Source organism: Mytilus trossulus, chromosome 2 (assembly GCF_036588685.1).
Source record: "Mytilus trossulus isolate FHL-02 chromosome 2, PNRI_Mtr1.1.1.hap1, whole genome shotgun sequence".
NCBI lineage: Eukaryota > Metazoa > Mollusca > Bivalvia > Mytilida > Mytilidae > Mytilus > Mytilus trossulus.
In genome coordinates, this window is record NC_086374.1 from 3,249,516 (window position 1) to 3,393,694 (window position 144,179).

At 32.3% G+C, this 144,179-nt stretch overlaps 3 protein-coding genes across 3 annotated transcripts in view; 1 reads left to right on the top strand and 2 right to left on the bottom strand.

Moving 5' to 3' along the window:
* Positions 1-9,901: 9,901 nt before the first annotated feature.
* On the top strand, positions 9,902-66,034 carry LOC134708657 (chitin synthase chs-1-like). The gene is made up of 11 exons (XM_063569304.1): positions 9,902-9,921; positions 10,564-10,766; positions 14,978-15,165; positions 16,877-16,960; positions 24,081-24,288; positions 26,690-26,890; positions 39,715-40,112; positions 40,900-41,064; positions 48,892-49,091; positions 50,003-50,088; positions 65,409-66,034. The coding sequence occupies exons 1-11, from the start codon at positions 9,902-9,904 to the stop codon at positions 66,032-66,034; spliced, it is 2,379 nt and encodes a 792-aa protein (XP_063425374.1).
* Positions 66,035-71,531: 5,497 nt separating this feature from the next.
* Positions 71,532-124,602, bottom strand: LOC134706285 (activating signal cointegrator 1 complex subunit 2 homolog). The gene is made up of 5 exons (XM_063565070.1): positions 124,292-124,602; positions 106,350-106,426; positions 82,689-82,786; positions 75,344-75,469; positions 71,532-73,757 (listed from the first exon to the last, which is right to left on the bottom strand). The coding sequence occupies exons 1-5, from the start codon at positions 124,337-124,339 to the stop codon at positions 73,480-73,482; spliced, it is 627 nt and encodes a 208-aa protein (XP_063421140.1). The 5' UTR covers positions 124,340-124,602; the 3' UTR covers positions 71,532-73,479.
* A 7,269-nt stretch (positions 124,603-131,871) lies between these two features.
* LOC134706287 (stimulated by retinoic acid gene 6 protein-like) overlaps positions 131,872-144,179 on the bottom strand; it is a 23,667-nt gene continuing 11,359 nt past the window's right edge. Inside the window, exons 8-11 of the mRNA XM_063565071.1 lie at positions 138,709-138,826; positions 135,682-135,813; positions 134,151-134,314; positions 131,872-132,217 (exon numbers count right to left, since the gene is read on the bottom strand). Of these exons, the coding sequence (XP_063421141.1) occupies positions 131,901-132,217; positions 134,151-134,314; positions 135,682-135,813; positions 138,709-138,826 (731 nt within the window). The 3' untranslated portion in view covers positions 131,872-131,900. The remainder of the gene's footprint in view (positions 132,218-134,150; positions 134,315-135,681; positions 135,814-138,708; positions 138,827-144,179) is intronic.

Consider the following 144,179-nt stretch of genomic DNA (forward strand, 5'->3'; position numbering starts at 1 on the left):
GTGAACGTTATAACTCCAGGAAATGTTTAAACCGCATAACAATTTTCATCTAGCGCTAGCGTTTGTCAAGCGTATGCCTGTTCGCTACACACACGTAATATATACGCTACAAGTGCGTTGAAAACGCTACAGATATGTTTGAAACACCTGTAAACGCTTATATACGCTTCTTGTACGTCCTAAGCATGCTTAATTTCTAGCGTATTGGCAGCGTACATGTTTTTTTTAACACGCCCGGCATACGTCGGTGCTATACGCTGATGTACGACGCTGTTATTGCGTAGACAAAACGCGCGTATGGCGTGTTAAATTATAGGCCTGGTACCTTTGATATAAACTATTTACACCACTGGGTCGATGCAACTGCTGATGGACGTTTCGTTCCCGAGAATATCACCAGCCCAGTAGTCAGCACTTAGGTGTTGACATGAATATCAATTACATTGTTGTTTATATAAATTAGCTGTTAGCAATACTAAGATTTTCTTATCTCAGGCATAGATTACCTTAGCCGTATTTGGCGCAACATTTTGGACTTTTGAGTCCTCAAGGCTTTTCAACTTAAATACTTGTTTGACTTAATTACTTTTTTGACCTGATAGTCTCTGATGAGTCTTATGTAGACGAAACGCGCGTCTGGCGTATTAAATTATATAAGGAGTATGGTACCTTTGATAACTTTTTATCATGTACCAGATTGAAGTAATGGTCAATTAACTTAAATTTAAATATTTCAGGTGGAAACAGATCAGGAAAAGATAACCAAGAAGCAGAAACAAGTAAAAATATTCGTAAGTAGAAACGAACTGAATTGAATGATATATAAATCGTAACACAAGTAACCGAAATGGTCGGGTTTGGCAAAGTAAAATTCAGTAAATTATTTGATATTAAGCTTAAATTCTGCTCAAAATACGAAATATAACATTTATTTCTTGGTAAGAGAAAAAAATCAGTATTTTGTTTTGCACACATATATTTAATTCATATTAACGAAGTTATACGAATTTTAACTTACAATAATAACAGCAATACGGTAAAATAATGGCTTATAAACTTTACTTGGTGATTTTTTATACAAATTCAAATTCAAATATATTTTATTGCTAATCAAAGCGCCCACAAGGAGCAGAACAATCAACATTAATTACATACAAATGATTGCAAGTGATTCAATATGATTAAGACACAATGTTATATAAAAAAAAAAAAAACCAAACCAAAAAATATTTATTAAGACAAGTACAAGAATACAACAAGCACAGTGTTTAATAATATAAGGGGGGTCACTGAGCATTTCTATATCTATACATTGTGACTTGGATAGAGTGTTGCATTATTGGCACTCATACCATATCTTCTTATCTATATAACTTAATTTTAGCTTTTTCTAGCATCTGAAGTCCTGGATACAATAGGAGTTTTTTTAATGGTATTTGTAGTCCTACCTGCGTTTGATCCTGCAACTGCATCTGTTGTTTACCTGGTTGTAGGTTTGCCATTATTTTTACTCGACTGGCTCGACACAGTTTGTCAAAGCTGTTGTAAAAACTCGTCGTCTGAACAAGATGGAGGAAAATTGGGCGGAAAGTTGAAAAGATGCATGAAGTTCATGAAAAATACAAAAATGAATTGCATGTATTCATCCGCTGGCGTCATATTTTGCATTTTGAGCATTATATTCGTCATTTTTTATATCGGGTTTGACATCACAGTTGCAATATTCAGTATATCAATGTTATTCATTGGAATTCGGTACTACCAAAATTTTACGAAGTATCTACCAGGGAAAAACAACACAGTGAGGCATTATGTGCCTGACATAAAAGACGACAAGACAAACAAAACACAAAGTATCGATCACAATGGGATGACGGTCACATGTTTTTCATTCCTTGCTAAAAGTAGTGTGCTAATTATCTGTCTTTTGGTTACTGTCCACGCTCAACAAGGACTGAGCGCGTTATTTGGCAACGGAGAATCTAACTACAGAAATCCAAATATCGATTTAGAATTGGGCAATGATGAAACGTGTGCAAATTACGTTCCATTTGTTGTAGCAACCATCAATATACTTTCAAGTTTAGTATTTTACAAAACAGCTAAGACTGCTTGTGCTATTTGCTGTCAGATAGTAGGTTTTGGATTTGCGATAATATTTTTAGTTCCTGTTATTAACTTAGTTGCTTTAATAAAACTAATGGAAATTCCGCAGACACTTAAGTTCCAGTCATGTGATATATTCTTTTCGCAATGGCGTATCAACTCGATTTCAGAAGTAGGAAGTGAGTGGTGGCAAATTCCTATTTCTTTTACCATGGCTATTTTGGCTTTTGCATGCCTTTGTAGATTCGTATTTTATACAAATGGTGTACCACAAGGCAAAACAAGCAGGTAATTATCTTTATCATACCTACTATAATACTAGTTGTCAAAATCGTACTGCGTAAATAGAGGAAGAAGATAACTAGGAGGTTATCCAAAACAAATTTGATTTACAAAAAACAAACTAAAAAAAACACAGATAGGCATTCCATGCCTTACGTAAAAGACGAAAAGACAAACAACTCACAATTCCAAAAATTAAAAAAACCCGAACAAGATTTAAATGGCATATTAGCTGTATATGTAATATTCAGAGTATAATTATGTCAGTTTGTGTTTTAAAATCTTGAACTAAGAATTGATAACAAAAATGTGCCAATAAAAAACCAAAATAATTAACAAATCATATTTCTGAAAGGATTCTCATTACCTGTCTACACGGTATGGGTTTTGTTGATATTTGAAGGTCGTACGGCAATCTTTTTGTCTCCGGTAGATAGTTGTCTTATTGGTAATAATGTTTCATCATCTTCTCATTTTTATATTCATTATAGGGCTTAGTTTAAACAATTTTTTATTTTTGAAAAGAGCACAAATGACATATATACAACAGGAATATATGGACTCGAAAAAAACCAAACTATTAGATTGACAAACATTATGATACTATGAAACTGTTTATTAGCGTAGTGGGATTAACCATATGTGGATTCTAAGAAAACTCTTAAAATCTTCGGGATAATTTTAAACCTCGATCTTTTTCTAAAATCAATTCTATCAAAACTTTGATTTTTTAACATTCCTCATGAGAAATTGAAAAATCGTCTGAAAGAAATAATCCACAATGCTTTTCAACATGGTAGTATTCGCTATAACTTATTACTTTGGGATACCATACGACATATTTTTTTATTAGTGAACAGAAAGGTAAAACATACAACATAGAGGAAAAGGGATCAGTATGCTGGATTTTCTAATTGACAACTTATTTGTTGAATTTGGAGACTGTTTCAACAAATTGTCGGCATTTCTATTGGAAGGAACTGTGCGCCTCTCCTTGCTGACCTCTTTTTATTTACACATGAGTGTGAGTTCCCTCAGACGGTTGTCAAAAACAAGAAGATCAAAGATGCCCAGGTCATTTTGTTTCACATTCAGATATATTGATTTTTTCCATTAACAATTCAAACTTTTCTGATTGGGTTCCATCAATATATCTCCCAAAGCCAGAAATTAAAGAAATAATAGACACGGCTCCCTCCTCATCACCAGGGATATGTCAACGAAATTCTCGTCTTTTTTCCAAAAAAAAGTTCATCGGAAAATACCAAGATCTTGTTGATAGATATTCCGTATCAACTTCACAAATAATACACGATGGTCTTGAAGTATACATTCTGGGTACTGACGTTGTTAATCATCTTTATAACGTGTTTTATCACATGGCAGCATCCGGGTGCAGGACTTTCTCTCTTTGTCGATAACGTGATATATTGTAAACAGGTAATTCGACAATTTTAAATACGTCATCAAACAAATTGTAATAACAAATTTAGAAATTAAATAATCGTTTAAGAACAAATTTATAGAATACACATAAACATAAGTAGACAAATACAATTGCGGCGAAGAAACCGACTGATTAATGTAAATGTTGTTTCTTGCAGATTGTTTATGTTTCCATTCTATTGTGGAATTTACATCGACAAGTCAGTAATATTAAACAGAAGAAAGTACGATACAAAAGTATGTATATTTTGCATGAATAACTTTTTATATATTTGAGTCCGTTTATCGGTGCGTTATTCAAATTTAAAATGTCGAAGCTAATAATTTGGTCAGAAAGTCAACTGTTCAATATGTGGAGACTTTTGAGGATATGTTTAGCCTCGTTTATACCGCAAGTATCAAGCAATTCTCATCCTTCAATTCGTCATCTTGCAATTGCGTTTAAAAAACTACTTGAGCGATTAGTATTTTTTCAAAGTCATTGTTTTTAACTTTTTTTTTATTTGAAAACAGACTCGAATAGAAAAACAAAGATTTACAAACTACTTACTTTAGTACACAGATTTCTTACTCATATTAACGATTTTGTTTAACAAGCAATTTTAAAAGAATAATCCTGCTGATAGATATTCTAACAAATCACGTCCTGTTAAGTCCAGGAGGAATAGCTATTGCATAGAACTACAAAGAGATAGAAAAGAAATTCCGAGGAGAAAATTCGTCAAAGCTGAAAATGTCGTCTGAAAAATGGAAATATAGCAAAATTCTGTAGGATACGAATTGGCGACACCAACTTTCCGACCCATTGTGCTAGTTTTGTTTTTTGCTATGGATTTTACACTATACTTAGTTAAGCATCTAAAAAGGTCACAACTTATTGCCAAAAATCCGTGAAAGCATTTCTAAGCACTTAATGATGCTAAAGAATGGTGTAGGAATTATTTTGACATTATTTTGAACATAAGAAATCACTTGCAACACAAATATTAAAAACAAGACTATTATCCTTTTTCCAGGAAGATAACAATATCCAGAGTAAAAAAAATAAAAACACCTCTTCTACTACAGAGCATGTAAGTATTAGCTATAATACAGTTATACTTTACCTAACACATATTTCAGGGCAATTCATGATAAATAGATGTATAAAAATGTATCGTGGCCTTTATCAGTGAATTGGTAAAATTCTTTGTGTGTGTGTGAGTGTTTTAAATGTTGTTACTCTCATTTCTTGCACACTTTTTAGCCCGGGTTGAGTTCAGGAAAACCTTTCAAAGTAAATTCATTAGTAAGTTTTTTTCCCCTGAATTGACAGGATAGTCATGTTGCATGTGTGTGATCTCAATCTTGACACCAGAGAACAACGGTAAAACATTGAATTAAGTATGAAATCAAATATATATATAACACATAATATTAAACTGTAATTATGTATCATAACATTATGTTATGGTACATAATTATAGTTTAAAGAATTCACTTACAGAACGAAGAAAGAAAAAAACCAAAGATATACGCAGCTGCCACTATGTGGCATGAAGAAATGCACGAGATGGTACAACTATTAGTATCAATATTCAGGTCAGTTTATCAAATTAGTGAATCAGAAATGTGACGATTTTCTTTTGTATTTTAACCATTTGGTTTTCATTCTTTTGGATTTTTTGTAACTCATCATACAAAAATTAAAATGATTTGATTTTCCCCAATTTCGATTTGCTAGCATCATTCAGGAGTGTACACATTCCCGCAAATTTGTATATCTGATTGCAGAAAAAAATGAGGACATGCATTTTAAAGATGTGATAAACATGAGGTTTGTACCATTTATTTCAACCTTGCGGTCTTTGCCTGATTATGAAAGAGAGATTGATTTTGAAAGAGAGATTGATTTTGAAAGAGAGATTAATTATAAAAAAGCGATTGATTTTGAAAGAGAGATTGATTTTGAAAGAGCGATTGATTTTGAAAGAGAGATTGATTTTGAAAATGCGATTGATTTTGAAAGTGAGATTGATTTTGAAAGAGCGATTGATTTTGAAAGAGCGATTGATTTTGAAAGAGAAATTGATTTTGAAAGAGCGATTGATTTTGAAAGAGAGATTGATTTTGAAAGAGACATTGATTTTGAAAGAGCGATTGATTTTGAAAGAGCGATTGATTTTGAAAGAGAGATTGATTTTGAAAGAGCGATTGATTATGAAAGAGAGATTGATTATGAAAGAGAGATTGGTTTTGAAAGAGAGATTGATTTTGAAAGAGAGATTGATTTTGAAAGAGCGATTGATTTTGAAAGAGCACGATTGATTTTGAAAGAGAGATTGATTTTGAAAGAGAGAATGATTTGTCATCATTCCTAAATGTCAGTACCAACAATATTTGTTTCTTTCGTAACTTCAGCATGAGCAGATTTTTCAGAATGGCGTGCTGGTGAGATGAAGCCTTCAGTCGAACAAGGTACCATACAGCCTTCAACAATGACCAAAACCAATATCGAATAGTAAGCTATGAATGTCCTGATATGAACAAATTAATGAAAAACTGATCGTCTGATCCATGTACAAAACAATTAAAGACAAAAATAACACAAATATGATTGACAACATTTTAAGAAGGCCCCCCTAACATTGAAAATGGCTTAACTCATCAGATCGACTAACAAAAAAGGTAAGACACAATTATCTAAACACTCAGCACGCATCCAATGGATTTAGTGTAACACCTTTATAAATGTTTGATAAAATAATGGCCGTGGGTAATGCCTAAATATAAATACCGACATAATGTAGGACCGTACGTGTAAATAAGTGGATAACAATATTCATATTAAGGTATTGTTCAATACAAAAAAATCAATATTAGTACATAAAAAAACCCAATATTCTATGTCCTTATTACAATGTTAAATTTACAAACTTTTAGGGTAATTTAACAATAAGATTTTAAGAAGCTTTAAATTTTCAAACAATTTGGTTTCAAGCATCACCGAAAAGATATTGTTGAAATTGTAGCTGTTGCAGAAAAAGATGGTTCCGTTAGAATAGTACAAAAATAAGAACTTTACACCCGAGACAAAATGACATAAAAGATGAAACAATTGATCACTAAACAATGTAAAAAATTTCAAACGAGAAAACTAACTACCTTATTTATGTAAAATAATTTAAAATTATCGGTTAATTTATTGTTCAGTTAAAGATAAATAGTAAAGCTATCAAAGGTACCAGGATTATAACTTAGTACGTCAGACGCTCGTTTCGTCTACATAAGACTCATCAGTGACGCTCAGATCAAAATATTTATAAAGCCAAGCACGTACAAAGTTGAAGAGCATTGAAGATCAAAAATTTCAAAAAGTTGTACTAAATACGGCTCAGGTAATTTATGCCTGGGATAAGAAAATCCTTAGTTTTGTATACAGGAAATTCATAAAAATGACCACACTATTGATATTCATGTCAACACCAAAATGTTGGGCTGGTGAAACTTTTGGGAACGAAACGTTCACCAGCAGTCACGTGGTATCGATCCAGTGGTGTTAACAGTTATCAAAGGAACCAGGGTTATAATTTAGTACGCCAGACGCGTGTTTCGTTTACACAATACTCATCAGTGACGAAATATTTATAAAGCCAAATAATTACAAAGTTGAAGCCAAAGATAATATTTTTGTAAACTCATGAAATATTTACAATTTTGTCCTTCTTCACATGCTACACAAGGCATGCCGCATGCTTTTAAAATGAAATAACATCTCGAGTCGTTTCACCTCTTTTTCGTATCTTTTACGACCTATACGTCATAAATCTGCCGCTTTCGACGCCAAACTGTAACAGCAGATACTTTGACATCAAAGATCAAACGCACAAAAGAATACTTTCGGTTGAAAAATTCGGATGATTGGATACATATTGAATTAGTCAATGATCTTCAAATCCATAGAGGAATATGCGTCCGTTATGACCTTTAAGCCATCCTTGACCTAATACCAATTTAAAATGTCGTAATTATATATATCACATCACACATTTTAGTATATAATACGAAATAGAAGAAACAAATAGACTTCGATCTTGCTAGCTGCATGATGTTTTAATACCAGTGTTCGAAAATTTTATTTATTTTGTTTCGGCTTTTAACTTGATGGTTTTGTTAAATTGTGCTTTTTGTTACTTGTGTCAAATTTATAACGACAACAGTTTTGTACCGCTGTTCGAAAGTAATAATAATACTAAGGTAAACACATCAACTATAAGAGGAAAACAACGAAACAACAGAAACACTAAAGTGCAAAAAAAACCCCCAAAACAACAATGCAAAACACACAGAAACGAAGTATAATACACCAGCTGCCATTTTCCTGACTTGGTACAGGACATTCTAATAACAAATGATGGGTTGAACCTGATTTAGCGGCTAGCCAAACCGTCCGCTTTTATGGCATTATTTAATTTAACACTAAAATGATAACATTACATGGCATGACTACATTACAAATAAATAAATGCAAGAACATTTCGGACAGAGAAATACACAAATAACATTACCATAGGACTGATATGCTAATTGTTATCAAAGGTACCAGCCTTATAATTTTTTATTAAAATACACCATACGTGCGTTTCGTCTACACATGACTCTGTTACTTTACATCAATGAGTGAACAAGACAAATCCCTACCCAATGTCTGCTAGAACATATAAAACAGACACTTTCCAGATTAGATAACTAGAGGAGGAGATTCGAATTAGATATAAACATTAGTGAAGATAATCTGACAAAGCCTTCGAAAAAAAAAGAAAGGTGACGCATAGATCAACAAGTAAACAACATGCTACACAGAAATATTCAGACTGATCAATACAAACATAACCAAATACTTGGAATGATCTAATATACTCCGACAATTGTAACATACTGGTGGTCATCTTCGACCCAAACATTCCATAATGGTCAGCAAACTCATAATGGCGTCCAAAAATCTTACAAAGGAATGACTTCAACTTTATCACTTCGAATTTTCGGTTTAATGGTCTTCTTGTAAGTAGTAACTATCCAAAAAGAAATGATGAATGGAAACGCAGTCCTGAAAAGTTGTACAAACTAAAAGATGTATACCTTATAAGAAGGTGATGCTGGAATGTTGCTAAATAAAAATGGAAAGTACACCAGCTGAAATCATATTATTCCTTGTAAACCAACCACAAACGTTAACATGAAGCAGGACAGACTGACGATGAAAACATTGTCATTTTCTAAATATTAGTCCAAATATGAGGCAGACCTAACTGTATCTACTGTAGCCTGTATTTCAAGTTCTATTGGATGAATGCATGCAGTAATCACTTTACTTTGAATTATTTTGTGAGAGGACATCATCTTTAGATCCTTAAATGATGTTGAAGGATAATCGTAGTTATTATACGACCGCAAAAATAAAAATTTGTTTGGTCGTATATTGGAAACATGTCGTCGTCGTCGTCTGCGTCGTCGTCGTCGTCAGCGTCGTGATTTTGGGGGTTAAGGACCCAACGGTTTAGAAATTAGGGACCCAAAGGGGCCAAAACAATTATTTATCTAGTTTCAGGACAATATGTTGTTTATAAGTATTTCAATTGCTCTGATATTGTACCACAATGTTCATACAATACAGTAGAAGGTTGAGATTTATTCTCAGGGTTATGGGGCAAACAATCTATGAATTAAGGGTAAAAAAGGGTAAAAAACAAGCATTTTGGGAAATGAAATTGAAATTTAAAGAATACTGTTATTTCTATGTTTGATTACTTGATAACCTCCCTTACACTGCTTGTTTTCAAAAGTTTAAAGAAAAAATTTTCAATTGCACAGTATTGTGCAATAGATTTGGTAGATTTTTGACAACATTTATATTTCGATAAGAACCTATATTCTGTCAAAATTTTTATCACAATCCAAATACAGACAGTATCAAGCTTGAAGATTATGACCAAATTTGCCCAACTGTTCAGGGTTCGACCACTGCGGTCGTATAAAGCTGCGCCCTGCGGAGCACCTGTTTTTGTATTACTGCTGTATCATATGAATAATGGATGTTGACAAGAAGAGGTTGATTTTAATATGAAATCCTATTGTTTTTTGTAAAACAAAGTATGGCATTTAAGCATAACCAATATGTTTTAATCAGAAAAAGTAAAATAAAATGAATACCAAACACAGAGGAAAATTCAAAACGGATAGTTTATTATCAAATCAAAAGATCAAAACGCATCAAACGAATGGATAGCAATTGTCATATTCCTGACTTGGTACAGACATTGTTTTATGTAGAACATGATGGAATGGACATACTTCTATGAAAGTCTAACACAATTCAAAGCAAGCTTTTGAATGATGTCAGTCAGTTTTAAAGACTAGCCAACAATATAATCAACGCATATTTAAGACAACACCACATGTAGTATAACCTTCAATTGCTAGTAATTGAAATTTGAAAAAGGGCAATTACTTTTTGCTACTGTGTTGGATATGGCTTAATTCATTTTCAAAACAACATTCGTGTCTTCGTTTACCGTCATATTCAATAAAAGATTACGACCCCCCTCCAAAATGATTAGAAAATAATTTAACATTAGATTGTTCCTAACATTCAATAAAAAATATTCCACATGTTTCACCAAATCAATTATTTTTGGTTTGTTTTAGAAGAAAATGAAAAATAAATTGAACATGTGTGTCTTCTTTTAACAGATTAGACAGACACCATCTCGATGTGTCTGCATTTCTACAAAAAATTCAACAGGAAGCTGGTAAACAGATAAATATAAGTAATGAAACAAATATACCATTGAAATCAATGAAGACAGTATATTTGTCTGATAACAGAAAGTATGAAATTTATAGTATCAAAGATGAAGATTTAACTGACTTAAGTGGAAAATACGACCTTGAAGGTAATGCTGATATATTATGGCGAGCTTTTAAACCCGATCAAATCACAAATTTCTTATCCGGTAACCTGCTTAAATAGAAATATTTTATCATTTTGATTATTAGTCATTCCGAAATCATGAAATAACTTGTTCAAAATAAACAAAAAATCGTAAGGCAGTCTTCGTCTTCTATCTCTGAATTATCCACATCAGATGGGTCGGATTGGTTACTGATAACAATAATAATAATTCAATGAATTAGCAGGCAATACTTTTTATCTTTTTTTTTTCAAATATCAAAAAGAATGAGACAATAGTACACTGGTGCGTCACTCACACTTTCATTGATTTAGGATTTTTTGTTTGTTTTAAACCAAATATTTCATGACTGCGTTCTTCATCTTTTCAATTTCCTTAAACAGTTCACTCGTTAAGCTCTCCTTTCTTGTTTTGTTTTGTTTTCTTTTTCTAATGCATCATTTGTTTCCATATTTTGGCTACTTTTTCTCCCTGTGAAGCCTTAATCCTCAGCATTCTCAACATTAACTAATGATGATAAGGTAAAAGGTATTGGTTTGGAGTTGACTCCAATTATAAGAGTACAAAATAAAGGCTGTGGATTTTCTATAGTTCTTAATCATATACAAGTATATAGGTTGCTACGAAAGACACGTGATTGTTAAATGTGTATAAATGTTGCTCCTGTGTTCAATAATTATTTTATAGGTCCTGAAAATATGTATCGTAGCAAAAATTAAATCACAAAAGTACTGAACTCCTAGAAAAAATCAAAACGGAAAGTCCATAATGGCAAAATCAAAAGTTCAAACTCATCAAACGAATCCTGACATGGTTCATGCATATTCTTATGTAGGATATGGTGGATAAAACCTGGTTTTATAGCTAGCTAAAAACTCGCACTTGTATGACAGTCGCATGAAATTCTATTATATTGACACCGATATGTGAACAAAACAAAAAAAACCATACAGGTGAAAACTGGGATACTTCAGTCAACATTGTGTGTTATAATCTTAATCACTATAAAACAAACAAATATGTAAGCACACAGGCATATAGACAAAGCACCATATTAGCAAACAATGAAAGATAAGAAAAATAAATTTACAGAGCCAATTAAAATGGATATCTCCAAATACAAACTAAACAGTAGAAGTAATATAAATAAAGAAACAATAATTTTCATATTCCCGATGACAATTTAAGGTAAATAAAGGCAACAGCAGTATGCCGCTGTTCGAAATTCAGAAATCAATAGAGAGAAAACAGACCCGGGTCACAAAAATAAAACTGAGGGAAACTCATCAAATGTATGAGAACTACGACACAACAGAAACACAACATTAGTATGTAATACACAGAGAAACGAACCATAACATAACAATAGCTGACTTGGTACAGGGCATTTTAAAATAAAAATGGTGGATTGAACCTGTTGTGGCATGCCAAATCTCCCGCTTTAATTGCGATGTTAATTATAACATTTAACTGACAACATTACATGACAGGACTACAATACAAATACATTGGAGAAAATATATGATAGAGAAACAAATGAATAATCAATTAATCAATAACCTATAAATACGTTCAGATATGATCAGATATGTCAACGTATCAGATACGGACACGCATTGAATGTTTGAGTCATTTGTCAAAATGTAATTTATATGATGCTATAATAAAAAGAATGTATCGCCACAGATTTTGTATAGATTATGCAGGGAAAATCTAATTCTAAAACTACAAAATTTTAAAAGAAGATAGTCTTACAATAGGATTTTATAAAGAAAAAAATGGGGTCACCGCACTCGTTTTCTTGCTACATACAAAATTAACATCACATTATATTTCAAAAGGTGCATTATCTGATTTATCTCTCCTTTTTTGACAAAGTTGAAAAAAAAAAAAAATATATATATAATTTTTTCCTTCTTTTTTTTGTGTAAAATGCATATTTTTTCTTAACATGAATACACATGAATAACATACTCTAGATTTGCACATGAAGATCTAGACCGATTGTTATCTGCTATTTCATGACAACATTCAAGATGGACAACATTCAAGACACCCTAGCTATCTTAATAAATGCCCCACTTTTATTATAGTAATGTATCATTCTAAACATGTTTTGTAACGTAAGAGCAATAACAACAGATTTGTAGTTTAAAACTTTCCTTTTATAGTTGAAAACAAAGATTTCACTCAATAATGTCTATATCATCAACTTTTGCTTCTTCGAAACAAAGAATATCAAATTTATACATTAAACTTTGAAATTCAGGCTAAAATAATCTTTGCTTGTCGTCTATTTGAGGATAAAATTTAAATATTCGAATTCTTGTTCACTCTGTAACGAGTTGGTTAGTATAATGTATACTATTTGTATGAATTGTCACTGTCCTCCGAGCTTGTTGGTCATCCGTAATTTACTATTTTCTGTTATAAGAGGTTTAAGTGAGATCAACTTGTCTGTTATGTTGTCGTCTTTATTTTAGGGGCTTCTTTTTATTGAAATTTCGGTTGTTTAGCAACTTTTACTATATTTGAAAGAAGAGACTTAATTTCCTTCCATTGTTTTTTTTCGAGCTTCCTCACAATAAGGTCACAACGGCTTTTTTCGATTGGTTTCTTTGGGAAATTGTTATGAAACACCGAATTTAGATTCTGTAAGAATTTCGTACTATTTCTTTGTCTTTTAAATTTTGAATCTGCATGCAATACAGGTTGGATTCAAATGTTGTTCTGCCTTAATTTTTTCTCTCCGCCAGCTGTCCGATTAAGTGAGTTTTGTGGAAATCAATCATTATTTCCGTTTTCATTTGTTCGTTAACATATGAAAACATGGTGTTTTAAACAACTGTCAGTTTATGAAGTCCACAACGTTGCTACTTCTTTTGAATCTGTTTTTTTTCTACACTGTTGCCAAATGTTTACGTACTTCTTTCAACTTCGTCCCTGTTTTCATCAAAAGAGTCCATAAACGATAGTTTTGTCATTTGTCAATTTTGATGTTTGTGTCGTGTCTCATATAAATGATATTAAATTTTGAATGCATAACTGGTTGAATATTTGGAATAGATAAGGGGCTAAAATGATAATATCCGGTTGGTGAAGTGAAGTTCGAGGTATCAGTTCAGGTTTTGATTCTCCTGGTCTGACCTTTTTTGCCATCCTTTATACGATTCATGTAGTTACCACACTATTTTGCAAAACACCACTCAATGTTTTCATAACTTCATGTGTGAAAATGGGGTCCCTTATGTATAATTATAAAAGAGACATTGACAAAGTCAGCAACTGAAGGCACTAAGAGACATCAGAAGTTTGATATTAATTGTCGAAATCCGGATATGATGTACAAAAATTAGCACCTCATGTTGTGGATTACCATCTTTGCCGCAAGTTTACTGTTTTCTACTCGGTATTAAGTTATTATAGGGTATTAAGTTAATGTAGAGATCCATTTTGTAATCATAGGTTTGAACGGTGTTTTCAATTTAGACTTGTTTATATCTATTTCGTTTGGGCTTGTATTTTATATTTTCTCCGGTTTATATAATCCGTTCATCCTATTTTGACCCTTTAAAATTCAAAAGTCTATCTAAATTTAATTTAATTAAATGGCCTTCCAAATACTTTTCGATCCCTAATATCACTGAAGAGACATTTATTGTCGAAATCCGGATATGGTGTAAACAATTTAGCACCTCATGTTGTTGTTTACCATGTTTGACGCAAGTTTATTGTTTTTTACTTGGTATATAGAGATCCATTTTGTTACACCTTGTGATCGGTTTTTTGGTAATCGCCAATTGCAGTCAGTAGGGTCTAAGAACATAGTTGTTCGACCTGCTAGTAAAATGCGTTTTGTTAAAATATATTTTTCACTCTTTTGGTCGTTTGAAAAATGTTGTTTGTGCTGTATTTAGACCCTTCTACGACGAAATGTGTTACATGCACACGTATTAAAATTGCTGTTTTTATCCAACGCAATCATAGGTTTGAACGTTGTTATCAATTTAGACTTGTTTATATATATATATATATAAAACAATAAGCCTTCGGCAAAGATGATAAACCACAACATGAGGCGTGAATTTTTTATATCATATCCGGATTTGTTGTGGTTTATTTTCAAAGAATTCACTAGCAGCAAATTTCATTCCAATGTTATAAGTAAAACTACTGTTGATCTATAATTACAGTTCATATTTTTTTTGACGACGCATTTGAGAAGAAAGAAGACAAGAAAACAGCGAAAAAACAAAAACGTGAAAATAATGACAAAGGGACCAAAAGACCAATAAACACTAACCGGGTGGCTGAGGAATACATTTATACTAGAGAAGAATCACCCCTTTCTTCAAAAGGTTTACCAGACGTTAACGATTACGTGAAAACATTTTTAAGGTCAATAGAGGAGGCTCAAATGTAAGTTTAAGCTACATTTAATTACGCAGGAAAACAAAATAATGGCATATTATATGTCTCAATTAATACGATATTCAAGGGCTTACATTTCTTATCATGATTTCCCTGCTAATAGTTGCTGCTCATAAGACAGAAATCAAACCAAGATTTCCAAGTGTTTAAGTTGAAATCCTCCCTACGAATATTTACGAACGCCATCACGAGTTGGTTGACCGTTATGGAATATTTGTTTCTGCTTTCCCTACCGGGTTCTTGCTGCTCAGTCTTTGGGTTGCACTTTGTTAATACAACTGATTCACAAGCAACGCATCTTTTGGTGAGATATATAAAAATTTGTTAACTTTACTGGTTCCAAGTTATTATATCAGTGTTTCATCTCATAGTGATATAACTTAGAAGTGTTACCAGTATAGAAAACATGGCAGCGCCTCTCTTAGAAGTTTTGGTCATATAAATGTTAAAACCATTTGTTCTGGGATATAATAGTTCACTAAATCTCAAAGTAAAAGTAGTACAGATTTAGCCTGAATGGTTATGCCTTTGGGAAATTGCATTGTCTATATTCACATAATTGAAACCTTTAGTTTTCTATGTTGTGTTTTGCATACTGTTGTTAATCTTTTGGCCTTTTTTACGATGACATTGCAAATTTATACCTGACTGCTCAGTTTGAAAGTCCATACGATCTCTCTTTATCAAAGACTTGTAATTAATTTTTTTTAAATTGAACCAACAGGCTATCAATTAGACAATCAAGTTTAAGGCAAAGCATAACAAACAAATAATTCATGTGGAAAATAGCGGCCACCATTCACTTCGAATGATTAGATCTGACAGAATACCGATCGTGAAAATGATTTAATTGACAAGTTGTACCATTGGTGAAAATGAATGCGCAAGTTACTCCAGGTTAAATACTTAAGAGAACGAGGTCCATGATCCCCAAATACGTCATATCACCTTCGAATCATACCCTGGTTTCAGGGGAGTGAAGATTAAACATTTCTAGATCATTAAACAGTTAAGCTCGAACTGGTGCCAAAAAACCGGTCACTCATTGTAGCTATATAGACATGAGATGGTTTCAACAGAACTTGCTGCGGTAACGCTGGAAAGTAAAAATTTTATATGATCCGAAGAAAATACAGAAAAGGATCATAACCCTGTAATCTTGCCAGATCCTGGCATATGTTTTTGACTAATCATTTTATTACAATATAATTAAATTCAAGATAAATGCTGATCTTTAACGAAGAAAAATCAAAAGTTTAATGCATTCCTGGCGGACAAACTAATAACGCATATAGAAATTTCCATTTTTACTCTTCTGGTATCTTAATATCCTGGTAAAAATACAAGCCACTCAATAAAATTAACATTAATATATAATCCTCGAAAATTTGATTCAGCAAGCAAATCCATCGACTTTGTCCTCTCTTTTACGTCCAATAACCATATGGATGCAGCTTTTTCTGGTTGTCCTGAAAAATTAATAAAACAGCATAAATTGTTATTAATTAGCGGGAAACGAGATTTGGATCCGAATGATGCATTAATCAAATCTCTTTCCTTAAATCGATATTCCTTATAAATGAGATTTACCGTAATATTGTCATCATTTAATGTTTTGTTAGGAAATTGTATGATATTAAAAGAACTATTGATAAACCTAGAACTTTACATTACCACTTGACACAAAGCTTGTTATACATCTTAAAGACAAAACAAAGATTCGAGCAAGGAAAAGATGGAGCCAGGTATAATTATATTTAACTTTGGGGATCATAATCTAATACATTTGTATTTTCTTAACTAATAAAATTCAAAATGATAAAGAATTAATTCACATTTTAATGACCACACCCGAAATGTGACTTAAGGCATTAAGACAAATTGAACGATTGTGTACTTTATACAATAAAATATATATACAAATGGAAAAAAGTATTGCAACAACTATATTTTTTAAAACTTGAAAAATCAGCATCTTATTATGGATGGAATATGATAAAATATTTGTAAAATAATATTGAAACCTAGTTTATGATAACATTGGCATTTAAAAGAAAAAATAAAATGTTTTGAAAAAAAAAATGAATTATCTAACCACAATTTTAATAACAAAATAAAGTGTTTTTTTACAAAAAAATGCATTTTACAACTTTAACTGTAGTCGAACTTTACAATGTCTGACATTTAAAAATATATGAAGATGATTGTTCACATCATGGTTGATCGTTATACACCAAAGAATTAGTACTTTGTGCGCAGCCTCCATTCAAACGGATAACCGCCTTTTGACGTCTTCTGATTCCTGCATTAAATTGACGAATTTGTTAGGTAGCAGTAATTATTTCTGATGAAGGGCATTGTTTATTTTATGACGTGTTTGAACTGGGGTGTCCTTCCGCGCACTTTACGCCCAATAATAACCCATATAGGCTCGATATGGTCCAAATCCGGGCTACGATCGGGCCAAGAAAGATGAACAGAAATACATTGGAATAATGGATCTTCCTCCACGATGTTAATTTCCAATTTTGGCGAGCTCTGCACTACATTGGTTACGGACAACTGTGTGTCTGTTCGTAAGCAATGGTCCCCAAAATGGTCTGATCGCACGATAACCAGTAGCAATGAGTCGATCTCGAACAGTTCTTGTTACAGTGAGTTGACTATGGGTGTAACCGTTTACCTGTAGCTATTGTTCAACCAGATTGAAACATTGACAATTCAATAGGGACATTTAAATTGACCAGTTGGTTTGGTAATTTAAATTTACCTTGATGCTTCCTGTACAGTTGTTTATTCACCTAACCAAAACTTTTAGCATGCTTTTTTCCTGAAGTATTATTTTTATCCTGTTACTTCACCTGTTTAATTGTTACTGTTGTAGTATAACTATTTTTTTTATATGGCATCAAGGCTTCAATTTTTATCTTTGTTGAATAACCTAATATGCATTCAATCTTAATTAGTTTTTATGGTATGAATAATGCTAGAATATGACCACTTATATTTGATAACTAGACACAAACTTTTTTCATGTTCTTACATTAACTAAACACTGTGAATTTGATAACAAAAATCCTTTTCTCATGTTTTTGTATTAGAGAATCCTAAAACAGGTAAACAAATTAATATTGTTATAAGTCTTTTTGTTATTGAGACGGGTGTTTTCATTGAAATATGTAATCATTCAAATGCCAAAAAACACAACATCTAGACAGAAAAAAAGATATTTTTTTACTGTCATTCAAAATTTTAAAAGAAGGCAAGCCAGATCAAGACTATATGTTTTCATAAAAAAAAATTAATCGCATGTCATATAATTCACTACATTTCCTCCTGAATGTTTTCATAGCCAAATACCATGAGTGCTTAGATTTCTTGTATATTGTTGAAAAAAAAACTTTTTAATATCTGTTTGGCTTTTTAAAGGGAAATAACTCAAAATAATTGTTTTGACATGTTCCTTGTACAAATTATTAGTGTATATATATTCATATTGAAATATCAAAATCATATTTGAATGAACTATTTTATTTACTCTACATATTGTATATCTCATCCCATCCAGTATTCCATTTTCTTTATCTGAAATAATTCATAACATTTTTCTAATTTTATAAACATGATGAAAGTTTTCGAATATTTGTTCATGCTTTTGACTATATAACTAGATTTTCTCTCTATGTCAATATTCCGTTAAATTTCCCAATATATATATATATTCTTAAAAACAGGTACAGAATTTTGCAATATTTGATTATTTCCATTATCACATTTAAAATGAGTATCCTCACTTTACAAATATTTTGGATAAGTTTATTCATATATTTTCACTATATCACTTGATTTTATTATATCCACAGTGTTGAATTTTTATTTCATTTACATGTATATATTCCAATTAAATAATATTAGATACAGAACTTTACAATGATTATTTCCAATTTCACATTCATATTATCTCAACATAAGGAATATTGTGACGTCTGGCGTACTAAATTATAAACCTGGTACCTTTGATAACTATTGAAATATTTTACTTTTTCGTTTCACTTTATCACTACATTAGACTATATCCACTTTATGAATTTAACATTTTGTTTCGTTTCCATGATAATTCCCACGATATATATTCCATTTTAACAGGTGAATCACTCTTATAATATATCCCAAAATTTATAATGAATGTGTTGAAATTATTTCTCCTTCTTGCATTCAAATTTGATTTGTTATAACCTTTTAGATAACTTATTCCATTTTTTGCAAATTGAATTCCCTTCAGTAAACACAGTATTTTTTCCACAAAAATCCTCTTATATCATTTACAAAGAAAAACACAGCAAATATCATAATCCAAAATGAAAATCTTCAAGGGACATTATAAAGAAATGCACAACACATAATCCATCTGAAAATTGAGATTGAAATCACCTGGATAGCTCTTTCATGTGTCACTGACAAATAGACAATACTATGTATGAGGGTTACAAATTTAAAGAATCATTTATTATTTAAAAACAGTTTTAATTTTCTTACATATTAATATGCAGTTAACAAAATATTTTACTGATTCCGATTTTATGGTAAATTTTAGAAATATTATCAATACTAGGGATTTAAAACAATGAAAACCATAAATAGTTCTACCCTTTCAATTTTTTGATAGAATAATCCTAGGTAAAGAAAAATTTCAGGAAAAAAGCATGCTGAAATTTAGTTAGGTGAATAATTTTTTTTACAGGTAGCATCAAGGTAGATTTAAATCTTACAAAACCAACTGGTCGATTGAAATGTCCCTAATGTATTGTCAATGTTTAAATCTGGTTGAACAATAGCTACAGGTAAACGGTAACACCCATAGTCATCTCATTGTAAAAGGTTAATATATGCCCACCACTCTCTTTTTAGGATTTTATTGTATGCAATGGGTTTCCTTCTGATCAACCTTCATTATGCTTGATTTTCTCTAGCAGATGGTATAGGGGGTCTTCTTGATCTCGGAAGGTCTTTAACACCGTTTACTGCCTGATTTTTATTTTCAAAACGACTTATAGTGGGATGGTGATGACCAACAATACATGCGGTTGTCACAGCGACATCCCTGCTTCTCTCATGCTGAGTATCTGCCTTATTGCTGCAGTTAGGACTTGTGGAGGACCCATTACAAGGTGTCAATCACATAACTTTATAAACTTGGTTATTTAAAGTATTGAGAACAATGAAGATACAAACATTTGTTTTGCTGTTTAATAAAAATTATAATGTCTCAGTGATTTATACCAAATATCTTTTTCTTTTCAAATTTAAACACTGCTATTTATGCGTTGATATTACAAAGATAAACCTGTTCCCATATAATATCGAACCTCTTAAAATTTGTCAGCTTTTATTCTGTTCAAAATTGTATTTTTATTATGAGGATCGGTCTTGGAAATTATAACACGCGTACTCTCGATTTGCTTATATTTTTGAGACTCAGAACATGGCAATAATATATGATTTAAAAAAAAATGTGGGCACATGTAAATGTTTTTCAACAAATCTGATTTTCTAACAAGTCGGATTCACTAAATGTAATTAACAAGTAAGTGATACAAATTAACGTTTAAATAGCTTTTCTAGAGGAATACTCTGCAGATTTATATGTATCTCCATTCGGTCGACAGTATGATATTTAAACGCATATAATTTATAAAAAATATTTGTACTTTACCTTATTCAGACATACATGATATGTCAACCAAGTATGAAGGAAGCATATCTAATTCAGTATCATTTATAAACTCACGAAAAGACCTTGGCTTGGAAAAAAACCAATATGCATAGCCACATTACATTGATACATGTGTGTGATACAGAGTCGCTGACCATTTACACAGGATGAAATGTATCTGTAACGTAACGGTATCCAAATTGCACCTATTAAGAAAAAGTAGCAGCGGAAATCTTACAACATTTCTTAGAGACTAAACAATTTGTATTATTTATTTTATACTATGTACGTCTTTCAACATAGGTAAAACTATTTAGATATACACAAAACGTTCACAGTATTTATCAACAGATAAAGTGTTTACTGAAAAAGCAAAATGTACCGAAACGCAACCATGCGACGTCATCAAAACGTCATCTTTTTAAAATTAGCAAATTCAATATGTTTCAAGTATTCATTTCTTTAAAAATGAAGAGTAATTATGGACAAATATTCAATTGTTCAAAATATTTGAAAAAATTAAACAAAAGCTCTGTTATTCGACTTTTGACGATGCGAATTTAAGCATGGATGCAATTTGGGTATTCCTCCTTTCAGAATTAATGATGGTTCGGAGGTTAGTTCAGACCAATTTTTCTATGATTCCATATGAATTGAAAATCAAATTGGTGTACCTAAATAACAAAAAAGGACACGGCTACAAAATAAACACAAAATGGAAAATTTTGTCTTAATCATAAAAAAAAAAACGTAGTTGAAAAATAGGTGCAATTTGGGTACCGTCACGTTAGAGTTTTTGTGTATTGCATCGTGAAAGAATACAGGTTTGCCGAATGTTTACGTCGTTCTCTTCAAATTCAAAATTGTTGGATTTTATTCAAATTATTTCATTTGGCAATTTTCAATGTTGCATTTCGAAGAAAACACGCATACGTAGTCTCATAACATTAGTTTTATTGACACTCTGCTAGAAATAGGATAGAAATGCTCGACAGAGCCTCACTTTAAACCTTTGGAAAATACATCTTATGTTTTTAAACATTATATTGTTATTTTGATAGAAAATCGATATCATCTAATTTAAAAAAAGATAATACTATTTTTCATTTAAGCTACTTACCGCAAAAACTGAAGTAAATCGATTTATAATTTATCAATATTTCCTCCCGATTGTGTCTATTCAAAAATCACATTTCATTATGTTTTCAAGGCTCCTGGTTCATGGTTTTGAATAAAATGTGTTGAATAATATTTTTATAGAACATCGGAACTCCTTCGGTTGCAAAGAAATATAATGCCCGCGTCACACTGTCCCGATTTTTACGCCGATGGAAACATGGTTATGGATATTTTCAAAATCGGGAGCGATCGTATCCAGATCGGGCTATTCGTAGTGCCATCTTTCACCATCGAAGAACCATCGGCCACTTTTTCTAGCCTTCGGGGACAACTTCGGGAAGGGTTCTAAATTTTTTAACATGTTAAAAAATCCCCGAAGGTGCGGGCGATATTGAGGGTTCGTATTGAGTTCTTATCACCATCCTCACCATCGTAATGTCACCAGGAATGCATCTTTGAACATCGTATTGCCTTCGTGTTTCCATCGTTTCCATCGGGCAGTTTAGACATAACGATGTCTACACGAATGAATCACGAAGCTACCCGAAGGTCTTACTATGGCAACACGACTTCGTGAAGACCTCGTAATCCCGCCGTGTTGCAATCGAATAAAAGTACGAACGCGACAAGATAGAACTACGACGGCAATAAATCCAGCTAAATGTAAGTTAATTTCCGCGCTAAAATACATTTTTAAGTGCACAACGCGATATGCACTGGTCAGTCTAATACGACAGTTAAGAAAGACGTTCACAAAACATGGAGTTCATATCATATGATTCTATGAGAACAAGAACGGCGACAGCATTGTTTCTATTAATTCAAATGGAACAAGAAGAGCAGCTATTACAGGCTCAGGATCTACTTTAACAAGTAAAATATTATTTTTTGTCAATTTTTCATATCAAGTAACATAATGAAAATCATAAACGCGCCTCGTACACCAACACTGCAGGTACACGTATATAGGGAAACCAACTTTTTCTTCATTATTCTGATTTTTTATTTATCGTCTGAGTTGTTGTCACACGAATGTTTACTCCACAACCATTTTGTTTTCTATATGTGGATTGTCATATTTTGACGCATGTGTTGCTTTCCCCACATCCTTCCTTTTGTCTATATTATTATGATATTTTCCTGGAAAGAGGTCTTTAATAAAAGGGACCAACGAACCCATTACCTTACCTTTAAGATAGATCATTAAACATGGGCATAATTATGGATGATTATTCAGACTAGTGCACACATTTTACAGTTCAAAAAAAGCAATGCCGAGCGTGGCATATCCTCGTATGTAGCATATTGGGGACAAATATGGACACTATATTTGTATATGACACATCCAGAAAATGGTAAATTGAATATACATATTTGATACATAAACTATCAAGTTTTACCCTTAAGCCCACGGTCTTCCGTCTTATGATTAAACCAGAAATGAAATGTACAATATAATATATATTTAGGCATATTGATCAAACAATTCAAAACGCGCGATGCCTTCGCCATATAATTTGAATGCATCGTAAGCTGTATACGACATCGTATGGCCATCGCGCCATCATCGTTATCCATCGTGTAGACTTCGTTATCAATCGTGTAGGATTCGGCTGACATATGATGCTTAAATACCCGTCTTCGGTTAACCTTCGTATGTCCATATTTTGCCATCGTATATAATTTCGGCACCATCGTATAGACTTCGTTATTCATCGTACTTGCTTCGGTCACTTTTTGGTATTTTAACGAGATCGGGACCAATTTCGTACGAACTTACAATTTTCGCATTCGGGTGTCCATCGTATATAAAAATCGGGACAGTGTGACACGGGCATTAGAGAAAATAACAAACAGACGAGCTTATATAATAACATGCATAGAAACAATTCTGTTGTTAGAAACACAACACGCATGAACCAGTTTGGCAGTTTAAAAAATAAATCCAGCAAACATCACCTAATTTTTAATAGGAAAATCTACAACAATGTGTTTTCTGTATTCTGTAATACAATATTGCCATTTTATTTAAGGTCATGTACATGTATTACCTACTTGGTCATGTGTCGAAACTAAACCCAAATTTAGAAAACTACAAGGAAGAGGCAGATAACACATTCATATTAGCTTTAGATGGAGATGTTGATTTTAACCCACAGTCAGTCAAACACTTACTTAATAGAATGGAAAAAGATCCTAACGTTGGAGCTGCGTGTGGTAGAATTCATCCAATCGGATCAGGTAAAATAGTAAGGCAGAAATCCAGATTAAAGTTTGACTTGTGCTTCCAAAGAAAAATGACTGATGATATATTTACGTTTGCTTGAAACTCTTTTCTAATTTCTTCATACATTATTATGTTATTGTAGTCTTGTTTCGTGGCAAATGAATACACAAAGACAATATAAAGTTATGGATTCTTTATTTTATTCTATATTGTAATCCAAAATAAATACCCTGTAATAACAATACATTATATTAATGGATGTAATATAATTAAGTAACTATATAAAAGATTTAAAACATTATGTTAACAATTATGAAAACTGTTTACTTTTCCAAGCATTTCAATAATAAGAGAATACTATATTATTTCATTAAATAGGAAATAGTGATCTCCAATTCTATTGTCTCATGAATACATCTAAATACAAAATCTAATCATAATGCATATGTCGATGCATTTGTAATACATTATAATAGTAATGCAATGAACTGTTAAATACCAAATTTAAATAAGCATATTTAAAAATAACATATACATGAAAAGCAAGAACATACGTGCAAACAAAGCATAAAGCACTTTCTAAAGCAGACAATACAATAAGCAAAACGCACATAGATTCAACATAACATAACCTACCTCACAGGTATTTGTGAAGGATTGAATACAATAAAAGTACTATCACATCAGGTTGATGCCAACATGGTGGTAAATATATTTCTTTATTACCAAAGTCTATATAAACTATAGTTATACAATTATAATAACATCAATAATACATATAATACATACAATAACACAGACTATGTGACAGCAGAAGGTGTTGTAGTAATAAACAAACATAATTTAACATCTCAGATCTAAGCTTAAAATATCTAAATATAAATATACCTAAATTACACAATTCTTTTACATTATTAGTTCTCTTCAGTTTAATACATTTGTACATCGACGGGTTTTTCCAATACAATGGCTTGATATTATAGGGTTATTGCATGAATATTGGGGAATATTGTCCCGAGTAGAATTTTATATTGCACGAGCTTGCGAGTGCAATATATGTTCTACGAGGGACAACATTCATGCAAAAACCCTTTTATTGTATAGCAATATAATATTTGAAAGTAAAAATTGGTTTAAACTAAGATTTTGTCGTTGATGACGTCATGAATTTTGAGAATTTCATACAAAATGTACTTTGGTCAACGCTTTTACATTCCATTAAGGCTACAAAAAGAAGCATTCAATTATTACACATATAGTATTTTTTCAATTGAAATTTTTAAATCATCAAGTTATCTGTTTAAGAACAGGATTCAGAGTTGAGAATCTATGTTTCGAGGAAAAATTCACTCGGATCATTTAAAAAAGTTGTTTGAGATATGGTGAAGAGGCGTTGGTTCTACACGTATAATCAAACATTATTCATGACACAGTATAAATTGTTAAATGTTATCCTGTTAAGTTAAACTTTAGCTCTTTTGGTGTCGCCAATAAACAAGTAAATAGTTATCAAAGGTACCAGGATTATAATTTAGTACGCCAGACGCGCGTTTCGTCTACATAAGACTCATCAGTGTCGCTCATATCGAAATAGTTATAAACCAAACAAATACAAAGTTGAAGAGCATTGAGGATCCAAAATTCCAAAAAATTGTGCCAAATACGGCTAAGGTAATCTATGCCTGAAATAAGAAAATCCTTAGTTTTTCGAAAAATTCAAAGTTTTGTAAAAGCAGGAAATTTATAAAAATGACCACATAATTGATATTCATGTCAACACCGAAGTGCTGACTACTAGGCTGGTGATACCCTCGGGGACGAAACGTCCACCAGCAGAGGCATCGACCCAGTGGTGTAAATAGTTATCAAAGGTACCAGGATTATAATTTAGTACGCCAGACGCGCGTTTCGTCTACATAAAAACTGTTTCTGTTTTTTTAATGTCACATATAAAAAAAGATAATAAGTCAGTGATGACCAAAAAACTTCAGAATATATTATTCAAAAATGAAAGCGAAAAACGGACGGACGTCAAACGGAGTTTATCTAGGACACATCTTTTAAGAAGTAATTCAACATATGTATTTTGACGCTCTTCATAAAAAATAAAAACGAAAATTTTATTTCATGTTCTGCAGATGTGTCTTCAAGTCACCGTAGGGATACCGTTAGGTTACCCCACAATTTTGACATACATTTTCCCTCGATAGTATTTCATATATTTTTTACGAAATCATTATTATACAACAGAAAACGACCCTGGTGTTTTCCTAATATATTAGTTTAATACAATAGAATCAAAACTGAACAGCGTATGGTTACTTATAATCCAAAAATGTGAGCGATCTAGTGCCAACTACTATATACTCTGATGTGTTATCGAATTTCTTTAGAAACGCAATCAATATTTTTCAGGTGTTATGGTTTGGTACCAAAAATTTGAATATGCCATAAGTCATTGGTTACAAAAAGCAACAGAACACGTCACTGGTTGTGTACTTTGTAGTCCTGGATGTTTTAGTATGTTTAGAGCATCTGCTCTACTGGACAGAAATGTCCTGAAAACGTATACGACAGAAGCAACACAGGCAAGACATCATGTGCAATATGATCAAGGTAAATAGAAATAAAGAAAAAAAAATTAATGATAATCCTCGTTTTTTTAAAAAATCTATAACATTGCTGCATAAACAATACATATATGGAGCTTTCTAAATTTTGATACATGTATACCTCTTAACTAATAAGTGTTTCCCTTGTTTTCACATTTTCTGAATGGTATAATGGACTCTCATCCTAGAATAACTTGGAATATAAAGGATGAGAGTCATTCTAGTAAACTGGATTGGTAAATTGTGGCATCCTTTTGAGTCAAGATAAACACATTTATACAATATTTTCTGCAAGTCAAACTAGGAAATTGAGGAAAGAATCTTCCTTTTTTGGCAGAATCTAAATAGTTTTTATAGTTATGTCTCAAACTATTACTGATACTTTGTAGACAGCAAGTAAGGATCACAACTGTGTTCTGATTATAGTGCCTAACAAGATTTTGTGAGGTAGACCAAATTCACCTTAAAACTATTGTATTGACTCTTTTTGTCCAAAAATAGGTAGATCGGACATATTTTGACTTTATTTGATGACTTCTTTAATTTGAGATTGATTGTAACTAGTATGTTCCTTTGTGACTGAAAATTTTTTGTAAAATAAATAATAATTTTACCTGGCGTAGCAGTGCGTAAAATTTATTTAGGCATTTCTCTTAAAAAAATTACTTGTTGATTGGAATTAAAAATGTCTTATTTGTAAACTTTGTCTGTTTTCTTCGCAATTGGCTATCGAAAAACAATCTTTCTACTGTGTATTTGGAAATTTTTTTGAATTTAGAGAATTGGCAATTTTTACCTTTCATACCTATACTTTCATTGATTAAACATAACATGGACTCATCCAGTGTCCAGTTTGAAGGTCATTTCAGTTAGTGTCACATTCATGAACGTTCTGATTTAATCAATAGTCGAGAATGGAAAGCATAAACAGTTTGAAGGTAAACTAATAATAACTTAATCCAATCAAATTACTTTATATTTAATAACAATGACCGGTCCACATTATAATAAGTAATAGGGATAAACTGGGAGAAAATGTTAGATATTAAAAGTTTAGTTTATTGCAATAAGGAACAAAATTTTGTCAACCAAACGTTTTGCCATCATTTCATAAACATGTCGCATTGTATTGATACAGTTTTTGGATCTTTCATATATGTATGTAAGGCAATACAAAGTTTGGGCTTCAAAAGTCCACATATTTATTGACTTTTTACAGAAAATTCGTCCTTTTAAACATAAACTGTTTACAAACAATACGTGACTACAAAGTTGAATCGTTTCTCAAAACACTGATTTTTTTATAATTTCGATTGGTATAGTAGTATTGCCATAAAGTGCGTTGAAATGAACAGTGGTATAGCAAACATCGAATTCCTTCACAAAATCTTGTAAGGCACTATAGTGAGAACAATAACTTGCAACTATTTTTTCAGATAGAGTAATTGTTTACCTTTTCTAAGGCTTTGTTTTGTTATATTCATGATTAATGTTTCGGCAATGACAATGCCTAGATATATGACTGAAAAACTATGAGGTCTTATTTCACTATACGAGGATATCTTTTGTAAAGATATTGCAATAAATGTACATGGGTGTATCATTTTACAAATGAGTGCCAAATAATTTCATTCATAATATGATATCTACATTGATGAATTTCAAAGCAAGGATAAAAACATCCAACGGAAGTTATTTCTATTTCCTTCCACACTATGCAAACATTTATGGAAGTTTTTTACGACCATCACTGACTATACAAAACAATATCAAAATTATTAAAAAGTGAAATGTTCGCTCCACCATGGTCCACAATTGACTAGACCATTGATACATGATAAGCACATGTGTGTTACACACCACAGTACACGTTTTTTTTTTAAAGACGCGGTTGAAAAAATAGTACAACCGGTAAAAAACGTTGTATTAACGAACTGGGATAATAAGTTCTCAAGACAAGTAATGTTTATAATTTTTTTTTACTGGAACAAAGTTCTCAGTTTTACAAAGTCTTAAAATTATGGATGTTGTCACAGATTGTAACGAGTTAGACACTTCGCTGCTCGGAAAATAATATAATTGACACAAAAATGGGAGTGTTTAACGACCTGGACTGGCTATACGGTCGGTTGATTGGCACAGTTGAAAGCCGCAGTATTTATAGCTGGGTATAGCTACGTCATATCCATATACCTCTTTTGAATGAGATGCCTCGTTGTACATCGGGGTAACATCCTCGAAGAGCCGAGGATCGTAATTAGTAGAATTTGATTTACCATAAGAATACTGAAAAAGATGTGCAATCAAATTTTCTATCGTCCTTTTTAATTTTGTTGAAGAACTAAATTTAACAAGTTTTATCTTTCTTTTTGTAACTTCCTATTGACAATATTTTAAGGTAATATGATACCGAATAGCATATCTCCCGATTTCTAAAAGTTTTGGCATACATATACTTTGAATCGAGTTACATCGGAATATGTAATAAAAATGGGGGTCACCATTTTTGTTTTTTTGTAATTTTCATAGGAAAACGTCAATTTCGGCGACAAATTTACTTAGGTATATAGGGGAAATGCCTTTTTTCACCTTACCTTTTTAGATTTTCGAATGGATGGTTATTTTCTTATAAACGGAGGAAAACAAAAACTTACATAATATCCAGGATTGCATAGTGAATCCATACACGTATAGAAACTCATATGACACCATCCTTGTTTTGGAAATAAGTGGCTTCAAAATTGATCGATAGGCCTAGAATTGGACCAAAACCGTGTGACGTTATGGTGTACAGAATATAACGTTATCCTTCTCAGAGAAATGGAGAAAAAAATATGTGTCGGGATCTGAATGAGTATATTTTATTTCCATTTCCCCTGCCGACTGTCGTAAGTTTCCTAGTAATGCAATATAAAATTCTACTGAATCAGATATCATTTTATTTCGTCCTTCACATGGAATTTCACTCATATGAATTAATATTAATCTCGTCTGATTTTCACATCAAACGAGTATATACTTAAAACTTGCGTGAGGAGGTTCCATGTGAATATTATAACAGTTCATGCATAAATCATAAATGAATTTTGTACACGTTAAATTCACGTAAATATTAAAATAAAATTATTTAAATAATATCTTTGTTCTAAAATTTGATTAAAACCATAAAAAATACCTTCCGATTTTTGTTTAGTTGACGTGAAAATTAAATGAAACATTTCACGTGAGATTCATCCGAATTACTTATTTTTAACTCGCATCATATTAGACAATGGTGTTATCATCACAGCATCCTGTGATGCCGAAACATAGTATTTTAAAACTAGAGGCTCCAAAGAGCCTGTGTCGCTCACCTTGGTCTATGTGAATATTAAACAAAGGACGCATTTGAATTCATGACAAAATTGTGTTTTGGTGATGGTGATGTGTTTGTATATCTCACTTTTCTGAACATTATTGCTGCTTACAATCATTCTATCTATATTGAACTTGGCCTAAGAGCTTCAGTGGAAAATGTTAGTTAAAATTTACAAATTTTATGAAAATTGTTAAAAATTGACTATAAAGGGCAATAACTCCTTATAGGGTCAATTGACCATTTAGGTCATGTTGACTTATTTTTAGGTGTTACTTTGCTGTACATTGTTTCCCTTTACAGTTTATCTCTATCTATAATAATATTCAAGATAATAACAAAAAACGGCAAAATTTCCTTAAAATGACTAATTCAGGGGCAGCAACCTAACAGCAGTTTGTCCAATCCATCTGAAAATTTCAGGGCAAATAGATCTTGACCTGATTAACAATTTTACTCCCTGTTAGATTTGCTCTAAATGCTTTGGTTTTTGAGTTATAAGCAAAAAACTGCATTTTACCCCTATGTTCTATTTTTAGCCATGGCGGCCATCTTTGTTGGATGGCGGGGTCATCGGACACAATTTTTAAACTAGATACCCCAATGATGATTATGGCCAAGTTTGGATTAATTTGGCCCAGCAGTTTCAGAGAAGAAGATTTTTGTAAAAGATTACCAAGATTTACGAAAAATGGTTAAAAATTGACTATAAAGGACAATAACTCCTAAAGTGGTCAACTGACCATTTTGGTTATGTTGACTTATTTGTAGATTTTACTTTGCTGAACATTATTGCTGTTTACAGTTTATCTCTATCTATAATAATATTCAAGATAATAACAAAAAACAGCAAAATTTCCAAAAAATTACCAATTCAGGGGCAGCAACCCAACAACAGGTGGTCCGATTCATCTGAAAATTTCAGGGCAGTTAGATCTTGACCTGATGAACATTTTTACCCCACGTCAGATTTGCTCTAAATGCTTTGGTTTTTGAGTTATAAGCCAAAAACTGCATTTTACCCCTATGTTCTATTTTTAGCCATGGCGGCCATCTTGGTTGGTTGGCGGGGTCACCGGACACAATTTTTAAACTAGATACCCCAATGATGATTATGGCCAAGTTTGGATTAATTTGGCCCAGCAGTTTCAGAGGAGAAGATTTTTGTAAAAGTTAACGACGACGGACGCAGGACGACGGACGACGACGGACGACGACGGACGACGACGGACGACGACGGACGCCGGACGCCAAGTGATGAGAAAAGCTCACTTGGCCCTTCGGGCCAGGTGAGCTAAAAATGATTAATTTAACAGTTTTTTAATTGGTTTTGTTCAGTTTGATGGTTGTTTAACGTTCAGTGGCAAAAAGTAAATGAATGTTCGGGACGATACAATACAATTTTGAAAACAGTTATATATAAAATATATAAAAGAAACATTTGATGCACCAGTCAAAAAAGGTTAAACATTCTGTTATTTGTGAAAATTATGAGGAAAATAATGATCCTGATAAAATACACATCCCAAAAAAATAAAATAGCAAAACTCCAAGAAAAAATCAAAACGAAAAAATCCCCTTATCAGATGACGAAATCAAAAGCTGAAAATTTTTTCAAAAGAATGATAAACAGCTGTCATATTCTTGACTTGGTACATACAATACATGTAGTATGGTGTACTCTGCGTGGTTTAAATGTGTTACTTGTTTGCTCAGCAAGTCGGACAAACCTTGCAAACTGTTAACCCGAATAATTCAGTCGTTATATTCCTCCTACTACATTAAGTAAGTAGGAGAGATCGACTACGAGGAGGGACTGAATTATTCGGGTTATCAAGCTGTATTCAAAATTTCACAAATTTCAACATTCTGTCATTTGTGAAGAATTTCACATTGCGATAAGACGTGTCACGGTACTTGTGTATCCCAAATTCATGTATTTGGTTTTGATGTTATATATATGTTATATTTGTTATTCTCGTGGGATTTTGTCTATGTGTGTTACATTTCAGTGTTATGTCGTTGTTTTCCTCTTATATTTAATTCGTTTCCCTCGGTTTGAGTTTGTGACCCCGATTTTGTTTTTTGTCCATGGATTTATGATTTTTGAACTGCGTTATACTACTGTTGCCTTTATTTATATACATAACAAATGTTGAGATCATATATGCATTCTTTATATAAATAAAACAACTGCAAAATTTAAAAGTTCTAGCTTGAAATTCAACCTGTATCAGATGTAAGCCGGAGTCTGTACTCCCTGTGCCATTGTATTTTATCAAAATGCATAATCCAGCAAGCTGTCATGAAATAATAATCTTATTTAATTAATTACACAGACAAAAAACTGTCTGTCAAAATGGTTCAACATTATGATCAGTATCTGAGAAAATCCAGTTTTAAAAGTACATGGTTTTTACAAAACAACAAAAGGCAGATGCTTTTCGACATTTCAATGACATAAAAAATGTAAAAAAACATGATGTTTTCACAAATTTGAATAAAATAAAATATTTTTATCCGAATGAGGGCATTCCATTTGAATGAATCAAATGGTTCTCATAGTTATTTTGTATAAACATAATCTGAAATTTGGTAAAAAAAAAGAAATATTTACACAAAATTAATTTTTCTGATCGTGAAAGATCACGTACCGCTTTTTGAAGATCTTGAACAAGGATCATGAAAGATCTGATGCTACGAATACGTTTAAATTTTCTTCAATTATATGATAATCAATATTTGTTATTGGTATTGAGAAAAACTTGATTGGCTAATAGTTATCAAAGGTACCAGGATTATAATTTAGTACGTCAGACGCGCGTTTCGTCTACATAAGACTCATCAGTGACGCTCAATTCAAAATATTTATAAAGCCAAACAAGTACAAAATTGAAGAGCATTGAGGATCCAAAATTCCAAAAAGTTTTGCCAAATACGGCTAAGGTAATCTATACCTGGGATAAGAAAATCCTTAGTCTTTCGAAAATATTAAGTTTTGTTAAAAGGAAATTTATAAAAATGACCACAATATTGATATTCATGTATGTCAACACAGAAGTGTTGACTACTGGACTGGTGATACCCTCGGGGACGAAACGTCCACCAGCAGTGGCATCGACCCAGGGGTGTAAATAGTTAACAGAGGTACCAAGGTTATAATTTATTATGCCAGAGGCGCGTTTCGTCTACATAAGACTCATCAGTGACGCTCAAATCAAAACATTTATTACGCCAAACAAGTACAAAGTTGAAGAGAATTGAGGATCCAAAATTCCAAAAAGTTGTACCAAATACGGCTAAGGTAATCTATACCTGGGATAACAAAATCCTTAGTTTTTCGAAATTCAAAGTTTTGTAACACAGGAAATTTATAAAAATGACCACAATATTGATATTCATGTCAACACATTGATTGATTGTTGGTTGCTGTTCGCCGCATTAGCACAAAAAGGCCAACAGTGGCATCAAGATCCTCCATAAATTTAAGCATTTCAAAATTATATAATTTTCAGAAAATGAAAGTAACAATTTCAAACCATGTTTAAAAAGATAATGGATTTATACGATCGTATAAAAAACATTTTAACGACTCTGTTCTAAGCCAACAAGATAAGAATAATGTCTCGTTCAAAAATTTGCAAATCGCGTTTACACACTCTGCTGTTTAAATTCGAATTGAATCGAATTGGCTAATTCGAGTTAACCAATTCGCATTTGAAATACGTTTTTGTTAATACGAATTAAAATTTAACGTCGTTAGGACAATAAAGCGAATTTGACGCGCATTGCAATTCGAATTAGAATTTAAACTAATTCGAATTAGTTAATGCGAATCGAATTCGAATTACGTGTTAACTCAGCATGAATTTATTACAAGCTAAAGATATGTATCTTTGAATCTCAGTTTTTGCGACTAAAGACATGCCCCATTTATTTGCAAACAAACTTACGTACTCGATAATTTTATATTGAAAGATCAAAAGAAAGTGGCAAAAATTACTCCTACGATATTCATGTGCTTGTATTTCCTACCGTGATTTTCTTGATAGAGGGTGCTGCTCACAATGAAGCTATTAAACCAAGCGTTCCAAATGGTGAAGTTAAAATCATCCCTTTGTAAATTTTACGGACGCCATCACAAGTTGGTTGACCGTTATGGAATAACCGTTTCACACATGATATCGGATATGTTCCTTACGTCGATACTACAATCCCTTCCCTTTCATGAATGTGACCTACCGAATTAGACTATTTACCGGATTTGTTATATTTTTTACTTAAACAACACGACGGGTGCCACATGTGGAGCAGGATCTGCTTATCCTTCCGGAGCACCCGAGATCAACCCTGATTTTTGGTGGGGTTCGTGTTGCTTATTCTTTAGTTTTCTATGTTGTGCCATGTGTTCTATTGTTTGTCGGTTTGTCTTTTTCATTTTTGGCAAGGCGTTGTCAGTTTATTTTCGAGTTATAAGTTTGACTGTCCCTGTGGTATCTTTCGTCCCTCTTTTATTGATGTGAAAAAAAACCAAATATATAAATGGCAAAGGCTGTACTTGCAGATGCACTTAAAGCAAAGCACACAATTGTATCCTAAATGCCATTTTATAGTTTAATGAATCTAACGAATATATCATGGACATTTGCAATTAAGTTGATTTGTCTGCATCACCATCGTTTTTCGTTTTCAAAGACCACAATTCGTTGAAATACATTTTAAGGGAAGACGAAGAGACCCCTACACAATTTATAGAACCAAGAAATGGGAAGAAATCAGAGGCTCGTTTAAACAAACCACACCGAGCACTTGGCCTTGATGGATACAAAAAACAATAAGCCTTTTTCAGAAAGTAATAGGTCTGTAAAGACAACCCAAACCAAATGATTTGGTTAACTATTTGGCCAAACCTAACTTTTACGTTGTCAACTTCTAAGGTACTGTTAGGATCGGAACACCTTTATTTGGTGTACTGGATGTTAGTAGATATCTGTATGGCATGTTTTATCTCACCTTGACCTCTTTTTATGAACCATTGACAATCGTAAGCGTATTTGACACTTCTAGTAAAAAGTATTACAGACGTTCAACAAATATACTTTCATAAGTAAAGCAGACGAGACATTTCAGCATTTTCGCTCTTGTATTCTTTAGTCAGTAGTTATCTCATTGGAAATCAATCCACATATGTTACGTTGCATGTAAAGATACACAGAACTTAAGGTAGTACTATTACACAAAATGTTGGTTATCGTTCAATCTCAAATTGATCATGAAAGCTGTTTTTGCTATAAATTGATGGTTGGTGGTTAACATTTTAGTTTAAACGTTGCATACCCATATTATTGAGTAAATAGTGGCGGTCTGCCTGAATTGTACGAGACCGATTCTCAGAGCTGACACATTTTAAGTGGATTTTTTTTCAACTTTCGATATAAAGTGTTGAATTAAAAAAAAATGATATCTTTAGTAATCATTCTTATTATAATAGTTACAGGCTTTAACCAGTTGAAGGAATATCAAAAGGTTAAAGAAATATTGATTTTGGAGTATAAAGTCTGGTCAACCATTATCTTTCACGATCAAAAGAATGCGTTGCCTGATCTTTCACGATCAAGTTTGATGAAAATTTAACAAAATTCAAGGTTTCATCAACAAAATAATGCTTTAAAGGGAAGAGCATACTTTTATTTCACTGTACTATCAGAAACACCAAAGATTAAATTTCCATTCTAATATGACGTCCTAATTACGCTTTGTAAACAAAGCCGTGTTCTAATGAGCATAAAAAATATGTTTGACACATGCGCACGAACTTAATGTGTATATAAACGTTATTTCCATCGTTATCCTTTAAAATGTATACATTTAAGCAGCTAGCATAAACTTTTATTATATATTTTTATAAAACAACATGTATATTTACCCTGATCGTGGTTTTTAAACTTATCAAATATGAATTGTAATGCACAGACTTCTCGGGGAGGAAACGGGAAAAGCCAAACGTTTTTACGGTATTTTCTTACGCTTCGACCTATAAAAATACTGCATTTGTCCTATTAGAATCGAAATAATTCCTTCATGTCATGCTCTATGCTCATTTTATTTGACCACATTTTACACCTCTCTAACGCTCAGTGTAAAATATCGACAAATATAATGCCTACCCATGTTAAAATGAGCATAGAGCATGACATGAAGGAATTATTTCTTAAATATACAATGATATATTGAAATATGAGCATTAAAGGTAATACAAGTAGCGTATTTTCAAAATTAATTCAATAGACATGCATTGCGCCTTTTGTGTTTTGCCATAGAGTATTGCATATATTTTTTTTGAAAATGAGTTTTCACAGATTTTGAACACGAATTTACATTAAATGTCATTCACGATCCGATATCAGAGCTTTCATTAATAGGTATCCCATAAGAACGCGGTGTGTCAATGTAAGATCACCCAATGGCCGGAGGATAACTATTTAAATTTTACATCCCAGCTGTTTTAGATTAGACGAAAAACCATTTACAATTCAAGAAATCTAGTTTAGAACGCCACACAATCATCATAATATACTTTATACATTACTAAATGATGTATACCCTTTATGACACTTCCAATCATCCAAGTATGAAAGAAATTTTGAGTAACAGAAAGCATGATTCTGATTTTGAATTGAAAAAAAAGTATCTAACGTTAATGTCGAATTTTTTTTGAATAAAATAAACAACAACAACAACAACAACAAACAAACAAACAAACAAACAACAAACAACAACAACACCAATTTTTATTTGTCAATCAAGACGCTCCGAGGAGCAGTACAATTACAGTTTAAATTAGAGTGCACAAATAATTGTGTTGATTTTTTTCATTGAAATTACAATACATGACAATAAAACTAAAACTATATTATATAAGAGAAGGGAGACAACAAACACAGTATATATTCTCAAAGATAATGAGTGAGTTAACACAATCAGTACCGTTTTATAAATAGAAGAAGCATCAGGAGCCAGCAAAAAAAGTAAAAAATTGTAGATCTTATATTGCACCACAGCTGACAACTCTTGTAAATTTGTCAATTGGAAATAACTGTTTCCCTGATAAACTTAAAGAAGCTCAAGTGACCCCCTTCATATAAAGAGTAACCCATTATTAAAAACAAATTATAGACCAGTTAGTGTCTTATCCATATTTTCTAAAATCTTTGAAAAAATATATGAAATTCAATTAACTGATTATTTTGATTATTTTGATAAAATATTTAATTCATTTTTGTGTGCATTTAGACGTGGACATGAATGTCAGTCTTTCTATACTCCGGATTTCGATTTATTAATTTCAACTTCGGAATATGATTCAAAAATACTTATTGAGTAATTCGGGGTGAATAAACTTCAAGCAAATCCTGACAAATTTCAAGTTTTGGCTGATGACAAAAAGACCTTTGAAAATAACTCATCTATACATATTCAAAATTCGAACCTTACATGTGAAAAAAAACCCAGTAAAATTATTAGGCATTGAAATAGACTACCAGGTAAATTTTGATGTTCATATCAGCTCAATCTGTAGGATGGCACCGCAGCAATTAAATGTTTTAAAACGTTTAGGCTCAGTTTAGGCTCAGTTTTTGGATAGACTTAGTAAACTTACTATCTTTCATACTTTTATTTTTAGTAATTTTAATTTTTGCTCTTTGGCATGGAATTTTTGCACTGAGAAAAATTCCAAAAAACTAGAAAAGGTGCAGGAAAGAGCACTCCGTTTTGTATATGAGGATTTTACCAGCTCCTACGAGGACCTCTTACTTAAAGCTAAGGTGCCCTACTTGCGGGTCAGACGGATAAGAACAATGACTCTAGAAACTTTTAAATTTATAAACAACATGCTTAAAAAAATTGGTGAATGTCAAAAAACATAAATATTCTTTCAGGTATGAAAATATTCTTGAAATTCCACAGGTAAAGTCAACCCGTTTCGCCAAAAAAATCATTTTAATTTGCTGCTGCTACTTTATGGAACAACCTTCGAAACAAATTCATGAATCAAAACAGTTTTTCACATTTTAAAAGTCTTGTTTAGTCCTAGAACGATTAGGAATGTCGCTGTTCTGCAACAGATAATTCTTGAGCTGTTTATCATTTATGCTGTTTTTGGTTGCTCTGGTCTAACATGTTTTACTGCATTCGAAAATGCGTTGCTTATTTTTATTGCATGCTATTATGTGAGATTTCAACATAGTATCACAGGTTGTTTTAATTGTCAAAATGCACTGTTTGTGTGTTATTTATATGTTTTTATATTCGTTTGAAAGCTCCTTATAGCTTGTGTTGATAATTTGTACTTATGCCGAATCAAAATAAAGTTTTCTTATCTTATCTTCTCTAATCTTATAACACGATGAGTAGATATCAAACAATGTCAACTCGCCCCACTTGCCAATCGACCCACGCTATATCGCCACTTTATAAAAGAATTGTCCCACTCTTGTTTACCAACTCGCCCCACTTTTGAAAAAGTGTTAAATCAAATTGAACAATCAGTCTGACAACTCACTTATTAACGAAAAAGGTTTAAACCCTACGGAATAAAGGTCTGCCAACTCGTCCTACTTATAAAAGTATCTTGCTTCCTTTAAGTATTTTAGATTACTGTTAGTTCGTATCCAGTCGTACTGGTGTAGTGGTGTGTGTCTAGGCTTGATATGCTAAAGGTCGAATCCCAGCATATACACTGGATTTTTTCTACGTGAATTTTGATGAAAAATCTTTTCCGTATAATCAATTTTAAGTTTTATAGTGGATTTGTCATTCCCGCCAAAATGTAACAGAACAAGGAAAGCATGCATAACAAAGAATCTCAAACTGGGGTGATCTGGAAGGGGTGATCCGGCTCAGATCATCCCTGTTAAAACAAAGGAGCTGGGATTTAACGATCGTCACGCAATAATTGACCACCGTTATATATTCTAACAACGATCAATACTCTCGTTAAACCGAATGAAGCCCGTGTTAATCATACTCCAATTCGCAGAGGTGATTGGTATTTGTGAATGAAATAGTACATTCGCCTTGTCCGTCTGTATAATTTTTTTCTAGCATTTAACTTTGCTTCGGTTTGATTGAAGGATTTGATTATAGGTCTGAGACTTAATAAAGATAAAGTGTACCGTTTAACTGATTTTCAGATCTACAGAAAGTAACTTTCGGATTCTTTACAATAATTATATTTTTTATACTGAACACCAAAATATAACTCAGCTTATATATCATTGAAGGATTTAGTATACGGTCTTGAATTTAATAATACAACAACCAATGTTTGTACGACGAACTTTTGAATGTTTCGCCAATGTATAGATAACATGTGCTTTTTATGACATTGCTTGCATCTCCCTTTTCCTAAACCTTTCGTTTATCACAATAATTTTATTTTTGAAATCATCAGTATTCTTATTTTGATAAAGGTGAAGATCGTTGGTTATGTACACTTTTGTTGAAACAAGGCTATAGAGTGGACTATAGTGCAGAAGCAGATGCTTTTACTTATGCGCCCGAAAATTTTGATGATTTTTGGAAACAACGACGGCGTTGGACACCTTCAACAATGGCAAATGTTTTGGAAATTTTGACAGATAGCAATGAATTGAGAAAGAAAAACCCTAATATCTCCCGACTTTACATTGTGTATCAAGTATGTTTGTTCGTATCATCGATTCTTACGCCAGGAACAATTTTTCTTTTGATTGTTGGAGCCCTTCTTATTGGGTTTACCAGTATAACGCCGATTTTAGCACTTCTGCTGAATTTAATACCAGTCAGTTTGTTTTTGCTAATATGCATATTTGGCAAAGAAAGTCAACAGGTATATATAAGTTTACATATACAACATGTCTAAACATCAACCCAACAATGTTAGATCTGTAAATTTGCTTTTGTTAAGTTTACATAAGTATATATATACATATAAGTTTTTACATGTATGAAACATTAAAGTTCAGGTCGTTTCAATTTAAGGTTTTTGAAAAAATAATTGTATTTGTTTAATTTTATTTCACTTTCGTTATTAGTATTTTAATGTACAATGTTTTAGTTCTTGCATTTAAAGATATTTCTCATATCACACATGATACGAAAAAATGCATTTATTTTATTGACTTATGCAGTATCATGAAACGATATTGGGACATTTTCATGAGGTTTTTGTTAGGTCAATAAGGACTATCAAAGATGAAGACAATGTACATTTCTTTAAATTCCTCCATGTGTTTTATTCAATGATATACAAGACTTTCACATTTTTCTTCTGCAAACCATATCTTTTTTCGAATCTTATAACATTCTGAAGCGAGATAAGAAAAACAAAGAAAAGAAAAGAGATTAATGAGTCGTGTAATTCTCTATTTAACACAAAAAGAATGTATACTATTAGCGAAATAAGATATCGCTTATGTCTAAGATATACTACCAAGAAACCTTCGATGTTCGATGACCAAGACGAACCTAACCAGAAACCAGACACACAGTTCTTTCTAGACAAGTAGCACCCAGTGTGTTGCTCGGTACAACTAAAAATTTCGAAGATAAGTCACATATGGTTATGACATAATGCATGCCGATTTCTCAGCTATTGTTATTTTCTTCTTAATTAGCTCCAGTTTGGATCTATCTTGTCAGCTATTTACACAGTTATCATGCTAATTGTCTTAATGGGTTTGTTAAAAATAGCTGTGGAGGAAAAGTTCTGTTCAACAACCACAATTATACTGTGTTTTGTGGCAAGTGTATTTGTTATAGCAGCAGCATGTCATCCAAAGGTAAATTGCAATATTTCTGATTAATTTGTTTACTACGTATATAGAAAGTACACCACTAATTCATTGCACCATTGGTTTGTATGTTATTTTTTTCCTTTTCAAGCAGACACAGCTGTTTTGTTTAAATAAGTTCAAATAATGTGACAATCATTGCATGTCAAAACAACGGTGTATGGTGTCATACACTACAAAAATCAGCATACCTATAATGGCATGTAAGAAAGAACTGGTTCCCGGAACTTAGGATGTAACAACACAGGTACTTTAGATCTGACAAACAGGCAAATGTACCCTCTTTTTAAAACTTGGTGGAGTTTTTTCGTATTAGAAATTATAAGACAAGAGTGTTCTACAATGATCATCTAAATATTCTTCTTATTTTGAAAGTTACACTCATGTGTAGGAACTATTTAGTGTTTAATATGTACTTCTTGCTGGTACGTGCTTTCTGGTCGGGCCCGAATTAGTGGTGTTAAACCTATATAAAAATTTAATTTTATCATGGTTATCTACCTTTCCTCCGAACGGATCAGTGTTGTATTCAGAAACATCTATACTGAACCAACAGTTCAGTTCAGTTCAGTTTCTTGTATATTCCTCCATTAAATGTGGAGCACTACCCAAAGGGTATAGTTTGAGCAACTATTTACACCTTAAAACATAGGGAAACAATTAATTATATTATATACAGATGACTGAATTTGGTTACAATGATCACTAAATAATAGATATCATAATTAATTCATAGGATTGTCATCATAAAGTTTTTTGAAAACATATAATAATTTATATGTGCTAGGGTGTAGGAAAATGTTAAAAAACAACAACTGAATATACATGTATTTACAAGAATTAAAATGGTCAAAAATTTAAAATCACTTATAATCATTAGCTGAGATTGCTATAATTATATCAGGAATAATAATGAAAATTTTTCTTGTAAGACTTATGTAGAGTGGTTGGGGTTTGGACAAAATTTAAGCTATAATATGTACAAAAATTTTCTTTACAGTTTAATTTCTATATGGAGATCTTGTCATTACTCCTTTTTAGTTATAACTGATATCTTACAATTTTAAAGGGAAGATTTATTTAAAAAAACCTTATAAGTCGTAAAATAGTTGGATGGTATACTATTAGTAAGGAACAATTTTAAAAAAGTTTACTTATACTGTACTTGTGATCAGGTTTTTTATCCTTTTTGTGCGCAGCAAGTGCATCTCATAACACATATTTCTAGCCAGAGTTTCAATGTTTTCATACACAGTTGGGTAACAGTTTATGTCCTTGCTAGTACAGTCTATTATGAGCTGCAGTAAATTCCCTTGTTGTATGATCTTCTTGTATGTTGACGTATCAATTTCATCCATTGTCTGTTCGATTTTTGAGCAGTATTTAGATCTTATTTGCTCTTGTTCTTTGCAGTGTAGAATAAAATGTTCTAGATCTTCATTTTCCTGTTCGCAAATTGTACACATAGGGTTAACTTTTGGATCGAACTTAGCTCTTTTGGCTTGGAATATGTACGTTTGAGTACTTATTCTTGCTTTTATTTCTCCTGCCTTTACATCTTTACTATTGTTCTTTACACTTTTCCATATATTGTGTGCTTCATTTAATGGATTGTTCTGTATCTCTATGTATTTAAGTGATGTTTTTTCCTTTTTTTCATTATGACATTCATTTTTCCAGTATTCATTGATCTTTATTCCTACTAGTCTTTTCCATTCCATTTTATTCATTGGACTTTCAATGTAGTAGCTACTGGATTTCAAATTGTATTTTGATAGAGTTTTTTCTACTCTGTTGATAAAGTCTTTTCCTCTTTGGTCTGAGAATACTATTTGTCGGCACAGAATTTCGCATTCTATGGTTCCTGGATTTCGAACAATATTCATGAAGAAGGTAAGTACATTTTTGTCTAATGTGATGGCAATAGGTTCTGCTCCTACCAGGGTATATACAGCCATATTTGCTCTATTATTTGGAAGCCCTTGAATTTGTCGGAGGATTTTTCTCTCTGCCAGTTCTAGCATATCCTTTTCTTTTGCAAGTAGGTTCATCACCTCAAGTCCGTATATGCTTCTTGGTACTGCATATGTTCTCCATAAGATAAGATAAGATAATTTTTTATTAACCAATCATGGTGCCCAAAATTTGAGCTATACAATCAAATAGATATAGGAAGATGTGGTGTGAGTGCCAATGAGACAACTCTCCATTCAAACAACAATTCAAAAATTAAACCATTATAGGTTAAAGTACGGCCTTCAACACGGAGCCTTGGCTCACACCGAACAACATTGACTCTTTAGGTAAATTTAAAACCGAACTAAAAAATCTTAAATTAAATTCAAAAGCCCAAGTACCAAAACATTATGACTTTGGCAATCGTAAACTCAATATTATATTGACACAACTTAGGTGCTCAGCTTCTTTTTTGAACTATGATCTTAACAGAGTCAACATTATTTCAGATCCGTCTTGTAGTTGTGGTGCTAAGTTCGAAGATTAACGTCACTTCTTTTTTTATTGTCCTAAATATTCGAATATAAGAACCAAATTATTTAATAATCTAAATTGGTTACCAGACAACTCTCTACTAAATTTGAACACCTTAACCTCCGGCGATAAGTCTTTAACTAATGTTGAAAATGAAAGAATTATAAAGAATGTATATGAATTTATTAAAGAGTCTAAGAGGTTTCTAATTGTGTAATGTAACATATTATTAAGTGCAAATACATGCATATTGTGTATTACCACTCACATCACCACACACCACCTTTTCAGAGTTCAAATAATTTATATATATATACATAATGTATTGTTTGTATGCATGCTTTGTAAATATTCTAATGTTATAAATTGTTATGGGAGAAGACTTTATAAGTTTGATTAACTTGTGTCTCATCCCTTTTGCACATTTACGCAAATAAAATATGTTTAAACTAAACAACAAGCTATAAAGGGCCCCAAAATAACTAGTGTAAAACCATTCAAACGGGAAAACAAAATGAATGAATTACAAAATAAAGCACAGAAAATGATTAGAATGATTAGACAACAAAAAACAAAAACAACACATGAATACACATTTACACTAATTAACCTGATATAAACCAAGTTATTGACAAAACATAGGTGTTATGGGTGCCACTGTGACCTGGAGAAATCACACAATTCTTTATAGTACTAGGTCTATGGGAGACAACTCCTGATCAATTTTATTTCCAATATTTATATATCTATCTATATTTTTCTTCTATTTATTTCTTTTTTTTTTTTTTTTTTAAACAACAATATTTTCTATAATTTTCTTTCGTTCTTCAAAAAGGGAGTGCAATAAATTAGATAAGTTTGAAGTTACAAACAAATCTTCAGATGAAAGAATCCAAACAAATTTTATTTCATCAGATAATCTTGAAAATTTTTTGAATTTGGAATTTAAATTAGATAGTTGTTGAGATCGAGTATCCTTTAGAACAGGACATTTCAAAAGAAAATGTAGTTCGTCTTCAACTGCGTTCTTACATAGCTTACACTTTCTGTCTTCAGCTTTAATCCCAAAATGCCTCCCTCTTTCGATTTCAAGATCATGACAGCTAGTTCTAAATCTTGTGATTATTTGCCTGTCTTTTTTTGAATTCATTTTTAAATATGGTTCAAACATAAAAATATTTTTAAATTTTCTGTAAGTTCTTAATTTATTGCCAGATTGTAAATTAGTACACTTCCCAGAATTGCTTTCTAAACTAGCTAACCAGCTTTCTTTAAATTTAATAGTTAAAGATGTTTTTACCTTTTTTAGAATATGGTTTTGTTTAAAGTTTGACTGGTTAACAAATAGATATTCTAAGTCTAGAAATTTAAATATATGTTTAATACTTCCTATCCAAGATTCCTGGTTATGTTTGTCCATAGAATGAGACAGATTTATGGCTTCCCTTAGAATAATATTTGAAGGTTCAATATCTTTCATAAGATGGATCCAATATTTTATCATATTCATTATTACATAATACAGTGTAGGGAGTGAACCTAGTTCTCCTCTACATGCCATATTTGATGTTTTTATGTTAACTCCAAGTGAAAATTTACAAAGCTTAGTATGAATTTTCTCTATAGCTTGTATGCGACCATGGGTGAGAATCCCCTTTTGACATGTAACCCAGCTCCAAGAAGGCTGTATATTGTTGCCCTTCCGGTTCTTATTATTTCTGAGATATTTGCACGGTTTTGCTCGTTTCTTTTGATACCTAGATGTTTGGTTTCATTGGTTATATTGATGTCATTGTCTTCAAATTTCAACGTTGATATGTTTGAGCCTTTTGCATTGTATAGAACCGCTTCAGATTTAGTTGGATTGATTTTGACTAGATCTCTGCTCGTGTGGTATTGTACGATGTCTAATATTCCTTGTGCATCTGCAGTACTATTTGCCAGGACAGCAATGTCATCGGCACATGTTGGCGCAGGGACTTGTATATCACCAATACATGCTCCGAGTCCACTTTTTAATATGCTATCAAGTATGACGTTGTTGTAGCATTTATATAGCGTTGTAGATAGTTTTGCACCTTGTTGAATTCCTTGTAGCACCATGACATCTTCTGTACATTGCCCTTCCCATTTAACCTTGATGCTCATTCCTTTATACAAGTTTCTCAGTAATATCCAGAGTTTTACTTTTATTCCATAATGGTACAGTTTGTTGAATAGTATTTCATGGTTTAGCTTGTCAAATGCCTTTTCTGCATCAAGAGTTACTAATATCAACAGTATCTTTAATTTCTTACTTTCTTCGATTGCTTCTGATGTGAGGAATGCTGCACATAGTGATGATACTCCTTCTGTAAAGCCTCTTTGCAGTGAGTTTTGTATGTTGTTAAATACAGAGTCAACTCTATCCTTCAATATACTATCCAACAATTGACATAATAATGAATTGTTTAAAATGTGTTTTGTAGTTCAACAATCTGATTAAAAACCGATCTCTCATTGCTCCCGTTTTCTGATATCTCGTCTATGGATTTTCATATGAATATTTGCATAAATGTAGGAGTACAGTATTATATATAAGAACAAGATCCATTTTGGAATATAAAACTGAGAAATTAAACAAATCTATTTAGTCATCTAACTGGCCATATTAATTAAAAACAATGGATTGTGTGCTTTCTAACCACAGCAAAAAAATATAGAGACAATTTTGTCTATAAGTTGTAGAACCAGTTATTCGTGTCGAATAGAGAGGATACAAGAATGAAGTTCATATTTTTAAACAAATTGTGTTTTTATCATTTGTTTAACTTTTAAAATATGGTGAATATAAAAGGGTTTATTTGTAGAACATTATGTTACATTTCAAACTGGGATTTTTTATACCAATGTTTATTTGCAGGGGTACAATTAATGACTGATTTGTTTATTATTAGGGCCCCGCCGAAAAGGCGGGTCGCCCTATAGTGATCAGTCTGTCCGTCCGTCCGTCCGTCCGTCCGTCCGTCTGTCCGTCTGTCCGTCCGTCTGTCCGTCCGTCCGTAACACTTTCGTGTCCGCTCCATATCTAGAGAACCATAATGATTTCATACTTTATACTTTACATGTATATTAACCACCACCAGAGGGTGTGTCATGATGTATGTACAACTTCCTAGGTCAAAGGTCAAGGTCAAAAACTTTGGTTTCAGTTGACAACCCTGTGTTCTTTGGTGAAGATCGTGTCCGCTCCATATCTAGATAACCGTTATGATTTTATACTTAATACTTAACATGATTATTAACCAACACCCAAGGGTGTGTCATGATGTATGTACAACTTCCTAGGTCAAAGGTCAAGGTCAAAACCTTTGGTTTCAGTTGACAACCCCGTGTCCTGTGGTGAAGATCGTGTCCGCTCCATATCTAGATAACCGTTATGATTTCAAAGTTTATACTTGTCATCCATTTTAACCACCACCAGAGGGCGTGTCATGATGTATGTACAACTTCCTAGGTCAAAGGTCAACGTCAAAAAAACTTTGGTTTCAGTTGACAACCCTGTGTTCTGTTGTGAAGATTGTGTCCGCTCTATATCTTGAGAACCATTATGATTTCAAATATTATACTTGACATCCATTTTAACCAACACCAGAGGGTGTGTCATGATGTATGTACCACTTCCTAGGTCAAAGGTCTGTCTGTCTGTTGGTCTGTCCATCGCTAACAAATTTGATCCACACTATATTTTGAGAGGACAGCTGTTATTATTTCATACTTTATACCTGACAAACATTTTCAACTTAACATATATATTAAATGTGTCATAATGTATGCATCCTAGGTCAAAGGTCAGTCCGTTGGTCTGTCCATCCGTTCGTTGTTCTTAACAAATTGTGTCCGCTTTACCTCTCGAGAACCGTTAATATTTCATACTTTATACTTGGTGGGTCATAATATATTGAAGGCATAATTCTAAAAATATGTGACAAATATCAATTGGGCAGCATCTTTAAACATTGTTCAAACATCAATCCATATATCCAGAAGTCACCTTAGAGTAGTCAACAATGAGTTCACATCATGCAGTCATATCACTATTATACTATGAAAGTAAGTTGAGAATATTTATCAGTTTTAACTTAAAATCTTAGATTAAAATCACATGTGAGACTATGTAATAACTTCCAAATAATGCTTCATATCAGATTATCCATACAACTTACCCCACATTATTGACAGCGGGGCCCAAAGAGATGGCTCCCATCTCAATGAAATCTAGTTCCCATCGAAAACAAGATGCTGTGTTTATTCCTTACTATATTTGATGTACTATGAATTTTCCTTTCAAGGAAATACACAATGCATTTTAATACGCACACATGAAGGTTATATGTACATGGGATAACTTATTGGAGAAAGGTTATGAAAAAATGCTCCTTTTCTTCCCTTAAGAAAAAGAGACCACAAAGAAGTTGATGTATTGTATATTACAAATGAAATTGAGAATGGAAATGGGAAATATGTCTAAGAGACACCTACCATACAAAAGAGCCGAAGTTACAGATACAATGACAACTCAAAGTAAATGTAATGAAAAGTCTCTCATAAAAAATTGTTAACCTGTAGTTTTCCTATGCTTTTGTATAACCAACATGTCACTATTGGCTAGGTTGACGCGCTTGAAATCAAGAAAAATGTGTTTTGTCTAAAGCTTTTTATGTTTTATGATTTTGCAAGAAATAATAACAATATGTAAGTACTAATCAGTTTAGCAAGTTTTGTTCTGTTAATTTCGTAGAACCGCTGATTCGGACCCGGTAAAAAAAGACATACCAAAAAGTCAATCATTATCATGAAATATTGCAAACAGAATAGTTCCTACGCATAGGTGTAAATTTCAAAATCTGTATGACATAGGATCATCGAACGATTCTTTTTGATTCATCATCATGATAAATTAAAGAATAGGAGGAATAATCATTTAAGAAGACAGGGAGTGTTTTTGTAAGGTATAAATTCACAAAGACGTATTTTTGATTATTTTTTATTTATAGATGGGTAAGCAATTCAAAATGGCGAATTAGATACCTTTAAGAATTTTCAGTATACGGATACAGATAGTATATTTCACATTGCTAGAAAACAAAGAAATATTGATGCCAACGCTAAAAAAATCTTTAATAATGTAATGCAAATATACCGGAAATACAAATAAAGATTTAAAAAACATTGGCAAAAAATTTTTCAATCTACTAACCGAATCCCTGTGTTTTACGTTACACGATGTTAAAAATGTTTTGTTGCTAAAATGTTTTATTTAAGTTGAATAATTTTGTTCTATAGGAAGCGTCCTGTTTGATTCACGGATTTTTATTCTTTATTGCAATCCCATCTATGTCTATGTTGATGTTCTTATATTCGGTTGCTAATCTAAACAATGTTAACTGGGGAACGCGAGAGAAAGCTACAGATGATAAGGAGGTAAAAAACAATCAGAATAGAGACACACAGTCCCGTTTCAAGGCTATTCGCAGTTTCTTCATGTAAGTATGACACAATATAATGTCCTCCTACTTTATTTAGGGTTTTATGTTAATCTGTTACACTTCTGTGTCTAGTTAGGGAAGGTTTTGGACACCCGTAAAAAGTAAAATATCAAACTCAAATGAAAACTCAATGCGGAAATCCCTTTATCAAATGGCAAAATCAGAAGCGCAAAAGCACAACAGACGAATGGAAAACATCTCAATATTCCTATGTACAGGAATCTCCTTATGTAGGAAATAGCGGAATAAACCAGGTTTTATAGCTTGATTTTCGGTGGAAGAGTTTTTGGTTTAAGTAGGTTACCATGCAGTTGTGTTAACATCAATTAGAAACTTGTCCATCTGATGCAAACGTTTACATGTTATTCCAAATTACGATTTTGACAATAATTTCATGGTTTATCGAACATTGACATATAATGTTGCGAGTGGGATCTTTCGTCATATGAACTCTCATGCTTATGATGCTACCGTGTAATCTTGTTTTAAATTAAAGGTATTCTTTCTTCTTCAATTTGATTAATTTCATTCTTGTTTTATTAAAAATACTCATGCACAAGATTTGGTGAATAAAGTCCCAAGTCAGGAGCCTGTAATTTAATGGTTGTCGTTTGTTTATGTGTTACATATTTGTTTTTCGTTCATTTTTTTTTACATACATAAGGCCGTTAGATTTCAAGCTTGAATTGTTTTACATTGTCTTATCGGGGCCTTTTATAGCTGACTATATGCGGTATGGGCTTTACTCATTGTTGAAGGCCGTACGGTGTCCTTGATTGTTAATGTTTGTGTCATTTTGGTCTTTTGTGGACAGTTGTCTCATTGGCAATCATACCACATCTTCTTTTTTATATGTCACTTTAATGTTTGCTTAACATAAACATATTTTATTCCATTGAATTTTAAAGGTGTTGCTGGCCCACAAAAGCTAAAAAGTTCAAATCCTCTGATATTAATAACACAGAAGACACAGAGAAGGCTGAAGTATATAACGGTACAGTTAACATAATATAGACAATAACTGTTAAGTGTCTTTAACTATCAGCTGTATTTGTAAGAGGCTAGGAAACAAGATGTATGCGAGCTTTTAGCGAGCCGAGTACAAATACAGCTGATATTTAAAGACACTAAACAGTTATTGTCTTTATCCTGCAATTAATTCTGTATATTATTTGTGTTTTGAAAGACACAAAAAACGCATGTTTTGCATCTATTGTCGATTTGAAATCCCTTAAGGCCCGTGTAGTAATACGATACAGTATTTACACATTCAGCTGAAGACGGGTTCGCAAAAAAGAATCTCGAATGGTCAAAAGTAATACTTCGCCCAAGGTGAAAAAATATCTATTTTAACATAACAACTAATTTCAACAGAAAAAACAAATAACAAAACATTGTCCAACCTAAAATATCGATTCGGATTGTCCCCAGACGACTTTTTAAATGTTTATATTATTGAAAAGCTCAAAATGATCTCCCTTGGGTTAAAAAATGCCATTTTTAGCTCACCTGGCTTAAAAGGCCAAGTGAGCTTTTCTCATCACTTTGCGTCCGGCGTCCGGCGTCGTCGTCGTCGTCCGGCGTCGTTAACTTTTACAAAAATCTTCTCCTCTGATACTACTGAACCAAATTAAACCAAACTTGGCCACAATCATCATTGGGGTATTTAGTTTAAAAAATGTGTCCGGTGACCCGGCCAACAAACCAAGATGGCCGCCATGGCTAAAAATAGAACATAGGGGTAAAATGCAGTTTTTGGCTTATAACTCAAAAACCAAAGCATTTAGAACAATTCTGACATGTAGTAAAATTATTGATCTGGTCAAGATCTATCTGCCCTAAAATTATCAGATGAATCGGTCAACCCGTTGTTGGGTTGCTGCCCCTGAATTGGTGATTTTAAGGAAATTTTGCTGTTTTTGGTTATTATCTTGAATATTATGATAGATGTAAACAGCAATAGTGTTCAGCAAAGTCAGATTTACAAATAAGTCAACATGACGGAAATGGTCAGTTGACCCCTTTAGGAGTAATTGCCCTTTATAGTCAATTTTTAACCATTTTTCGTTAATCTTATTTAACTTTTACAAAAATCTTCTCTTCTGAAACTACTGGGCCGAATTAAACCAAACTTGGCCATCATCATTATTAGGGTATCTAGTTTAAAAAATGTGTCCGATGACCCGGCCAACCAATTGTTAAATTTTAAGTAAATTTTGCCGTTTTTTGTTATTATCTTGAATATTATTATATATAGAGATAAACTGTAAAGAGCAATAATGTTCAGTAAAATAAGATCTACAAATAAGTCAACATGATCAAAATTGTCAATTGACCCCTTAAGGAGTTATTGCCCTTAATAGTAAATTTTTAACATTTTTCATAATTTTTGTAAACTTTCAGAAAATATTTTTCCTGTAATTACTGGACCAAGTTCATTATAGATAGAGATAATTGTAGCATGGAGAATGTTCAGTAAAGTAAGATCTACATACACATCACCATCATCAAAACCCTATTTTGTCATGAATTTATCTGTGTCCATTGTTTAGTCTACCTACCTTAGTCTACTTAAGTGTTTCAAAACGCAGGAGATCAGCTTGCTCCTCTATATTTGGCTCTATTTCACAGTCACTATCACTGTTGATTACTGTGCTACCTCCGATCATGAAGTTGTAATCTACTGTGTAGTCATAAATCATAGGATGTTCTTTCCAATATTTATCTAGTCTTCGTTCGAATGTTTTAAAGTTTTTGTCAGTTACGATTGTCTCAGGAAAACTGTTCCAGTCTTCCACTACTGTTGGTAAAATAATACTTTCTAACATCCAGCCTACTCCTGTTCTTGACTAACTTCAATGAATGCCCTCTTGTTGTTGAACCACTACTTAGTGTGAAAATACCACTTGATGCCCTTTCATCATAGATGTGATTGAGAATCTTGTACATCTCGATCATGTCGCCTCTTAGTCTACGATATCTAAGTGTTGGTAATTTCAAGAGTCTTAATCTGTCTTCGAATGATAGATCTTTCAAGTTTGGAAGCATTTTCGTAGCCCGTTTTTGTACGTTTTCAACTGATTCAATATCCTTTTTCCTATACGGACTCCAAACACTGCTGGCATACTCAAGATTGGGTCTATCTAGTGCTTTGAATAGTAAACAGAAACTCTTGTAGTCTAAATACTTAAATGACCTTCGGATTAGTCCTACTAGTTGGTTGGCTTTGTTAACCTGTGTTTGTATACGCTTGTCAAATTTAAGCTTAGAATCTATGTTTACACCTACATCTTTCTCACATTCCACAGTTTCAAGAGTTGTTTCTGCACCATCATATGTTGGCATCTTGTATCTCCCATCTTTGGTTCTTAGTTTGTTTCGTTGATATTGGCAGTACTTTGCATTTATCCGGGTGGAACCGTAACAGCCATTTCTCACTCCATCTAAACAACTTGTCTATGTCTTGTTGAAATATGTCTATATCATTTGGGGTTTGTATATCTCTATATAATTTTGTATCGTCTGCGAACATAAACACCTCAGAGTCCACACATAAGGGTAAATCATTTATAAAAAGAACAAACAGTATAGGTCCGAGAACTGACCCTTGTGGAATGCCACTAGTTACATTATGCCACTGTGAGTAATTTCCATTAACTTGTACTCTTTGTTTTCTACCATGTAAGAAGCTCTGGACCCAGTTACATGTTTGGTTACTAATTCCATACGATCTTAGCTTGTTAATTAAACGCATATGTGGAAGCTTATCGAAGACCTTCATAAAATCAGTGTAGATAGCATCAATAGATCCTCCATTATCTAGAATTTCAGTCCAACGATCTAGTACTTTAAACAGTTGTAATCCTGTTGATCGTCCCCCGATAAATCCAATTTGTCTATCACTAAATAGGCCGTATTTATTCATATGGTTAACAATTCTTTTCTTATTAATTTTTCCATGATCTTACATATAATACTTGTAAGGCTAACCGGTCTGTAGTTCGACGCAAGCTTTTCATCTCCCTTTTTTAAACAACGCTGTTATCTGACCAATTTTCCAACCTTCAGGTACAATACCGCATGAAAATGATACATAGTGGAATGTCAATTATATCTGCAAGCTCATATAAAACTTTAGGATGTACCTGGTCAGGCCCTGGTGATTTTGATGTATTTAAGTTTTTAAGTAATTTATTAATTTCTTTTGGTTTAAAGACTTCATCACTAGACGGTTCATCGTACTTAATATCTTTAAAAAAAAATTCATCCTCATAATCTTCTTTAGTAAATACACTTGTGAAAAATTCGGCAAGTATTTCAGCTTTATCAGTATCATTGCTTGCAATAAACGTTTTGCCATTTCTTTTATCGTTAAGTTCAGAAATACCACTTTTCGACTTTTTTTCGACTCTCTTTGAGTTAATATATGACCAAAAAGTTTTACAATTAGTCTTTGCTGATTCAGCAATGTCTTTTTCACGGTTTTTACGTTCTCTAATTACAGTTAATTTTGCCTTGTTCCTAGCTTTAGTATATTCCCTATAACTATCATTGTCTTTCTTATTTGAATACTTTTCCCATGCTCTATGTTTCTTCCTTATTACTCTTCTAGCTTCTACACTTAAAGGTTCTTTATTATACTGCTTTTTTGATATTTTCTTTTTAGGAATAGGATTGTCCATTGCTAGTTGTAATCTATCCATAAAAGCACTAACATTTTCTTCAGTACACTTGTTTGCTAATAATGTTTCCCAATTAACATTTAAATCTTGGCGTAGCATTTTAAATAAAATTGAGAATGGAAATGGGGAATGTGTCAAAGAGACAACAACCCATTATCATTATTAGGGTATCTAGTTTAAAAAATGTGTCCGATGACCCGGCCAACCAATTGTTAAATTTTAAGTAAATTTTGCCGTTTTTTGTTATTATCTTGAATATTATTATATATAGAGATAAACTGTAAAGAGCAATAATGTTCAGTAAAATAAGATCTACAAATAAGTCAACATGATCAAAATTGTCAATTGACCCCTTAAGGAGTTATTGCCCTTAATAGTAAATTTTTAACATTTTTCATAATTTTTGTAAACTTTCAGAAAATATTTTTCCTGTAATTACTGGACCAAGTTCATTATAGATAGAGTAAAATTGTAGCATGGAGAATGTTCAGTAAAGTAAGATCTACATACACATCACCATCATCAAAACCCTATTTTGTCATGAATTTATCTGTGCCCATTGTTTAGTCTACCTACCTTAGTCTACTTAAGTGTTTCAAAACGCAGGAGATCAGCTTGCTCCTCTATATTTGGCTCTATTTCACAGTCACTATCACTGTTGATTACTGTGCTACCTCCGATCATGAAGTTGTAATCTACTGTGTAGTCATAAATCATAGGATGTTCTTTCCAATATTTATCTAGTCTTCGTTCGAATGTTTTAAAGTTTTTGGCAGTTACGATTGTCTCAGGAAAACTGTTCCAGTCTTCCACTACTGTTGGTAAAATAATACTTTCTAACATCCAGCCTACTCCTGTTCTTGACTAACTTCAATGAATGCCCTCTTGTTGTTGAACCACTACTTAGTGTGAAAATACCACTTGATGCCCTTTCATCATAGATGTGATTGAGAATCTTGTACATCTCGATCATGTCGCCTCTTAGTCTACGATATCTAAGTGTTGGTAATTTCAAGAGTCTTAATCTGTCTTCGAATGATAGATCTTTCAAGTTTGGAAGCATTTTCGTAGCCCGTTTTTGTACGTTTTCAACTGATTCAATATCCTTTTTCCTATACGGACTCCAAATACTGCTGGCATACTCAAGATTGGGTCTATCTAGTGCTTTGAATAGTAAACAGAAACTCTTGTAGTCTAAATACTTAAATGACCTTCGGATTAGTCCTACTAGTTGGTTGGCTTTGTTAACCTGTGTTTGTATACGCTTGTCAAATTTAAGCTTAGAATCTATGTTTACACCTACATCTTTCTCACATTCCACAGTTTCAAGAGTTGTTTCTGCACCATCATATGTTGGCATCTTGTATCTCCCATCTTTGGTTCTTAGTTTGTTTCGTTGATATTGGCAGTACTTTGCATTTATCCGGGTGGAACCGTAACAGCCATTTCTCACTCCATCTAAACAACTTGTCTATGTCTTGTTGAAATATGTCTATATCATTTGGGGTTTGTATATCTCTATATAATTTTGTATCGTCTGCGAACATAAACACCTCAGAGTCCACACATAAGGGTAAATCATTTATAAAAAGAACAAACAGTATAGGTCCGAGAACTGACCCTTGTGGAATGCCACTAGTTACATTATGCCACTGTGAGTAATTTCCATTAACTTGTACTCTTTGTTTTCTACCATGTAAGAAGCTCTGGACCCAGTTACATGTTTGGTTACTAATTCCATACGATCTTAGCTTGTTAATTAAACGCTTATGTGGAAGCTTATCGAAGACCTTCATAAAATCAGTGTAGATAGCATCAATAGATCCTCCATTATCTAGAATTTCAGTCCAACGATCAAGTACTTTAAACAGTTGTAACCCTGTTGATCGTCCCCCGATAAATCCAATTTGTCTATCACTAAATAGGCCGTATTTATTCATATGGTTAACAATTCTTTTCTTATTAATTTTTCCATGATCTTACATATAATACTTGTAAGGCTAACCGGTCTGTAGTTCGACGCAAGCTTTTCATCTCCCTTTTTTAAACAACGCTGTTATCTGACCAATTTTCCAACCTTCAGGTACAATACCGCATGAAAATGATACATAGTGGAATGTCAATTATATCTGCAAGCTCATATAAAACTTTAGGATGTAACTGGTCAGGCCCTGGTGATTTTGATGTATTTAAGTTTTTAAGTAATTTATTAATTTCTTTTGGTTTAAAGACTTCATCACTAGACGGTTCATCGTACTTAATATCTTTAAAAAAAAATTCATCCTCATAATCTTCTTTAGTAAATACACTTGTGAAAAATTCGGCAAGTATTTCAGCTTTATCAGTATCATTGCTTGCAATAAACGTTTTGCCATTTCTTTTATCGTTAAGTTCAGAAATACCACTTTTCGACTTTTTTTCGACTCTCTTTGAGTTAATATATGACCAAAAAGTTTTACAATTAGTCTTTGCTGATTCAGCAATGTCTTTTTCACGGTTTTTACGTTCTCTAATTACAGTTAATTTTGCCTTGTTCCTAGCTTTAGTATATTCCCTATAACTATCATTGTCTTTCTTATTTGAATACTTTTCCCATGCTCTATGTTTCTTCCTTATTACTCTTCTAGCTTCTACACTTAAAGGTTCTTTATTATACTGCTTTTTTGATATTTTCTTTTTAGGAATAGGATTGTCCATTGCTAGTTGTAATCTATCCATAAAAGCACTAACATTTTCTTCAGTACACTTGTTTGCTAATAATGTTTCCCAATTAACATTTAAATCTTGGCGTAGCATTTTAAATAAAATTGAGAATGGAAATGGGGAATGTGTCAAAGAGACAACAACCCGACCAAATAAAAAACAACAGCAGAAGGTCACCAACAGGTCTTCAATGTAGCGAGAAATTCCCGCACCCGGAGGCGTCCTTCAGCTGGCCCCTAAACAAATATATACTAGTTCAGTGATAATGAACGCCATACTAATTTCCAAATTGTACACAAGAAACTAATATAAAAATAATACAAGACTAACAAAGGCCAGAGGCTCCTGACTTGGGACAGGCGCAAAAATGCGGAGGGGTTAAACATGTTTGTGAGATCTCAACCCTCCCCCTATACCTCTAACCAATGTAGAAAAATAAACGCATAACAATACGCACATTAAAATTCAGTTCAAGTCTGCTTTAAAATAATTAAACTTTTCCGACTTAGATACTTCTTGTTTAATTTAACATTTATACTCAAAAACTAAAACGTTGTGATCACTATGCCTTACTGGCTCTGGATATATTATATTGTTAATAAAATCTTTATCATTTACCAATACTAAATCTAATAGTGATGGTTCCTGGTTTATACGATATCTCGTAGGTTGATATACCATTTGCTGGAAGAAGCAGTCTCTTATACATTTTAAAAAGTTTTCACTTATACTGTTTTTGGTGGTCCATGTTTCCCAATTTCTTGACGGAAAATTAAAATCTCCAGTTAGAAGTATATGTGTATATTTTTCTTTTAAGTGACTTATTTTCAATAATAGTTCATTTAATAATGTATGATTCTCTTCTGTTGATGACAGACTTTTGTATATACATCCTACTAAAAGTTTATCATTATTCATCAGATTAATCTTAGCACATGTGAATTCCTTAAAGTCGTGTTTAAAAGTTATCTCCACTGCTTGCAGCTCTTGCTCAATGTACATTATTATACCTCGACCATTGTTTGGTGGAACATTTTCTGAGAAAATGTCATATCCCTCTAATGCGAGTTCTGCTTTATTTACCTTATATCTACTGTTCTTAGGAAGAACTTCTGTAACCATAATTATGTCTGGGTTTACTTTATTGTTCAAAAAACGTAATTTAAATTCATCTATCTTGTTTATAAAGCTATCGACATTTGTATAAATACACTTCAGTTTCGTAAAAGTATTATAGTCTTTTTGTCCATTAAAATGCCTTTCACCACAATTCTTCAACACATTTACATTATTTACATTGTTCACTTCTTTTAATTTTCTTTTGGCACTCTTATTATTTTCCTTGCCCAAGGGGGCCCTCTAACTATGTATAAAAGAGGAACGAAAGATACCAAAAGGACAGTCAAGCTCATAAATCTAAAAGAAACTGTCAACGTCATGGCTAAAAATGAAAAAGACACAACATAAAAAACTAAAGAATAAACATAAATATAAGTGTTTCTTCGACTTATCATTTTCATTTTTCTCTTTAGCTTCTGTCAATTTAGCTTTGTTTTGTTCTCTTTCAGTTTTAGTCATATCGTGTGTAACACTAATATTGCCAAATTTACTTTCTTTGTCAACTGCTTTAAGCTTTGTTAGATTAGTTTCTTTTTGATATCTACATTTTCTAATGTTACCTTCATTGGCCTAGGCTGTTCAGCATTTTCTTCTCTCTTTTTCCTATTCTGACAACATTCTTAATACCTTCAGCATCAGTTTCTAAATAATCGACTAGCTGGGAAACAACTAAAGTATCAGCCTTTTTACGTACGTCTGGGAGTTTGTCTGTGTTTTCAATAATGTCATGTATTATAATGTTTTTTTCTCTATTTGTGCTATCTCTTATTTCAGATACCCTTTTTTCAACTGATTTTTCTATGTCACTGGCAACATTAACTGTTTTACATGTACCTGAACTGTTTCCAAAATCTCTTTAACTTGTTCAGGGTTAACCTTTCTTTTCATTTCCGACTCAAGGGACGTAATACGGTCCTCCATTTTTTTCATAAATTCTGAGCACCTTTCTTCAATTTCTCTATCGGACTTAATGTTTTTCATCACTTTTGAGTCACAAGAAGGGCAGAACCAATGTAATGCTGGTTTTTTTAAAGCTCTCATACTCGACCTTGGACAGATTTAAACATTTCGAACAATAATATTCGGCACAGTACTCGCATTGTACAATTCTATCATTTTCATCAGAGAATTCTTTATTACAAATTTTACAGTTCCATGCTTCAGTTTTTGTATTATGTACACTGGATGTTGAATTTGTATGTGATCGTGTGGCTATAGTGTTATTCTTCTTACCTGCTTGAGACATGCCGGTAATTTTCCAAAATGGCGGATATATAAACAAATGTTCCTTACTTTTCAATCCTTCTCAATTCAATACCATCGTAATTTACAAGAGTTCAATCACTATTTTAAAACGAAAGTCTAGTCATATATATATAACTAATTTCACTATTTTAAATGATCCCCATATTAAATAGGATACAATTTAAAAGTAATTTTTCAGCTCCTATCAGAAACCTGACTTCATACGTTGACCGGAAGTAGCTTACATATGCACATAGACCAAGGTGAGCGACACATGCTCTTGAGAGCCTCTAGTTTTGCATTAAAATTGAAATATCTTTGTTTAACTCTTCGGTGACCTATATTTTATTACTGTTTTCAAATAAGCCGTACATAAACTAAAGAATTATAAAATATAAGCGATTTTTGTAATTTGGTTCTTTTGTTATTTCGATATTACCTCTATTTCTCCTATTAGTTCAACAGAAAAAAAGGACATTAACAAAAATGTATGCTTTTTATGGAGGCGGAATGTGAGCTTAAATGAACGGTGACCCCATCTTTTTATTTCATTTTTGTATGAAGTATATGATAAAGATCACTAATAAAAAGATATAGCGAAATCCTATATTATTTGAGGCCAAAATCGGCCCTAACCGGACCCACTCCTTTATTAAGAAAAATGAATTATTTTGACAGACATAGTTTTGTCTTATTTATCCAAGGTAGCAATACACAGTTAGGAGTTTTGTTTCGCATTTTGGCCCCTGTGGATTTTTCAAATAGGAAAGTTATTGTGTAATAAAATTCATATTTAGACAGCTGAGTGCTAATTTAGCCTTCAAAGGTGGTTTATAAGAGCATCACGATTATTTTTTACATGGTTAATGGGCTGTTTTCTGTTTGACAATCCGTATTTTCATAGCTAGAATAGCCATCTGTCCAGAAATTAATGTAATGTTTACAAACATTTTTTTCTACATGAAGTTTTTGACGCAATGTTTCAAAAAAAATGAGATGAAAGACATATGATTTTCATAGGATTAGCTGAATGATATATGTTCACAGTTCAGAAATGGTATTACTTAAAGCGATTGAAATTCTACTTTTAGCCAAATTTTGGGGAAATATGTGACATCTTTTCCCCCCTTTTTTCAATATTTTATAACAAATAAATGCAGATTGTTTCCATGGATACACCCAAAAGAAATTATATTTTACCATTTTATATACTGGATATAAAATCTATGGAAGATTCTGATTACATATATATGCCCATAATAACACAAAAAGTAAGCTTGATATTGCAAGAAAGCAATGAAAAGGGGATGGTGAAATTTATGAGGGCAAATTTTAATATTTTTCCTAACTGTTTATTGCTACCTTATGGCATACTTACCAAGCTCAGGATTGCATAATTTAAGACTTTTCATGCCACAAATCTATTGATATTTAGATTCTAAATCAACTTCTGAGGAAATTAAGTCTTTAAGAATTACAATACATGTCAATTTTATTGTTTACAGTCCTTAGCAACCAAAATTAGACATTTTGACACAAGGCTTATATTTGTACTCTATCGGCTTAACTCTTGCTTCTGATGGATTGGGCCGCATGTAGTAGCCTAAGTATGGAACAATATGTTTTTTTTTATTGCGAATATATCAAATTATTGTTTTTATCAAGATTTCATGTTACATTTTGGCATATATTGAATGTATAGTTAAATCAGATGTAAGAAATTGATTCCCTATCACCAAGTTTTTGAATTAAGTCTTTGGTATGCAATAAGCATAAAGATTAACATTTTTATGCTTGAAATTGCTAAATTTTGTACAATTTTGCATCATGAGAGATCTAATTATGATTTTTAACATTAAAAAACTGACAAAACAGGTATAGTTTTTAAGATTTTGCTAAACATTGAGGTAGAGACTAATTTTACACTTTGACTTGCATTGGCACCTTTCTTTAATTTTTGCCGCGTTTCAGTTTCAACTGCTTACCTTCAGAAAATATTCATTACTCAACCAATTTTCAAAAATAAAAGGCCATTTTACTCGTTTTAGCTAGCAGAACACAGACAAGAAGTTAAAAGGGATAATTTGAAAAAAATATTTACGTATAAGGTAGCAATACACAGTTAAAAGTTTAGTTTCGCATTTTGGCCATGTGAGAATGGAAATGGGGAATGTGTCAAAGAGACAACAACCCGAACATTTAAAAAACAATAATAACAGCAGAAGGTCACCAACAGGTCTTCAATGTAGCGAGAAATTCCCGCACCCGGAGTCGTCCTTCAGCTGGCCCCTAAACAAATATATACTAGTTCAGTGATAATGAACGCCATACTAATTTCCAAATTGTACACAAGAAACTAAAATTAAAATTTAATTGCATTCAAGATCCGATACCACATTTTTTCACGATTTAATCGCAATGCTTGACCACCGTTATTTGTTCTTTCACGGTCACTTCTATCGATAAATAAAAGCAACAGTGGTATACCGCTGTTCAAAATTCATAAATCGGTAAAGAAAAAACAAATCCGGGTTACAAATTTAAACTGAGGGAAACGTATCAAATAAAAGAGAACTACGTTACAACAGAGACACAACACCTAAATGTAAAACACACAGAAGGAAACTATAACGTAACAATGGCAATTTTCCTGACTTGGTACAGAACTAATGAAAAAAATATTGGTGGAACCTGGTATTGTGGCATGCCAAACCTCCCGCTTTAATGGCAGTGTTAATTATAACATTGCAATGCCAATATTACACGACAGGGCTACAATAAATAAATGGGAGAAAATATAGAACAGAGAAACAAACAAATAATAGCCATCAAAAGGTAATAGGTTAAAAAATAATGTATACGCCAGACGCGCGCTACGTTCACACAAAACTATGCTCAGATGAAAAAAGGTTTGAAAGCTTTAACATCTATAAAGTTGAAGATCGCCGGGGACCAAAAGTTCCAAAAAATTGTGGGGCCAGGGTTATCCGCTTTGGACAAAAACATCCTTATTATCAAGAATAATACATAGTTTTGCAAACAGTACATTTTACAAAATGACTATATAATAGATTTACATGATTAAACTGAAGTGGTGACAAGCTATAGAATAAAAACGAATACATTACAGAATCACAGTCATGTTAGCCATAGTCATTACAATGCTCAAAGTGACGTCACATTTAAATTTCTAAATCGTGTTCCAAAAATTATGAAAGAATTTGGATGAAATTCAAGATTAGATTTTTATGACTTATCTTACTTTTATTAATAACAGTGAAAATTTTAATACTAATTAATATTTAATTGTATTAGTAATTAGATAAATAATTGATAAATCGAATGAAACCCGTGTCATTCGAAATTATTTTAAAGCTGTACTACATTCTGTTAAAGATAAGAGAGATTTGAAAGGAAATGTTGGCTGGACCTGTTGAAAAGTTAAAACAAAAAGGTTATTACATCTTAATTAATACATTGATTTTTTGTTAAGTTCCAGTAAGATCAATGTAAACTTATCGGTCATTTGAATAAATCCATTTTGAAAGGTTATCAATCTTACTCTGTTACAATGTCTTCGAATATTGTATTATCGCTACTTACTTTGAATTAATTTTTGTAAAAACGTATGGCCCTTCCATTATCTATTATAAATCAACAGATGTAAACACTATGGTCCTTCAATCTGATATTGGTATTTTTTGCATTGCATTTCTCAGACGTCTTTATTATATAGTAAGTTGAATGTGTTCTTATTGGTATTTAACACTGAGACAACATACTTTATTTATAAGTTCAAATTGACTTTGAATTAGCTTTCAGTAACTGTTTGTTCTGTTCCTCAATATTCTCAACGTCGTACGCGATTTTGTCTTTAAACTTTCCTATAAGAGCGTGGTATCTGTAATGAAGTTTCTTTTGCAACCAATGGGACAATGCAACTGGTGATAGAGATTTATTGTTGTTATGGTCATATTAATAAATTAACTGTTTACAAAATTTTAAATAGTTAGAAAACTAAGGATTTCTATCTCCTGAAATAGATTAGGGATTGATATGTCTTTGGTGTCTTTTTACTTAACTTTAACCTTAGCTGTATGAATGAATGAATGATTTTATTCTCATAAACTAGTATATAGCTACAGAGATAATAACAGTTCATATATAATACATATCTTTGTTTCGCATGTGTGAAAATAATAACATTATAATAATATTACAGTTCCTCTAACCAGGAGGACAGACTTTCAATGATATATATCGTATAAATCTACACAATTTTTCTAGTTCTACAACATTTTCAGATGAGAATACATTTTTTAAATTTAATAATGTTTGCATTTTTGTTACAATAGTGTGCTAAATATTTTTCTCTTTCTATTTTAAAACAATTGCATGACATAGTGAAGTGAAATTCATCGCCAATATCTTTAGAGCTACAGAGATTACAAGACCTTTCCGATCTCGGAAAAGTTTGCCACCTTCCTGTCTCCACTGGCAAACGATGATTTCCGCATCTGTATTGACACAAAGTATATAAAAAAATTAAAAGGCAAAGTCGACAAATACTTTTCAAATTTAAATTCAGTCTTGAAAATTCTATAACATAAACCTTGTGAAGATTGGTGTATATCTGCACACCACTCTTATCGAAATTGGTCTTTAAGCTTTTGCTCAATACTTAATTTTATCCATTTTGTTAAAATAATATTTGCAATGCCATACATTTGACATGCCAGATTCATCAAAAATTTTCTAAATACATAAAATTCATTTATTTCCAATACCATAATTGTTATAATTAATGTATAGTAATTTATATAGTATACAGGATAATTTATCTTTTTTTGTATTATCAAGACACAAAAAATAGATCATTCGTAATTTTGCATTTAAAAAAATGGGGTATCTCCCAAGTTCTCCATAAATCATAAAATTTGGAGTCGAGTTTTTAAGTTTTACAATGTGCTTACAGAATTTCAAATGAACTCGCTCAAGTATATCAAAATTTTCGTCTCCCCAAATTTCGGCCCCGTATAGAAGAATGGGTACAACAGCTTTATCAAACATTTTAAGTTGGCATTCAATCGATAAGTGATTTAATCTGCTCTTCTTGATAACACTATACATAGCCTAATATAAGGCATCATTTTTGAGAATTTGAAGTCATCAATGCTCTTTAACTTCGTACTTGATTTGGCCTTTCAATCTAAACTTTTTGTTTTAGCTATACTAATGAGTCTTTTGTCAACGAAAAGCGCTTGAAGCGCTCACATTTTAAAGCCTAGTATCTTTGATAAGTTTAATAAGTTCGATAAGTTTTCGTAGAGCCCAGGTGGTCGTGTGGTCTAGCGGGACGGCTGCAGTGCAGGCGATTCGGTGTCACGATATCACAGTAGCATGGGTTCGAATCCCGGCGAGAGAAGAACCAAAAATTTGCGAAAGCAAATTTACAGATCTAACATTGTTGGGTTGATGTTTAGACGAGTTGTATATATATATATCGGTGTTATATATATCGGTGTTTTATAACATGTTCAAAAGTGCTTATGTACAAAATATTGCATAAAAATGGTTTTAACTTGTATAAAATTTGAAAAAAATGAATTTGAATAAAGCAGATTTTACATTTGAAATTTAAAAACCTTGCTTACCACACAATGGTATCTCGCCAACTAGCTACTATTTGTTTCACACTCATATTACTCATTTCTGGACTTCTTACACATCTAACGGTTGCATTTACAATACACTGAACCTAGTTTCTACTTTAGTATTCCTTTGCAAAATTGAAATCATTTTCTCCTATGTCTATTAAATCCAGAGAGAGAACATGGTTTTCATTGAACTACACTTGATTATAAATTAAACTCTTACATGAATGGACAATAAAAAAATATGATAGAGGTTAATGACATGTATTTAATAATAGTAACTTATTTTTTTCATCAAATTTTGTACAAGTGAAAACATTTTGTAAAAACAGATTTAAGAAAAAGGAAAAAGTTCGCCTAGTATTTCATCAACTTTAAATATTTTATTGCACTAGGTAATAATTGCAAACAATGCCGATACATTTCTTCCTGTGTTATTAATTGCTAATTAAACTAGGGTTAGGCAACTATATGAGTTTCATTTTCACATTTATGTACCGTGTTAGTTGTATTTTACGAAGCATTTCTATCATAAACGTATGTTGCACAATCAAGAAGAAAACTGAAAAAATATCGATGTTCTGTTCGATTACTTTTTTTACCCTTTTTTATTATTAAAAACTTATTATTTTTACATATACACAAGCATGGTGTATATTCCGTCTCACTGGACCCGAGTTCGTGCTTCTACACTTTAATATTAGTTTAGTCTTGTTACTGGTATTGCAATCTGCTGGTTATACTTTGCATACGTATAACAGGTAATTACTATGTATTATGAGGTGTTTAACATGTCCACCAACCGAGTCTCATTCTTTCATATTCAATTCCATGTCTCTCTTTTAAAGGCAGATTTACGATGTTTCATTTAGTTATCTTTCTGACTAAAACCTATGTTAATTTGGTTTCAGATACTGCTCTTTTGTCTAAATACGGCTTAAATAGAGCAGAGCCACTAGTTGGAAAGGAATCCAAATTTTGGGATGAACTCATAGAGAAATATTTGCTTCCGAAAGAGCCGAGTCGGAAACAGAAACTAGAACTAGAGAAAGAACTCCTACAACTACGTAATCGAGTTTGCATCATTATCTTTATGGTTAACACGTTTCTTGTGACATTAATATATGCTCTGTCTGAAGCAGATGCATTTAAATCTTCCCTGGTATTAAAAATTCAATGCGATCCACAAGATGTTGCAATTGACCCAATATCTGTTTTATTCACACTTACCTTTGGAATCTTATTATTGGTTCAATTTGTATGCATGATTTATCATCGATTTTCAACTTTAATTCATATAACAGCAGAATCGAACTATTTTGGACAAGATACTACTGAGGACGACATTAAAAAGCAACTGTTTGATTGTGACAATTGGATGACGAATGAACGACCGAAAACCGCAAAAGAAAGGGCAGTTAGAAATGTACAGATAATTCACAAAAATCAAAGCACATCAAAGGCAAAAAATAATAGGCAGAAGTCAGCAATTATCTCTATTAAAGAAGAAACTGCAATAGACGGTAGTGTTTGCTAAAAAACAGCTCAGGCCAATAATTCTTTCGATGATTAAAAAGATTTTGATTTTTTTGAAAGACTATCTGTTAAAAATATTACTGGTTCAGGTGTTAAAGATTATCGTTAACCATTTGAAGCTCCCTTGGAAAATGCAAACCATTGCTTTTGTGGCGTACATTTTTTACTATTTGTATAATCAATATATGGAAAAATGAAAATAGCAAAGTACATCATCAATATACACATAATGCCGTCCAATGAGTACTCGTAGTTACTGAAAACTAGAAGTTCAAAACAGCAACAAATAACAACAAACAAATTAATCAAATCTAAATGTTTACACCGTGTTTGATTCGATAAAGGCAAGATTCTGATCCTTTCAATATTGTTTTTTTGTATTTTTTTGCATGTTCTCATACAATTACTATAACAAAACTATGTCTCGTATTGTAAGAAGTGTCCTTTGTTTAATTATACAATGTTTATATGGCGTTTACAGTTTATGACGTCAAACACGCATGTGTTTTTTTTAAATTGATAGATGTTTTTGTACTTTTTTGTTAAATATTTGTTTGCTTTGAGATTGTGACACAGTGATGACTGCTGTATCCGTATTTTGACTATTTTACCTATTATTTCTGTTTTGTTCACTCATCGTTGTAAATATAATGGAATTGATGCGACTGTCATACAAATGAGAGGTTTAGCGCTATAAGCCAGGTTCAATCCACCATTTTCTACATTTGAAAATGCCTGTACCAAGTTAGGAATATGACAGTTGTCCATTCGTTTGATGTGTTTTATCATTTGATTTTGCCATTTGATTAGAGACTTTCCGTTTTGAATTTTCCTCGGAGTTCAGTATTTTTGTGATTTTACATTTTTCTATTCTGTAAAGACTTTTTCAGTTTGTTGATACAGCGTTCTGGGACCCAAATAATGAAAAGTCAACAATTAGACATTCGTCTAAACCAATCAAAATCGGGTTTTAAAACTTTTGTTTCTCAAATACCATTGTATTTTCACTTCGGCTGTAGAAGAGAACAGATATGCTTAGCAAGACTAAGGCTCCAGAGTAGTATTCTAAGGGACCATCTATTTAAAAAAAATCTAATCGAGAACGCACTGTGTTCCTGTGGTCGAGTAGAAACTACCTCTCATTATTTCTTCAAATGTCCAAAATATAATGAAATTCGAAGGGATACTATCGGGACGATCTCTTGTTCTAATCTTAAGATTATTTTATATGGGGATAGTCTAAAAGCTGACGAGGACAATATGCAAATATTTTATAAAGTTTCTGAATACATTAATAAAACAAAACGTTTTGAAAGTTAATCTAGTGTATGTTTATATATTTTATTTTTAGACTTTTTTTTTTTTTTTTTTTTTTAAATATGATGTACAATCGAGTGGATTGCCCGGTGTAGTTGATTGTGGTCGGACGTGTGTGTTGCTTCTAGTGACTGTCTAGAAAAGTAAATAAGAGTTGACTGTTTCTTGTTTGTTTTTTTGTTTTTGTTTTTTTTTTCCTCACTTTTTTGTTTTTTTTCCTTTATTTTATTTGTTGTATTTTTTTATTTTGTGTGTGTGTGTTTATTTATTCAATGTATCATATGCTACCATAAAATGAATATACTGTTGGCACGTAATATTGTATGTTAAATAGATGTTTTTTGTTTTTTTTGAGGAGACGGATTTATAAAAGTTTTTCCAAACTTGTTTCCGAATCCCATATTTGTACTTTATGTAACATTGTAATATTTGTCTTGAAATTGTTTAATAATAAATATTGTTTAAACTAAAAGTTAACAATTTGAAGAATTTCTGCTTTCGGGATTTTTTAAAAATGTATAGGTAAGGTTCTGTTTTAAAAAGGCAATATCTCGTTTAATTTCTTTTCACTTTTCAAATGGCCTTTCCATGAAAAGGAAAATAGCGGATTATTATTTTTCTATTTTCAAATACACAATTATTTAGTGACTTTTAATGTCCCTTTGGTATCTTTCATCCCTCTTTTTAATCACTAACGAATTTGAAATGTTTGCAAGTGATACTTAGTTTTTATTGACAAGGCAATACTACCACAAGTAACCGACAGAAATTATAAGTATTAACAAAAAACAACACCGAATAAAACAAAAGTCATAAGGTCTGTTAGGCACATTTGACCAAAATATTATTTATGTCTCATGAATAAGTTATACCGATAAACAAGTGGAACTTACGCGGTCATATGTGTTGAACAAAAATGTAAAAGACATGCTGGAAAGAACTGAATGCTTGCTTGGATATTTTAATTCTTCATTTTAATAAAACTGTTTGCTGTATTTTAGAAATTTGAAATGGTTTATTTCATTTATTCAAATTGCCATTGATATTCCATTATATCTTCCATAAAAAAGACTAGTTTCGGAGATAAACAATCTTTGTCTTTAACGTATGAGAGTCTGGTTGAGGTTAACAAAATAGAGAACAACTTGTTAAAGTGCATTATTCCAGACTAAACATAAAGAACAGAAAGAAAAACAAATGCAAAACAATAAGGGATAGAGAATAACGAACAGTAAACATAAAGTATAAAGAATAGTTGGCAAAATAGATAAGAAAAGGAAAACAATCATTTCCTATTTGATTAGGGAGTTATTGAACCTTTTTATTTGCTTTGAATCTGTATGAGAGTTTAACAGTTCTTGCAATGTCAAATGGTGAGTACAAATAGTATATTTGGTATATGTAATACATTCAAATGACAAAACCTCTATCTATAGTCAAGTAGCTAGTGTAAAACGAAAACATGAGGTCAAGTTAGATAAACCAATTTTGAAATATCTGTATAATTTATAATTTTTCTACACTCTGGTGGTCCGGCGGACCAGTAATAAAAATCACTAATTGCTTTGCAAGCTCGGTTTGTTTACAAAACAATTTACCTGCGACATCAATTACGGGGTAAAATAAGTATTACAGTTGATAAAGTTGCCAAATGCATGTCATTTTTGTAGGACCAGTAGATTTGGAGCGGGAACAGTAGACTAAGATTTTTAGTCCACTGGTCCGGCTGGCCAGTACACACAAAGCTTAAATTCGAACCCTGCATGTACACAATACAATCATTACATGATTTTGATGTAGTTGACCTATTGCATATAGTATCAAAGAAACAAACTTAACCAGGAAATCTTAAGATTGACCAATGAACCATGATAAGTACGTCATGGTCAGATAATAATTACCAAACAGACATATACACATAACAACAGACCAAAACACAAACACCTTACTTTAACCGCTGAACCATGAAAATGAAGTCAATAGCAGATGACACCTGCCTGTTTGACTAACAACTAGAAATTGACAATGAGGGCCGGTTGAAAACAAAACTTTACGACAAAAGATATGATTTCAGCTTCCCAATTGTGAACTTTCCATTTCATGTAGCAACATTCCAGCAGCGCCTGCATACGGAATATTGATCTCCCAATTGATAAATCATTCCAGGGCTTGTATTTCCTATCATGATTTCATTGATAGAAGGTTGCTGATCACAAGGAAAGTATAAAACTAAGAATTCCAAATGATGAAGTTGAAAATCATCCCTTCGTTAATTTTAACAAGAGTGCACACACTGAAATGTCTCGCCTTCTTTACTAATCATTGATATTATGTTGATAGTCCTAATAATAAAGCTTTATTACAACTGTCACATAAACTTAACATAAACCAAGAAAACTAAACATTGACCTTTGAACCATAAAAATGAGGTCAAGGTCAGATGAACCATGCCAGGTAGGAATGTACAGCTAACAATTCTTCCAAACAAAAAATAAAATTGACTTATTGCTTATAGTTTAAGAAAAACAGACCAAAACACAAAAGCTTAACACTGAGCAATGAACTGTAAAAAATGAGGTCAAGGTCAAATAAAACCTGAGCGACTGAAATGTAGATCATGAAATATTTCCATACACCAAATATAGTTGACCTATTGCATATAGTATTAGAAAAAAGGCCAAAACTCAAAAACTTAACTTTGACCACTGAACCATGAAAATGAGGTCAAGGTCATATGATACCTGCCAGATAGACCTGTACACCTTACAACCATTCCATACACAAAATATATAATACCTATTGCATACAGTATAAGAAAAACAGACCAACGCACAAAAAACTTAACTATAACCACTGAACCATGAAAATGAGGTCAAGGTCAGATGACACCTGCCAGTTTGACATGTACACCTTACAGTCCTTCCATACACCGAATATACTAGACCTATTGCTTACAGTATCTCAGATATGGACTTGACCACCAAAACTTAACCTTGTTCACTGATCCATGAAATGAGGTCAAGGTCAAGTGAAAACTGTCTGACGGGCAAGAGGACCTTGCAAGGTACGCACATACCAAATATAGTTATCCTATTACTTATAATAAGAGAGAATTTAACATTACAAAAAATCTTAACTTTTTTTTCAAGAAGTCACTGAACCATGAAAATGAGGTCAATAACATTGGAAATGTGACTGACGGAAACTTGGTAACATGAGGCATCCATATACAAAGTATGAAGCATCCAGGTCTCCCACCTTCTAAAATATAAAGCTTTTAAGAAGTGAGCTAACACCGCCGCCGCCGCCGTAGCCGCCGCCAGATCCCTATCCCCATATCGAGCTTTCTGCAACAAAAGTTGCAGGCTCGACAAAAACGCCATTTTGAGTTGGTTGATCGTTATAGAATAACCGTTTCACAAATGATATCGGATATGTTCCTGATGTCTTAACTACAATCCCCTTCAATTTTCACGAATGTGACCTACTGAATTAGACTATTTACCGGGTTTGTAATAACAAGAGCAAACGACGGGTGCCACATGTTGAGCAGGATCTCGGGAAACGAACATGCAAGGATCTTTAAAAAATATTTCTACGACAATACGCCTATCATGTAAAGAAAAATTGCTTCCCACTACACCTTAGCAAACCTCAATAGATGCATTGCATTACTTACATTGCTTAACACGAAAGTTTTTTTTCAAGTTGGCACATGTTTGTAAGATATATATTCAAAAAGTGTAGTTAAAGCTTTAATTGATATGAATTCAATCCGCTGCAAGCAGTTTGGTATATATAATATATAGATACCAATACAATGTTAATTTTTATATATGATTGAATTTAAATTTCTTTATATGATTGTTTATTAATAAATGCCTTCATCTTGCGCATTGAATCTTTGGAGATGTACTACGGATGCAAGGTTAGTTCAGTTGTTATTGGCGTGAAAGAGTAAGCAAACAACGGTATAAATTAATTGATAGCCTAAAATGATATGTTATAAATCTCAAACATTTTAAGAGGACGTGTTTCTTCTTTCACTTTTAAAGGTTACTTTGTAGTTCTCGTCTTACCAAATGAACAATTTACTCTAGTGATACAAGGATCAAAATAGTAAGATATTTTACCTGCACAGATTTGTACAAAACTCCAGTTCCAGTAAAAAAGAATGCAACTAAGGATTTTTGTAAACTTTAATAGAAAAATATCTTTGCTCTTCACAAATATATGAAAATCAACAAGAAAATGAATCAACAAATATTAACGAATAAATGCATCGTAGAAAATAATCTTAAAAAAACGATAAAACTGAACTGCGCTAAAATGTACTTTTAGTACACCTTCTAAAGCCTTCATCATTTAATGCAATGCTTAACATCCAAAATATTTCATAAATATAAAAGTAACAAAAACTATACAATAAAATCTTTAACAATGAAATTATCACAGAGTATACATCTTTAGTTTCATACTAAAATCAATATAATGTTTAAAGGGTGGGGAGGGGTGAAAATATATACACTTTTTAAAGGATTTGAGAGCAAAAACATTGACAACAAAATTAGGTTACATTGTACTTGTTTTAAGAACATTAATTTAGACTCCGTAATGTTTAAAACTTATAAAGATTATTTGACTGTGTGTGTTCACATCATTTTTTCAACATTTTTTTATTTTCAGATATCACATTCATGATATTGTAGCAAAATAACAATCTAAAAATATGTATCAGAAAGAATATTAACCTTGATATGAGATATTACTATGGGTAAGTATTATTTTACGTGAAGATAATTATTTTCACTAGCCAAGTTTTACGATCCAGTCCTCTCCTATCGTAACCCTTGGGTAGCCACGATTAATATAGATATAGGAAGATGTGGTATGAATGCCAGTGAGACAACTCTCCATTCAAACCTTGGCTTACACCGAACAGCAAACTATAAAGGCTCCCAAAAATTACTAGTGTAAAACCATTTAAACGGGAAAACAGTTATTAAATACTTATTATATTAAAGAAACCTTTTATTTTAATACAATAACAGTTAGATACAATAATACGCGCGCGTCTGGTGTACCAAATTTTTGATGAGTTTTGATGACTTAATGGGAAAATAGAAAATGACTAGTTAAAGAAAGACATTCACATAACAAAATAAGTACATGTCTCTAAAAATAATACTTTCTATTTGTCCATAATTCACTACATAACTTAAATGCAATCGAAATAAGTACAGCAACCAATAGTCAAACAGTGTCAAGACCATCAAATAATAAAACACTTTTTACAATACTTCACAAATATCCCAAGACAGATTTAGTAAACTTAATTAAATAATAAAATTTGAATATCAACTGAATAATGTTATAAATAAAAAGCGATTTGATAACATTCAACACAATGCAAAAAAACCAACAAAAAACAGTCAATTATTTCGATATAATAAATGCTCCTTGTGGATGCCATTTATATCTACTTATCATCAATTGTATGGTTAGGCAATTTACTTTAAGTCAATGTCAATATATCATTACAGCGGATTCCATTGAGTGTGTAGCGAAAGGTAATACCTATGGTTAGCTTGCTTGTTAGCTGATCCGTGAAGTCATTATTAGGTCAGGTATACTACCCTCCTTTCGAAGTAGCATAGTCCAACAGACAGATTGATTAGTTTCTGTCGGACTAGTCTATTCTTAAAGTAGAGTAGTTAACCTAACCTAACACTGACTTCACGATCCAGCTAACAAGCAAGTTAACCAAAGATATTACCAATGGCTACAAACTTAATGGAATCCGCTGTAAATTATGTTTCACATATGTTTGGTTGCTCTTGCACATTATATATATAAATATACATACATCATATAAACTGATTGATTAGAATTGCCTGAATTTTACATAATTATTTATACAATAAGCTTTTATTTCAAAAGTCTTAAATAATCAACAACTTCCTAAAATGGTATTAATTACTAAACATTTAAAAACTTAAATCATTACAAAAAAATAAATACTTTATAGTTCTATCACAGAAATGCAATGGTCAGCAGGCGTAACAATAAAAGTTCTCGTTGTTCCATTTAAAACTGTTTTAATCCCTGACCGACGTGACACACGTCAAATCACCGAGGAGTGGGTTGTTGTGGTTGTGTTACTCTTGTTTGGGCTTGCTGTCTTTGAGACTGAACATGGACTCGTCCTGTTTGAGCTTGCTGACTTTGAGTTGGAACTTGGTTCCTTGGCGGAGGCGGTTGTTGCCTTTGAGGATTAACTGAATTCCGTGTTGGTCTTGGTTGACTGGTCAATTGTTGTCGCGGTGGTTGCGGTACTGGACCTTCTATATATGACGGAGGGTATGATATTGTACTGACATCACTTTGTCCTCGATTATTATGATATTCTACAAACAAAAATACAATCACCATGTTTTAAAAAATATGATCTACATGTAATATTTGACAGAAAGGACATATTAAGGATCCTGGTATGGTTTTTTAAAAACATATCATATGACACACTTTGGGACCTGATGTCAGATAGTAAAACAATTAATAAGTTATACCAAACACAGATCAAAATTATCCCTTTAAATCATGACCACAATACATATTTTGTCAAAGACGACATATTTTCAGGAAAAAAATATGTGATCAGAAAAGAATCACATAACGATAAAAAAAAATTTTTAATCAGTTCAAAACACTACCAATTCCACATATTATAGGATTAAACACATTTTTTCTAGAGGTTATTGATGTGTAAACCGGGGCGGTTAACTCACAAACTGAATAAAAGTCCGAAGGACTTTTATGTCAAGTTTGTGAGTTAGAGACCCGGTTTGCACATCAATAACCTCTAGAAAAAACGTGTTTAATCCTTATAATTCTTCAGCCAAACATACGCGATTATTAATTTACAATATTACTTTGATGGCTACTATATGTACCATCAGAAGCACAATGGCATGTCGTAACCAAGGAGTACGCCGCCATCTTGACTTTCTAAAAATTTAAATGTTCTATAAATGCAACAGAATCTAAAATGAACTAGCACCTACCTCGAAAACTTCATTTTAATTAGATACTATCCGAATTTGAAGCGTACAAGTAACGAAATAATCTTCCGTCTGGAAGTTTTCAATCGTATGACGCCGTGTTTTGCCATGACGTAAATTCGCCAAATTATTCGTGAAATTTCCCGGAATTTTATTCAAATTTTATTTTTATACATTTTCGAAGCTTAAGTGCATTTATTTTATTTCTTCTTTTTTTTCTTTTCATTATATATGCATTAGAATAGAAACAACTGTTATGCAATTGTTTTATAATCTCAACTTGCTGAAGATCCCAGTATCCCTGCAAGAATGTGTATCGCGCATGAATAGCTTACAAAAGTAGTTTCGGAAACATGGTTTATCGAAGTGTAAACCAAGAGAAAAATTCTACTTGACCAATGCAATTCAAGTATTTATAGATATGCAAATGATATAAGAATTATTTAGTTGTAATATTATCAAAGTAATTTCTTTTTGGCACCTCACATTATACATTTTGAAGTTATGACCTCTTTAATTTTGCATTATTTGTGTTGTTACTTCAGTTTTGGTCAAGTCTTATATATGATGTCAGTTTTTCGCATGATTATCATCCCTGTTCCTGTATATGTTGTTTCTATGAATATATATTGTAAACATTGTCACATTTTATTCGTAGAACATTTTTGGATCCTAGTTTGCAGCCAAGGTTTTCCTAAACTGTTTAGGTCCAAAAATGCACACAATTGTCATATTTTGAAAACTTTTCCAAAAGGTGCTATATTTTGAATCTTTGATTGACTGTCATCACAATTGCTTCACATAGCATTACTAATTTTGAAACTAAACAGAATTGTGGTTTTTGTGATATATTGTGATAAAGTTAAAGTTCAAGGTCGTGTTCTGTCAGAAATAAATCTTGTCCTTTACAATACTAAGTTAATTCCACTTACGACTTATTAATCTGTAATCTGTTACATAACCCGGAGGAACGGGAAGACTATCTTTAATAGCATCATCATATGAAGGTGGTAGTTGACTAGGGACGGAATAAGGGGGTGGATTCTGTGGTCTAGCAGCTGCAAATAAAAGAAAATATTTATTAAAAATCATAAAACCCAATTGGTAGTTCTCTCAAAAACTAGTCGTCTTTTTAATTTTCCCGAGGAAAATCTATTTTCCCAAAATTTGTCAGCTTAAGTTATCAAGTATATGTATACGATTTGCTTTCTGAAATTACTATTTCTGGTACGCTTGATCATACAGTTTGGAAAGAAATCACTGACGGTTGGTAAATTATTTAACATTTGTCATCTCGGTGCTTTTTTTATAGCTCGCTGTGCGGTATGGGTTTTGTTCATTGTTGAAGGCCATATATGTAAGAGACCAATATTTGCTTACTTCTATGTCGTTTGGTCTCTGATGGAAAGTTGTCTCAGTCGCAATCATATCCAATCTTCTTATTTTTCATAATTAGTAATCGTAAATTGAATTGTTGAACTGTACATACTTTGACTTCATCAATGTACATGCCCGATTAAGGCTCTGTAAATTTACCTTACTGACATAATTTCAGAAGTCCAATCATATCAGTACTGAACCACTGGTTAAATTATCAGTGGTAACGACAGGACCAATCATAACATAAATAAATCACTGGTTATGGGACCAGTGGTACCGACAGTACCAATCATATCAGTACTGAACCACTGGTTGAGTGACCAGTGGTGCGACAGAACGAATCATGACAGAACTGAATCATCGGTGGAGTGACCAGTGGTAGCGACAGAACCAATCATGTCAGCACTGAATAACTGGTTAAGTGACCAGTGGTACCGACAGAACCAATCATATCAGTACTGAATAACTGGTTAAGTGACCAGTGGTACCGACAGAACCAATCATGTCAGCACTTAATCACTGGTTAAGTGAACAGTGGTAGCGTCAGAACGAATTATGTCAGCACTGAATCACGGGTTAAGGGACCAGCGGTACCGACAGAACCAATCATGTCAGCACTGAATCAACCGGTTAAGTACCCAGTGGTACCGGCAGAACCAATCATATCAGTACTCAATCACTGGTTATTACCGTTAAGATACAGTGGTATCGACAGAACCAATCATGTCAGCACTGAATTACTGGGTAGTGGATCAGTGGTAGAAACAGTACCAATCATATCAGCACTGAATCACTGGTTTAGGGACCAGTGGTACCGACACAGTTCAAACCATGCCAGCACTGAATCCCAAGTTAAGGAATCAGTGGTACCGACAGTACCAATCGTGTCAGCATTGAATTACTAGTCCAGGGACCAGCGGTACCAACAGTACAAACCATGTCAGCATTGAATTACTAGTCCAGGGACCAGCGGTACCAACAGTACAAACCATGTCAGCAATGAATCACTGATTAAGTGAACCGAGGTACCGACAATACCAATTATGTCATCACTGAATCAATGGTTAAGTGATCCGATGTACCGACAGTACAAACAATGTCAGCACTGAATCACTGGTTAGGTGATCCGATGTACCGACAGTACAAACCATGTCAGCAATGAATCACTGGTTAAGTGAACCGAGGTACCGACAGAACCAATCATGTCAGCACTGAATCACTGGTAAATGGATCCGATGTAACGACAGTACAAACCATGTCAGCAATGAATCACTGGTTAAGTGATCCGATGTACCGACAATACCAATCATGTCAGCACTGAATCACTGGTTAAGAGACAGTGGTACCGACAGTACAAACCATGTCAGCACTGAATCACTGGTTAAGTGATCCGATGTACCGACAGTACAAACCATGTCAGCACTGAATCACTGGTTAAGTGATCCGATGTACCGACAATACCAATCATGTCAGCCGCCCTGAATCACTGGTTAAGAGACAGTGGTACCGACAGTACAAACCATGTCAGTACTGAATAACTGGTTAAGTGATCCGATGTACCGACAGTACAAACCATGTCAGCACTGAATCACTGGTTAAGTGATCCGATGTACCGACAGTACAAACCATGTCAGCACTGAATCACTGGTTAAGTGATCCGATGTACTGACAGTACAAACCATGTCAGCACTGAAACACTGGTTAAGTGATCCGATGTACCGACAGTACAAACCATGTCAGCACTGAATCGCTGGTTAAGTGATCCGATGTACCGACAGAACAAACCATGTCAGCACTGAATCACTGGTTAAGTGATCCGATGTACCGACAGTACAAACCATGTCAGCACTGAATCACTGGTTAAGTGATCCGATGTACCGACAATACCAATCATGTCAGCACTGAATCACTGGTTAAGAGACAGTGGTACCGACAGTACGAACCATGTCAGTACTGAATCACTGGTTAAGTGATCCGATGTACCGACAGTACAAACCATGTCAGCACTGAATCACTGGTTAAGTGATCCGATGTACCGACAGTACAAACCATGTCAGCACTGAATCACTGGTTAAGTGATCCGATGTACTGACAGTACAAACCATGTCAGCACTGAATCACTGGTTAAGTGATCCGATGTATCGACAGTACAAACCATGTCAGCAATGAATCACTGGTTAAGTGATCCGATGTACCGACAGTACAAACCATGTCAGCAATGAATCGCTGGTTAAGTGATCCGATGTACCGACAGTTCAAACCATGTCAGCACTGAATCACTGGTTGAGTGATCCGATGTACCGACAGTACAAACCATGTCAGCACTGAATCACTGGTTAAATGATCCGATGTACCGACAGTACAAACCATGTCAGCACTGAATCACTGGTTAAGTGATCCGATGTACCGACAGTACAAACCATGTCAGCACTGAATCACTGGTTAAGTGATCCGATGTACCGACAGTACAAACCATGTCAGCACTGAATCACTGGTTAAGTGATCCGATGTACCGACAGTACAAACCATGTCAGCACTGAATCACTGGTTAAGTGATCCGATGTACCGACAGTACAAACCATGTCAGCACTGAATCACTGGTTAAGTGATCCGATGTACCGACAGTACAAACCATGTCAGCACTGAATCACTGGTTAAGTGATCCGATGTACCGACAGTACAAACCATGTCAGCACTGAATCACTGGTTAAGTGATCCGATGTACCGACAGTACAAACCATGTCAGCACTGAATCACTGGTTAAGTGATCCGATGTACCGACAGTACAAACCATGTCAGCACTGAATCACTGGTTAAGTGATCCGATGTACCGACAGTACAAACCATGTCAGCACTGAATCACTGGTTAAGTGATCCGATGTACCGACAATACCAATCATGTCAGCACTGAATCACTGGTTAAGAGACAGTGGTACCGACAGTACGAACCATGTCAGTACTGAATCACTGGTTAAGTGATCCGATGTACCGACAGTGCATACCATGTCAGCACTGAATCACTGGTTAAGTGATCCGATGTACCGACAGTACAAACCATGTCAGCACTGAATCACTGGTTAAGTGATCCGATGTACCGACAGTAAAAACCATATCAGCACTGAATCACTGGTTAAGTGATCCGATGTACCGACAATACCAATCATGTCAGCACTGAATCACTGGTTAAGAGACAGTGGTACCGACAGTACGAACCATGTCAGTACTGAATCACTGGTTAAGTGATCCGATGTACCGACAGTGCAAACCATGTCAGCACTGAATCACTGGTTAAGTGATCCGATGTACCGACAATACCAATCATGTCAGCACTGAATCACTGGTTAAGAGACAGTGGTACCGACAGTACAAACCATGTCAGCACTGAATCACTGGTTAAGTGATCCGATGTACCGACAGTACAAACCATGTCAGTACTGAATCACTGGTTAAGTGATCCGATGTACCGACAGTGCAAACCATGTCAGCACTGAATTACTGGTTAATTGATCCGATGTACCGACAGTTCAAACCATGTCAGCACTGAATCACTGATTAGTATGTTTTGTTACCAACAGTGATGTGAATTTCAGTAAACAAAACATTAGCGTTTTAAAAGTAACCTTTGTTCAGTTCGCTAGAGATAAAATGAAAACTTCATGAACTTATAGAAGGAAACCCATTAGTGATGTGAATTATTTATAGAAGATGAAATATTGACATTACATTAACCTAATCATGCTCTAATTGATATCGATCGGTTCTTATTCAATAACCATTGTTAAAACATCAGCCAAACTCATAATGTTATTTTGTTTTTCAAAGTTTGAATTGAAATGTAACTATTTTCGTACGCATAACGACTTCTTTGAGTAAAATAATATCACAAAAGTGCATTAGATTCATGCCGATCTCCTTGTTTATGTAGTTGACGTTTTGTGACATGAATTTTGCCTTTGTAGAAACATTCCAGCCAATGAACGCAAGAATATGTAATACTAGTCTGTTAGTTGTCAAACTATTGAAGTTGAAATTTGCATTATTTCTGATTTTTACCTCGGGACCTTTTATAGATGAATATACATACTGTTAAAGGCCGTACAAAGGCCTTATAATTGCTTTCATCTTCGGTGGATAGTTTTCTTATTGACAATCATATCACATCCTGGTTAACACTGGGATGTAAAATGAAATTTTGTCAAAAATTATTTACATTACTATAATGAAATGTTGTGAACTATGCTTTACAACAATAGTTGTAACCATTCCCCATGTGTAATTATAATCATTTTGTAAAAAACATTGACGTTTACAGAAGCGTTGAATGTGGTTGTTTTTTTGATTTGCGAATCTTTGTTAAATATTTGTTTGTTTTGAGATTGTGACACAGGGATGACTGCTGTACCCATATTCTGACAATTTTACCATTAATGTCTTTTTTGTTCACGAATCGTTGTAAATATAATGAAATTTGATGCGACTGTCATACAAGTGAGAGGTTAAGCGCCATCAAACCAGGTTGAATTCAGCATTTTATACATTTGAAAATGCCTGTGCTAAGTCAGTATTATGATAGTTGTTGTCCATTCGTTTGATGTGTTTTGTCATTTGATTTTGCCGTTTTTATTAGGGAACTTTCCGTTTTTATTTTTTTTATATATCTTTATCTGAGAAGATTTTGGATCCCAGATTGCGTTTTTACTTTTTAAAACACATTTAATATAGTTTGTATTCAGAAATTCAACGAATCATCTGGTAATAATATCAGGCAACTGCAAAAAGTTTCCAATTAGTTATAATCAGTCTTGCAACATCGATCATAAAAGAAAAAAGCCCACATACATAGAGGTTATGATAAGGTGTTGATTATAAAGCCCACATACATAGAGGTTATGATATGGTGTTGATTATAAAGTGTCAACTTATTAGCAGTAATATAATGTATATGGTCATTTTATTCTTCAAATGTTTTTGAAACTGTTTTGGATATTTTTGTTACTGCGTTTTGACATTCCTGCCTCGTTAGTAGTTTGGAAAGCCAAACAATATCAAAACACGTGACACATGCCCAAAAAGGAATTTGAATTTGGGACAGTATCTAGTGGTTTTTCAAGACTCCTTTCTTCGTTTATGGAATGCTTTAATGATCGATAACAATTGAAGCATTATTTTGTTTAGCAGGGAACAGTTTGTTTTGCCTTTAATGGAGCTTTTAAATAAGTATTAGATAAACGTGTCTGAAAAGTAGGTTCCTACAAAACAAAGAGACTTAACAAGACTGAGACAAAATCCATTTAACATTTGTAATCTATTTATAACCATAATTTGCATTTAAATTTGAAGAGCTCTAAGTGCACATTGCTATTTAAAGTATAGAAATGATACCAGACGGCACAAGGCATACACTGCAAATTAATGGCTTTAATATTGCTGAACAAATACAAAATTCAACTTCAAATTTGAAAGTGATCGATTTTTGGGTTAATTTCCAAAGAAGAATGCATTGCATATTTGTTAAGCTTTTATTTTGTTGCATTGTATGACAAAATAGGTTTTGTTTTAATATTTACATTTAAATGGCGAATTCCATTATTTTCTGTTTTATTGGTTATGTGATACAATCATCATAGATAAAAATCATTGCCACGGTCATTTGGGGATATTGATTTCCTTGATAAAAACCAGGGTTCTGATGGTAGTGCAACTTTATCTAATATCCCATATAAGCAGATAAAGAAAAAAAATTATGGACATTGTTTTAAATAAAAACTGTGTAAATTATAGTAATTCTCTACTTTGTGTTTCGGAAGTAGAGGAATTATTAAGACAGTAAAATCATTGATCTATAATATATACAGTTAACTCTCGTTGTCTCGAACTCGGTTGACTCGAAATTTCGGATGAGTCGAAGTTTTCACGTGGTCCCGAACTTTGTTCCATATAAATGTATGTAATTCGACTCCCGATGAGTCGAAATTGGATGTGTCGAAATTTCGGTTGAGTCGAACTAAATTTACGATCCCAAGGTGAACAAAAGCCTTCAAAATTCATTATTTATCTCGAACTAATACACATATGTCAAAACATGACCTCCGGCATTTAAATGGATTGAAGAGTTCATCTGACAATACACGTGTAATTAAATTTCCAGTCACTGACCACTGTATTGATTTATGACATGCTATTTCCACGAGTGTTTACCTAAGATTATCTTTGTTCAGTCAAACTTCCGGTTTTCGTTTGAGTCGAACTATGTGTATCTCGAAATATTTCTCCGGTCCGGCTGACTTCGAGATAACGAGAGTCGACTGTATTATAATGGGACCGTAGAATTGCACGAATTAGTTATTAATGTCCACTGACAGTGGGAGTTGAAGCTTTTTCTATAAACATATGTTTAGTTAACAGAACTACGGCATTCTGAAACACTGATAAATTCATTTCTAAGCTCTCTTGTATTAGGGACGACTTTAAGGTTTGGAAATCAATTTTTCTGTCTTCATAAAATAATGTTTTTGTTTGTGTGTTTTAGATGGTATTTTGTATACGTGTACAGCAATTTCCCTTTACTCATCGAAAGGGAAATTAAGAAAGCGAAGGAGACGGTGTTCGCTAGTGAAAAGAGTACCCCTCTTGGCACCAAATTATCATTGACTTCAATTTTGTCCTATATATGAGAAAAGGTTATCATGAATTTTGAATAATGTGTTTTTGTTCATAATTTTATATTCGCCTTGGTGCACAAGTATCCTCTATACTATTCCATTGTAGTCAATTCGAATACTTTCTTTCCACACATAAATTTGTACTGGTAATTTCGAAAAAAAACATCTCTGATTACAGCTTTATTTGACTGATAATTTACAATTATATTCTCTTTTTAATATTTGTTCCACATACCTGACAATCTTCGTACTCTCGTCCGATGTCGAGATTTGTGTTTGTAATAGAAAACCATTATTGTGATTAAAACAGCTACAAATAAAGCTAACGCCACCCTGTGAAAGAAAACAAAAATGATAACGTATAGTAACTTGGTAATTAATATACATAAATGCATAAAACTAATTTTGAACGTTGTCCTCCGTCACATAACAAAGAGGAAATATATAGTTTTATGATCCATGGAACTCTATGATATAGTTTTATGATCTATGGAACTCTATATAGTTTTATGATCTATGGAACTCTATATAGTTTTATGATCTATGGAACTCTATATATAGTTTTATGATCTATGGAACTCTAATATATAGTTTTATGATCTATGGAACTCTAATATATAGTTTTATGATCTATGGAACTCTATATAGTTTTATGATCTATGGACCTCTATATATAGTTTTATGATCTATGGAACTCTATATAGTTTTATGATCTATGGAACTCTATTATATAGTTTTATGATCTATTGTATCATGAATTTTCTTATGGTCAGGAGTAAACTAAAAGATCAAAATCTTTCCAGAATATAAGTCAGTATGTTAAACCTTAGTGCAATAGGTTGATAAACTATGTAATCAAGTATGAGCAATCTGAATTTAGGTGAAGCGTTGGATTTAAATGAAACAATTTCAGTTCATATATTATTTACAGAAGATCAATGTGTTGTTGGAAACAAATCCTCAATGGATCCCGAGAAGTCCGACCTCATTCAAAAGTACTTATTTATTGTAATTAAAGTTAATGAACCACAAACTGGAGCAAATGCTATTTTTATAAACTATGGTAATACTATATATTTTTTTCTGTATACATGAAGTTTGTTTTTTTAATTTTAACATTTTTTTTAATTTTAACAAAGACCCGTCAAGAATAGCAAAAAAGAGGATATGCATCGTTCTACATTATATATGACTAGAACACACCCGCGAAATCGCGAGCATTCAGAGCGTATTTGAGAGGATGTAAAGTGTTGTAGGCAGAATTTTGTAAAAGATTTATAATGACTTCAGAATTTCAGGAAAAGTATCAAAAGTCATTGGTACTTGGGGACAGGAAAATGTTTTTATTATTATTCCTCCTCCTTTATTTCCAAATTCTAATTTTTGTTTTCTATTAATGTCATTATTAACATACATTTAGTGTACATGTTTTATGAACATTCCAGTCAGGAGCCTGTAATTCAGTGGTTCAGTGATATTTGTTTTTCGTTAATTTTTTGTACATAAATAAGGCTGTTAATTTTCTCATTTGAATTGTTTTACATTGTCATTTCGAGGCCTTTTATATCAGACTATGCAGTATCGGCTTTTGCTTATTGTTGAAGGCCGTAAGGTGACCTTTAAATGTTAATTTGTGTCATTTTGGTCTCTTGTGTAGAGCTGTCTCATTGGCATTCATAATACCACATCTTCTTTTTTTTGTAAAACATTTAGCGACTTGAGAATTTCAGAAAAGGTATTTTCTTTTTACAGTCAATTCTCAGTTTAATAATTGATCCACAGCGGTCATTGATATATTATTCAGACCCTCACTATTAAATAAACCCTGTGACTGCCGTATTCGTAGTATTAATGTTTGTTTAAAGTATACAGAAAAACGCAAACCGGAAGTCTAATCTGACTTAAAATTTCGCCCAATTACGGAAACATATCCGGACGTCTTTTTCTCGTTTATCACCCAAAATAACTCAATCTGAATAATCATATAAATGGATGATAAATGCGATTATGCACTGAACCCATAGGACACAGAGGCATGATGATTAATTTATTGTGGAAAGAAGAGAAGCGACACCCAAAATGAGGTCTTCTCGTTTAATAGTATAGATGCAAGTAGTATGACCCCTTAAGTAGTAAACATTTTAAAAAAAAAACAGTAGACAGAATCAGGGCCGACATTCTATACTAACATAGAAAGTCTCTGACAGAATACAGAAAGTCTCTATATTAAAGTAGTATAATCGTAGTTAACATGTCGATAAACGCAACAAATAGTTATCTTCTCCATAAAGGAGGTATAATAGTTGTGGTTCTTGCGATCTAAACACTGTGATATGAAACGCGAAAAATAATTGTCCTCTCTAAGGAGGTATAATATTTGTGATTATTGCTATCTTAACACCATGATATGGAGACCCCTCTGAATGGCTTATTTTTTCTCCATTTTTGTCATCCATCATACGATTGGTTGTACTTGTGTCAAATATATTACTTATTTTAATATATATATATAACTGGTATGACCCCTTAAATAGTAAACATTTCAAAGAAAACAGTAGCCATAATACAGAGAGTCTCTATATATTAAAGTATCATAATCGTAGTTTACATATAGATAAACGCGAAAAATAATTATTGTCCTCTATAAGGAGGTATAATAGTTGTGGTTCATGCGATCTAAGCCCCATGCTATGGAGAATGCTCTGATTGGCTTATTTATTTTTTCTTATTTAGTTATCCGTCATACGATTGGTTGTATTTGTGCATCTTTCAAACCGGAAATCTGATCTATGACTAAAAGTTAGTCCGATGACGGAATCATATCCGGACTCCTATTTTGTCGTTTTTCTCCCAAAATAACCCAATCTGAATAATCATAAGAATGGATGACAAATGCGACTATGCATGTTACCTATAGGACACAGAGGCATGATGATTGATTTATTGTGGAAGGAAGAGAAGCGACACCAAAAATGAGGTCTTCTCGTTTAATAGTATAGATTTTTTTTAATTTTAACAAAGACCCGTCAAGAATAGCAAAAAAGAGGATATGCATCGTTCTACATTATATATGACTAGAACACACCCGCGAAATCGCGAGCATTCAGAGCGTATTTGAGAGGATGTAAAGTGTTGCAGGCAGAATTTTGTAAAAGATTTATAATGACTTCAGAATTTCAGGAAAAGTATCAAAAGTCATTGGTACTTGGGGACAGGAAAATGTTTTTATTATTATTCCTCCTCCTTTATTTCCAAATTCTAATTTTTGTTTTCTATTAATGTCATTATTAACATACATTTAGTGTACATGTTTTATGAACATTCCAGTCAGGAGCCTGTAATTCAGTGGTTCAGTGATATTTGTTTTTCGTTAATTTTTTGTACATAAATAAGGCTGTTAATTTTCTCATTTGAATTGTTTTACATTGTCATTTCGAGGCCTTTTATATCAGACTATGCAGTATCGGCTTTTGCTTATTGTTGAAGGCCGTAAGGTGACCTTTAAATGTTAATTTGTGTCATTTTGGTCTCTTGTGTAGAGCTGTCTCATTGGCATTCATAATACCACATCTTCTTTTTTTTGTAAAACATTTAGCGACTTGAGAATTTCAGAAAAGGTATTTTCTTTTTACAGTCAATTCTCAGTTTAATAATTGATCCACAGCGGTCATTGATATATTATTCAGACCCTCACTATTAAATAAACCCTGTGACTGCCGTATTCGTAGTATTAATGTTTGTTTAAAGTATACAGAAAAACGCAAACCGGAAGTTTAATCTGACTTAAAATTTCGCCCAATTACGGAAACATATCCGGACGTCTTTTTCTCGTTTTTCACCCAAAATAACTCAATCTGAATAATCATATAAATGGATGATAAATGCGATTATGCACTGAACCCATAGGACACAGAGGCATGATGATTAATTTATTGTGGAAAGAAGAGAAGCGACACCCAAAATGAGGTCTTCTCGTTTAATAGTATAGATGCAAGTAGTATGACCCCTTAAGTAGTAAACATTTAAAAAAAAAAAAACAGTAGACAGAATCAGGGCCGACATTCTATACTAACATAGAAAGTCTCTGACAGAATACAGAAAGTCTCTATATTAAAGTAGTATAATCGTAGTTAACATGTCGATAAACGCAACAAATAGTTATCTTCTCCATAAAGGAGGTATAATAGTTGTGGTTCTTGCGATCTAAACACTGTGATATGAAACGCGAAAAATAATTGTCCTCTCTAAGGAGGTATAATATTTGTGATTATTGCTATCTTAACACCATGATATGGAGACCCCTCTGAATGGCTTATTTTTTCTCCATTTTTGTCATCCATCATACGATTGGTTGTACTTGTGTCAAATATATTACTTATTTTAATATATATATACAACTGGTATGACCCCTTAAATAGTAAACATTTCAAAGAAAACAGTAGCCATAATACAGAGAGTCTCTATATATTAAAGTATCATAATCGTAGTTTACATATAGATAAACGCGAAAAATAATTATTGTCCTCTATAAGGAGGTATAATAGTTGTGGTTCATGCGATCTAAGCCCCATGCTATGGAGAATGCTCTGATTGGCTTATTTATTTTTTCTTATTTAGTTATCCGTCATACGATTGGTTGTATTTGTGCATCTTTCAAACCGGAAATCTGATCTATGACTAAAAGTTAGTCCGATGACGGAATCATATTCGGACTCCTATTTTGTCGTTTTTCTCCCAAAATAACCCAATCTGAATAATCATAAGAATGGATGACAAATGCGACTATGCATGTTACCTATAGGACACAGAGGCATGATGATTGATTTATTGTGGAAGGAAGAGAAGCGACACCAAAAATGAGGTCTTCTCGTTTAATAGTATAGATAACCGGTAATCGATTCGCGCTAAATAACGTCTGTGAAAGTCAGACTAGAAACAGTAACTGATCACCAAACCAAAAGATTCGCAACACTCAACTGAGGAGTGTAGAATAGAATGTTGGAATACTTTATCAAACAGTTGTTTTTTTTACATCCGGTGCTTTAAATAAAAAGTATGGGATTGAGATAGAGGTTTTAAAAATGGTCTGATTTTTTGAGTGAGGAGAAACTGGAGGCCGAACATTAACATTTTAAAATAATAATATGCATGAGAAAGTGGCTCTTATTCTTATCACGTGCATTATACTCATTTACCTTCTACAAAACAAAATAGACAGTTTTGCTTTCAATTCCATAATGAAATAAACTTAACTGAGTTTATATAATTTTTCATACGGCTTAGTTAAAAAAAGATTCAGACAGCCAAATTTCGGTATTTGTTCAAATATGAACAAAATTTTTTTCTGAATTTAAATGAAAAGTCATAAAATGTAACTCATTTTGAATATTTAATTAAAGATCTGGATCGATGGTTGTCTGATGTTTTACAATCTAAGATGGCGGTAGAGACCCGATCTATATAATAATCCCACCAGACACAAGTTGGTTCCTTTTTCCTTTTTCCTTTTTCGATATTCAAATTTTGAAAAATATTACAAGTCCGAACTAAATTTTTTTTTGCTTCAAATTTTTTTTTCCTCAAATTTTTTTTTCCTCAAAATTTTTTTTTCCTCAAAATTTTTTTCCTCAAATTTTTTTTTTTTCTCAAATTTTTTTTTCCTCAAATTTTTTTTCCTCAAAATTTTTTTTTTCTCAAATTTTTTTTCCTCAAAATTTTTTTTCCTCAAATTTTTTTTCTCAAATTTTTTTTTCGTTTCTTTATTCAATTTCTTTTTCCTTATTCGGTTTTTATTTCCTTTTTCATATTCATTTCCTTTTTCGGTTTCTATTCCCTGAATCGGATTCTATTTCCTTATTGGTTTCTATTTCCTTATTCGGTTTCGATTTCCTTATTCGGTTTCTAGTTCCTTACTCGATTTTCATTTCCTTATTCGGTTTCTTTTTCCTTTTTCAATATTCATTTCCTTTTTCGTTTCTATTTCCTTATTCGGTTTCTGTTTCCTTATTTGATTTCTTTTTCTATATTCAATTTTCATTTCCTTATTCGGTTTCTAGTTCCTTATTCGATTTTCATTTCCTTATTCGGTTTCTTTTTCCTTTTTCAATATTCATATCCTTTTTCGGTTTCTATTTCCTTATTCGGTTTCTATTTCCTTATTGGATTTTCATTTCCTTATTCGATTTCCATTTCCTTATTCGATTTCCATTTCCTTATTCGGTTTCTTTTTCCTTTTTCAATATTCATTTCCTTTTTCGGTTTCTATTTCCTTATTCGGTTTCTATTTCCTTATTGGATTTTCATTTCCTTATTAGATTTCCATTTCCTTATTCAAATTTCATTTCCTTATTCGGTTTCTTTTTCCTTTTTCAATATTCATTTCCTTTTTCGGTTTCTTTTTCCTAATTCGGTTTCTGTTTCCTTATTTGATTTCTTTTTCCTTATTCAATTTTCATTTCCTTATTCGGTTTCTATTTCCTTATTGGATTTTCATTTCCTTATTCAATTTCCATTTCCTTATACGGTTTCTTTTTCCTTTTTCAATATTCATTTCCTTTTTCGGTTTCTATTTCCTTATTCAGTTTCTATTTCCTTATTCGGTTTCTATTTCCTTATTCGGTTTCTTTTTCCTTATTCGGTTTCTTTTTCCTTTTTCAATATTCATTTCCTTTTTCGGTTTCTATTTCCTTATTTAGTTTCTATTTCCTTATTGGGTTTCTATTTCCTTATTCGGTTTCTATTTCCTTATTCGGTTTCTATTTCCTTATTGGATTTTCATTTCCTTATTCGATTTCCATTTCCTTATTCAAATTTCATTTCCTTATTCGGTTTCTTTTTCCTTTTTCAATATTCATTTCCTTTTTCGGTTTCTTTTTCCTAATTCGGTTTCTGTTTCCTTATTTGATTTCTTTTTCCTTATTCAATTTTCATTTCCTTATTCGGTTTCTATTTCCTTATTCGGTTTCGATTTCCTTATTCGGTTTCTAGTTCCTTATTCGATTTTCATTTCCTTATTCGGTTTCTTTTTCCTTTTTCAATATTCATTTCCTTTTTCGGTTTCTATTTCCTTATTCGGTTTCTATTTCCTTATTGGATTTTCATTTCCTTATTCAATTTCCATTTCCTTATTCGATTTCCATTTCCTTATTCGGTTTCTTTTTCCTTTTTCATTATTCATTTCCTTTTTCGGTTTCTATTTCCGTATTCAGTTTCTATTTCCTTATTCGATTTTCATTTCCTTATTCGATTGCTGTTTCCTTATTCGGTTTCTATTTCCTTATTCGGTTTCTATTTCCTTATTCGGTTTCTATTTCCTTATTGGATTTTCATTTCCTTATTCGATTTCCATTTCCTTATTCGATTTCCATTTCCTTATTCGGTTCCTTTTTCCTATTTCGATATTCAATTTTGAAAAATATTACAAGTCCAAACTAAATTTTTTTTTGCTTCAAAATTTTTTTTCCTCAAAATTTTTTTTTCCTCAAATTTTTTTTTTTTTCAAATTTTTTTTTTCCTCATTTTTTTTCGTTTCCTTATTCAATTTCTTTTTCCTTATTCGATTTTCATTTCCTTTTTCACATTCATTTCCTTTTTCGGTTTCTATTCCCTGAATCGGATTCTATTTCCTTATTGGGTTTCTATTTCCTTATTGGGTTTCTATTTCCTTATTCGGTTTCTATTTCCTTATTCGGTTTCTAGTTCCTTATTGGATTTTCATTTCCTTATTCGGTTTCTTTTTCCTTTTTCAATATTCATTTCCTTTTTCGGTTTCTATTTCGTTATTCGGTTTCTATTTCCTTATTGGATTTTCGTTTCCTTATTCGATTTCCATTTCCTTATCGATTTCCATTTCCTTATTCCGTTTCTTTTTCCTTTTTCAATATTCATTTCCTTTTTCGGTTTCTATTTCCTTATTTGGTTTCTATTTCCTTATTCGATTTTCATTTCCTTATTCGATTGCTGTTTCCTTATTCGGTTTCTATTTCCTTATTCGGTTTCTATTTCCTTATTCGGTTTCTATTTCCTTATTGGATTTTCATTTCCTTATTCGATTTCCATTTCCTTATTCAATTTCCATTTCCTTATTCGGTTCCTTTTTCCTATTTCCAAACTAAATTTTTTTTTGCTTCAAAATTTTTTTTCCTCAAAATTTTTTTTTCCTCAAAATTTTTTTCCTCAATTTTTTTTTTTTTTTCTCAAATTTTTTTTTTCCTCAAATTTTTTTTTCCTCAAATTTTTTTTCCTCAATTTTTTTTCCTCAAAATTTTTTTTCCTCAAAATTTTTTTTTTCTCAAATTTTTTTTCCTCAAAATTTTTTTTCCTCAAATTTTTGTTCTCAATTTTTTTTTTTCCTCATTTTTTTTGTTTCCTTATTCAATTTCTTTTTCCTTATTCGATTTTCATTTCCTTTTTCATATTCATTTCCTTTTTCGGTTTCTATTCCCTGAATCGGATTCTATTTCCTTATTGGGTTTCTATTTCCTTATTGGGTTTCGATTTCCTTATTCGGTTTCGATTTCCTTATTCGGTTTCTAGTTCCTTATTCGATTTTCATTTCCTTATTCGGTTTCTTTTTCCTTTTTCAATATTCATTTCCTTTTTCATTTCTATTTCCTTATTCGGTTTCTGTTTCCTTATTTGATTTCTTTTTCCTTATTCAATTTTCATTTCCTTATTCGGTTTCTATTTCCTTATTGGATTTTCATTTCCTTATTCAATTTCCATTTCCTTATACGGTTTCTTTTTCCTTTTTCAATATTCATTTCCTTTTTCGGTTTCTATTTCCTTATTCAGTTTCTATTTCCTTATTCGGTTTCTATTTCCTTATTCGGTTTCTTTTTCCTTATTCGGTTTCTTTTTCCTTTTTCAATATTCATTTCCTTTTTCGGTTTCTATTTCCTTATTTAGTTTCTATTTCCTTATTGGGTTTCTATTTCCTTATTCGGTTTCAATTTCCTTATTCGGTTTCTAGTTCCTTATTCAATTTTCATTTCCTTATTCGGTTTCTTTTTCCTTTTTCAATATTCATTTCCTTTTTCGGTTTCTATTTCCTTATTCGGTTTCTATTTCCTTATTGGATTTTCATTTCCTTATTCGATTTCCATTTCCTTATTCGATTTCCATTTCCTTATTCCGTTTCTTTTTCCTTTTTCAATATTCATTTCCTTTTTCGGTTTCTATTTCCTTATTCAGTTTCTATTTCCTTATTGGATTTTCATTTCCTTATTCGATTTCCATTTCCTTAATCAAATTTCATTTCCTTATTCAGTTTCTTTTTCCTTTTTCAATATTTATTTCCTTTTTCGGTTTCTTTTTCCTAATTCGGTTTATATTTCCTTATTGGATTTTCATTTCCTTATTCAATTTCAATTTCCTTATACAGTTTCTTTTTCCTTTTTCAATATTCATTTCCTTTTTCGGTTTCTATTTCCTTATTCAGTTTCTATTTCCTTATTCGGTTTCTATTTCCTTATTCGGTTTCTTTTTCCTTATTCGGTTTCTTTTTCCTTTTTAATATTCATTTTCTTTTTCGGTTTCTATTTCCTTATTTAGTTTCTATTTCCTTATTGGGTTTCTATTTTCTTATTCGGTTTCGATTTCCTTATTCGGTTTCTAGTTCCTTATTCGATTTTCATTTCCTTATTCGGTTTCTTTTTCCTTTTTCAATATTCATTTCCTTTTTCGGTTTCTATTTCCTTATTCGGTTTCTATTTCCTTATTGGATTTTCATTTCCTTATTCAATTTCCATTTCCTTATTCGATTTCCATTTCCTTATTCGGTTTCTTTTTCCTTTTTCATTATTCATTTCCTTTTTCGGTTTCTATTTCCGTATTCAGTTTCTATTTCCTTATTCGATTTTCATTTCCTTATTCGATTGCTGTTTCCTTATTCGGTTTCTATTTCCTTATTCGGTTTCTATTTCCTTATTCGGTTTCTATTTCCTTATTGGATTTTCATTTCCTTATTCGATTTCCATTTCCTTATTCGATTTCCATTTCCTTATTCGATTTCCATTTCCTTATTCTGTTCCTTTTTCCCATTTCGATATTCAATTTTGAAAAATATTACAAGTCCAAACTAAATTTTTTTTTTCCTCAAAATTTTTTTTTCCTCAAAATTTTTTTTTCGTCAAAATTTTTTTCCTCAAATTTTTTTTTTTTTCAAATTTTTTTTTCCTCATTTTTTTTCGTTTCCTTATTCAATTTCTTTTTCCTTATTCGATTTTCATTTCCTTTTTCACATTCATTTCCTTTTTCGGTTTCTATTCCCTGAATCGGATTCTATTTCCTTATTGGGTTTCTATTTCCTTATTGGGTTTCTATTTCCTTATTCGGTTTCGATTTCCTTATTCGGTTTCTAGTTCCTTATTCGATTTTCATTTCCTTATTCGGTTTCTTTTTCCTTTTTCAATATTCATCGTCCTGAGCACTATGTGTTTTATACCAAGGCTAAACTAATGAGCACTATGCTTATAATGTCTAGATCTCAACCTATAACCCAAACCATACGTAAAATTGAGAATGGAAATGGGGAATGTGTCAAAGAGACAACAACCCGACTAAATAAAAAAAACAAACAGCAGAAGGTCACCAACAGGTCTTCAATGTAGCGAGAAATTCCCGCACCCGGAGGCGTACTTCAGCTGGCCCCTAAACAAATTTATACTAGTTGAGTGATAACAAGAAACTAAAATTAAAATAATACAAGACTAACAAATGCCAGAGGCTCCTGACTTGGGACAGGCGCAAAAATGCGGCGGGGTTAAACATGTTTGTGAGATCTCAACCCTCCCCCTATACCTCTAACCAATGTAGAAAAGTAAGCGCATAACAATGCGCACATTAAAATTCAGTGCAAGAGAAGTCCGAGTCTGATGTCAGAAGATGTAACCAAAGAAAATAAACAAAATGATAATAATACATAAATAACAACAGACTACTAGCAGTTAACTGACATGCCGGCTCCAGACTTCAATTAAACTGACTGAAAGATTATGATTTCATCATTTGAGTTTTGAAAAAAGTCAACAATATCACTGATATCATCTGAAGCGCTAGACATTATATCTCGAGCCTCAATTACAATATCTTGGGCGCCCAACATAATACCTGTAGCGTTCGACTTAATTATAAAAACAATCAAGTTACTAACTAAATATCGGAAGTGTTCGACTTGCTATCTCGGACACTAGCTTAAAAATGTCGATTACTTGACCTTGCGTGGCACGAGCAGTCGACGTTATATATTGAGCGATGTAGACATATCAAATCGTTTTTTCAACGCTGAATTCATTATTGTCTTTAAATTTTGCATTGTTTATTCTACTAAAGAACATGTTTTTATGATAAGAGAAAAGGTAGATTGATTGATATATCAATTCGAACACTCGAGATCAAATGTCAGTTCTCGACTCTCATCCTCATTTGGGCGTATGACATTTGCGCCGGTTTTGAACATTTTCGTTCTTTCATTGCGCCGATTTCATTTTTTCATTTGCGCCGATTTTTTTTTATTTGCTCCTAATTAGATTTACAGGTAAGTTAATACTTGTACATGTACTATACCAGTGGTAAAATTTGGTTCTAAATGTTTTTCATTTATGTTTTTAAGATAATTTTGATTCATATGTTTCTGCAACTTCATTGTAACATGATAGACATATTGCACACTGAAACTAGCCGCGGAGACAATTCTTTAATCATCAAGGGCCATACATATCGGAAGATAAGTGTCCTGAAATATAACAACATATCTTACTAATGTACTATAAAACTGTGTAAAGCCAGAGTCACCACGGATTTTATTGTCAAAACACAGATCGAGCATAAATATGTGGCAGATGTCCGAAAGACAGAGGGTGAAGAACTACGGTTACGTTCAGGGAAAATGTCTGGAGATGTATCTTGTAGGCCTTCTTCCACCTCCCCACTGTGAGCAGGGGACAACAGTTATATACATGTTATGATTGACAATTCATAAATTTGTACAAGTGGCTAATGGAAGAGGTCTATAATGTAAAATGAAAAATAACATGACTTGGATGGAGAGTTCTCTCATTGGCACTCATATCACATCTTCTTATATCTTTTAAAGAATTGAATGCTTCTTTTTGTAAATTTATTGGGGTGTAAAAGCGTTGACCGAAGTACATTTTGTATGAAGCGCTTCCGCGCTTCATTCTTAAAATGTACGCACGGTCAACGCTTTTACAACACTATAAAGTTACAAAAAGAAGCATTCAATACTTATAATTACATTTTTTAGCTAGGATCATGAAAACACGATTGTTATCCAGTTTTATTTAATTCACCTGTGCACTTTATTGTGGGACCTTGTGTCATCATGCATGATAAATGTTATTGTCTCATGCAATTGTTTACGGAATAACATGTGATGTACTGTTAGCCAATTAGAATAACGTATTACAATGAAACATACATCTAATGTAATTATTATATGTATAGCACTCTCAGCTAATGATTATACGTAATTTAAAACTTTTGACCATTTTAATTCCTGTAAATACATGTATATGCAGTTTTTTTTTTTTAATCGGCATTTTCCTACACCCTAGCACATATAAATTATTATATATTAAAAAAAAACACAAAAAAAAACACAAAACTTTATGATGACAATCCTATGAATTAATTATGATATCTATTATTTAGTGATCATTATGATCAAATTCAGCCATCCGTATATAATATAATTAATTGTTTCCCTATGTTTTAAGGTGTAAATAGTTGCTCAAACTATACCCTTTGGGTAGTGCTCCACATTTAATGGAGGAATATACAAGAAACTGAACTGAACTGAACTGAACTGAATTATTCACCTGTAATTTACCTGTAAAACAATCGGCGCAAATGAAAGAAAATATCGGCGCAAATGAAAGAAAAAATCGGCGCTAATGAAGTGCAGATCAGCGCAAATGCAAAATGACGCCTCATTTGATTTTTAAATTTCAAAATCAAATACGGAATTATACAAAATTAACCTTTCTACTATCGGTGTGAGTATCCAAAGAAAGTAATCAAAGCACTATAAGCGATGTAGGCAGTTAACCAAAAAGCAAGGCAAACGTAATTATGGAAACTGTGGCAGTGTTGCTTCAATTTATTTCAAACATTAGACATCCGTTTATTGTAAATTTATGTTTATTTAATGGCAAATTAATTAACAATAATCCATAAATAACAAGAGGCTGTCACAACGACAGCAAAGTGAAACCGGAGTTATTAACATTTATTTGTGTCCTGCCAATATTACAAGAACCATAACTGATGAAAGGTGAAAGTAAAAATCGTCAATATCAAATTTGACCTCCATTGTGTCATCAGTATCAACATATTAAATAAAATTGAGAATGGAAATGGGGAATGTGTCAAAGAGACAACAACCCGGTTTAAAAGTTTGAAAAGCTTAAGTTGAATGGTTCACGAGTAAATGCACGGACACGACTTAAAAAAGCCATTTTTCAATCTTTCAAGAACCATAACTTCTGAACGGTTAAAGTCAAAATCGTCATTATTGAACTTGACCACAATTTTGTCATCAGTAACAACATATTGAAATTGGAGAAGCTTTGGTTGAACAGTTCATGCATAAATGCACGGACACGACTGAAAATGCCCATTTTTCTATCTTTCAAGAACCATAACTCCTGAACGGTAAAAGTCAAAATCGTCATTATTGAACTTGACTTCCATTTTGTCATCAGTATCAACATATTAAAATTTGGGAAGCTTTGGTTAAACAGTTCATTCGTAAATGCACGGACACGACTGGAAATGCCATTTTTCAATCTTTCAAGAACCATAACTCCTGAACGGTAAAAGTCAAAATCTTGACTTTCATTTTGTCATCAGTAACAACATATTAAAATTTGGGAAGCTTTGGTTGAACAGTTAGTGCGTAAATGCAAGGACGCGACTGAAAATGCCATTTTTCTATCTTTCAAGAACCATAACTCCTGAACGGTAAAAGTCAAAATCGTCATTATTGAACTTGACCTTCATTTTGTTGTTTGTAACAACATATTAAAATTTGAAAAGCTTCGGTTGAATGGTTCATAAGTAAATGCACGGACAACATTTGGTTGTCGCCCGCCCGGCCGCCCGCCGTACATCCCCAAATCAATAACCGACATTTTTGTCACAAAAATCCGGTTAAAAATTGTGATAGGCCCAGAAATAATTCCTAAAATAATTAAAGTAAATTCAATTAACCTAGTCTCATTTTATGCACCAATAAAATTTTATAATAAACATACTATTTGTAACGGGATTCCGTTACGAAGTCTCCCAAATAAAGCTCCAACAATTCGTCATTCACGTTGAAGCCTGACATTGGACAAAGTCCAGTACACATTGGTTAAGAGTAGTAAAGTGATATACATATGCGACGCATAGGAGAATGATCTTGTATGACATTCAAATCTTTTTGAAATGACGAACAGGAATAAATACGGTTTAGGAGTGGGGATCTTGACCGTTTACAAGTTCTCAAACAGGAAGGGTGAGGTGACCTCCAGGGACTCGCCATAAACCTTATTATATTTGTTATACATGATATAAAAAAGAAGTTGTGGTATGATTGCCAATGAGACAAATATCCATAAAAGATCAAAATGACACACACATTAAAAATTATAGGTCACCGTACGGCCTTCAACAATGAGCAAATCTCATACCGCATATAGTCAGCTATAAAAGGCCCCGATAAGACAATGTAAAACAATTCAAACGAGAAAACTAACGGCCTTATTTATGTAAAAAAAAAACAAGTGTGGACACAGATGAGTGTGGATAGTATGTATGGATGTTTGACAGTGTCTTATGACAAAATGAGTTCTGTTTTTCCTATATGGTGTTATTAACTGTGTTGCACGAGGACAACCATTCATTACGAACTATACTGGTATTATGTGACCAAAACATGTTCATTAATTTTGTTATATTCCAGGACTTATATCTTCTTTATCATTAAAGTATAGTGGGCCCCTAATTAGGAAAGTTGTTTAAAATACAATAAGATATTTCCCTTTTAAGTTATAAAAAAAATCGTTGTTTTAAAGTTTATTCATTAAAATGTACACTCTAAAATAAGTTTGAGAGAATAATCATTGACACAATGGAGCAAAATCATCTTATTTAAGGGAAGAGGGAGGGGGTTAAAAAAAGGTAAATTTTAAACGAAAAAATATATTTCTTGTTATTTGGCGAAAAAAATAATAAAGTGGCGAAAAATATATTGTTTTGGCGAAAGAGGTGGCGAAAAAATAATTGATCAAGGGAAAACCCTGGTATCAAGTAGTTATGGAAATATTACAGAAATATGCAAAATAAGATGTTCATAAAACAATGACAACTTGTACAAAATATCTGTACAAATTATAATTTGTACAACATTACATCTTGTACACAACATATATATATGCAACTGGTATGATCCCTTAAATTGTCATTTCAAAGAAAACAGTAGACATAATACAGCGAGTCTTTAAATATTAAAGTAGTATAATCGTAGTTTATATATACAGATAAACGCGAAAAATAATTGTCTTTTCTAAGGTGGTAAGATAGTTGTGGATCTAAACACCATAATATGGACAACGCTCTGATTGGCTAATTTATTTCTCATTTTTGTTATCTATCATACGAGTGGTTGTACTTGTGTGCATGTTTCAAACCGGAAGTCAGTCTGATGACGGAATTGATATTCGGACTCCTTTTTTTGTTGTTTTTCTCCAAAAATGAACCATAAGAATGGACGACAAATGCGACTATGCATGTCATCTTTAAAACCCAGAGGCATGATGATTAATTTATCATGGAAGGAAGAGAAGCGACACACAAAAGGAGGTCTTCTCGTTTAATAGTATAAAAATACAAATATAGTACTAAACAATACAGTATACATAGCTACAAACACAAATTAGAAACAACAGTTTTTATATATTAGTATATATATCGGAGTAAATTTGTAATTTATATATAGTAATTAGCAATCTTGTACACGTATGCTAGATAGCCAGTCAAGGTCGTTAAAAACTTCCATTTGTTGTATGCTGATTGCAAATTACTGTATATAGTAAGTAAGTAAATAGTTTATTATAGTGTCACGATCCAATATACATCATCATATACAATATAAAAAAAATCTTTAAAACGATATTAGATCCCTGCCTTTAAGACATATGAGACACTTTCATCCTTTTCAAACTAAAAATATATACTATAATGTAAAAGAAATATTTAAATAATATATGTGAATATAAATAGTTTCTAAAATTTGGTAATTAAACTAATTGAATTTGAATAAGTATACATAAATATTTGTGTAAACTGATTAATCCATCATCCTTGAATGTGCATGGTGACATTGCACTTTTATGTTCTGTGTAAATAAAAAAATGTAACAGTCTCTTATAGTTCTTTTAAGAATGACACATGCATTCTAAATTTTTTATATTATGTACTTTTATTATATTGTGTTTATACTTTCTATGTATGTAGTGAAACTATACTTGAATCCTTCATTTTCATTATGTTTAGATTGTTTTGAACGTTTATATGACATCTAACATCCATCGTCAATCAATCAATAAACTAGTATTATTTGTGGTACGTGTTGTGAATCTCAAGCAGAATTGCTTTTGATACAGATGTACAATATATAATAATGTAAATTTTTCAGAATCAAATGCGGGCTGTTCATAGCCGTGATCTCCTAGTCGTTGGCATCGTACACAATGTAACAGTGCCAAGTTCAAATCTAGCAGTATGAATGAATCTTTTTATTGTAATTTTTCTCTCGACCAAAATATTGTTTTAAACTTAGTGATACTATATATTTAATTTTTCATATACAATTGATGATTTTGTTTCTGTATTTACATTGAAAGACGTAGTTTGACTGGCAGTGGCGGATCTAGATGGGTCAAATAAGGCGTTGCTTGGACTTTTTTGGGGAAACTGATTAATCAGACAAGTCTTCGAGAACTTTCCCATTTCCCGTGTATTTATTTTTTATGCGACAATTCTTTACTTATAATGATATTTTTTGCTGGTATTTACTGATTATAACAAACTCATGTGATTCGCTATGGCGGAGTTGACCAGTTCGCCGTAAAACGTCACTCAGTCATTTTGAAAATCAAATTTCAGTAACACATAGACTGAGGATAACAATCATGACATCTTCAAAACGAAACAGGATTGAACAAGAACGTATTGACTTGAAGTTCTATTTCACAATTCCACGAGACAGAAAGTTATACTCTATTACACTTTCTTGAAAAAAAGTTCCACAACATTATTACTTACCTACGGAAACCTGTGTAACCCCAAACGCCCCAGCCTATTTTTACTAGAAATAACACAGCTGAATGATGGTCCCCAGTCTTAATAGATTTAAAGTGTAAGGAACGAACCATTTGTTAGAGAAGGCGGTCTGAGATATTTGAAAGAAAAAAAACTGACTTGGGTTTTTGTCTATTAAAAACTAAAATTTTGACCGTATCTGGATTGAAAACAATAATCTTGTCCACTTTTTTGCTATAAGAAACGAAAGTTTCCAACAAAATTATTTAGAATTATATAAACATGATGAACAAAAAAACGGGCGTATTTTTTGGGGGCGGGGGTTTGCATGTGTGACTGGAATGTCTGTTTCGGCGGACTGATACTGCATATTAAATACTTTTTTCAAGACCGAAATGCCACCGGCTGCTGTGTGTGATCCATTTGTCAACCGTCATTCATAAACTCGCTGTCATTTTAGAATTATGTCGTAGCCTTTTGTTAATTTGGAACCCCGCATTTCCATTAAAAAAATTTGGCGAAACATATCAACCGAGCATTTGGATAAAAATTGCTTGTTTGTCTTTCTTCAATCGTGTCGGTCGTATTGTAAATTTCATTGAAGAGCCCGGCGTATATCTGGTTTACAACAAGAAATCTGTGAGGTTGTTCTAACTTAACATACAACAAACAAGAATTGTCCATGTCGAGGTCCTACATGCAATAAAGCAGTAAATAGCTTTGGATCCATACTATTATTTTATATATACAGCATAAAAAAATGTTCAACCCTTACACTTTACAGCAACTATAACATATATATGCCCAAAATAAGGAACCGTTTAAATATGCATTCTACACAAATTTTATGTTTTTTAGCCCCCAAAAAGGTCACAATTTTTTTCGACTTGCTTCGCTCAGCCATCTTTAAAAATGTCGCCCCTTTTCTAAAATCCAGAATCCGCCCCTGAAATTCAGTACATGACGTCACAAAGTATATCGGTTTTTAGATATTCTAAAAATAACCGTGCGATATGCTTTTTGCCGGTCAATATGCTTTTTGCTTTCCGTCGTTTTTTCTCTACCTTCGAAAATATAGTTTAACATGTGACTATCTCTAAACGAATCAAATATGTTAAAATATACGAATTAATAATATATATATATATATATAGTGTTTGTATGATATTTTATTAGATAACAAGTGTGGACACAGATGAGTGTGGATTTGTTTTTCGTTTATTTTTTGTACATAAATAAGGCCGTCAGTTTTCTCGTTTGAATTGTTCTACATTGTCATTTCGGGGCCTTTAATATCTGACTATGCGGTATGGGCTTTGCTCATTGTTGAAGGTCGTACTGTAGTTGTTTTAATTTCTGTGTCATTTTGGTCTCATTGGCAATCATACCACATCTTTTTCATATGTATTTGCTTACTATTTGTATGGATCTATGTATATTACTTTATGGTGGATCGTCAGTATCATTAGTAAAACTTTTTGTCAAAATGTCGATTTTTTTTTTTTTAGTAATGAAAATGCCTGACATGATGCTTGGGGTTAGATGAGCTAGAAAGAGAACTTATGTGTTGTGGTTTTTTCTTCAATTCTTTGATAATATTTCCTCCAAAGCTTGTCAAAGCAAAAAGGAGTTTTTACTAATGTGAAAATGATATCGTGGAAAGATCCTTTGTCAGCATGCTTCAAAGACTCATAACTGTTCTTAGAGTAATCTGGTAGAATTCAAGCATGTAAAGTGGATATTATGAGCATCTAGTTAATGTGTCTAGATATCTAAAAAGTTATAATATTCAATACAAAAATGGTAGTGCAAAATTATTCTCTTTTTATTTTTTTGGTTATAATATATGGACACAAATATAAGTGATACCATTACAGTATTTGTTGTGGTATGAAAGTGTAGTAATTAACATTTACTGTAACAATGTTAGTGAGAGTCGTGGTGTAGTGGTTAGATCATCGAACTACTAACTTAAAGGTTCCTGGTTCAATTCCCGTTCGGGATGACAATTTCAGGGACTCAATTTTCTGCTCTCCCTTGACACCATTTGCGAGTATGGTCTTAAGGAAACGATGATAGTCCGTCGCAAGGGGACGATAAATGGCTGACCCGTGATAAGAGAGAGCCATATCTCTTGCACGTTAAAGACACCCTTGTAGATTTCGAAAAGGAGTAGGCTAATGCCGCTACAAGGCAGCACTCTCACCCGCAAAGTGGAAAGGGATTAATATAAGTTGCAAAACTTGTTTCCCAATTTTGAAGAAAAAAAATTTGGAGGAAAAAAAAATTTTGTCCAAAAAAAAATTTGAAGCAAAAAAAAAATTTAGTTTGGACTTGTAATATTTTTCAAAATTGAATATCGAAATAGGAAAAAGGAACCGAATAAGGAAATGGAAATCGAATAAGGAAATGGAAATAGAATAAGGAAATGAAAATCCAATAAGGAAATAGAAACCGAATAAGGAAATAGAAACAGAATAAGGAAATAGAAACCGAATAAGGAAATAGAAACCGAATAAGGAAACAGCAATCGAATAAGGAAATGAAAATCGAATAAGGAAATAGAAACCGAAAAAGGAAATGAATATTGAAAAAGGAAAAAGAAACCGAATAAGGAAATGGAAATCGAATAAGGAAATGGAAATCGAAATAAGGAAATGAAAATCCAATAAGGAAATAGAAACCGAATAAGGAAATAGAAACCGAAAAAGGAAATGAATATTGAAAAAGGAAAAAGAAACCGAATAAGGAAATGAAAATCGAATAAGGAACTGGAAACCGAATAAGGAAATCGAAACCGAATAAGGAAATAGAAACCCAATAAGAAATAGAAACTAAATAAGGAAATAGAAACCGAAAAAGGAAATGAATATTGAAAATGGAAAAAAGAAACCAAATAAGGAAAAAGAAATCGAATAAGGAAATGGAAATCAAATAAGGAAATGAAAATCCAATAAGGAAATAGAAACCGAATAAGGAAATAGAAACCGAAAAAGGAAATGAATATTGAAAAAGGAAAAAGAAACCGAATAAGGAAATGAAAATCGAATAAGGAAATGGAAATCGAATAAGGAAATGAAAATCCAATAAGGAAATAGAAACCGAATAAGGAAATAGAAACCGAAAAAGGAAATGAATATTGAAAAAGGAAAAAGAAACCGAATAAGGAAATGAAAATCGAATAAGGAACTAGAAACCGAATAAGGAAATCGAAACCGAATAAGGAAATAGAAACTAAATAAGGAAATAAAAACCGAAAAAGGAAATAAATATTGAAAAAGGAAAAAGAAACCGAATAAGGAAAAAGAAACCGAATACGGAAATAGAAACCAAATAAGGAATTAGAAACTGAATAAGGAAATAGAAACCGAAAAAGGAAATGAATATTGAAAAAGGAAAAAGAAACCGTATAAGAAAATGGAAATTGAATAAGGAAATGGAAATGGAATAAGGAAATGAAAATCCAATAAGGAAATAGAAACCGAATAAGGAAATAGAAACCGAATAAGAAAATAGAAACCGAATAAGGAAATAGAAACCGAATAAGGAAACAGCAATCGAATAAGGAAATGAAAATCGAATAAGGAAATAGAAACCGAATAAGGAAATAGAAACCGAAAAAGGAAATGAATATTGAAAAAGGAAAAAGAAACCGAATAAGGAAATGGAAATCGAATAAGGAAATGGAAATCGAATAAGGAAATGAAAATCCAATAAGGAAACAGAAACCGAATAAGGAAATAGAAACCGAAAAAGAAAATGAATATTGAAAAAGGAAAAAGAAACCGAATAAGGAAATGAAAATCGAATAAGGAACTAGAAACCGAATAAGGAAATCGAAACCGAATAAGGAAATAGAAACCCAATAAGAAAATAGAAACTAAATAAGGAAATAGAAACCGAAAAAGGAAATGAATATTGAAAAAGGAAAAAGAAACCGAATAAGGAAAAAGAAACCGAATACGGAAATAGAAACCGAATAAGGAAATAGAAACTTAATAAGGAAATAGAAACCGAAAAAGGAAAAAGAAACCGAATAAGGAAATGGAAATCGAATAAGGAAATGAAAATCCAATAAGGAAATAGAAACCGAATAAGGAAATAGAAACCGAATAAGGAAATAGAAACCGAATAAGGAAATAGAAACCGAATAAGGAAATAGAAACCGAATAAGGAAACAGCAATCGAATAAGGAAATGAAAATCGAATAAGGAAATAGAAACCGAATAAGGAAATAGAAACCCAAAAAGGAAATGAATATTGAAAAAGGAAAAAGAAACCGAATAAGGAAATGGAAATCGAATAAGGAAATGGAAATCGAATAAGGAAATGAAAATCCAATAAGGAAATAGAAACCGAATAAGGAAATAGAAACCGAAAAAGGAAATGAATATTGAAAAAGGAAAAAGAAACCGAATAAGGAAATGAAAATCGAATAAGGAAATAGAAACCGAATAAGGAAATGAAAATTGAATAAGGAAAAAGAAATCAAATAAGGAAACAGAAACCGAATAAGGAAATAGAAACGAAAAAGGAAATGAATATTGAAAAAGGAAAAAGAAACCGAATAAGGAAATGAAAATCGAATAAGGAACTAGAAACCGAATAAGGAAATAGAAACCGAATAAGGAAATAGAAACCCAATAAGGAAATAGAAACTAAATAAGGAAATAGAAACCGAAAAAGGAAATGAATATTGAAAAAGGAAAAAGAAACCGAATAAGGAAATGAAAATCGAATAAGGAACTAGAAACCGAATAAGGAAATCGAAACCGAATAAGGAAATAGAAACCCAATAAGGAAATAGAAACTAAATAAGGAAATAGAAACCGAAAAAGGAAATGAATATTGAAAAAGGAAAAAGAAACGAATAAGGAAAAAGAAACCGAATACGGAAATAGAAACCGAATAAGGAAATAGAAACTGAATAAGGAAATAGAAACCGAAAAAGGAAATGAATATTGAAAAAGGAAAAAGAAACCGAATAAGGAAATGAAAATCGAATAAGGAAATAGAAACCGAATAAGGAAATGACAATTGAATAAGGAAAAAGAAATCAAATAAGGAAACAGAAACCGAATAAGGAAATAGAAACGAAAAAGGAAATGAATATTGAAAAAGGAAAAAGAAACCGAATAAGGAAATGATAATCGAATAAGGAACTAGAAACCGAATAAGGAAATCGAAACCGAATAAGGAAATAGAAACCCAATAAGGAAATAGAAACTAAATAAGGAAATAGAAACCGAAAAAGAAAATGAATATGAAAAAGGAAATAAAAATCGAATAAGGAAAAAGAAATTGAATAAAGAAAAAAAATTTGAGGAAAAAAAATTTTGAGGAAAAAAAAATTGAGAAAAATAAAAATTTTGAGGAAAAAAAATTTGAGGAAAAAAAAATTTGATGAAAAAAAAAATTTGAGAAAAAAAAAAATTTGAGGAAAAAAATTTTGAGGAAAAAAAAATTTTGAGGAAAAAAAATTTTGAGGAAAAAAAATTTTTGAGGAAAAAAAATTTTGAGGAAAAAAAATTTTTGAGGAAAAAAAATTTTGAGGAAAAAAAAATTTAGTTTGGACTTGTAATATTTTTCAAAATTTGAATATCGAAAAAGGAAAAAGGAAAAAGGAACCAACTTGTGTCTGGTAATAATCCCTGCCTATCAGTTATGGAAGTTTGTTATCAAGTGTACTAGGTTTTTATTCGCGCGCTGTTTGTATGTGTTTGTTCGTGTTTAACACTACTGGGACCAAACTCAGAGCCTTTGTTTTGTCTCGTCTTTATATTGTTACATAGGCTAAATATAAGAAAGGCAATATAAAAAACGTAATATGTTTACATCGTGTGAAGATGTGGCACACTGTATACTTATACTTAGGTAACACATACTGTTTCAAAATTAAAACAGGTTAAAAAAAGTCACACAGTTTTAAGTTCTTTTAAAATCACAAATATCCTTTGATGTGAAAAAATGATGTAATGCACAATTCAGTCACACTGTTGTGCTTACTGATGACCTTTCAAGGCTTTTTTTTTCCGTCGCTAGGATCTCTACTTGAAAAACTTATTCGGTGATACCGCATATTTCATGTCAAATAAACGGTAATTTCAGGGGTATTAACACAGCAACCACTTTTAAGGAAAACAAGAAGCGAATGGTTTCCAAAAAGCCACTTAACCTGCATACAAGAATATGAACAATCACGATTATGGGATAGTTACTTACCATATATACCAGAAGGTGTACCAACATGATTCTATAAAAGTAACTTACCATATATACCAGAAGGTGTACCAACACGATTCTATAAAAGTAACTTACCATATATACCAGAAGGTGTACCAACACGATTCTATAAAAGTAACTTACCATATATACCAGAAGGTGTACCAACACGATTCTATAAAAGTAACTTACCATATATACCAGAAGGTGTACCAACACGATTCTATAAAAGTAACTTACCATATATACCAGAAGGTGTACCAACAAAAAGTTACATGATTCTATAAAAGTAACTTACCATATATACCAGAAGGTGTACCAACATGATTCTATAAAGGTAACTTACCATATATACCAGAAGGTGTACCAACATGATTCTGACTGAGAACCATCACTTTTACCACCACAATTACAACTTATTTCCTAAAATAAACAAAAATGAATTTAAAACAGCACACTTAAAGTTATATGTTAATTCCCTGCATAGTTTCACTGTTACTTTTAATTGTCTAATAAATTAAATGTTTTATGAAAAACTCTGATGACTTAAATTGCACAATAATCATAGCAATGGGGTTAAATACACTAAATGATTTCAGTTAACTACTAGATTAACTAAATATGCAGAATATTGGATATTAGATAGTGTCACATACAAAAACGAGAAAACTTAAGTTTCACAAATAAGCCGAACAAAGATTTCATTGAGATAATGACATATACCAGGTATATAGATTTCTTTAGAATTTTAAATTTCATAAAATATAAATTATAACGAATAGAATCTTTTTGTAAAACATTTCTGCATGATATCACCAGTCATTTTGAAAATATAATCCGCAATAAAACGCCAACGTTTCGCGATTTTCTTTCCCCGCGGTGCGATCTGTTTGTGTGTAGGTTATTCTGACACTAATCATGACAAATCGTAAATCAATTCAAAAGAGAAAACAAACGGTATGATTCAAATTTTAACTCTTTTGAAAAAGAAAAAAAAAGAATACCAGACAAGAAAAAAAAGGACCAAATAGACTCCAGTTCTGTGCCGCTTAATCCTACACATACATTTTTGGATAGTGGTGTTACAGCAATAATACTGTAAATTCAATTAAAAAGCGATAGAAAGATTAACTCATCACATCGACATATGAAAAGGCATAAACACAGCCAGTAACTGAATAACCAACTATACAAGACTTCGACTAAGACTGTTCGTAGTTATTGAAACCTAATTTGAAGATAACATCAACTAATAAAAAGACCATGCATGCTTTATAGGACTAAAATATTTATAACAATTAAAATAACTCTAACGAATCAACTGACGAAGTCTTAAGAAGTCTGATGGTCAAGGTGTTTTTTTTTAATTAAATTATAAGGTTTTTAAAAGTTTCTGTATACAATTTGCTTTATACTATTGTTTTGATATAACAACTTCAATTTACAATTTCTCTCTATTCATTGTACCCTTTATCTTGTCAGTAAAATGAAGGTTGGACAGACAGACCCAGGGAACGTTGCGCGGTTCCAGTTTTTCGTCGCAAAAATTTTTAATATAAAAAGTTAAGAAGATAAAATAATGAACTCGGTTAAACCTTAGAATAATAAAGGTTGTAGATTATCAGGAAAAAATGATGTCCTGGGGTCTTCTGAGATTAAATCATAATAGAAAATATTAAAAGCTAGATTAAACACAGTATTTCCAATATAAATATTGGCTATTGATAAAATCATGCAATAAAATTAAATAATTTAAACCAAGATGAGCTCTGGGCTCACTCATTACATTTCCCAACAGTTTATTCAGTCATTACAAAAGTCCCCACCGATGCGATTCCTAAATAGATATGATCAGATATTACATTCACAAAACAAACACATGCTACACTGTGTATAATAAGCAGAAATAAAATACACACAAAAATGCGAATATTACCATAAAATTCTAATATTTTGACTTTAATTTTAAAATATCTAAATATAAACATTAACGGCTACATCCCCCACCACCAAAAAAAGAGATTACATTTTAAACAAAAATAAAAACACGAAAGACACAAACAAATAAGACTACACAATACTACTAAGATATAAGGAAATAAACTCGATGATAATAGAATGTCAAAGACGAATCTATTAAAAATATGTCCCTGTAAATGTGACGAAGGGAGTGGAGTGGCGCATCGTTATACGTTCAGTTATATATATATATATTAAGGTCATAAGCGCTTGTCTCACAGAAAATAAAACAAAATCAAACTTAATATACCAACGACAGTATTTTAAAACCGCATTCTAAGTATATATTTTATAGATATAGGAAGATGTGGTATGAGTGCCAATGAGACAACTCTCCATCCAAATAACAATTTATAAAAGTAAACCATTATAGGTCAAGGTACGACCTTCAACACGGAGCCTTGGATCACACCGAACAGCAAGCTATAAAGAGCCCGCAAAATTAGTAATGTTAAACCATTCAAACGGGAAAACCAACGGTCTAATCTATATAAAAACGAAATACGAGACACACGTATGAACTACATAAACAAACGACAACTACTGTACATCAGATTCCTATGTATTGTTCTGAACCATACAACCATTGTTCTTGTCTCCAATGAAGTAATCCCGTCTCACTTAGTGTACGGCAAGTTTGGGGACTGCGACGCATTTGCTTGTTACTAAATACTGAAATTATACGCAACACATTTGACACCATGACATTATGCTACCGTTTTCACACGAGTATGATTTCTTTGTTTTACTATAACCTTTAAACGTATTTAAATATACTATTTGCAGACATAAATATGAAGATAATTCTTACAGCTGATTCTAAGGATTATGTATCTAAAGGTAATATTTTTGGTTAGCTTGCTTGCTAGCTGAACCGTGAAGTCATTGTTAGGTAAGGTGTACTACCCTCCTATCGAAGTAGCATATCCTACAGACAGGTAGATTGGTTATCTGTCAGACTAGTCTACTCTTAAAGAAGGGTAGTTTAGCTAAGCTAACAATGACTTCACGGTTCAGCTAGCAAGCAAGCTAACCAGAGAAATAACCTGTAGCTACATACTCCTTAGAATCCACTGTAATGTGATCTCAACCATGGCCATTAAGTAACAGTAATAGACAGTTACAGGCAGTATCGTATGGTAGGGGTTTCTCTTCAGCATCAGCTGTTGCATATTAAATGTACCAGGATATGAACAATAGCAAGATTGTAATTCTGCTTTTACCAACGATCATCAATGTTCTTTTAGCTATTCTTTGAAACTCTAAGTTATACACAACTGCAAAGAACAATGCAAAACGTTTGTTCTAGAATTATACAGATTTCAACATTTTTTGAATCGGAAGATATATAGCATGATTGCCAATGAGAGAACAATTCAATGTAGAGACCAGAGTACAAAGATGATAACACTTATTACTACATGCCACCTAACGACCCTCAACAATAACTTAAACGACAATCTTATTACTACATGCCACCTAACGACCCTCAACAATAACTTAAACGACAATCTTATTACTACATGCCACCTAACGACCCTCAACAATAACTTAAACGATAATCTTATTACTACATGCCAACTTACGACCCTCAACAATAACTTAAACGACAATCTTATTACTACATGCCACCTTACGACCCTCAACAATAACTTAAACGACAATCTTATTACTACATGCCACCTAACGACCCTCAACAATAACTTAAACGATAATCTTATTACTACATGCCACCTAACGACCCTCAACAATAACTTAAACGATAATCTTATTACTACATGCCACCTAACGACCCTCAACAATAACTTAAACGACAATCTTATTACTACATGCCACCTAACGACCCTCAACAATAACTTAAACGACAATCTTATTACTACATGCCACCTAACGACCCTCAACAATAACTTAAACGATAATCTTATTACTACATGCCACCTAACGACCCTCAACAATAACTTAAACGATAATCTTATTACTACATGCCACCTAACGACACTCAACAATATCTTAAACGACAATCTTATTACTACATGCCACCTAACGACCCTCAACAATAACTTAAACGACAATATTATTACTACATGCCACCTAACGACACTCAACAATAACTTAAACGATAATTTTATTACTACATGCCACCTAACGACCCTCAACAATAACTTAAACGATAATCTTATTACTACATGCCACCTAACGACCCTCAACAATAACTTAAACGATAATCTTATTACTACATGCCACCTAACGACCCTCAACAATAACTTAAACGATAATCTTATTACTACATGCCACCTAACGACCCTCAACAATAACTTAAACGACAATCTTATTACTACATGCCACCTAACGACCCTCAACAATAACTTAAACGACAATCTTATTACTACATGCCACCTAACGACCCTCAACAATAACTTAAACGATAATCTTATTACTACATGCCACCTAACGACCCTCAACAATAACTTAAACGATAATCTTATTACTACATGCCACCTAACGACCCTCAACAATAACTTAAACGACAATCTTATTACTACATGCCACCTAACGACCCTCAACAATAACTTAAACGATAATCTTATTACTACATGCCACCTAACGACCCTCAACAATAACTTAAACGATAATCTTATTACTACATGCCACCTAACGACCCTCAACAATAACTTAAACGATAATCTTATTACTACATGCCACCTAACGACCCTCAACAATAACTTAAACGACAATCTTATTACTACATGCCACCTAACGACCCTCAACAATAACTTAAACGACAATCTTATTACTACATGCCACCTAACGACCCTCAACAATAACTTAAACGACAATCTTATTACTACATGCCACCTAACGACCCTCAACAATAACTTAAACGATAATCTTATTAGAAAAAACAGAGAAATACAATGCATGAACTATATGCGTCTAGCATTACTTAGACAGAGATAATTATATGCAAATACGAATAAATATAAAACATGTTCGTAGTACACCTTTGAAAAGACTAAACATGGGGTGGATTCAACTTTAAACAACTTTACATGAAAACAAACTAATTAAAATATACTTGAGACGCCTACTCACTTATAACTCTCTTGTAAAATACATGAAACTAAAATCAATGAAGAAAACTCAAACAAAAGCAGAAACATTTTAATTCAAAAAATGCATTACTGTATATTTGATCGACTCTACGATTATTGAACCAATCCATAGTTACAGCAGGACAATTCTTTTGTTTCATGATATTATTATTCAGGTACTAATTCAATATGCATTATAGGTAGATGTTACTTTCATAAAGCTGTGTGGTCTATAAATGAAGTAGAAAAGTATAAGGACACACTTGGTGCAGTTGTTTACAATGAACATTTAAAATCATTTAATAAGATATTCACGTAAGTCAAGGCGTTGATTTGTGTCCCTTTTTGCTATGTATGTATCCATTAAAAGCTTACAGTACAGTGTCAGTTTTGCTCATCATTGAAGGCTACAGTATGATCTGTAGTTGTTAATGTCTTCGTTCATTGTTAATTAAGGATGTTTGGTCCTCTTCTTTAGGATTTGTTGCAAGATATTCGGAATCCTCTGATTTTGCCATTAAAAAATCCTCAATTGACCTTGCTTTTCTCTCATCATTTTATCACATATAGTTTAAAAAGCCATATTTGAAAATCCTATAAAATTCTTGTTATTTTTTCATAAGTTTAATATTTTAATAATTTTTAAAGTAAAAGGGTGCCCATGATAAAGATATAAACAATGTAGAGAGAATTATTTCCCGCCAAATTTCCAAAGGTTTATATCTCGAAAAGAGGCACATTCGTTTTTTTCTGTTTATTTTAGTTTCTTTATATATATACTTTCAACTGATAACAGTCTTAATAAAAATTGTAATTTTGAGACAGACTAACAAACATCCTTAAATGGGTATTTTTGATTGAGTTAAGTCTGTCAATTGATATTTTATCTTGTGTTTTTCTATGTTGTGATGTAATGCTACTGTTTCAGAAAAAGGGAGAAGGTTTGGATCCATTAAAACGTCTAATCCCACTGCAAATGTTTGCACCTGTCCTAAGTCAGGAATCTGATGTACAGTAGTTGTTGTTTGTTTATGTAATATATACGTGTTTCTCGTTTCTCGTTTTTTGTATATAGATTAGACCGTTGGTTTTCCCGTTTGAATGGTTTTACACTAGTAATCTTGGGGCCCTTTATAGCTTGTTGTTCGGTGTGAGCCAAGGCTCCGTGTTGAAGGCCATACTTTGACCTATAATGGTTTACTTTTAAAAAAAAATTGTTATTTGGATGGAGAGTTGTCTCATTGGCACTCACACCACATCTTCCTATATCTATATAATTGTCTTATAAGCAATCAAACCTCATTGCCTTAGTCTTTTTTTTTTATATTTTTAGATATTTTTGTATCAATATTCTCACTTGCAGATTCCTTTAATAAACTCCTTTAATAAACTCTTTCAATAATCAAACGATAACCTTTTATGGTTTGTTAGAATTGCGATTCTTTTGGATCTGAGCCATACAAACATTCAGGCCAACCGCAACATATTCGATACTTTAATCTTCAATATATCACAATTATTAATATAACAGCTTTAATTATCGACATTTCAATTCACTGCCACAAAGGAATACAAAGAATTTTACCAAAATATTTAAAAGAGGAGAAAAAAAACCTGTCAACAAACATGTTCCTATTGTAAAGGCAACCATAGGCATACAAAAAATAATCTAAACTAAGAAAATCGATTGGCCAATCAGAACAGTCAAACAAATTAGCCTAAAGTATTAGCTCGCATTTCATCTTACGTAAATAAAAACAAAACACTTATAATAATAGAATCTACAAATATCTAGGTCCTCATTGTTTTATATTGTAAATTTTATCAGAAAACTATCTATTAAGATTTGATGTAATTTCAATACACGAGTTTCAACATCCGACTCATCTGAATAAAACCGACAAAGACAACTGCAACTAACATAACATGGTCCAGATAGCAGGACTAAAAAAAACCATGGTCCATATATATTATTAATTGTTTCAGACACAAAATGTGGAGAGGTAAAATCAGTTTTACGTTCGCACAAGGTCAAGGAACAGTAAATTGGCTGTGTCGCAGATTTTGTTAATTTAGACAACCTTGGCTTGTTAAACTACAACTGAAAATCGAAAAAATAATACGTTAATCTCTTTTATTATCTGAAAAATTGCAGATTGATTTCTCTTAATATGGGTAAAATTGAGAATGGAAATGGGGAATGTGTCAAAGAGACAACAACCCGACCAAATAAAAAAACAACAGTAGAAGGTCACCAACAGGTCTTCAATGTAGCGAGAATATTTGTATAGAAAGCACATAAAATCGGCGAAAAACCTTCTAAAAGTTGTCTTGCCAAATCCCTAATTCTACTCCATAGATTTTTCTTAAAAAACTATATATTGTTGACATATAAATTTCTGTTTTAATGATATAAAATAATCATAGGGTCACCGACTTCGTTTTTTGTCTAATAATCAATTTGTTACCTTGTTGGTAGTGCAAAACGTCAAAAATCAACGTTTTACGGCCTGCAACGCGATAACGTTACGATTATTTCGACTTTTTGTTTGATTTTGTCACAAAGAACGCAACTTTGAATGATGTATACCGTAAAAACGAAGTCGGTGACCCTATCTTTATTTTGCATCATTATAACAAAAATTTATGTATCAACAACATATAGTTTTTTAAGAAAATTCTATGGAGTAGAATTTGAGATTTGGCCATTTTAAGACAAATTTTAGAAGGGTTTTCGCCGATTTTATGTGCTTTCTATACAAATGTTCACCCATTTTGTAAGAATTCAATCAGTAATATTTCAAATGATAATTGAGATAAATGCAATTTTTTTTTCGATTTTCAGTTGAAGTTCTTTGAGCCAGAGTTGTATGCCAAATTTGACTGAAATCTGTGACATAGCCCATTTACTGTAACTTGACCATAAAACTTATATTAGGAATCACCAAAAACTACTAGACATACAAAAACATAAAACAATACACGACGCAGACAACAAAATGGACTCAAAACAAAGATAACAAAACCGGAAACAACACATGGTCCAGATAGTTTTAATGGATACTGACACTCTAGGTAGTTTAAATGGATACTGACACTCGAGATAGATTGAATGGATACTGACACTCCAGATAGTTTGAATGAATACTGACACGAAATGTTCGTATATAAATTAGGAAAGCGTAATCAAAATTTGTTCGCTGCAATTGAAAGCTAACAAAATGTGTTCGCTGCGAATGAGAGCTAACAAAATGTGTTCGCTGCGAATGAGAGCTAACAAAATGTGTTCGCTGCGAATGAGAGCTAACAAAATTAACACAGCTGTAGATTTTAAACTGCCGTTTAATAAAAGAAAAATTCAGAATAAACACTCCGAACAGATTTCAATAATATGAAAATTAGAAGCTGGTCTATGATTGCAATGAGAAACATTAATTCATACATTTATTTTCATTTAATAATGAAGATATTGCAAAATGTGTTATCTAAACAGGAATATTTAGTTATAGTTTCATTTTATCAATATTCCTCGTATACTTTCCAATACGCCTCTCCCTCATTACTAACCATTAATACATAAAAATGTATTCTACTTCCTGGTCTGATATTTGCATAACATGTTATATTGTTATCATGTGAACTTAGACAATGTTTCTTTCATGATTGAATGATAATCGTATGGTAGCTTTCGAAATTTCCTTTTTTGTCTCTTTGTTGCATTACCAATAAAAAGTTTGTTTTATTCTGACTATTCATTATATATGCCAAAATCGTCGATAACTTATGTGACGTTTACGAAATCATCATTAGGATAAGCCGAACGTATCATCTGACCTTATGAGCGCAATCTGTCAGTAGTTATTTTTAGAGCATATCATAGTTAGATATATATGTTTCGTCTGATTTTCTGGGCACAAGTCGTCATTAGATATTAGCAGAACCTATATAGTAAATAAAAATCATACATGTGTTTCATCTGACCTTTTTCATGTAATGATCTGTAATTGCAAACAGTCAGAAGGATACTGGGTTTAAAGCATTATTGTCAAAAGCGCGGGAGAGTTTGTTCACATGGTGTTTGCCTCAAATTCAGAAATAAGCGATTTATCATTTGATTAATACTCGTAGGTTACTCGTATAAGCTTGAAGTCGGGTCTAGGATATCAACGCCGATACTCATTTAATCTAAGCTGACTACATATTTTAAACTGGAACGGTTAAAATTAACATACATTGTAAAGATTAAAACAGCTAAGACGAAATAATAAACACATATCTTCATTATTTAGATGTTTACCCTTTCTGAATCACAGCATGCATGTATGTTTTGTGTGTGTGTCGAAATCCACATTGTTGTCTGAATGACCGATTCAATCGCGAAAATGTAGTGGTACTTCGAGTCCACGGATGAGATATCGTTTATCCACAACTACACTTGCAGATAGCATTGAAATTTAGATTGATTCACATTTTCATTTTACCGGTTTACAAATTTTGGAAGGAATACATACATTAATAATTTATTTTTGATATTCTTATCCAGTGTGAATGAATACATCTATACCGTGACTAACAATAATCATTTGAAGGTTATTACTTTACAGGCAGATCAAAATAAATAGGTTTTCTCGTCTTATATATGGGATTTTGGCAATTTAAGACAATTGTGATTTATTTGTTTTCAATTTGGCTGTTCGTCTAGTACATTTAATTGATATACAATAATCAAGAAATAAAACCTAATTTAAATACGTAAAGACTTAAATAAACAACCTTGCGTATTTTAATCTTGGCATATGTGATATAAACACGATTCTCTTTCTCATATGACATTATATATAATATTTGAAAAGTATGATATTACAATTGACGGTAGTTTGGTTAATCAACTGATTGTTCGTTATTTAAACGTCCAGTAGCAAATATAACATGCATGTTCCAGACGAAAATAAATAAATAATAATTGCAAGTGGTCCTGTAGATGCCACCCGAGATAATACTCGAGGAAATATGGACTGCCACCTGAAAATATGCTTGGGTCTATTAGATAAGGACAGACATGTATCCGATAAATAAACAACTGACAAACTCGTCTACATGTATGCTAGCTGAATTATATTTTGTAATTTTTTTCTAGCTGATATTTTTTGCTTCAAGTTTCTATCTATTTATTATAGTTTTCAAGATAAAATGCAAACACGCAAAAAAAGGTAATGATTGTAATTAAAGGGCACTAGCTCATTGAAGAGTTGACCAATGATTTAGCAATATCAACTTATTTGTAGATTCCCCCCCTAGTTGATAATTTTTGCTTTCTTAAAATCTCTCTATATATTTTATTTCAAAATAAAAGGCCAAAACTGAAGAAAAAAAGGCCGGGTAAAAGATTGCAATCTAAGGAGACAATTGATGAGTTTATCAATGGATCACTTATCATGGCTTCTGTTCTTATATTACTGCGAGGGGCATCGATGGCTGAGTGGTCTAAGTAGTTACTACTGGAATCACTAGCCAGTCAATGGATTACTTATCTTCAGTTCTTATATTACTGCGAGGGGCATCGATGGCTGAGTGGTCTAAGTAGTTACTACTGGAATCACTAGCCAGTCAATGGATTACTTATCTTCAGTTCTCATATTACTGCGAGGGGCATCGATGGCTGAGTGGTCTAAGTAGTTACTACTGGAATCACTAGCCAGTCAATGGATTACTTATCTTCAGTTCTTATATTACTGCGAGGGGCATCGATGGCTGAGTGGTCTAAGTAGTTACTACTGGAATCACTAGCCAGTCAATGGATTACTTATCTTCAGTTCTTATATTACTGCGAGGGGCCTCGATGGCTGAGTGGACTAAGTAGTTACAACTGGAATCACTAGCCAGTCAAAAACACTAAAAATCAAATCAAATATATTACTGCGTATTTTAAATTTTCAAGCTATATATATCTTTTATGTTTTTCATGGTATTATCCAAACTCTCAAAACCTGCCACAAATCGTCATCAAATGGCGACCAATCCAATACTAAGTCAACTGAATATTGTGGGTGACCCAAATGAGATAAAAACCAAGGTAAATAATAGTAAGAGTGTAGCCTTTTTTCTCTTTAAAAAATATTAGTACCAAGTACTATATTGTACGGAATGTACCGATCAATATTTAATTTCCAACAAACAACGTCATTGTACCCTAGTTTCTCAAACACGCCTCCTCAGGTTTTTTTAAAAGAGTTCTGGGTTTTAAAATCTGAAGTTTTGCCTCCACATCTTATGTGTCGCAGGAGTTGATATATTTCGTATCTTACGGTGATCGGTTATTTTTTACTAGACTAGGGGAAATGGTTACCATCAGGTTAGTCATACATACGTGATGATGTAAACAGTGCTAAACGTGCGCTTTTTTCATTATCATCTCCATATCCGCAAGATCACCTAAGAAAAGAGATTGTTAGACGGAAAGGATTTCGGCTGAAACCAGGTCAATAAATCATATACCGCTTATCAGTTTCGTACGTGATTATCCATAAGTTGGTTCAAATCCTTTTTTGAATGGTGCAACATAGATTTTTGTTTGGCGTAAATGAAATCCAATTTCTCGCAAATGCAAATCGCCGCAGAATATATGCAAGTCTAAAATTGTGGCAAAGAATGTATAACAGTTGACGTTTGACTGGCACGCAATTATTGCTCACATAATAAAGGAAATGAGGAGAACAAAGCGCCTTCAGGAATAATAATTTGATTATTTTTTTCCGAAAGTAGTTTTATTTTCATTAAACTGAAGAATTTAAGTGTATTTTGAATGTCCCTTTGGTATCTTTCGCCACTATTTTATGTAGTTAAACTTCTAAATAAGCATAAAGTCTAGACAAGGGAAGGTAATATGTAAATCACAGTGGATATCTTTTTTTCTTTTTTTAGTGATGTTTTTTGACCGAAAGAAATCAATTGAAAATTTCGTCTGTGAAGTCAAACTATTGATCAAGAAGTTATATATGAGGATTTTACAAGGTTGTTAAACTTCTAAGAGATAAAGTGAAATATCACAAACGTACCGTCGTTCAAACTACTTTCAATGAATTAATATATTACGAAGTTAATACTATATGAGGGGAATTCTTCGGGTATTAAAGAAAGAAAATATTGATAATCTTGTTTTTTATTAAGATATAACGTGATTATAATTTTTAATACACAAAACAATGTTGATTAATGTGACCTTTTAATAAATATACTGTTGTTCAAACTAAAAACTTAATATTAAATTAATAACATAATACATATGTGTATTGTATATCTGCCAACAATATCATTTAGGCACACAATTAATTTTGCTTTGTGTTTGGTACACTACGTGGGTTATAATAGTACTGGTATCAATGCTAGTACAACAGCACTGGTCACGTGGTTGATGACATCACGACTGGTATCAATGCTTGTACAACAGCACTGGTCACTGGATTGATGACACCATGGCTGGCATCAATGCTAGTACAACAGCACTGGTCACGTGGTTGATGACACCATGAAGGCTACTGGTATTAATGCTAGTACAACAACACTGGTCACTGGGTTGATTACACCATGACTGGTATCAATGCTAGTACAACAGCACTGGTCATTGGGTTGATGACACCATGACTGGTATCAACGCTAGTGCAACAGCACTGGTATCTGGGTTGATGACACCATGACTGGTATCAATGCTAGTACAACAGCACTGGTCACTGGGCTGATGACACCATGACTGGTATCAATGCTAGTACAACAGCACTGGTCACTGGGTTGATGACACCTTGACTGGTATCAATGCTAGTACAACAGCACTGGTCACTGGGTTGATGACACCATGACTGGTATCAATGCTAATACAACAGAACTGGTCACTGGGTTGATGACACCATGACTGGTATCAATGCTAGTACAACAGCACTGGTCACTGGGCTGGTGACACCATGACTGGTATCAATGCTAGTACAACAGCACTGGTCACTGGGCTGGTGACACCATGAAGGCTACTAGGCTAATAATACTGGTATAAATGCTAGTACAACAGCACTGGTCATTGGGTTGATGACACCATGACTGGTATCAATGCTAGTACAACAGCACTGGTCACTGGGTTGATGACACCATGACTGGTATCAATGCTAGTACAACAGCACTGGTCACTGGGCTGATGACACCACGAAGGCTACTAGGCTAATAATACTGATATCGATGCTAGTACAACAGCACTGGTCACTGGGTTGATGACACCATGACTGGTTTCAATGCTAGTACATCAGCACTGGTCACTGGGTTGATGACACCATGACTGGTTTCAATGCTAGTACATCAGCACTGGTCACTGGGTTGATGACACCATGACTGGTATCAATGCTAGTACAACAGCACTGGTCACTGGGTTGATGACACCATGACTGGTATCAATGCTAGTACAACAGCACTGGTCACTGGGTTGATGACACCATGCCTGGTATCAATGTTAGTACAACAGCACTGGTCACTGGGCTGATGACACCATGACTGGTATCAGTGCTAGTACAACAGCACTGGTCACTGGGCTGATGACACCATGAAGGCTACTAGGCTAATAATACTGGTATCAATGTTAGTACAACAGCACTGGTCATTGGGTTGATGACACCACGACTGGTATCAATGCTAGTACAACAGCACTGGTCACTGGGCTGATGACACCATGACTGGTATCAATACTAGTACAACAGCACTGGTCACTGGGCTGATGACACCATGAAGGCTACTAGGCTAATAATACTGATATCAATGCTAGTACAACAGCACTGGTCACCGAGCTGATGACACCATGAAGGCTACTAGGCTAATAATACTGGTATCAATGCTAGTACAACAGCACTGGTCACTGGATTGATGACACCATAAAGGCTACTAGGCTAATGATACTAATATGTAAATAGATATAAGAAGATGTGGCATGACTGCTAATGAGACAATTCTCCATCCAACGTATATTTCCCTAGCAGTGGTGTCTTCAACACACTTATTCTTTCTTTCGTGTGGAATTAAATAAGAAAAAAAACCCATTCAAAATAACAATGGTAAATATTTACATACCCGTATGATTCAAATAACATTATGCAGTAACTAAAGACATTTTAAGATATGGTACTTCAAAAAAGATTTATATGTTGTATGGAAGGAAACGCAAATATTTACATAAATCACTTTTAAAGATCAATATCATAAAGAAATTTATTGTGTTCTCGGAACGAAAACAAGCTAAAATTAGCATAAAAGCCTCTCGTAATGGTCGTAAAGTATTTAAATTTAATGTTCCTACAAACATGCGAGTTATATCAAACATTTTAGTAGTATTTTGACCTTGCACATCGTTCTATTTCAATGCCAGCAGGTGTATACTACAACATGTAGTCAATGTTATTGGAGTTATTGTATATATATATATATATGAAGGTGTGGTATGAGTGACAATGAGACAACTCTCCATCCAAGTCAAAATTTATAATAGAAAAACCATTATTGTTCAAAGTACGGTCTTCAACACGGAGCCTTGGCATACACCGAACAGTAAGCTATAAAGGGCCCCCACAAATGACTAGTTTTAAATCATTCAATCGGGAAAAACCAACGGTTTAATCTATATAAAAAAAACGAGAACCAAGAAATACACACCAACAAACGACAACTACTGAACATCGGGTTATGAATATATATAAAAAAGAAGATGTGGTATGTTTGCCAATGAGACAACTCTACACAAGAGACAAGATGACACAGACATCTAACTATAGGTCACCGTACGGCCTTCAACAATGAGCAAAGCCCATAGTCGTCAGCATATATGAATGTTTACAACACATATTTACAACTGTGCTTGGATACATGTAGCTGCTTATGATTAGTACCATATTTAAAACTACAAATTTCAAGGAGGATATTCATATAAGCAGTCCATTACATTATTTGTTTCTATCAAGAAGTGATTACAACTGTATTACATGTATATTTCATGTTGTCCATCTTGTATTTCCAATCAGAAGTAAAATCCATCTGGTAAGACAGTTTTAAAAAAGTCGGAAGAACATTCAATGGAAAGACACATAACGGTTTTATTTTTTGATATTGGTAAATTTAGACGTTACACAATAGAAGAATGACTAACTTGTAAGTATTCAAATTGTTTAACATGGTAAACGATAAAAACACCTATGTTTTTCCCCGATTACGACGATATCGACAAATAAAGACTACACTGACTAACATTTGTTAAGTTTGCGAGATAAAATCTATTCACGCATGTATAGAAACCTGAAAGCAGTTTGGATTGAATAATAACACAAACTTACAGAAAATGTAACGTCGAAAATAAATAGTTTTTGTGTGTTATTGTTTTATATATTTTAAATACTACTGATGTATGATGTAAAGCTGTATTGTAGACGTGTGTCAGTCTGTAACATCTTCTTTTTTTGTTACAGAAAACCATCAACGTACTGATGTTTACTTATTATTCGGATTTCTACATATCATAAATGATAAACCTATTATCATAACATTAACTAAAATTTAGTACAGACTTTAAAATTGAAAAATGGAAAAGGTGAATGTTTTAAATAGACAACAACCCAACAAAAGAGCAGACAACACCAATGAGTCGTCAACGCATCGAAGAAATCACGCACTCGGAGTCGGGTTTCAGCTGGCCACTACACAACAATGAATGCTAGTTAAGCGAAATGGATGCTACACTAAACTCCAAAGCATATAAATGACCCAAAATAAAAAAAAAACACATAAAACTAACAAAACTAAAAAAGGAGTTTCTATTTGTAATTTGGAGCGTTGTGTTATTTGGACTTGGTATGTCTTCTTAATGGAATCTGCATCTATTGCCATACGAGCAAGTGATTGCGATCAAAGGACTATTTTGAATAAGCCATCACCTTCACCCAAAATAAACAATTAATTATCAAATTTTCCCCCTTCGAAATTAACAGTTGATTTGGACTTTTGAATTACCAATGCAATTCAAAAACTATGAGAAATACTAACAACAGACAATCAAAGACTATCCAAACTTTTTTAGGAAACATTAAAAAATACCAGTACGATAGCATGACGTGAAGAAATCCGAAATAATACACAAATTAGTTTTAGCACTTTATAAATACAGCTGTTTCTCAAACCACGCCTCTTTTAGGGAGATATATAACATTCATAGATATGTTAATTTGTTAACGTACTGGTTCCCTGGTATGATCTCTGTATTTTATCTCATAGAGACATAACTTGGGAATGTTACCAGTAGTATAGGTAAGCGCCTAACATAAAATTTAATTCTGAGGAAGTCCAATAGTGGTGGTAGGGGTAGTTTGGTATTTTAGTATAAGTTTAAACTCTTAGAAGTTCAGGAAAATATAAATGTTGAAAAATATGCCATATAGCCCTTTATTTTGACCTTTGAAGAAAATCGCATATCAATTTTTCGTTCTGGGATATAATTTTTCACGAAATTTCATAGTAAAAGTGTCACAGATTTAGCCGTAACGGGAGTTCGTATGGGAAATTGCCGTTGTCTTTATTGACAGAATTGCAACCTATAAATGGAAACATGTAAAATATAGTTTTATAAAGCAGGAGAACAATGTATTTATCTTAATATGATCAAAAACTCGACAAAAACCACATAAGTTAAAGCTCACAATCGACAAACATAGACACGATTTCTCAATCTTTACAGCACAAAAGATCAAAAACAATATTGTTTTCTGTTGTTTGAAGTTCAATATTTTAAGATAAATTGAAGAGCCGGCAATTAATATTATAGTTCTCACTGCATGTTGTCACATTTTATTTATACATTTTGCATGCATACAAAGTTTCATTAAAAATTTCATTAAATAGGATAAAATATTAAAATATTGTAATTTTGGGGGATCATATATGGTGAGAAGAGAATATTAGTAAACTATCAAAAGTAAAACAGACAATACTAAATTTAAACAATCTATGGACAAAAGTCGAAGAATAATGATAGTTTTATAAAAATATTTAAAAAAAAAGTGTATCTTAGAACCAATTAAAACAAAGACATTAAATAGAAGTGGATTTCGGTGGGTAAATCTACTTCATTATTTATAAAGATCTGTTTTTGAAAAGGGGGCATTGTAAATGTGTGAATAAATATGTACAAACTGACATATCGTCTTGCGTTAATTACTGGTAAAGCGTTACTTTAGTAAGTTGATTATATTTTCAGCATTTACTTAATTTGGGTTCACTGCCTTGTTTTGTTTTTGCCTTTATAACATCGTGTTTAAGGAGTTTATTTTCGCTTTAATATAAGCCCATGACTGAAAGAATGTGAAACAACAAATACTAGCAATATGAGATTTTAATTTCTAATCCGTGTTAAACACGATATAGAGATTATAAACTGGCAAACGAGACATGATAAAAAAATCTAAGAGGAAAAGAATGGTATAGAATTTTTGTATTTACCCAAAAGGGACCCAGGGGGCATATAACAAATACACAATGTTATTATAAACATTTAAAGAACAGTAATAAATTCAATCTAGACAAGAGATATGTAATAAAAAAAAACCACCTTAAAACAACATCAACATGTATCAGAACATGGATTGTACTTAACAGCAATTATCTTCCTGATTTCAGCAATGACATGAGGTTTGTCAAGGGTGTATTTTACAATAGATCAAATATACAATTTCAAGGAAGGCAAACACACTTGGCGCTGACTTCAGACGATGTTATCAGAAATTCATACATATGTAAATAACATACGCTACCTATTTGAACAAGTGTCCTTATTTCTCGCGAATTATTTTATGATCCTTTATGAACAAGCCACACAATGTTATAGGACTTTTACAGTAGTATGATGTGTCATTTGAGTTGACAATAGATGGAAGTTATTATACATCACTGAAAATTGAACAGATCTTCTTCTTCTTTTTCTTCTTCCAAGTAAGGAACCATATTCATACTGAATGTTTTTTGGTCCCGCGAAAACATACTTTACTTTAAATAATCTTTTACATAAGATCAAACCAACAATCCAGCTGTATGTTAAATGAACCAACACACAAACGAACAAGAGGTTTGTGAGACTCTTGAACGTATCTCTATGTTAAAGAAAACAACCTACCTCAATATAAGATAGACATATCACAATAAACAAATGGGTTACTTCCATTCTATAATCGTAAGAAACATTGTTCTGACATTCATATTAATCCAGTCTTCATTTCAATGACTTGAAAATTAAATGAAATGTGTCCCTATTAAATCTATTTCTGAAGAAATTAAACTTCTTATATTTCACACGTATGTGTACATAGGTATAAACGTTTGTATTATCGTGACAAATTCTAACAAAGTTTTATGGTATAAGCAAAACTTGATACAAGTTAGGACGCACAGTGCCTCCTATCTGTGCTACCAATTTCGCAACCATTTAAAAATGTCGGTTCTACTGTATATACCTGTGTAAATCAATAAATCAATTGAAGTTTTTGAATTGTATAGGTAGATACGTTCTAGCAAGTCTGGAGCTTATTTAAATCTTTTAAATGTAATAATCTAGGCCTTGTGCATATCAGATTAATAATGTAATAATCGACCTGTCCTTTAAAAGGGCTTTCGTTTCTGCAATATACAGTTGATAATTGTAAATAAACGGATTTATTTCTTCATGCATTAAGAAATATTGATAAAAGGTAAAATAATAAGATTATATCTCGAGCATTATAAACAGGGCATGAAAGTAAGAAACTCATCAGATCTCATCAGATATCGATTTGATGTTCGCAGCATTAATCGGAAAGAATTGTTGCAGACCTACTCTTAAATGTGTCGCTTTAGTTGCCAGTAAAATTTGTTACAAAACCTCACTGCACCTGGTTTTTAAATATAAAAGCATCAGCATAAAGTTGTTTCGGACATATATAGATGTGTGTCCAGACTATAGACACACAAGGTTAATGTGTCAATCATTATCCGACACACGTGATTAATGTGTCAATCACTATAAGACATATTAGGTTACTTTGAATAAGAATAAGAAGAATAAGAATTTTATTAGTTTGAAATCCAAACAATAGGATTGTTACTAAAATACACAACAAAGACAAACAAACAGACAGGCATATTAAAATTAAAAGAAAGAAAAAGAAAAACATAGATTATTAGATTAATAGTATTAATTATAATACTATTTTTGACAGCATGCCTCCTCTTTAAAGTTATCAATTAAAATATTACGCTTATGTATAAAAAAAATTATGTTATGATATATGAGGGGGAGGACAGGGCTAAGGGAGACAGAGAGAAAGGGGGTAGGAGAAAGGAGAAAGGGGGTGGGAGAAAGGAGAAAGGGGGTAGGAGAAAGGAGAGGAAGGCTGGGAGAAAGGAGAAAAAGTTGGAGAAAAAAAAATAAAATATGAAAAAATAAAATATCTCTCTTTTTTCCCGGTAAATTGAAAAAAATAAAATAAGGAGAAGAGGGGTAGGAGAAAGGAGAACAGGTGTGGGAGAAGGGAGAAGGATTCCCCCCTGTCCTCCCCCTCATATATACATTACACAGTTCATATATTGACATTATAATTGTTTCTCTCATTATATATTTCACTTATGTAGTTAACAATGATAAGTAAAATATCACATTCTTCGCAGGAAAATATAAAATCAAATTTGTTTTCTTCACTCATGGAATTAAAACAGGGGACAATATTAGAAATTTCATCGAACATTTTGATCCTAGTTTTATTAATTTCTGAACATGTTATGATAAAATGGAATTCATCTTCCAACTCTTTATGGCATAAAGGACATATTCTATTTTCTAGAGCTGTTTTGTTGTATCTACCACGTTCAACAGCCAACATACTATTACTTATTCTTATTTTAGCATAATTTTTTTTAACATTTTTATCTAAATTCAATAAAAGGTACTTTTCTAGTTCATACTTAACTTTAAATTTTCTATAAGTTCTTAGTTTATTTCCATTTATTGAATTATCATCATTTAAGAGACAATTTCTCCAAAATATAATGTAATTTTCATTGAGCTTCTTCACGACGGCTAAAAGTAATCGTTTTTTAGAGAAGGTACATTGAATTTCCCAAACATGAGTGAAATTCAATTTTGAAAGTAGCATTTTAACTTTTGAAGCAAATCCATCATTTAACTGCTTGTTAGCTTTATAAACCTTATATAATAAAGACTCATTTTCATTTTCATTTGACTTTAAAATATGTAACCAAAATCCTACAGAAGACCTAAGGGCCTGTATACCAATAGGGTACATTCCCAATTCAGCTAATACAGCTGTATTTACTGCCTTTAACATTTAGAAGACCTTTCGCAAATTTGATTTGGAGTTTTACTGATTCCATAGATAAATATTGAGATTCAAGAGTTTTGTTGTTCTTCACAATATATAGCGACCATATCTCACTACAATACAGTACTATTGGGCTAACACAAGAATTAAATAGTTTCATGTGGGAAGAAATATCCATCTTATCTGAGTAGAGTATTTTTTTAATACAAAACAATGCCTTAGAAGCTTTTTTACATAGGAGATTTACAGCATTAGTGAAAATTCCTGATGCCTTGAATAGTATACCTAAATATTTATATTCTGTGCAACATTCAATCACTTCATTATTCAATAATAACTGGTCTTTTGTAAGTTTTTTACCACTTTTATTAAATATCATTGTTTTTGTCTTGTCAAGATTGACAGTCAAGTTCCAGTTTTCACAACAAGTATTTAACTTGTTTTGTAAACCTTCTGAGGATTCTGATATTAATACTAAGTCATCAGCATATAAAAGACTCGACAATTTTAAGTCATGTAATGTTACAGGATCACATGTGTTATCACACATTGATGTTAAATCATTTATATAAAAAGAAAATAAGGTAGGACTTAGAATGCAGCCTTGTTTTACTCCAACTGTGGAAGGGAACATATTAGTAATGCCTTCAGTGACTTTACATGCAAATAAAACTTCTTTGTACATATCATTTAGAATATTAAAAAATGGTCCATTTATGTTATATTCAGCAAGTTTGTGCAACAGAGCCTCTCTATTTATAGTGTCAAAAGCTTTTTTAAAATCAATAAAACATGCATATATTCTTTTGTTTGATTTAAAAGCCTTATCAATAATAGTTTTTAAAGTAAGGATGTGATCACTAGTTCTGCATCCTTTTTTGAATCCAATCTGTTCACGACAAATAATATTATTAGTTTCTGAATACTTTTCTAAACGGTTATACAAAACTCTTGTGAACATTTTTCCTAAGCAGCTAGAAAGTGCTATACCTCTGTAGTTTGAGGGGTTATTAAAACACCCTCCTTTGAATATTGGTTTAATATAATTTTCTCTCCATTTAGAAGGATATATAAAAAGAATTAAGTTAAATAATTTAACATACATGTTGACGTTCATAGTACAAGATATTTTTAACATTTCATTTGTTACTCCATCAGAACCACATGCTTTCTTATTTTTCAAGGCTTTCATAGCAAGACGCACTTCCTCTGCAGTTATCCTGACATTCAATTTTTTGTTGCAATTATTCAAAAGTTTATCATCAGCACATGATTTAAAACCAGAATTTATGTCATGGGTAGTATTCATTAGATTTTTTAAGTATTCAAACCATTCTTTAGCTTGAATGTTTGAACTAGGATCATTCAATTCTTTTTTCTTTAAAGTTTTATCAGTTTTCCAAAACTCATCTGAAGAATTATTTGATTCCAAAATTTTTGTCAGCATTTCATTTCTAAATTGTCTATAGTTTTTCCTTATTAATTTATTAAGTATCTTTTTTTTGGACATAACTTCTAATCTTAGTTGCTTATTCCATGGTTCTTTACACAATTTCCTAGCATGGTGTTTTAAGGCTCTAAACTGTGCTTCACATTCATTATTATAGTAGGGTTTTTTAACTTTTCGGAATTTACTTTTGTTATTCCTGAGCGTGGATCGTTTTGGGCCAAGAAAAGCAGCATTATACAATAAAGATGATATATTAGAAACATTTTCATTAATTTTTTCTTCTACACTGGACAAGTTATTTTGAATAGGAATTTCTGCTAAGCTTTCTATTTCAGAAATAATTGGTTGGAAGTCAGTTTCTAATAAGTTTAATTTAAATGTATTTTCATATTCATTACTCCATTTTATGCACTTTAAAGGAGTTTTTAAGTTTTCTGGGGGTTGCCTATTTATTTGAGACATGATATTTACTGTTATTGGACAATGATCTGATACTGTTGGTCAAATTTATTTATTGAAAAATTTGTGATACTTGGCAAGAACCCAGAGCTGCAAATACAGTAGTCATCAATAGAAGTTCCATTATGATTAAAAAATGTAATTTTTCCTTTGGAATCTCCTACAGTTCTTCCATTTAAAATTCTGAATTGAGCAGAAATGCATAACTCTATTAATTGTTTACCATAACTGTTGGTGTTTTGTGTTATCTCAGTACTTCTTGATATACTGCTATATAATTAATAGGTAAAAAATCATCTAGACTGTCATCAATTTCATTTGTAATATAATCAAACTCACTAACATTGATATGGGCATTCAAATCACCAATTAAAGCAATATTACCCTCTAAAGAAAATTTGGTAATATCTTGCTCTAGATTTTCAAATATTTGTTTATCACAATTAGTTAGCATAGTGTATGATGAGTTACTGGGCGGTATATACATGGAGCAGATGAATAGATTTTTCTCAAAGCCAAAATATTTTTTGTCAAGTTTAAACCACATTATGTCACTCATTGTTTTATCAATTAATTTAACACCTTGCAAAATTTCCTTTTTAATAAAAGTGGCTAAACCACCCCATACTCTATTAGTTTTAGACTGTCTGCAGTTAGTAAAACACTTGTATCCATTATAAAATAAAATATCCTTTGAGGAGGCATGTGTCTCTGATAAACATACAATATCAGATGTCATTATATTACTAAAATTTTCATCATCTAGTTTACATATTCTGTCTCCACTTAATTTTCTAAATAAACCATTAACATTCCATGAAGTAATTGATACATTTCTTGACACTTTAATACACATATTTTTGAGTTACAAATAAAAAAACCCAAACATCATGAACAAGGATAGGATTCTCATTAACCTTAGCTAATGCAATTAGCAAATGTATAATTCTTACTTTGAAGAGTCTGCGGACCTTGCACATTATTGTTTGATAAAACAAAATATTTCACTTTATTAAGTTTTTGTACATATAAATTGCTTTCTATATCATAACCGTTTTCTTTCTCTCACTTTGGATGATTGTACAGATATGCAAAAAAATGTATCATTGAAAAGAAGCATGCTACATGGATTAAAAAGGTGCGTGACAATACAACGCAAATCCTCTTGTGAAAAGCTCATATGAGATTGTGGTCAAATGTTTGTCAATATGCCGTATCTAATAAATCATTTCTTTCTTTCTGCAATATGAGACAACCTTTGTCAATGTTTTGTTTTTGTTTTTGTTGCATTGCTTTTTTCATTTTAGTTTTCAAGCGGATTAAAAAAGGTGAGTGATATTCCAAATTATCGTCCATATAATGTGGCTGCCTATATCACAGTGTGTTTTTGATTTTTTTGTAAAATGAATGTTTTATCCCCCCCCCCCCCCCCCCGCATTCCCGATTTTTAATAGTGATATATATTTTCTTTATAACAGCTTTAATCTTTGGACATTGTAGACTTTTCTATAGCAAAATGTGAAAATTCTTAATATGTTTTGATTCTATGTGAAGTTTGAAATCTGAACTTGATGTGTTCTCATTGTTTTGTCTGATAAGCATTTAAGACCTTGAAATTTTTTGACAGGAAACGTAAAAATCAGAACGCAAAATATCGTAAGCACCCCTAGTTTTTGGTGGGGTTCGTGTTGTTTATTCTTTAGTTTTCTATGTTGTGTCATGTGTACTATTGTTTTTCTGTTTGTCTTTTTCATTTTTAGCCATGGCGTTGTCAGTTTGTTTTAGATTTACGAGTTTGACTGTCCCTTTGGTATCTTTCGTCCCTCTTTTAACGACCAAACCATGTTGGTTAGTTGGAAACTGTCTGTGACCATTTATAAGGTAGACGCATAACCAGGAAATACGTAAATTACAACATTGCCGGATTAGTTCTACATGAACATTAATCTGTTTATTCACTATGAGATTATATTTTTTTCTTTGCCAACCAGTTCTGAATGTCAATAAAATAGCAAGCATGCGTTAAAACATTGTTCTCAGTAGATCTTAGCTATCGCGTTGAATGTGTATTTAATGAACGTATAAAAGAAAAGTGAATTGATTGATTGAATTATTGGCCTTCAACGCCAATTTCATTTCAGCACACAGTGCTATTGGCGGCGGTTACATTTTATTGGTGGAGGAAGTCGTAGTGCCTGGAGAGAACCATCTGTAGGAATACGGACAATCCTAGTCAATTAAGGTTTTGAACAGTCGATCACACCTGCCACGTGAGTGATAAGTAAACACAATTTCAGCTTTGACAGGATGGTCACTGAGCCCCCCAACAAAGTAAATTATCAGCATGTTATCATTGAGATGAGGATTGTTGTTCCCTCCTCCGGATGTACATGACAAAGAACAATATTGAAATGACAGAAAAATAAAGTTACAACGCTTTTATTGCTGTTCTTCATCGTAAATTCTTGTAAAGAAGTTGAACGCAATACAAAACTTTATAGCTTCTGTCATATTCCAGAAGACCCCTATGCAGAACTGTCTCAGACAATCGATATTCTTTAATAGCATTCGACACAATCTCCAGTGCAGTCTTTCGATGAATTCTTCCTAGAAATTCTACCAATTTAGTACGAGAAAAAGCTGCATGAGAAAAAAAAAATGCAAGCAAACAATCAGACCATTAATATATTCCTGGGGAAACATTACAGACAAGAAAGGCTAACGCTAACATGCGCAGTGAAAACGTATCAGAAAGATTCATCAATAAAAGAAAAAAATCCTGATGAAGCAAATTCTTTTAAACGATCCATGCATAACTGGAAATGATAAACACGACGACTGGTTGAACTACATCAACTCAGCATATAATAGAAACACAATTCTCAGAAAATGTGTCAGACAGAACAAAATGATCAATAAAAAAATTGCAAAATAAGACTACTAGTATATGTTTTGTAATAACTTCTTGCGATGTTGGCTTTTGGTAGGTTTATCTATAGCTAACTATATCACTGCAACGGTGTCACAGCATGGTCAACACCATCGCTAACTGAAAGAAAAGACTTTATGTTTTAGTTTATCTAAAATGCTAGCCGGACAAAAGGACACTCCGTAAAATAAACACTCGTATATTACAACCAACATTAAAATGCTATTTACATGTGCGTCCTCTCTCAATTTTTTTGGTTACATATGCATCCTTTCTCAGTATTGCGAAATTTTCATAATGAGGTAAAACTATGTCCCGCACGTTTTAATTGACTGTGCATTGCTTATTATTATTTTTTCTCTCACAGAGATCGTACAGAAGCAACTTAGACGAAATACGAATACACATAATTATACAAGCCAATCGTCCAACCATAAAAATAAACACGAATTTCAGTAAAAGGAAGGCTGTTTAAAGTTATCACAATAACGTACCATGTATATATATTTATTATTAATGACTTCTAAGAAAATAATTGATCACGAATAATTTAATTGTTTCTACCTACAATGCTTCATTTAGTAAAATCTCCTGTCCTATCTGGATAAAAATCTGAACGTTTTATCTTGCCATCATGGTGTCTTCTAACAGATGGATTATTTATAAGTGTGACAGCTTTAAACCACATATTCTGGGTGCGTTTCCGTCTTTGGATCAATTCACTGCCAGATATACTGTTCTGATAGCATACATTTACCGGTGTTTCTAATGATATGAACTTTCTTTTGTCTTTGACCATGAGAGTTTGACGCAATTCCTCACAAAACACGATCAGAATGGGGTTTCTATGGTACAGCTCTAACATAATAAGACCAACATAGCTTTTATATCCTGAAAGTACAGTAATTTTACAATTCGCAAACAGGTTGACAATATCTATATAATCACATTTTTTATTTGTGAAGCCATACTAACCCTATCAAGTTCGATTGAGTCAATCTGTAAAAAAAAAATCCCCAAAAAAGATATATTCGAATCCCTTGAACTCGCAATTAAAACATTTTAAATTACTAGTAGTTTTTTTTTAGATTCAATCCATTATATCGTATCAATTATTTATACTCGAAATTACTAAACAGTATTATGAATTTAAATTGTATCCTTTGTCCCACTACCTGCGTAATCAATGAAATAATTCATTACAACTAATGTTGAAATTCGTGATTAAAAAGAGTAGTCAACTAATATTAAAGATTTTTTTTAATTATTTTTATTTGGAGAGTCTATAAAATTTTATGTATTTGGATAATACTGTATGCATATTCTGTATGCGTTTCCGTCTTTGGACCAATTCACTGCCAGATATACTGTTCTGATAGCATACATTATTTCCCGATGTTTCTAATGATATGAAATTTCTTTTGTCTTTGACCATGAGCGTTTGACGCAGTTCCTCACAGAACACGATTAGAATGGGGTTTCTATGGTACAGCTCTAACAAAATATAACCAACATAGCTTTTATATCCTGAAAATAATCATTTAGTTTACAATTCGCAAACAGGTTTACAATGTGTGTATAATCACATTTTTAATTCGTGAAGCCATTTTAGACCTATCAAATTCGATCGAGTGAGTCTGTAAAAAATTCCAAAAAATTGATATATTCGAATCCCTCGAATTCGCCATTCAAACTTTTTAAATTACTAGTATTTTTTTTTTTAGATTCAATCCATTATATCGTATTGATTATTTATACTCGAAATTTCTAAACGGTATCATGAATTTAAATTGTATCCTTTGTCCCACTCAATGCTTAATAAATGAAATAATTCATTATAACTAATGTTGAAATTCGTGATTTAAAAGAGTAGACAACTAATATTAAAGATTTTTATTATTTTTTATTTGGAGAGTCTATAAAATTGTATGTATTTGGATAATCGTTAATGCAATATCTTAAAGTTCTATTTTACAATCTGTAATGCCATTAATTTTGTACAAATACAAAATCCGTTGTATCAAACTAAAGCAGTTATACAGATTTCCAAATTCATAATTCATAATTATTTTGATGTTGATGCCAAATTGGGAATTGTAGTCATTTAAAACTCGTTATACACTTATCTATTTCAGATTGTAAAATACAATATATTTCACGAAACGTACTTTATAAAGCTAAGTGAAAGGTTTGTTTGCATACGAAACTGGTTTCCCCTCTTACCCGTTATGGTTTGTACGATTTGTATGTCTGTTTTTCGGGTGATTGTGGTCAGTGTGGTACCATAAATACGTTGGTGCTCCTTGTTTTATCCTTTATCATGTATCATATAAGTATGTATTATGAGATTATTCAATAACCATTTTCATATCAATGTACATGACTCTGTATTGTAACCCATGAGTCATAATATCACCAATAGGCCGAGGACATTTTCCAATTAAACCCTCGTATCATTTATCGACCTTTACCAAATCTCGGGCTACTGAAGTCCTCAATCAGGATAAGGAATCCTGTGATTATTTCAGAGTTCAATGGAAAATGCCTTACACTTATTATGTACAATTGGATTTTTAACTTTCAACCTTATTCATCGAACATTTGTCAAAATGCCAATTGAGGTCAACAATTTACGATTTCAAAAGATACCAGATTTATAGCATTTTTCACCGATTTTATGAATGCGAATGAAATCTAACAAAATAATAACATGTAGCAATATTCATAGTTACAGCTAAGCATATGTAAACTCTTATAAAAATAATGAAAAATTGGAATATAATTGTAACTTGGCCTTGAACTGTTTTTTGTTCAGGATACGTACCACTGTCTAATTGTTCGAATCCACGTGGTAATAGACTTCTGTCGATACGTGCTAAAGTAAGGATGCCAATAGCACCACCTAGTAAGATTCTCCGAATGCAGGTTAAAAATCCGATGATAACATGAAAGAAGAACATGAAGTACATCAAAACACTGAATAGTTTTCTAAAAAAAAAAAGAAACCTATATGACAAACAAGAATAAAGGTAGGTATGCACTTTTCACCTCTGTAAACATATTTGAATGACATCTTCATTTGAATGTAGATATTTTATTCATAAAGCACATGCTAGCATATATTTCATACGAAATTAGATTGTTCAAGTGTAATGCTTTTTCATACTTGATGGATTATATTTTTAGAAACATATTTTAATCTTAGTATTGAGGTTGTTTATCATCTTAAATACGTGTTATATTATTCTTTTATTTGTCAATGCTAGTATTACTTTTACTGTTTAGTCTTTTTTTTGGTAAAATTCATTTGACGTGGCTCGGTACTCATACAACCCATCATTGTGTTCGTGTGCTATATTTTTGTATTCTTGTCTTCATTTTTTATAACGTACTTTTTCTATATATGTCTAATTGTGTTTTTAATGACATATATATTTGTTTGTATTTATAGTAATTAAAATTTTAAGACAAGGTTGACTGTTGTACTCTTTTTCTGATATTATCTATTAATGTCTGCTTGTTTGTTTCACACATCGTTGTCAATATAATGAAATTTTAAACGACATTCATACAAGTCAGAGGTTTAGGTAGCTATAACACCACAGTCCAGGTTTAATAAACCGTGTTCTGCGTAAGACTATTGTCTACCAAGTCAGGAATATGACAGTTGTTATCTATTCGTTTGATGTGTTTGAGCTTTTGAATTTAACATTTGATTAGGGACTTTCCGTTCTGAAATTTTCTAGGAAATCGGTATTTTTGTTATTTTATTCTTTTTAATTAAATTTTGAAAAAAGGATGGGACTTCTCATCTTTTGACATCACAACTTAAAATATATAGAATCAGAATGACAACTTATACAAAGATATTTCCATAGCTTTCAATTTCGACGTAAGTTAATTTCCAAGACGACTGTAAAATATTTTTTTTCAAGTAACTAGCTATTGCTTAATTATGAGAAATATCGGTATTGTATTTGTATAAGGTAAAATCTTTATTTTAACTGTTTCAACCATAAGTGTATATGCTGAAGAATGTTCAGAGGCGGATTTAGGGGGGGAGGGGACAGGAGGCCCGCCCCATTTTTGGGAAAAAAGTTGGTTGCTTATATAGGGAATCTTTGAAGCGTGACTGGAGCGAGTCCCCTCTTAGGTCAGTCAGTGGGCCTCCACTTATTCAAAATTCGGGATCCGCCACTGATGATTAAACTATTTAATAAAATATAAAGGCACTAATAATTTATTCTAGGATCAGTGATTGGACTTTAGTTAGTTAGTTTTTTTTTATTGTGATGATCCACCCCCCAATATATAGACATTTAAAGCACTGTTCAAAAATGTAGAATGTTGTGTACCTGTTTTTTACTGCTATAACCCGTTGTACATCACCAGATGTCCCTTTCTGCACTGTATGATTTTGTAAAAAATACCGATTCACCAAGAAAGTCTCACACAGATGAAAAATGTAATGAGCTGCAACCAGCGGACTGCAAAACAAAAAATATATTTCAAAAGAACTTCATTTTAGTTACAGTTAAAAGCCTTCGAATAATCATTATTATATCTTATGTTTCTTGATGCATCTCGTATGACGAACGACAAACAAGATGTATTGCAATATATTACTCACTAGACATATCTTCGCTCAGTGTTAAATACAATTTTACAGTTATAGAAGTTTTCGACGAACAGTAAGTAGAATATTAAAGGAGTTGAAAGTATTTGAAAATGAATTATAAAAAAATCATATATAACTTACTTTACAGAACAAGAAGATTTACAGTTGATTAGAAAAAAATACATTTAGGTGTAACAGACGGACTGACTGGAAGGGTATGTATACAAAAAGGCAAACATCACATAATACATATGAATTAATAAGCCAAGCAATCTATCGGGTTTGTAAAAGGAGTAACAGTTTAAGTCGGATGCAAAGCATGACTATGTATTGTTTTATTTTCTTTGAAGGGACATTATCAAATTAAGTTAAGTAACTATTGAAAGAGGGACGAAAGATACAAAAGGGGCAGTCAATCTTAAACAAACTGACAACGCCAAGGCTTAAAATGAAAAAGACAAACAGACAAACAATAGTACACATGACACAACATAGAAAACTAAAGAATAAACAACACGAACCCAACCAAAAACTAGGGGTGATCTCAGGTGCTTCGGAAGGGTTACTTTGAAACAAAACATGTATGCAAAAACCAATTTTTCAAAACATCAGCGTCTTAATAACTGCTTTGACATACATATTATTCCATTTAACAAGAACCAAATTTTGCAAAACTATTAGTACTTCAATTCCTATTTAATTATTACGAAAACAAGGTTCCAACTCCCTCATGCCACACTTTTGATTTGGCTGTTATTCTTAGGACTTTTGATCAAATAGTTCTTAAAGTATTTCGGTAATTATCAAACATTGGCGTTAATATATTTGGATTTGCACGTTGTCTTTGAAAAAAGCTTAGGGATGTACATAGAGGCAACAATAGGTTACCAATTTTCAATAGTCATAATTGAATTAAGCGAAAACAAAACCGGATTACAAACAAAAACAAAAGGAAACACATTAACTAGAAGAGGAAATCAACGGAACAACAGAAACACCAAACTACAACAAAAACAAACGCCAATATATTTCAATGGACTATTAAATATTCTAACATGACGTCCTTCAAATGCTTTGAGTACACACCCGTGGTAAAATTTGAATATATTGCATGGGCTGTTCCGATCGTACTCCCACGTCATATGCTTTTTTATGAATGAGTTTCGCGACGTCATAATACGATGACGTTAGAATATGAGCATTTTACGGGAAAATACACGCTTGAAAAACCGAAAATCATCACAACATGGAAACGTAAACAAACGATGCTAAAATGTGTTATAAGCAATATTTGATTAAACATTTAAGACATATAAGTAAATTATCATTTAAAATAATTCAAAACTATCTATATGCGTTATTTTAAATTGTTTAAGCATGTCCTGATTCAGTTTGCTCCGTTCTTTTACGCCAATTTAATAGTGCGTTTATTTATGTGAATGGCAAATATTTGCCTCCACCTAGAGCGCTTCGATCCAAAAGAATTGCAGTATTTGACCTATTAGAATCGAAATAATTCATGGGGGCTTGAATATATCTAGATTTTACCACGGGTTGTCCCTTTATGCCGATATTTTACCCCTCGCTATCGCTCAGGGTAAAATATTTGTCATAAAGGGCCAACCCGTGGTAAAATCACGATATATTCAAGCCCCCATGAATTATTTCTTAAATAGCTACCTGATTACATGTCAATTTAAGAAGAAAAAACCCTCTAAAACGTTAAGATTGGTAGAAAATGTGAAACAACTGTTAACCCTCTTGCTGCCGACCGTTTTTCAAGGTTGCATTTCATATGCCGGAAAATACGACAGCTCGACGTCTGTGACGTAACATGTCAAAAAACAACGTCATTCGATATATGACGTCACGAAATAATGACTATTACATTTTGGACCCATTTGAGAAACATAACACTGTTTAATCTTCGGTCTTTTAGTTGAAAGAGATACAGCATTGATGAGAAGCTTGCATAAATTTAACCATGGACATATGTGTCCCTCCGGCACTGCCGGTGTGGACATATGTGTCCCTCCGGCAGCAAGAGGGTTAAGCAAACGGACGAAAGGGGATAAACCATTATTGCAAACAAGATATGCATAAATTACGAAGTAAAAACTTGTATTTGCTGAGAAAATGCGGCAAACACTTATAATTAATAAACAGAGATGATGTGTTTGATAATAATAATATAAATGGGACACACATGTTTCACGAGATGACATAGGTCCACACGAATATGTGACATAACGAAACTATCTGCTTTACGGACGTCGACTAGAAGACTACTATCCTCTTATACCGTTCTATCTTCTTAATGTTTTATGTTCTTTAGTTTCATATGATTTTTTACATGAATTGATTAAGACAATCGTATTTTGCTAATGTTCAAATATAATATATCTATCAAGAATAAGAAACAAGGTGACTAATAAACACCGTCATCAACTCCATAGACCGATACCAGCATAGTTAGGGTCTGGTGCTATGCATAAATATTCCGCAATTGGAATACACACACAAGTTTATCAAAAACATCTTTAACGTTTAACACGTACATGTGCTACCTCATGACATCTTTGAGGGTTACGCGACGATGGAATCATTATTGATTGATATGTCTTTCTTTCTTGAATTGAGCAATCATTTATAGATCAAACATATATATAGCTTCATGTCGTTAAAAAATAAAATCCGAACATTTTAACATAAAACTTGTCACAGTAAGTGTTTAGGCTAGATTATGTTTAAATATTCTACTTACAATATAGCTTTCACACCAATTAAAAATTGGTCTGAAACTTTACCCATTAATGGAAGAATAAGAAGAAATGCCAGCATGTAACACAACAGCAGTATGACAACGAATAATATTACATAGCCTAGAAGAATAAAAAAAATAAAACTAATTGAAATACTGCAATTCCAGAAGTCGTAAACAAACAAATTCTTCATATGAAACATTTTATACTGCATATGACCATGGAAGTAATATTTAGAAGGAATAACAACGTCGTCACTTCAAAGGTTTCATCTGCGTTACCGCCCATCTTTCAATAACTTGTTAATTGGTTCAATATCTGGCATGGAAGTTGATTCTCCGCATGTGATCGATCAATTCACTGACACTTATCGGTCATTTTCGTGTTCACGGAGAACTACGAACAGACAAGTTTTTGTCGTTTATACGTGCGAAGTAACCCGAATAGTTCATTCGTTACATTCCGTTGATGCACGCTGCCGAAAGAGTCATTCGTTCAATTTTTATTTTAGTCCAATTTTTGCCTATTTTTGGTTAGTTTGATCATAATAGTTTAAACCGACAGCTATCACATAGAAAATTGGAGAACAGATTGTGTCATTTCAATTTTAATATTTACAGACAGTTAAGAAAACATTTCCGTAAGTTAAGAAGATGATTGTAAAAAAAATACGTTTGAACCCCCATTATTTAATACGAAAAATCTAAATCCTTCGTGTATTTATAGTCAATTAAAATATTCACAATTCTAAACGGTTCTATCCTTCAATTTAAGGTCTTGATACATAAACTAATTTGTGTAAAAATGAATTTACCGTAAGACAGATAGATTCAAGCCCATTTCGTCGGTTTGTTATAATATTTGCTGTATAGCTTATTATATTAATACAAGCATTCCACAATAATATATATTAACGAAAATATTATCCCAATTTTAGTTGTCTAGTTTCAATAATGCAATCAATGACATTTATGACATATACATAAATCTAGAATACTTGAAAGTAAATATTCTTTTATTCAATCTCGATTAACTTTGCACATTTCAACAGTAAAAAATCTATGCCTACATTTGCCTACACTATTTTGTTAAACATCATGTGAAACCTGATCGATTCAACGGTATTTATCTGTTTATCTCGGGATCCGCTTTTAACCGGAAAATACTTTTAGAACAGTTTAAAACAAAAGGTAAAAAGCAAAAATAATTTTATGCTAAATTAAATACAATTTTCCATGTTAAACTGCTGTAGTTTGAACAATTCTCGTCCGTTTTTCAAGTTTTTTACATCATACGAATTCATCTGAAGGCAGAGGTTTTATATGATACAGCGCCACCTTCTTATTAATAAACCTCGGATTTCACACAGGTACTTTAAAATTACCGGACTCGATAAAACCACGTGACTGATAAGAAATTCCAGATGCCATTTTACAACCGCGGTAACGCAGATAGTAACCAAAGGGGTCTTACCGCTGAGACTATAATTGGATGAAATCGTATGACTTTAGTACAGAGCTCAACATGCTATAAATACATGCTAATTTGTCGTTGTTATTCCTTTTAAATATTACTTCCATGATATGACACAAGTGTTTTGAAGTGGAAATCGTCAAAGGATAAGAGAAAGACCTTATTTAATGCAATGACGTCATATCATTAATTGTTAATTAACGTTTTCGTTCTAAATAGATACTAATCAATGTGAATTCAAATATTGATTTGGATGAACGCACAAAACTCATTATTATCTTTTGCAGGCCTGTATCCACAACACAAATTTTAGGAATTGTTATATTAACATACAATTAAGGATGTATTTTCTGACGTTTTAGTCTCGTTGATATCTCGTTCTGTGAAAACATATGATACAAGTGGAAAATATTAATGAATTTAAGAAATGTTGTAATCAAACTTAACTCTGAAAAAAATGTGTTTTTACAAAAAGCAGGTTTGAGTACTATGTTTTGCAAATTTAACTACCAATCAAGACAGTCTTTATAGCCAAAGTTTTGAAACAAATGGGTGAGGTTTACAAGAAATTATTTTACCAGACACATTAACATCTCATATCACTTTTTTCTTTTCAGATTTCTTAGATATGTTTTTATTTTCAATCATTTATAGCAAATTATATGCATTTTGTTCTTAAAACTGAGAAAAATCAATATTTTACAAAATTGACAGTCATATTAACTCAAAAATCAGGTTTAGGTTTAGTTTTCTATGTTGTGTCATGTGTACTATTGTTCGTCTGTTTGTCTTTTTCATTTTTAGCCATGGCGTTGTCAGTTTGTTTTAGATTTATGAGTTTGACTTCTTTCGTCCCTCTTTAAGAAAAAAGTTAAACTCAAGAAATATTTTGCTCCTCAGAGTTGTACAATTCTATAAAAATCGAAACTTTAAATCAATGAGTGAATAACGAGACTCTTAACAACCCCCGATTTCACTGGTATTAAAGAGATAATAGTAACTGCAATTACGATTATCCCAATATGGCGACGGTAGATATAGGTAAAATCTTTACACTCATTTTTCTTAAATTTAGCATGCTTTTGTCAATAGTTACTCATCTGCAAGGTTTATCTATACCATAACATCATATTTGAATCGTAAAGGTGCACTGGATTTGTCTAAGCGCTTTGAAAATTGCCGTCGAAAAATTCGGGATGATAATCGTAACTCGGAAAAAAAGATAATCGTAATTATGGTATTTAAAAATGGAAAGATAATCGTAACTGGAAAGTGTTTTATTGATATTGACACTAAAACATATATCTGATAGCATATAATGAAGTTATGTCGATGAATTATTTACGAAACGTTCCAACATATTATGACATTTCTTTTTCTGCATATATTATTAACAGTTCTTAGAAAAACAGCTACATATGTGTATTAATTTATGTTTTTTGATTGAGTTAAGTCTGCCAATTGATATTTTAACGTGTGTTTTTCTATGTTGTGATGTTATGCTATTGTTTATTACACTAGTAATTTTGGGGCCCTTTATAGCTTGTTGTTCTGTGTGAGCCAAGGCTCCGTGTTGAAGGCCGTACATTGACCTATAATGGTTTACCTTTTTATAAATTGTTATTTGGATGGAGAGTTGCATGTCTCATTGGCACTCACACCACATCTTCCTATATCTACATACTAGTATATCATAAAATTTAGTTTTTTAATAAATAATGCCGTTAGTTTTCTCGTCTAAAGTGTTTTACATTGTCATTTCGGAGCCTTTTATAGCTGTCTATATATATATATGCGGTATTGGCTTTGCTCATTGTTGAAGGCCGTACGGTGACCTTTTTTTGTTAATATCTGAGTCATGTTGGTCTCTTGTGGAAAGTTGTCTCGTTGTTAGTCATACCATATTTTTTTGGCATTTTAGCTACTTCATGACTGTCACTGAAATTTCGATATCTCAGAAAATAACTATAAACAACACAAATTTATTTTTGAATTATAACAATATGACATCCTTTAAACATTTAATGCTATATAAGAAAAGAGAAGGTTGGGATTTTTTTGTGTATTATGAAATTAAGTAACGTGGAGTTCTTTGACAAACATGGATTTGTGTTCTCTTATAGTTTGGCCAAAAGCCCGAAAATGAAGAAATGAAGTTGATGTGGCTTTAAATTGTCTTACAAGAAATACTTATTCAAAGAATGACTGCAAAGTGGAGAATAAAATAACGCATATTCCGCAATATTAGAAACAAACTAATTCAAAAATTCATAAATACTCGGTATATGAAAAGTAGGATGCATACGTATGCATGGAAGATATTGTAGAGACAAATATTGAAGGTACTAAACAAGGAACATTTTTGTATTTGCATACTTGCCATATAATAAGTTATTTTCTATACAATGAAAACAAAAATTAGCCTAACCTAATTGTCATGCATTTTTCTGAAGCACAAAATATTTGTTGTAAAATCTATAAAAATCTTTGTAATTAAACAAGTTCCGACTGTGATGGTGTACATGTTATGCCTTCTGACGTAATTTATCAATATACATATTTGTGTGTGTTTTTTTCAGTCCGTCAAGTGCTTCGTATTAAGACTATAGGTAAGGCTAAAAAAAAAAAAAAGTAACTATAAACAAAAGTAACAATAAACAAAAATAACAATAAACAATAGTAACAATAAACTGTAACTATTTTAGATCCTTTACCATCCACACTGTTTAAAGAAACGTCCTAAAATACATGGGTATTTGATCAAAACATTTGAATTAAATTTTTAAAATCATATATTATATCAGTATAAAATAGAAAAAAGGGAATCAAAGGGGAAAAAATGGACGGCTATATTTATTGAATTATAAGGAAAAGGGAAATATGAACACTCATATCTACTGATAAAAGTATCAACTGTTAAATCCGATAATGCAGTTATAAAGTTATTGACGGAAACTTTTGTTCATTTCGCGCAGAATTTTAATATAAAGTTGTCACTTGATGATCGCTGTATAACATCTCTTTTATTATGTGATACCTCGAAAGCTTTTGATAGGGTATGGCATAGTGGCCTCTTAATAAAACAAAAAGCGTATGGTATTGATGGAAATCTGTATAAATGGTTTGAAAGTTATATTTCAAATAGAAAACAAAGCGTTTTTGTTTCAAATGCCTATTCGCTTTTTGATAATACTAATGCAGGAGTTCCGCAAGGCTCTGTATTAGGTCCCCTACTATTTCTTATGTAAATGACATAGCTGATAATTTGACAAGTCTAACTCAATTGTTTGCTGATGATACATCTCTTTCTTATTCCAGCAATAACCCTTACACTATATAGGATGTCTTAAACAGCGATTTAGAACAAATTTCAGTATGGTCTAAAGATTGGCTTATTAACTTTAACCCTAATAAGACAAAGGCTATGATATTCTCCTGCCATACTTCCCCAGATGATATTGAAATAGAATTTCAAAACCAATTAGTAGAATTTGTCTCCTGTCATAAACACTTAGTGATTACTTTTGATTCCAGTGGTAAATTCCATACACATATAGAAAATATTTTAAAGTGTACAAGCACGAGATTAAATGTTCTTAAAAATATAAATATGTATTGAATAGAAATTATCTTGCTCGTATATATTTAACTTTTATAAGACCCGTTATGGAATATGCATGTGAGTTATGGGATGGTTGTACTCAACAAGAAACCGACAATTTAGAACATGTTCAGTTAGAAGCAGGGAGGTTAGTAACTGGGAAAAGCTCAATATGTTCTATTCTTTACATAATGGGACTGCCCCTGATTATCTCTGTGATTTAATGCCCCCGCTTGTTGGTCAAGTATCTAACTACGATTTGCGAAACAGTAATAATTATGTAGTACCCGGTTATAGACTAGACATAACTAGAAAATCCTTTTTCCCATCCACTACTTTTGAATGGAATAGCCTTCCCCCCGACATACGTACGTCCAAAACATAAATATTTTTAAACGA

Coding starts and splice junctions, on each gene's coding strand:
- LOC134708657 (XM_063569304.1), top strand. CDS start 9,902: ATGGATGTTGACAAGAAGAG. Junction 16,961..24,080: donor CAAGGAAAAGATGGAGCCAG/GTATAATTATAT, acceptor ATTTTATTTAAG/GTCATGTACATGTATTACCT. Junction 41,065..48,891: donor CAGCAGCATGTCATCCAAAG/GTAAATTGCAAT, acceptor TTTGTTCTATAG/GAAGCGTCCTGTTTGATTCA.
- LOC134706285 (XM_063565070.1), bottom strand. CDS start 124,339: ATGGAAGTAACCCATTTGTTTATTGTGATATGTCTATCTTATATTGAG. Junction 82,787..106,349: donor TACACCTTCTGGTATATATG/GTAAGTTACCTT, acceptor TTTCTTTCACAG/GGTGGCGTTAGCTTTATTTG. Junction 73,758..75,343: donor AGATTACAGATTAATAAGTC/GTAAGTGGAATT, acceptor TTTTGTTTGTAG/AATATCATAATAATCGAGGA.